General features: G+C 40.2%; 1 protein-coding gene across 1 annotated transcript; it reads left to right on the top strand.

Moving 5' to 3' along the window:
- The first annotated feature begins 25,164 nt into the window (after window positions 1-25,164).
- Window positions 25,165-120,773, top strand: LOC136863313 (zinc finger protein pita). Its single transcript, XM_067139701.2, has 3 exons — window positions 25,165-25,635; window positions 92,809-92,955; window positions 120,470-120,773. The coding sequence occupies exons 1-3, from the start codon at window positions 25,486-25,488 to the stop codon at window positions 120,563-120,565; spliced, it is 393 nt and encodes a 130-aa protein (XP_066995802.1). The 5' UTR covers window positions 25,165-25,485; the 3' UTR covers window positions 120,566-120,773.
- The last annotated feature ends 23,406 nt before the right edge of the window (window positions 120,774-144,179 follow it).

Here is a 144,179-nt window from a genome sequence, read left to right as displayed (position 1 = left end):
TCCACAGCAACAGGCAATGTCGGTAACATTCATCCTATGACCTTGGGAAGAATTTTCTATGAGAAAAATATTCCCGGCATAAAATCAGTGGCCCGGAAGGGACGCAATAGGGTACAAATAGAATTTGTATATGCCGTACAGGCAAATTCATTTTTGAAACACCCTTTATTGGTTGAGCTTAAGTTACGTGCATACATACCTAGTTCTAATGTATTGCGGGTAGGAGTTATACGGGGAGTAGAGAAGACCTTGACAGAGGATGCTATTTTAAAGCACTTAAAGTCTTCTGCTACTATCAAATCTGTAAAGCGTTTGAATCGTCGAATTGTTAATGACGACGGAACACAGTATGTACCTACTGGATCTATAAAAGTGGTTTTTCGAGCTCAGAAACTTCCCCAGTATGTATCCTTATACCAAGTGCATTTAGAGGTAGAGCCATACGTTTTTGCTCCCATCATCTGTAAGAAATGCCAAAGGTACGGTCACGTTGATAAGCATTGCAGAGCGACAGGTCCCCGGTGTGGGAAATGTGCATTACACCATACTACAGCGAACTGTACGGAAACTTTCCTGCAATGCGTGCATTGTCGCGGTACCCATTCAACTGGGGATGTTGCCTGTCCAACTCACCAACAGCAAGTTCACATTAAAAAGATAATGAGCCAGCAGAACTTATCTTTCAAGGACGCGGTACAAAAAGTCCACCCTAGTGAATATCATGTAGTAGACAATTCTCAAAATTTTCCCCCTTTAACAGGGGAGGAGCAGACTCCTACACAGTCAAATCCCCGTAAGAGAAAATTCACATAAGTAATTTTAAAATCACCGAGACCAGTACCAGCCCCAGGATATGATAAGGAAGTTTATCAAAATTTGGTTAGGGAGATTCCCCGCATGGAGATGGCAGCTTCAAGAGTTACACCCGTTTCCAATGGCGCAAGCCTGCGGATGGCGGCACCTTTGGACGAACCTGTTGCCACGAGTAGCGCCTCAATGGCGCAACCACTTTCGTCATTTCATAGGCAACGAGAATATCTACAAAGTGGTCTTTATCAATCTCTTCAGCAATTGGTACAATTACTGGGTGATCACCCCGAGTTAGCTCATAATGTATTCCAGTTAAGGGACAGGATTTGTAGTTTTATTCAATTCTATGATCAGAATCACTCAATGGAATGCTAGAAGCCTCATGAACAAGCGTCATGAGCTATTTAAATTAATACAGGAAACAGTACCTCACTTTTTAGCTATACAAGAAACTTGGTTTCATCTAGAGACTCGCATTAAGTATCCAAATTACAAAGTTTTACGTAATGATGGACCCGGTTACGGTGGGGTTGCCTTTTTGGTCCACTCGTCCGTGACATATCGCATCCATTCGAATATTCAGGCCATACCCCATACATATGTTATAGGATTATATTATATGAATTTTTTACTTGTGAATATCTACTGTCCTCCTGAATTTTCCATTACTGAGAGACAATGGAACCAATTCTTTCAACAATTTACTAACGAACCATATGTTTTTATCTTTGGGGACTTTAATCTTCATCACACACTGTGGGGAGGCCATTTGGATACACTTCAAGGTACACAATTCCTTAATGAAGTAAATAACCATGCTTTTGCTATTTTGAATGATGGCTCTCCTACGCGTTTGACTGCGCCTTCTGCCCCTCCTAGCGCAGTAGATTTAACATTGTGTAAGCGAAATATGGTGTCTATCACTACATGGCATACTTTGAGTGATACTTATTCTAGTGATCATTTCCCTATTGTTATTTCTTATGGTGTAGGCAGACCTGTCTTTCTACCGCACCCCACATTGCAACATAACATGATTCGATCTTTGAGGAGATTTAAACCACAAATATATACCGCGTACATTGAGGATGCGTTACAAAAAATACCGGACAATACCTTTTCATATCAAACTTTACTGCAGATTTTATCAGCTTATATTAACCTTCACCACCCCATCAGCGCTTCCCCTCCTTTATCTTCTAGGAAACCTGTGCATGTTAAGTGGTGGGATGACGAATGTCATTTGCTGATCCAAACTCGTAAAGTACTGTTTCGACAATATAGGCAGCACGCAACACCTGAAAATTACTTCCGGCTCAAACGACACGTGGCACAAACCCGCCGAATTTTCCATCAAAAACGTCGTGTCGCTTGGAGGGAGTTTATATCGTCCTTCACGCGTCAGGTTCCAATTGCAGACTTGTGGAATGCCATCAGGGCAATCACAAGAGTTACGCAGCACGCCCCTGCCAAGACCATCCCAGGGCAAGTATTATCAGATTTTCTTGTTAGAGAGACGCCAGATTTTGTAGTGCCACAGTATGTTCCTTCCCAAAACCCACTAGAAGCACGTTTTTCCGTATTGCTACAACCCTGCGACTATCAGGAATTAGAGGCAGTACTCCACTCATGCTCAAAATCTTCCCCAGGTCCAGATAATGTATCCTATCAAATGCTCCAATTACTACCTATTAGAGCAAAGAAGGTATTACTAAATAGGTATAATGATATTTTTCGCAATCACAGACCACCGGTTAGTTGGAATGAATTTTTCCTAATTCCCATTCTTAAAAATAAGCAGTTACCCACTGAGGTAAGTAATTATCGCGGTATAATCCTCGGTTCGTGCATTCGTAAAGTCTTTCTAAAGATCTTACTTCGAAGAATCCTCTGGGTATTAGAATACTATAACTTGACGCCTCGATATCAATATGCCTTTTTTAAGGGACGGAGTACATCTGATGCATTTAATAGTTTTGTTATCGATTTACTATTAGCTCGTCATAGAAAACATAGTACCATAGCGGTTTTTCTTGATATTCAACGGGCTTATGATTCCGTACCTTTGAACATATTATGGGAAAAACTTGCAACTCTTAAGATTCCTGAGGGATTTATTAGCATTCTCAGACAACTTCTGACTTATCGAACACTCCGATTTAAATCGACACCTTGTACACTCCAGCCCCGGCAGGTAAGTAATGGGTTGCCACAGGGCGATATTCTGAGTGGTATTCTGTTCGCTCTTTTTATGAAAGATTTTGAAACGGTCATTTTACGTCATGCTCGAATACAGGCGTATGCTGATGATTTTTTGATTTATTGTACGCATGAAGATTTACAGCTCTGTAGACAACATATTAGTTTCACGCTTCATGAAGCTAGAACATGGTTAGAGGCCCATGGATTAAATCTTTCCATAGCGAAATGTCGAGCAATGATATTTACACATCACCGAACCTATGACCGATCGCCACTTGCTTTTGATCAGTATGAAATACCAGTGGTTAGTCACCATAAATATCTTGGGTTATTTATCGACCAAAAACTTACATGGAAACATCATTTTTTATATTTGCGTTCGAAGAGTGAACGATATATTCAGGTCATACAGGCCGTAACCCGTAGGTAATGGGGGGCAGATCCCGTTGTGATGCTAACTTTGTACAAAACCACTATTAGGACGATATTGGACTACGGATCACATATTTTTGACGTAGCATTTCTACTAACTTGAATATTCTTAACACTTGTCAATATAAAGCAATACGATCCTGTATTGGAGCTTTAAAGTCCACACCTACCAATGCCCTTTTAGTTGAAGCCTGCGAAGCTCCCTTACAAGTACGTAGAAAAATACTTGCGACGAAATATTTACTTAAAAAGTTTTCTTTCACAAGTCATCCTCTACTTCCGAAGTTACAGTTACTCTCGGAGTATTATTCAGTTCGGCGCCAGGGTTTACGCAGATTGCCTGTATTGTTTTATGCGTTTAATACATTGAAGTCGAAACAGTGTACCTTAATACACAGTGTTACTTTACTACCCTATACCTTACCCTATCCTGTTTCTTATTTTAAGCCTCAAATAAATTGGCCTATGCGTAATGGCTCTACTAATGTTCCTAGTCTGCAGGAGAACGAGATATGTCCTGTTAAGAGAGTAAAATTTTCTCATATTCCACGAAGCATAAACATTTTTACAGATGGGGCAAAGAACATTAATGGAGTTGGTTCCGCTTATTATATACCGTCTCTCAATGTTAAAGAACAATATGGTTTGCCTCGTGACGTTTCGATTTTTACGGCGGAGCTATTCGCCATACAGCAAGCTTTACTTTTTGTTCAGCGACAGGGATATACGCAAGCTACAATCTATACGGATTCGCTGAGTGCATTACAATCTTTGGTTTCGTATGAGTTATCTTATAATTGGTATATTTACAATGTCAAGAGTATTCTTTATATGCTGGACAACGTCGGTATTTCCATAACTTTAGTATGGGTACCAGGTCATGTTGGTATAGATGGTAATGAAAAAGCAGATTGTTTTGCAAAACAAGCTTCTCGTCTTCCTGTGCCGAATACTAACAATATTGTTCCGGCTTCTGATTATGTAGCTGTTATCCGACAGGAGGGGCACCAAGACTGGCAGAATTTCTTTCGACAGACGGCACAAGTCAAAGGTAACTTCTATTATCATTTACAACCAACGCTTTTAGTTAAACCTTGGTTTCTACGAGGATCTTATACTAGACGACATATTATTAACATCATCCGGTTAAGGTTTACTCATGCCCTTACACCACAATATAGATCACGTTTCCAATTAACGCAGGATACAAACTGTTTGTGTGGTACCGATATTCGTAATGGCGACTCTAACCATGTCCTGAATATGCTAACCCTCGTAAAAAACTTTTAACTAATCTTCAGCGACTCAAGCAGGTTTTTCCAACCAGTGTTTCTTGTTTGCTCAGTAATCCTACAGTCGAGATCATTCGAGTGCTAAATTCGTTTCTAGATGAGGCCAATATCGTGTTATAATGCTGTCTGACATATTGGGTGAGAATTGATCATGCTTTTGAAGGTTCCATTAGAGTGATTCCTCATAGCAATAGTGTATTACTTGTGAGTGCTATTTTGGTTTCTTCGTGTGGGTTAAGCTTTAGATGCAGTGTGATTGCAAGCTTGGAAGTTTCTCGTCTGTTAACCGTCTGCTATAGCACACTAGGGTTATGTGATATAGTGAAGATCAGTGTTTTGTGTTTTCTACTTGCAAGCTCCAGCATCAATTATTGAACTGAAGTTTTCATTATACTAGTGTTTTTTACATGAGTAAGCGAGCATTGACTGGGTGAAATGTCGTAGACACAGCCCATAAGCATCAGCAAGCAAGCAAGTACCTGAAGAAGTTTAGTACGAGAGTCGATGCATGCATCGTTGATAGTTGATGTGTACACGCTTTGAAACATAGCTATTCTTTGTACTTTAAGTTCATGCGTACAGGTTATGCTAAGATAACAGCACAATCTACTTGAAGAAGTTTAGTACGAGAGTCGATGCTTGCAAAATCGATAGTTGATGTGTACCCGCTTTGAAACATGACTATTCATTGTACTTTAAGTTCATGGGTATAGGTTATGCTAAGATAGCAGCACAATCTAGCGGAAGAAGTTTAGTACCATATTTGTTGCATGCAAAATCGATAGGTGATATGTACACGCTTTGAAACATGGCTATTCTTTGTACTTTAAGGTCATGCGTATAGGTTATGCTAAGATAGCAGCATAATCTAGCGGAAGGAGTTTAGTACGAGAGTCGATGCATGCAAAATCGATAGGTAATGTGTACACGCTTTGAAACATGGCTATTCTTTGTACTTTAAGTTCATGGGTATAAGTTATGCTAAGATAGCAGCACAATCTAGCGGAAGAAGTTTAGTACGATATTTGTTGCATGCAAAGTCGATAGGTAATGTGTACACGCTTTGAAACATGGCTATTCTTTGTACTTTAAGGTCATGCGTATAGGTTATGCTAAGATAGCAGCACAATCTAGCGGAAGAAGTTTAGTACGAGAGTCAATGCATGCAAAATCGATAGGTAATGTGTACACACTTTGAAATAAGGCTATTCATTGTACTTTAATTTTATGGGTATAGGTTATGCTAAGATAGCAGCACGATCTAGCGGAAGAAGTTCAGTACGAAGGGTCGATGCGTGTAAAATCGATAGGTGATGTGTACACGCTTTGAAATATGGCAAATCATACTGCTGCTCTGTTCCCAAGACTTTTAAGCATAGCTAATCCTGATGCTGCTCTTAACGACGTCGAGCTAAGGATTGATTACGTGACCGTGACGTCACAGCCACGTGCTCTTGTTTAGTAAACAAAGCCACGTGCTTTTTGACAGCTGTCGTCTTGACGGACCCTAACACCACTTTGAAGGACAATAGAGCGTCGCTAACCTCACTGCTGCCATTTTGACGGCGGTAAACCTCAAGGCTGCCACCTTATGCATGTTATAGTGCGGAATTTAAAATCCAACAACGGAACATTGCTAACCTCACTCTTGTCACCTTTACGGCGGTAAACCTCAAGGCTGCCACCTTATGCATGTTGTAGCGCGGAACTTATAATCCAACAACAGAACATTGCTAAACTCTCTGCTATCATCTTGAAAAGTTCAGTTTTCCAATCACTAGTTCGAAAAACGTAACTCATCGCTCCTCGGGGATTTTATTAGGTAAGACGTAACCCCTAGGTTCCATTCCTTGTTCTGAACATGAAACCATTTACAAATAAAGATTAATTTTCTACACTTAACAAAGTACAAGGGTTCTTGCTAATAGGAAATCGATGAGGTTGTTGCCCCTTGAGCCCTTCAGCCCTTTTGCCTATTAGCCCTTTTGCCCATTAGCACTTTAGCCTATTAGCCCTACAAGGAATGTGCGGTAATCTAATCTTCTTAGAACAAAGGTATCCCCTGACATGTTCTAAACACATGTTGTATCGAGTACAGTGTTCTATTTTAGTCTTGATTACTTATTTAGTGTTCTAAACACTTCAATCAATGTTCCGATCACATGATAAAGTTCACGGCATAGAGTGCAGTGTTCGATTCTAGTCCTGTTACGTTTCTTTTGTGATTTGCAAGTCTAAACATGCTTAATGGCGTCATCACTGCAGCACGTGCTTACTCTAGCTATCCCGATGCAGGTTTAAACTTGTTCGATAGAGCTATGCCTTGACATAAGAGGAGGCCTTAACAGCTTATGTATAGCCGCTATTGTCTAAAGATAGCTGCTGTGAAGAAAAAGCACGTCGAATTTTTCAAATTGCCCACTACCACATTTCAAAGGTATGAGGTTTAGTGCTGTAAAAATACCTGCACGATGCAAACCTAGCTTTCTTCATCAGAGCAGCCACCATCTTGTGTGAGCACATCTAGGCCGCATCATAAGGAGCTGTGTATAGTCACCGTCCTGTCGCTGCTACCTCCCGCAAGCACCCCTAGGGCGTCTCATAAGAGCAGCAGCCATCTTGTGGAAGCGCTTTTAAGCTGTCTCATAAGAAGCTATGTGTAGCCGCCATCTTGTAGAATTAGATAGCTGCCAATGCCAAAGGGCCTAAGTAGGAATCGAACCGTCGATCTCATCATTGGACTATGTTTTTCTTGTTCCTGATACTGCGAACCTGGGTATTAGGCGGAAAAATGTTGTCCGTTTTGCTCTACGATGCACCGTTTTCGACATATTTAACATTTTGCATTTAAGCCCCAAATTTAATGAATCGAATCAGCACGGTACGTTATACTCTCCACCATAGCTAGACCTGATCATGTTACGAAGACTCGCTTCAATACAAGCTAAAACAGAGCGATTGCCAAAAGGAATAAGTAGGAACCGAACCGTTGATCCCATCATTAGACTATGTTTTTCTTATGCTATCATGTTCCTCATACTGCGCACCTCGGTATTGGGCAGAAAAATTTTGTCCGTTTTGCTCTACGGGGCACCGTTTTCGAGATATTTAACATTTTGCATTTAAGCCCCAAATTTAATGAATCGAACTAGCACGACACGTTAGCCTCTAAGCTAGCTTTCTTCATAAGAGCGGCAGCAATCTTGCGCAAGCACCCTGAAAGCGTCTCATAAGGAGTTGTGTATAGCCGCCATCTTGTGTCCGCCATCTTGCGCAAGCATCCTTAGGGAGTCTCAAGCCATCTTGTGCAAGGACCCTTAAGCCGTCTCATAAGAGCAGCCGCTATCTTGCTCAAGCATCCCTAGGGAATCTCATAAGGAGCCATGTATAACTGCCATCTTGCGCAAGCATCCCAAGGGCGTCTCATAAGAACCTGTGTATCGCAGCCATCTTGCGTAAGCACCATTAAGGAGTCATGTATAGCCACCACCTTATGCAATTAGCGTCGAGAGATGGCTGCTGTAGAATTTTCCTTTTTAAATTTTCCGCCACCATATTTCAATGGTATGTACCTAAAGAGTGTAGCACTGAGGTTTGCGATGTAAGATGGCGGATGACAGCTGACAAAAAGCGCGTGAGTTTGTTTGCTAAACAAGAGCACGTGGAATTTTTCAATTTGCCGCCACCACATTTCAAAGGTATGTAGCTAAAGATGGCAGCACGGTGCTCTCTTGATTAAAGATGGCGGATGACAGCTAACAGAACTTTTCAAATTGCCCACTACCACAGAGGGCAGCACCGTGCTCTGTGGATTAAAGATGGCGCATGACAGCTGACGATATTGCCCGCATGATAGCAGCACAGTGCTCTATTGATTAAAGATGGTGGATGACAGCTGTCAAAAAAGCACGTGGCTTTGTTTCCAAACAAGAGCACATAGAATTTTTCAAATTGCCACCACCACATTTCAAAGGTATCTAGCTAAAGATGGCAGCACGGTACTCTCTTGATTAAAGATGGCGGATGACAGCTAACAGAACTTTTCAAATTGCCCGCTACTACATGTCATAAAGAGGGCAGCACGGTGCTCTGTGGATTAAAGATGGCGGATGACAACTCTCGTAATTGCCCGCATGATAGCAGCACAGTTCTCTATTGATTAAGGATGGTGGATGACAGCTGTCAAAAAAGAACGTGGCTTTGTTTACAAACGAGAGCACATAGAATTTTTCAAATTGCCGCCACCACATTTCAAAGGTATCTAGCTAAAGAGTGCAGCACTGAGGTTTGTGATGCAAGATGGCGGATGACAGCTGTCAGAAAAAAGCACTTGAGTTTGTTTCCAAACAAGAGCACGTGGAATTTGCCACCGCCACAATGAGGGCAGCACGGTGCTCTCTTGATTAAAGATGGCTGCTGTCACGTGGAATTCAAAGGTATCTAGCTGAAGAGGGCAGCACGGTGCTCAAAGATGGCTGCTGTCAAAAAGCATTTTTTCAAATTATCCGCCACCACATTTCAAAGGTAAGTAGCTAAAGAGGGCAGCACTGTGCTCTATGTATTAAAGATGGCGGATGACAGTTGTCAAAAAAGCACATGGATTTGTTTACCGATTCAAATCTCGCGCTAGTGAGGTTAAGTTGGTAGCACTGAGGTTTAAGCCCGTTAAGATGGCAGCACTGCGGATGACAGGTGACGAACTTGATTAAAGATGGCGCTGTCACGTAGAATTCAAAGGTATCTAGCTAAAGAGGGCAGCACGGTGCTCTCTGGATTAAAGATGGCTGCTGTCAAAAATCATTTTTCAAATTATCCGCCACCACATTTCAAAGGTAAGTACCTAAGGAGGGCAGCACTGTGCTCTATGGATTAAAGATGGTGGATGACACCTGTCAAAAAAGCACGTGGATTTATTTACCGATTCAAATCTCGCGCTAGTGAGGTTAAGTTGGTAGCACTGAGGTTTCAGCCCGTTAAGATGGCAGCACTGCGGATGACAGGTGTCGAATTTGCAGCTACTGCGATAAAGAGGGCAGCACGGTGCTCTGTAGTTTAAAGATGGCGGATGACAGCTGTCAAAAAAGCACGTGGTTGTCAAAGAACACGTGGATTTGTTTTCAAATTCAAATCTCGCGCTAGTTAGGTTAAGTTGGTTCTACTGAGGTATAGGCCTGTCAAGATGGCAGTACTGAGGTTAGCGATGCGTTGTTGTCTGTCAAAAAGCACGTGGCTGTCAAAAAACACGTCGATTTGTTTACCAATTAAAATCTCGCGCTAGTTAGGTTAAGTTGGTACTACTGAGGTTTAGGCCCATCAAGATGGCAGCAGTGAGGTTAGCGATGCGTTGTTGTCGATGATAGCTGTCAAAAAGTACGTGGCTTTGTTTACAAATTCAAATTTCCCGCGGGTGGTGGAGGAGACCTCTGGGAGGCCTCTGGCTGTGGTGGTGGTGGAGGAGGCCTCTGGGACCCGGAGGAGGTGGTGGCCGCAGAACTGTCCAGTTATACTACTCTCCTCTATCTCGACATTTTACTTGTAACCAACAATCTTTACATACTGCTGACTGAATACTTCTGCCTTTTGAAGATCCTCACATACACACTCCCCTTGTTCATTAATTATTCCTGGAATGTCCTTCTTGGAACCTGTTTCTGCCTTAAAATACCTACACATACCCTTCCATTTTTCACTAAAATTCGTATGACTGCCAATTATGCTTGCCATCATGTTATCCTTAGGTGCCTTCTTTGCTAGATTCAATTTTCTAGTAAGTTCCTTCAATTTCTCCTTACTTCCACAGCCATTTCTAACTCTATTTCTTTCCAGACTGCACCTCCTTCTTAGTCTCTTCCCAATTGACATCTGGCAAATTCAGATCTCCCGCTACAATCACATATCTTTCCATGTCGTTTCCCACATAGCTGACTATCTTATCAAATAATTCCGAATCCGCGTCAGTGCTACCCTTTCCCGATCTGTACACTCCAAATATATCAAGTTGCCTATTATCTTTAGAAATGAGCCTTACACCTAGAATTTCATGTGTCTCATCTTTAACTTTTTCGTAGCTTACAAATTCTCCTTTCACCAGAATGAACACCCCCCTCCCGCCCTTCCTATCCTTTCTCTACGATACACACTCCAGTGCCGTGAGAAAATTTCTGCATCCATTATATCATTTCTCAGCCATGATTCAACTCCTATTACAATATCTGGTAAATATATATCTATTAAATTACTTAATTCTATTCCTTTCCTTACAATACTTCTACAGTTCAACAATAACAATTTTATGTCATCCCTACTTGATTTCCAATTACCTGTCCCCTTATCACCGCTCCCTAGGCAATCCCGTTTCCCTGAATGTACCTCCCTATTACCCATCCAAACAGATTTCCTAACTTATACGTACCACTGTGGTTTAAATGAAGGCCATCTGAGCGCAGATCCCTATCTCTTACCCACCCATTAGGATCTAGAAATGGCGATATTATTTCCATTCGTAATTTCACAAATTTTCACACCAGATTTCTAAATTTCATATATATATAAAATTATGCTATTAGTTTGAAAGCAAGTGAATCATGAACATCATGATCAATAGATACACAATTAGTTAAACAGAACAGGCATGCCACTAATGGCTACTTGAACAAATGATCAAATTTCACTCATTTGAAGTAAGCGTTCCTCAATCAGAGTAGCCATATTTACAAATGAATGTATATCATATTGAAAGACAAACACATAAAACAGAATATGATACAATCAAAATATATTTCCAGAACTGGCTACCGCTCTGGGTGGAGACCATAGAATACACCCACATTATCCTGTGCCTGTCGTAAGAGTCAATGAATGGGGCCGTGTTCTCTAAGCTTGTGAATGAGAGATTCAACTTCGCTACTACAGCTGAGTACAGCATCATTTCTACTTGACTGCACTAGTTTCTCACTTTGATCTTTCCTATCCATCCTCAATAGGTTGACAGTTGTTCTTTTCCAATCCAGTGACATTAAGTGTTCAATGCCATGGGGCATTTTTGTAATGCTCTCCTTGGCCCTTCTCTTTTGTTGATAAATTCATTTCTTCATAAACTTGGTCCCCAAACTTTTCTTCTGTAATTAGTGTTAAAACAGGATGGTTGCTCAATTGTACTTCCTATTAAAACAATAACCAACACCACTGCCTATTCTGACAGGAAATGTTACAGAGTATTTGCTATAGCTTGTTAACAAGTTTAAAGGAAAACCCACTAAGGGGATTTGTATTGAAAATAAATGTGGTTATTCGCTAAAAGGAATGTTAGTTTGAAACAGGCCCAGGCCCGTGCGCTTTTTCCTTCATTCCTTCCCCTGTGGGGATGTTTGTAAACCTACGCAGGGGTACAATGACCATTATCATCATCCATCACAACTTGCGTAGCTACAAGGTTCAAAACAGAATTTGTCCATAGCAGCAGGTGTGCTAAGCTAGAATTTCAGTATGTTTACTTCATAGATATTGCTAATGGCTTTCCCTTTTTGAGCAAGTGTATCTTCATGTTTCTACTTAGGTAGCAGTATTAGATGTGTAATATCTGAACGCCCCCGTGTCAATAGAAAAAGAAGCTCTGCCCTAAACAATCTTATCCAACAAGAAATGTGCATTCCTTCGATGTATTTGCAAATGTACAATTAAAATTCAGATTTGTTGCTGAATCACGTGAATTTGACTGATGCTTTACGGTCACACATTAATTTTTATAAGCTGCAAATTATAGCTTAGTTATTATACTGTATATGACCTCCATTGATATGTTTGAATAACATTCTGTGGAAATAAAATGAAACTTACTAAACTCATATGTGGTTGAGCATGATAGAAATAACATCAATGGTATCCCCTGCCTGTTGCGTGAGGCGTCCTAAAGGGGCACAGATGCTTTCAAGTTGGAAGTGTGTGTTGGCGACCTTTTGTGCCTTACCAGAAATTGCTACTTTTAAAAAATACTTGTGCCAGGTACCTCAATTTGGTCTATCCTGTCCGACCTCTTGAAGTCTAATCCTGTTTGTTTGTGACCCCAATACTCTTACACTATTTGAGTGCTACGGAGCCTTCCATTATCTTGCCCTTCGTGGCACTAGCCTTCCTTTTTCCGATTTCTTCATTTTTTGAAATGTCAGATACCTTCCATTTTTTAATCTCTGATGACTTTTATAGAGGATGGTTACTAAGATGTACTTCCTCTTAAAACTATAATCACAACCACACCGTCGGCTCCATGGCTAAGTGGTTACCGTACTGGACTTTGATCACAGGGGTCCCGGGTTCATTCCCGGTAGGGTCAGGAATTTTAACCACATTGGTTAATTTCTGGCACGGGGGCTAGGTGTATGTGTTGTCTTTATCATCGTTTCATCCTCATCAAGACGCGAAGGTCACCTATGGGCGTCATATCGAAAGACCTGCACCTGGCAAGTTGAACAGTTCCTCAGACAATCCCGGCACTAAATGCCATACACCATTTCATTTCATTTACAACCACAAGCATATTAAATTCAGGGTAAACATCACTTGAAACCTAAAAGCTTCTTAACCACATTTCTGCTGCTTAGAAGCCTGCTGAAACTCTGCTTACTGTTTGCTAGATGCTTGTTTTTCAACATTTTCTTTAGCTGCGAGCGCAGGTGCAGCAGCGTCATCTGCATACAGCGATTCCGTGAGGGAGGGAATATTAGTTAGCTATTGGAAGCGATGTCTAGGCGGATTGAACAGTCCCCAATCGAAGCGATATTTAACATTTACACCTTGGTTGTCTTTTGATGTTCCATGTAGCAAGGCAGGTACGAAAAGAACGAAGGGTTTTGGTGCAAGCGCACATATTTTTTTCAATCCATGAGTGATTGGAATTGGATGAGGGATAATATTTTGATGAACCATTTGCCCAGACGTGTTATAATGAAGATCTTGGCTAGGTCTCCAAAATACTGTGGACAGCCAAAGTGTCTCAGTACTGTCAACATAGCTGGTCTTGGGACAGAGTAGAAAGCCTTTTCCAGATCATTGAACACTAGGTATAAAGTATTCTGTTGCTCTCTGCATTTTCCCTGGATTTGCCTTGCACAGAAGATCATATCTGTTGTGCCTCTGGACATTTGAAAACCGCACTGAGAATGCTATATATAGCAATGATATACCGCGATAATTGCCACGAACACTACAAACAACTTATTTGTAAAGATTATCATTAGTGGCATTTTAAGGTCACCAGGTACTTCAAGGATTCCCTATTTTAAGAGAATAAGAGTGTGAAGTCTGGGCTTTAGAGGTAGGCCTCCTCTATCAATCAGTTCCAGATGAATGTTATCTGGCCCAGGAGCCATGGCATGTTTCAATTCCTTGAATGTCAGTCGAAAACCTGTTGGTTTTTGGGGATGGAGAGGAACATCATCGAGAAGGTCTTCAGCAACATTTGAACTCCATTGAGAAGAGTGGATTACTTGACAATCAGTAATAGTGGTGGTAGCATTATCAACAGCATTGAGGGTCCTGCATGAGGATCTAGTTGGGCCATATATCTCCTTTATTCCTGTATAGATGTTATGCAGGTCTGGGGCACCAGACATACTTTTCGTTTACTGTGCTTTCTGCTGCCACCAGTGTTGTATTAATCTCTCTTCTGTGTCTTTGACATTTGTGCTTGAATTCGAAAGAGTGCACTTTCTTTGCGTCTAAAGATGGATCTTGAAGAATGGATAGATGGGCTTTTCGTTTAGCTTTGATGACACACAAAATGACTGTTGTTGTCATCAAACAGTCTTGTCTTACATTTTTCTCAAAACCAATGGTTTTCGCAGCTGATTCAGTGATTACTTTCCGGATTGTTGTCTATTCCTGTTCTACATTCTTTGTGCTGACTGGAGCACTTGCCAGAATGTCAGAGATCATGTTGTGGAAATTGTTGGCAGCCTGGTCATCTAGAATATTAGATGTATGTAACTACTGCTTGGACAGGGTTTGAAAATGCCTAGGTGGTTTATGGCAAAGACTGGTTCCATGATGAAAGAATACCAACTTGTGATCCGTCCGGCAATCATCAATATTTCTAGCTGTCCTATCATTTTGTTGAGTGATGATGTAATCAGTGATGTACCAATGCTTAGAGCGAGGGTGCATCCGTGTGCTCGAGAAGCAATTATGTGGGCAAAACTGTGTATAAGTTATGAAATGCTCATGTTTGTTTCGTAGACTGGGAAGCAGCAATCCATTGTCATTGCTACTACCAAGTCTTGTTTTCTCATTTTATTTTCCCATAGCAGTTTATCCTTCTTAACTGTAGCATTGAAGTCACCTAGTAGGAAGAAGAGCTTATCTTTTGTTACTACATTTGAGATGGTTGTGAAAAACAAGTTATAGAACTCACTTATAGCATCTTCATCAGCATCTAATGTAGGAGGAAAAGCAGAGATGAGAGTCACATAACTATATCCTGATAGTAGAATAAGCAGGTTTGTAAGCCTTTTACTACTGCAGTTGGGACAAGTTGGTGAATAGCAACTATATTTGTGTTGATGGCAAATCCAACACTGTGTATAGGACACTTTACATCCTCCTTAACCTCCCAAAAGATGGCATATCCTGAACTGGATTTAATAAATTTATGTCCACTGGATAATCTTGTTTCAGTGAAGGCAGCTACATCAATATTCAAACTAGAAGGTTCGTGGACAACATGAGCTGTTCTCCTTTCAGGTCTGTCTCTCTTTTTCTTGTCAAGCAGTGTTTGGACATTTCATGTTGCAATTATAAATTGTCTTCCTTGATTGTTCCGTACGCATAAGGGATGAACAACTGGGTGCAGTCGCTCAGCCGGACAAAAGTGTGACTTCCGATGTTTAGTCAAACTTTTCTAGGGCCTATCCTATTTAATGGGTGGGCAGTGGTGATCCTAAATATGCCTGCCTGAACACGGGTACAGGACCGAATTCCCAAGTAGTCACAATTCTTAGGAAGACGACCATCACTCTCCTGCTGCTTACGTGTATGATGAAACCGGAGGTTTCCATTTTCATCCGAAAACCTGCCTCCACGATCCTTATCCTATCGCCATTGGACATGGGATGAAAAGTGACAAGTGAAGAAAGTGCCACTGTTGTTAATTTGTTTAAGGCAGATAACAGCTTGCCAGGAAGTGACCCACATACTGTTATTTCGGAATCCTTAACCATGACACATATCATGAGACATGAGGTGTCAAACACTGAACTGCACCGGAATGCCACTGACTGAAGAAATAATGAGTTGTCAGTCTACTTGCTATTTTCTCTTCCGCTTCACTCGCCATACTGAAGCCCATCTCCTGCACCGATTAACCCTTTCCACTCATGTGTCGACCTCAGGTCAACAGCCGCATTTATCGCTACAGCTCGCGTGTCTACCCTGAGTCGACACAATGTTTCGCCACTCGTTGCTAGGTTACCTGGGATGCCAAGGCTTTTGTACTTCATTTCGCAAGTGCTGGCCCTTCCAGAAACCGAGAGAAACCAAATAGGTATGTTTTAGTTTCTCTTTGCTTTGCAAAATTGCTCCATTTCCTTGACAATTTAAAGCAGTCACGTGAAGCATCATGGCGGCGCACAGTCTGACCGATGCAGAGATTCTTGCATCTCGTTTGGCTGATTTTGATGGTTGTGACCATGACAGTGATGAATATTTTGAATCTGGCGATGAAAGTGATATATCCATTTTGATTCAAATGAAGATATTGGTGTCAGTTTCGCAAGAAATCATGGAGGAGGTAATAGTATTTGACTCGCCCCAGTCCCAGTCATACGGTGCTGACTTCAAACACATCTTGGAGATCGTGGAGAACAGGTGATGCAGGATTAGCCTAATTTCCTTACAGATTAGTCAGTGATTCATGAGTTGTGGCAATAGACCTAAAATAGAACTAGAGTACTGGTAGCTATTTGTTACTGATCAGTTGATAACCTCTATTGTCCATGAGATAAACAAATTTTCCCAAAATGAAAATACAGCAAAATACTCCACCTCAGGAGAGATCTATCTGATTTTCTTGGAAAGCTGTCACTTTAGAAGAGCTGAAGTCATTTTTGGTGTAATTATCGACATGGGGATGAACATAAGGCAGAAAAACAGGAGTATTTTTGTGACGACTGGTTGGATAAGCAAGCGGGCTCCGTCCACACATATGCTTTGAAAGCCTCCACACACTCAAGGGATACCGTTAAGAAAGTGATAAAAGATGATTTTGTGTCATATAAATACCATACATTCATTAATTTCGTAGTTCCTTCCTGTATATATTGTTACAAACATAACTTAACTCATTAACGCCTAAATTATTTTTTTCTAAATTTTCATTTTTTTACATTATTATAGACTCTAAGTAACACAAAAAACTGAAAAAAATTTAAATGTTATTCATCACCCAGTTTTGAAAATATTAGCCATTACCATATGGCAACGCTTGGCGCTTCTACAACGTACTTATATTGGGTATCACTTTGATTAAAAATTTACACTCTGAATCATCAGCAGGCTACTATTCTACATTATTATTATTATTATTATTATTATTATTATTATTATTATTATTATTATTATTATTATTATTATTAGTAAACGTAATACTACTAAAACGCAATAACAATTAGAACTTTACATTTCATATACACTGACTGACAGAGCAAATGCAACACCAAGAAGGAGTGGTCAGAACTTTATGCCAATTGCAGGGTAGACTGACGTCACTGAGGTATGCTCATGATGTGAAATGCGCCGCTGTGCTGCGCACGTAGCCAAAGATAAATGGGACACGGCGTTGGTGAATGGCCCACTTCGTACCGTGATTTCTCAGCCGACAGTCATTGTAGAACGTGTTGTCGTGTGCCACAGGACACGTGTATAGCTAAGAATGCCAGGCCGCCGTCAACGGAGGCATTTCCAGCAGACAGACGACTTTACGAGGGGTATGGTGATCGGGCTGAGAAGGGCAGGTTGGTCGCTTCGTCAAATCGCAGCCGATACCCATAGGGATGTGTCCACGGTGCAGCGCCTGTGGCGAAGATGGTTGGCGCAGGGACATGTGGCACGTGCGAGGGGTCCAGGCGCAGCCCGAGTGACGTCAGCACGCGAGGATCGGCGCATCCGCCGCCAAGCGGTGGCAGCCCCGCACGCCACGTCAACCGCCATTCTTCAGCATGTGCAAGACACCCTGGCCTTTCCAATATCGACCAGAACAATTTCCCGTCGATTGGTTGAAGGAGGCCTGCACTCCCGGCGTCCGCTCAGAAGACTACCATTGACTCCACAGCATAGACGTGCACGCCTGGCATGGTGCCGGGCTAGAGCGACTTGGATGAGGGAATGGCGGAACGTCGTGTTCTCCGATGAGTCACGCTTCTGTTCTGTCAGTGATAGTCACCGCAGACGAGTGTGGCGTCGGCGTGGAGAAAGGTCAAATCCGGCAGTAACTGTGGAGCGCCCTACCGCTAGACAACGCGGCATCATGGTTTGGGGCGCTATTGCGTATGATTCCACGTCACCTCTAGTGCGTATTCAAGGCACGTTAAATGCCCACCGCTACGTGCAGCATGTGCTGCGGCCGGTGGCACTCCCGTACCTTCAGGGGCTGCCCAATGCTCTGTTTCAGCAGGATAATGCCCGCCCACACACTGCTCGCATCTCCCAACAGGCTCTACGAGGTGTACAGATGCTTCCGTGGCCAGCGTACTCTCCGGATCTCTCACCAATCGAACACGTGTGGGATCTCATTGGACGCCGTTTGCAAACTCTGCCCAGCCTCGTACGGACGACCAACTGTGGCAAATGGTTGACAGAGAATGGAGAACCATCCCTCAGGACACCATCCGCACTCTTATTGACTCTGTACCTCGACGTGTTTCTGCGTGCATCGCCGCTCGCGGTGGTCCTACATCCTACTGAGTCGATGCCGTGCGCATTGTGTAACCTGCATATCGGTTTGAAATAAACATCAATTATTCGTCCGTGCCGTCTCTGTTTTTTCCCCAACTTTCATCCCTTTCCAACCACTCCTTCTTGGTGTTGCATTTGCTCTGTCAGTCAGTGTATATTCACTTGTCCTCATTCCCTTTCTAAATCCTGCTTGAAATCTCTACAGGATCGAGCACTCCTCCGCCCAATTCATTAATCATTTTTCCAATATCCCTGTGTATATCTTGTTTAAATAATCTAACAACGTTATCCTTCTATTATTACTTGGGTTAGATCTTTATCCACGTTTCTTATATATAGGACAGATGATTCCTTCTTGCCATGATTTAGGGAATCTTGCTCCCTCAAAAATCTTGTGTTATATTTTGACTATACTTGCTAGGATAAAGCTGTTTTTGCCTGCTCCTTCCAGAATTAATTGTTTATACCTGAAATTGCTCCTGATTTCCCCTTCCCACTTTCTCTAATAATTCCTTTACTTCATCAGCTGAAATTTCTTTATCTAAATTAGGCAGGGTGCACTCCAATCCCCTCGAGACTTCCATCTTCTCTACATCCTGTTTCCAACGATCCTCACAGCTTAACAATTTACTAAAGTATTCTATTGATTCTCCATGACTTATATTCACTTATGTTATATTTTTTCTGTGTACAAATTTGATTTATTCTATACTATACTTTCTTAACATCGTTATTCTTAGCATCTCTATTTAAGTTATCAGTTTGTTTCTTCTGCCATAAATCTTTAGTTATTACCAATAATTCTTTGTAAGTTACTCTTTTCTTTTGCTACAGAATGTAGTTCTTGATTCATGCCCACCTATTGTTCTCCATGTGTCTAGTGCTTTCTTTAATTCGGCATTCTTTCTTCTGTATTCTTCATTGTACCACCCACTCTTTCTTTGTATTCTATATTCCTAAGCCCGCATCTTATGTCCTGCCATCAGTATTGTGTTTTCTATTAGCTTTATTGCCTCATCTATTTTGTTTTCTTCAATCGCGATCTTAATTCCTGTCTTGATAATTTCAAAAGGCCTCCCTTGAATTCTGTGCTAAGGTCTGCTCTCCATATTAATTCGGACACTAATCTCTCCGTAATATTCTTTTTAATAATACCCCCCACTATTTTCTTCCGTACTTACCACATTTATAATAATAGGTAAGTGATGCGAGTCTCCACAAACTTTAACATTTATCCTCTTAATGAGTGGTAATGTCTCCTTAGAAAATAATACTAGATCAATAGCACTACCACTCGTTTTTGTTATAAACGTTAAATTACCCTTTCATCTCCTGGCCAACACCCATTTAAAATATAGATTTCTTCTGCTCCACATAGTTCTAATAATTTTTCACCATAGTTATTATAAACTTTATCTTGACTAGTTCTTGTTCCTATTATTATTTCCTCAGCCTCTTTACAATAAACTGGTTTTAAGTCTGCAATCCTCACATTGAAGTCCCTCATTATTTCAGTACATATGTCCTCATGTATATTCTTTAATCTTTTTATTGCTAATCCTAATTTTGTGAAAAATTCCTTGTTTGCCAATGTCGAGCCCTCGGGAGGATTTTATACAAAACCGAGACATAGATTAACATCCCTCTTCTGTTTTCACCTTGCTATTACCCAAAGTATCTTCTTCTATATCTGATTCTATTATTTCAATGTTCTCCTTCATTTCTTCCCTTATCGAGATTAGTATACCATCGGGATATCTACCTTTACGAGCATTCCTGCCCCTTGACTTGCTATACGTTTTAAAACCTTCAATATGTACTTCGTATCCCGGTGCTATCCAACTCTCACCAAAGGTAATGATATGCATTTCTGCTATTAATAATTTCACCTGTTCATTTCCTAACTTGTTCAAAAAACCTTCTATATTTACCATACCAATATTCAATTCTAGCTATTTCTTACTTTTACCCTGAGACAAATTACTTGTCTTACTTCTAGTCACTCTCTTTTTCTCCAGTTTTAAAATATTGCCCTCTGGTAAACTAATAATTTCTTTGTCTATATTGTCTTTCTGTGCTTTGCCCTTCTTAGCCAAGAAGTCCCTTAAACGCAAGGATTTTCCTGTCCCTGCCAACGTCTTGCTTTTGTCATCAGATGGTCTGCTGCTGTCTGGATTCGTGTCGACTCGACAGTTAGCTGGTTGTCCATCCTGCTCTACTGTGCGTTCGTCACTCTGCTGTCTTCTGTTCTTCTGTAGAGTATGGAGGTCGCTGTTGTCATCAGATTGTACGTTGTCAGCCACCGTACAGGCAGCTGACTGGCAAATTCCTTGCTCTACAGACAGTTGCACTTCCTGAGGCAATGATCTCAACTGTATATCCATTTCCCGTAGCTGTGCAATTGACCAAATACGCGACCATTTACTGTCACCTACTATACGACGTTTGCCTCTTATGTATGTTTTTAGTCCATAATTCCTAGCTTGTACTAGATTAAATCGCAATAATCTCTGTTCCTTGACAGACTCTTTATCCATGTCTCTTCTCACCCAAATCCTTTCTCCTTTTAGGTTCTGCGCATTGAGAATGATTTTGTTCGCCTTCAGAGCCAAGGTCTACTTAATTTTAATAGGTCTTTTCCCTTTCACTCACTCCAGCCTATGAATTTCATCAATGTGTTCTTATTTACAATTTATCTTTATTTGATTATCTATAATATCCAACCCTTTACTCGTTAAATCATTCAAATCCTCCTTTTCATTCTCCGATATGCCGTATATGAAAGTATTTTTCCACTTAGCGTCCTGAATAGTCATTTTCTGTTGCCACTTGAATTTCTCCAATTCCCCTTAAATCCCCTTCATTTTGGCCTTCAATTTTTCTATTTCCCTAGAGTTTTCCACAACCTTTTATTCATAATTCTTATCTCTTCTTTTATACAGTCTTTCATTTCTACCGTATCATTTCTCAGCTCACAAATTAGCTCCCTCGTTTGTTCAATCTGACAAGCCTCTCTGACTGTTTCCCTAATCATTTCCATGTCTTCCCAACTCATTTATCCCATTGGTCCGGGGTTCACTTCTACGCCTCCTATTATCAGAAGAATTGCTACTACTACTGCTACCATTGTAGTTACCTCTAGCCCAGATTATCGTAGGTGCACCTTCCCACTTGCCGTATATACATACTTCACTCGCCCGTGCCATCGACCTATGGCCGCGCAATACTGCTCTTCAGCAATATACATTCTTCTCACTCAGCACTCACTATACAATACAACCTCTCGCTTCGATAGCTCGATTACAACTGGTATTATCATGTGAACTTCCGCCGATGGAGACGTGGTAACTTCGAGGGATACGTGGTAATGGTGTTCCTGATCTATGGTGGACGTGGTACGGATACGTGTTAATGGTGTTCCTGATTTATGGTGGACGTGGTAACTTTGAGAGACGTGGTGACTGTGTCCTATCAAGTAATTTTTATATTCAGCAGGTCACTTTAAAACCTTATAGCGACTTCAATTCTCATGATTTCGAACATATGTTCCAATTTTTCAAATAACTTGCTACTTTTTAAAGCCAGTATAATATTAAGTCGTACCGACAAACTTGCGGTATTGAGTGGAAACTTTAGAACTTAGCCACTTTGTTAACCTGTCTACAAATTGGAACTTTGCTTATCTCCGTATTACGTTAGTTAGTTGGCTAAGTGAAGAATGAACTTTAGCTCGATATTTTATAGGCATGTCAAGATTCAACTTCATTTGCTCGCATGAATTGATCATTTCAGAAAGAAATTCCAATTCATTTCGTTAGTTCCATTTTCAAGAATTTTTATTTATTTCAAGGTGAACCTAATTAATGTCGTTATTTATGAACTTCAAGAATTAACATCTTTCACTTAAAATAAATAACTATTTCAAGGTGATCTTAATTAATGTTGTCATTTTTAAACTTCAAGAATTAATTTTCTTTATCCAACTTAGTTAATTATATCAAGAAGAGATTTTCTTAATTTCATGTGTGAACTTTATTCTAAGATTAATACAATATATTATCAGTTTATTGATATTAAATGTGGATGAGAGTCCAATATGACAAATATTGAAGGAAATAATAAGCCGCTCGATTACTTTGATTGATTTTAATAAAGTTTAAGTGGCCAGTTTATACAATCTTTTACTCCCTCTCTGTACAATCTCCTAACATTAGACCGCACACACCCTGCGAAACCCTCATGCTCATTTACACGCGTTAATGAGTGCGTGTCAGTTACTGGTACAATATTTACAGACACATTATTTACTTACATTTTCTTGTCACGAGGGAAACGGAAGAAAAACCGCGAATCCTTCTGCACTTGATAGTTATTGCAGACAAACACAGCACATATCTTTCCACTCATGTTGAGAGGAGATATAAAGGAATGGCACACGCTACTAGTTACTTACGTTAACTTACTGCAGACGCATAAATAACACCAAAAACTTGACAAACCAATAAACGTGCTCTTATTTCAGAATCAGTAACTCCAGGTCATTCCGCTGGAGAGAGCTATAATCGCTCTCCTTCGAAATCTCGCAGACTGTCGTTTTTTATCTTTACTGTATTTGTTTTAACCACTGCCTGCTCGATCTGCATCCGATGGCTGTTGATACTGCCTACTCATTACAACATTTTAACACGGCACTAAATTAAACACTCCGTTTACAAATACCCACAGCAGGTGGCAGCACCAACCGGCTCCAGACTTGTCGGAATGAAATAGCGGGAAATAGGGTAGTACTGTACTTGTTTCCAGTGAAAATGGTGTACTGCTGCATGCCTTTCTGCAAATCAAAGAAAGGGAAACCAGAATGCCGTGGTATTTCATTCCAGGACACGGGCCTTTTCAGGAGATCCAGTTGAAGCCATGTTTAGTTCTATAAGAATGGGAAGAGGGTGCAATGACATGACTGACTCCCGGGCTGCTCAGAATTCCGTAAAGAGAATTCTGAAATCCGGTATTTTAATGTTCTCCGATGGTGCTAACGTTACCCACAAAAAAAAATCAAAATGTTCTGCCTTACTATCCTCTCCCGGACTTAACGGAACAGAACCAGTGGTGCCGCTGAGTATGTACTTGATTTACTGGAAGATGTTCGTGAGCTCCCTAAGTCAGTGTGTGCCACTTTTTTTTTGTTTTGCTATTTGCTTTACGTCGCACCGACACAGATATGTCTTACGGCGACGATGTGATAGGAAAGGCCTAGGAATTGGAAGGAAGCGGCCGTGGCCTTAATTAAGGTACAGTCCCGGCATTTACCTGGTGTGAAAATGGGAAACCAGGAAAACCATCTTCAGGGCTGCCGACAGTGGGGCTCGAACCCACTATCTCCCGATTACTGGATAGTGGCCGCACTTAAGCGACTGCAGCTATCGAGTCGGTGTGTGTCACTTTAGAAACTGCTTCCCAGGCATTAGTGTGTGGTTATTTAGTGCGTGTAATCGAAGGAAAAACAGAATGCAGCACGTGCTAGAATAACGGTTTTTTTTTTGCTAGTTGCTTTACGTCGCGCCGACACATATAGGTCTTATGGCGACGATGGGACAGGGAAGGGCTGGGAGTGGGAAGGAAGCGGCCGTGGCCTTAATTAAGGTACAGCCCCAGCATTTGCCTGGTGTGAAAGTGGGAAACCACGGAAAACCCTTTTCAGGGCTGCCGACAGTGGGGTTCGAACCTACTATCTCCCGAATACTGGATACTGGCCGCACTTAAGCGACTGCAGCTATCGAGCTCGGTGAATAACGTTTCCACCTCAGTTAATGCATCCTCATTGATGAACTGCGCTATCCCCAGCAACGATTTATTGGCCTAATTATGGGGCTACAGAAATTTGTTGAGGCGGCTCTACCGTACTGCAAGAAATCTGCAACTGCTTCAGACTATAAAAAAACTATGTTCTACCCTCTTTGTGCCAGTGTAAGATTTTAAAGCGTTTTAGTAACAATAAGCACCAGGAACTTGTGTCAGAAAATGTGGTGGCCAGATTCGTGAAACCTCTACTTAGTAATGTAGGGAAGTACCATACAAACAAAGTTTCCAGGTTTTCTTGTTCGTCGAAACCTCTTTCTCGAAAAGTCCTGAAGCTATCACTCTCTAGAGCACCACTTTATGCGTACAATTCTTTAATTTTTCTGTTACTTTCAGATTTAAAATGTTGCTTGTATGCTTATCTAGCTCTATTGACGCGGTAAGTGGGTACGTCTGTTGCTGCCATCTAGCGTCAGATTGTTTGTAAGTCGTGTTACACGTTTGATTATGGAATGAGCAGGCAGTATAAGCAGCCATCGGATGCAGATCGAGCAGGCAGTGGTTTTAACCTACATAGCGGGCAGTATAAGCAGCCATCGGATGCAGATCGAGCAGGCAGTGGTTTTAACCTAACAGTTTGCTACACTAGCTGCAAATTTGTGCTGTTGGTTTTGTGACGTTGGTACTCCCATCCAGCTACCTTCATAAACGAAACTATATCGGAGAACTAGCCGTACTGTGGGTATTGTGGATGGAGTGTGTTTATATTTTATAAAAAATGAGAGTTATCTTATTTAATGTTTTCGTTTTTAACAAAGGTTGTGTTTTTATACGATTAAATACGAAGAATGTAGGTTGTATCCGATATCTCAGTGCAGTTTAAGAAGCTGAATAAAACAATATCATCGGCTAATCTTAAAGACCGCTAGTATGATAGCGCGCTTCAGGTGGTCTGGTCCAGTGGTGACTGTCTAGATATTTTGAGTGTGTGAGATCTGTTCGTATAACTGAAATGAAGTCTGCGCCGAGGAATATGAATGATCTGTGTCGGTTGTGTCTGTCGGAGAGCGATGGGACTCTACCAATATTTGGTGAAGAAGAGTCGGGAGGACTGTCATCAGTTCCCCTGTCATTTAGAATTCTTGCTTGTGTTTCGGTTGAGGTTAGTAATGAATGTCACTTGCTCATGGTATTTGTATATGTTCCTCAAAGAAAGTAATATGCTTGTTGAGATTGTAATTATTTCTTGGAAGTTTTTTGTTACCGAGAATATAAGCCTATAGCAGTAAATAAATTAATTTAGGTATATGCAGTGGATTGTGCCTTGAATGTATGATGAATCTGTTGAAGGAGAATTATTTTAAACCAGAGTGGCCCCCGGGCGGGACTAATGATGTCTTTGGGGTGTCCAATCTGTCTTAATGAAAATTGGTGAATGGTAGGTGTATTTGCTGCAGACTACTGGTTAGGTACAGTTAAAAAGTATGGGTATGTAAGTTATTAACAGGTCTTGGATGATTGCAACGTTTATTATCCACAATTTCCACCTGTGATGTATGAAAATATTAATGTTGTTGGTTGTATTCAGTCTGTGGCATTCATTGGCACTCAACTGAATTGTTGAATCACAGTGAATCATTCATGAAATAAAGTTGTGTTGGCTTAAGTTAATTATATAATCTCTACAGGGACATATAATTGATGAAAAATCAGAGAATTATCTCTGTAAGTACCTTATAGTAGTGTAGATAAGTCAGTTAGGGAACATCCAGTCAATATTGAGGCCTTGTGGTGGGGGTCTTATGCCAAAAATGTTACTGGAAATGAAACTACATTAGAACATTGCTGAAAGAATATCGTACAGATTTTAAAATACTGTATATTAGAATTTTCGCATGCGATTTGATAGTTTTTAGAAGAAATAAGAAAGCATTGTATTCCGCGCTACAAATTTGCACGCTCGTAATTGCGTCTTCGCGCATGTGTGAACCCAAATATTGATAGAAACATGAAAAGTTTCATCCAGAAAAGTTATTTTGTTTCTGAACAGTATAGAAGTTCATGAGCATTGTTTTTAACCCTGGTTTTTTTAACAAAGTTGACAAAAACATCTTGGTGTGGACGCACTTTTAGAAATTCTGTCGCACCTAACCTTACCTAACTGAGCCCAACCCTGTGACTATGAATGGTTTTTGGTAGATCACATCGTTACCTGTCACTATCAGTAGTTTTTGGTGGATCACAATCTAACCTTTCACCATCAGTGTTTTTCGGTGGGTTACAGTGGTCTTGTCACTAGCCAAGACTGTCCCAGGGGATGCTAGGGGCCTGCTGGCTGCTTCATTGTCTTAACCTGGGGGCTAATACCCCTAGACTCCCTTTGCTTGCCCCCAGCCCAATGCTCTTGTCGCTAACCAGACGTAACCAATTCAGACTAGTAGTCTTGTCACTACTTGGACATAACTAATCCAGACCAATTGTGTGGTCACTAGCCAGACGTATTTCATATCCTGTCATTTTCTTATCACATATGATTGGTTTTTAAGTGGACCACCTATGCAGTACTTTATTTGCCTTACGTCCCAGGCTGAGTGCCTCAAGACGGACTTCTGACCCCAACTTGGCAGGTTTGATCCTGGCTCACACCGGTGGTATTTGAAAGTGCTCAAATACTTCAGCCTCATGTTGGTAGATTTACTGGCACCTAAAAGAACTCCTTCGGGACTAAATTCCGGCACATCGGCGTCTCCTAAAGCCGTAATAGTAGTTAGTGAGCTGTAAAGCAAATAACATTATCACCTGCGCTACGTATATTTAGGACTAATCATAGGTTATGAATTTCATTATGCTCCGTATTGACAATTGATCACTATCAAAGGGTAGAGAAGGGTCCACCTATTCAATACCACTTTGATAGTATTTAGGGCTAACACATTATTTTAGTTTAGGACATGTTTCGTCTCATACACGAGACATCTTCAGCTAAAAAATTACCAAAAATTGACATAGACAGCAAATATGTAAATAATACTTTTGAAAGTCATTTAAAACATTTTTATCATTAGTATTTATCTGTTCATAATGATTTTTGATGTCTTATTCCTCTTCTGGTTCTGGTTCTTATCATTGATGCTGCTGTAGTAAAATGGTATGTTTTATCTTATATTTGGGCTTAAAAACCTCTTAATATATAAACTGCTGTTACTTATTTTTGTTATATGGGAAGGACATCATAGTTTGGCTGGGGAAACTCCTGTCTACCATAGTTGACATTTTGGTATTTTGTTGGTTTCTTCTCTTTTGATAAGATGTTATTGGATAAGGAGTCTAAAAAGGGAAGAAAAGAAGTTTGCATTGCAAACATTTTAACTTGCATATTCCTTTGTTGATGTAGTCTTTAGTGTATCTTTTGTTGATTGCAATTTTGTATATAGCTTTAATTTCCTCTTGTAGGTCTTTTTGTGATAGAGGTATGTTATATATTCTCTGTTAATGATAGTATGAAACGTGGTTTTGTTTTGTTTTTCTGGTATTAGTATAAATCTCAATCTCCCAATACCGTCACCCATGATGTCACGCAAATGCGCGGCAAACAGTCGTGGAGCACGCACCTGCCCGTACCGGCGGATCCAGGACTTATACTGGAAAATGTTAGAAACCGAACGTGGCACATCTTGCATGACATCATAACATGCCACACAAGGCTGCAAACTTAGGGGTTGCTAGAGACAAGGCCATGGTCTGGGGACACAAGCCTCCAGGTTAGAGCCACGAAATGACGCACAGGTTTCTAGTATCCTCTGCATTAGCTAGTGACGAGACCATTGGTCTGGATTCTTTAGACCAGTGGTATCAAACCTTTTTGGTTGGCGTACCCCAAAAATCCAATTGTTTTAGCTTTGTACCCCCTGAGGTACAAGTATGTTGCTATTATGCCAGAAATATGGCTCAGTCCGGTGATGTTTGAAGGTGCTCGAATACGTCAGCCTCGTGTTGGTAGATTTACTGGCACATAAAAGAACTCCTACCGAGCTCGATAGCTGCAGCCCCTTAAGTGCGGCCAGTGTCCAGTATTCGGGAGATAGTAGGTTCGAACCCCACTATCGGCAGCCCTGAGAATGGTTTTCCGTGGTTTCCCATTTTCACACCAGGCAAATGCTGGGGCTGTACCTTAATTAAGGCCACGGCCGCTTCCTTCCCAGTCCTAGCCCTTTCCTGTCCCATCGTCGCTGTAAGACCTATCTGTGTCGGTGCGACGTAAAACAACTAGCAAAAAAAAAAAACTCCTGCGGGGCTAAATTCGGATACGTCAGCGTCTCCGAAAACCATAAAAGTAGTTAGTGGGACGTAAAGCAAATAACATTATTATACCAGAAATAACAAATGATCGTGGCTGAATACCAAATATACATACATTATCATTATAGACTATTATGCCTTTCAGCGTTCAGTCTGCAAGCCTCTGTGAATTTACTAAACGTCGCCACAATCCTCGATTTGCAACTAGTGTTGTGGCCTCATGTAGTTCTATACCTCTTATCTTTAAATCGTTAGAAACCAAGTCTAACCACCGTCGTCTTGGTCTACCTCTACTTCTCTTACTCTCCATAACAGAGTCCATTATTCTCCTAGGTAACCTATCCTCCTCCATTCGCCTCACATGACCCCACCACCGAAGCCGGTTTATGCGTACAGCTTCATCCATCGAGTTCATTCCTAAATTAGCCTTTATCTCATCATCCAAGTACCCTCCTGCCATTGTTCCCACTGGTTTGTACCAGCAATCATTCTTGCTACTTTCTTGTCTGTTACTTCTAACTTATGAATAAGATATCCTGAGTCCACCCAGCTTTCGCTCCCGTAAAGCAAAGTTGGTCGGGAAACAGACCGATGTAAAGATAGTTTCGTCTGGGAGCTGACTTCCTTCTTACAGATTACTGTTGATAGCAACTGCGAGCTCAGTGCATTAGCTTTACGACACCTTGATTCAATCTCGCTTACTATATTACCATCCTGGGAGAACACACATCCTAAATACTCGAAATTATCTACCTGTTTCGGTTTTGTAGCACCAATCTGACATTCAATTTTTGTTGAATTTCTTACCTACTGATATCAATTTTGTCTTAGAAAGGCAAATTTTCATACCATACTCATTGCACCTATTTTCAAGTTTCAAGATTTTGGACTGCAGGCTTTCGGCACAATCTGCTTGTTGTTGTTGCTTGTTGTTTTAAGGGGCCTAACATTGAAGGTCATCGGCCCGGCACAATCTGCCATTAAGACCAAGTCGTCAGCATAGGCCAGACTGCTTACTACATTTCCACCTAACTGAATCCCTCCCTGCCATTTTATATCTTTCAGCAGATGATCCATGTAAACTATGAACAGCAAAGGTGAAAGATTCCAGCCTTGTCTTAACTCCTGTAAGTACCCTGAACCAAGAGGTCATTGTACCATCAATTCTCACTGAAGCCCAATTGTCAATATAAATGCCTTTGATTGATTTTAATAATCTACCTTTAATTCCATAGTCCCCCAGTATAGCGAACATATTTTCCCTCTGTACCCTGTCATATGCTTTCTCTAGATCTACGAAACATAAACACAACTGCCTATTCCTCTCGTAGCATTTTTCAATTATCTGGCGCATACTGAAAATCTGATCCTGACAGCCAGTCTGTGGTCTGAAACCACACTGGTTTTCATCCAACTTCCTCTCAACGATTGATCGCACCCTCCCTTCCAAGATGCCAGTGAATACTTTGCCTGGTATACTAATCAATGAGATACCTTGATAGTTGTTACAATCCTTCCTGTTCCCTTGCTTATAGATAGGTGCAATTACTGCTTTTGTCCAATATGAAGGTACCTTACCAACACTCCATATTAATTTTACTACTCTATGAAGCCATTTCATCCCTGCCTTCCCACTACACTTCACCATTTCAGGTCTAATTTCATCTATTCCTGCTGCTTTATGACAATGGAGTTTATTTACCATCCTTTCCACTTCCTCAAGCGTAATTTCACCAACATTTTCCTCCTCCCCATGAGCTTGGCTGTTCGCAACACCACCAGGATGATTTCCTTTTACATTGAGAAGATGTTCAAAATATTCCCTCCACCTCTCCAGTGATTCCCTGGGATCTATTATGAGTTCATCTGAATTACTCAAAACACTGTTCATTTCCTTTTTTCCTCCCTTCCTAAGATTCTTTATTACTTCCAGAAAGGTTTTCCTGCTGCTTGACCTAGCCTTTCCATGTTATTACCAAAATCTTCCCACGACTTCTTTTTGGATTCAACAACTATTTGTTTCACTCTGTTTCTTTCATTTACGTACAAATCCCTGTCTGCCTCAGGCATTGTTTTGGAGCCGTTTCTGATAAACCTTCTTTTTATGTTTACAAGCTGCTCTCACTTCATCATTCCACCAAGATGTTCGCCTTTTACCATCTTTACACACAGTTGTACCTAAGCATTCCCTTGCTGTTTCTACTACAGCATCCCTGTATGACCGGGCGAGTTGGCCGTGCGCGTAGAGGCGCGCGGCTGTGAGCTTGCATCCGGGAGATAGTAGGTTCGAATCCCACTATCGGCAGCCTGAAGATGGTTTTCCGTGGTTTCCCATTTTCACACCAGGCAAATGCTGGGGCTGTACCTTAATTAAGGCCACGGCCGCTTACTTCCAACTCCTAGGCCTTTCCTATCCCATCGTTGCCAAAAGACCTATCTGTGTCGGTGCGACGTAAAGCCCCTAGCAAAAAAAAAAAAAAAAACATCCCTGTATGCCACCCACTCACTTTCTATATCCTGAACCTGCTTACTGTCTACTGTTCGAAATTGCTCACTAATCATATCCATGAACTTCTGTCTAATTTCCTTGTCCTGGAGATTTTCTACCCTTATTCGTTTGCAGACAGATTTCACTTTCTCTACCCTACGCCTAGAGATACTTAGTTCCCTACAGATCAGATAGTGGTCTGTATCATCAAAAACTCCCCGGATAACTCGTACATTCCTAACAGATTTCCTGAATTCGAAGTCGGTTAAGATATAGTCTATTATGGATCTGGTACCTCTAGTCTCCCATGTGTAGCGATGAATAGCCTTATGCTTGAAGAATGTATTTGTTAACTGCTAAGCACATACTAGCACAGAAGTCCAGCAAAAGCTTCCCATTCCCATTAGCTTCCATATCTTCCCCACATTTACCAATCACCCTTTCGTATCCTTCAGTTCTATTCCCAACTCTCGCATTGAAATCGCCCATTAGCACTATTCTATCCTTGCTGTTGACCCTGACCACGATGTCACTCAATGCTTCATAAAACTTGTCAACTTCATCCTCATCTGCACCCTCACATGTTGAATACACGGACACAATTCTAGTCCTAATTTCTCCAGCTGACAAATCTACCCAAATCATTCGCTCATTTACGTGCCTAAGAGAAACTATGTTGCGTGCAATGATATTCCTGATACAGAGCCCTACCCCAGACTCTGCCCTTCCCTTTCTAACATCCGTCAAGTACACTTTATAATCTATCTCTTCCTCGTTATCTCCGCTTACCTGAATATCACTTACTCCTAGCACATCCAGATGCATCCTCTTTGCTGACTTAGCCAGTTCTACCATATTTCTTTCATAAGCCCCATTAATATTGATAGCTCCCCTTCGAATTCCATTTCGTTCGCAAAGTCGTTTGCAAGGAGTCCCTCGCCTGTTAAATGGGAGTGGGACTCCGTTACTCCCATAGGTCCGAGGATTGCTTAAAATGTTCTGAGCTCAGTAAATTCATGAAGCAGAGTGCTACCCTACTTGAACCTAGTCCAAGTGAAGATCTTGTTGTATGTCCGGCGCTCCCTTCTCGCTCCGCCAGCCAGCTACACGCGCGCCAGGTGTCATTCTTCTAGCATCGACGCGCAGCCCTCAGTGCGCGTGCCTGGGCAGTCGTGTGTGTACTATAAAGAGGAACTCCCAGCCTGTCCAGATGCCCACTTGCCCCGGTGTCCAGCTCCAGAATACACCCTACGTCGAGCACGGAGGCTACTCCTCTTGAAAATGTGCTTCGGCCAGGTGGACTGAATTTCTGGCAGTACGAGGTCTCACCTCTGGGCACCGCTCCTCTGGCCTATTCCGCTGCCCATATCCAGTCATACAATTACATATCGTCATATTTCCTTAATTAATGCAAGCTCTCTTAGTTTCGCTAAGTAAGAATTCTTCCAACATTGAACTTGCTTTTATGAACTCAGCAAGGAAGGACTTTCCAAAACATTTATGTCAGTACTTCTGATAGTTTTCGACTATCGACTTTTCATATCAAGGACTATCTTTTCGAGATAGTAGTGGATGTAAATACTGCAAACTTGTATATAGTGTACAACAGCTAGACTCTTTCTCAAGATTCCTAATTCATTTTGCTTCAAGTTAAATTTCAGTTTTATTTGTGTAAATATTGTATTTTGCATTTGAAGCGAATAATAAAGTTGTGTTTTGTAAATCTCAACCTTGGTTACAACACAACTCTGTCCTCTTAATGGGTTATGGACCACCGGTGGATTGTATAGTCCTAGCCGCCTGAGCACAAGGAGGGCTATGACTCAGAATATGTCCGAGATGCCCACTCCCATTCCATAGCAACTGGTATCCCGACTCTCAGGACCACTTACTAGGCCACTCAGCCGTTGCCCATGGTTCTCGAACTAGGACGTGACTACAGTAACCCACACCATGAACCAAATATTATTATTATTATTATGATTATTATTATTATTATTATTATTATTATTATATAATATATATTATTAACTATAATCATCATCTTCTGCAGCTTATCCCGCTTGCTCATGGTCCCTGCATGCGCTGAGGCATGAAAGAGTAAAGGCCACACTCAACAACACCAGGTATCAAACTACGGTTGCCAGGATGACGGGCAAGCAGCTAAGCCGCTACACCACCCTGTTCTCCAGTAATATACAATAATGTATTGCATATTACATCATCGCCGGACAAAGGAAATCTGGTAACTCCTTCGGAGTAAAGTTTACAACAGAAGCCAAAAACTGAGGTGTCGGCAATGGCCGGAGAACTGTTCCTGGCATTTTCATTGCTTATTGATAACCAAATAATTATTTGACCATTGGAGTCTTCTGTTCCCTTCTCAGGCAACGCAGTAAGTCCTTTACAAGACAGATGGAGAAACGTGGTCTTCTCGTGAGATTACGTTTTCATTGCCTAACAGTGATATATATAGGATATAATTATTATTTATGCAACAGTTACTATTGTACTATACACTGATACTGAAGAAAAATTGAGGTGAATGAGTGGATTCTGAAACGAAAATATATTTTAAAAAGCAATGCCGCATAAGTAAGCATTTTTACATACCTGGTCAATGGGAGGTACAAAGTGACACGTATTTTAGAATGAACGGTTTGGAAAGGGGACTCTGTGTACTTGTAGACAAAACCCCTAAATCAAAACAAGATTTTATTGAAAATGAGCAGGCTCAACTCTTTTCTGAACTGCTCACCGAAAACAGTAGGATGCTACAGTATGTACCCCTAGTAATACTCTATTAGTAATATTCACTCATTGCTTCTGAGCTCCTGGAAACTTGCAAATATCATACAATTACTTAAAGGTGGAAAGAGATCGGACATCGCAAATTATCGCCAGATCTTTGTATTACCGGATACCTGCTTTATCAATTATTTGTGAAAGGTACACCCACCTGCGTTTGCTTTCCTTTACCATTCCGTACATATCCCTTTGCAGCAGCTTGGTTTCCTTCCCGGAAGCTCATGCGTAACAAACCTGCCACTTCTGCCTTCCACCCGGGTTCTCAACTTGTATGCTATATCGATATTGCGAAGGCCTTTGATGTCGTGGATCACGCGCTTCTCTCGCACAAACTTTCTGAACGTTTCAACGTGCATGGGACAGACTGGGTAAAAGATTACGGTCCGTGGTCCTTGATGGATGCAATTCTTCTGCCACTGCCACTTCTGGTGTCCCACAAGTCAGTGTCCTAGTTCCCCTTCTTTTTGCCCTGTTCATTGATGATCTTATTGACACTGTTTCTTCCTCTTCGCGGGCGATTGTAAAATCTTCAAGTAGATTGTACTTAATTCATCATATCGGTGTACTACATGGCATTTTAAACCTCATCCCTCCGAATGTTCCACCTTTTCATTCACTCTTTGTAAACCCCCTCCCCTGTATTTCATAAATATCGCATGCTGAACCAACCAATTTTAACTATTGATAATCAGTAAGACTTGGGAGTGCATTTTGACAGTAAATTATTGTTTGTTGCACACATAAACAGGGTCACCTCATATCTATGTCACTTTTTGGTTTAGTCTACAGGTTTTCTGACTTCACAGATATAAATGCCCTCAGAGCATTCTACGTTTCCTGTATCTTACCGATTGCCGAATATGCCTCTCCAGTCTGGTCCATTTCTTCTTCTTCAAACCTGAGCCACCTTGACCATGTACAATCTTTCTGCTGTGCAATCATCAGAGCCAGGATCCCTGGCTGTTGCAACTTGAGCACTGACCAAAGAGCATGGGAAATTAATCCTAAAAATTCTTTATGCTTGGAGGAAAGTACCCAACCAAAAGCTAGTATACAAAGCAGCCAATGGTTTATTTAGGTCACCTAAATTATTGTCCTCCTTCCCCCTCCACGTCCCTACTTGTAGTACTAGAATGAAGTCTCTTACACATTCCCCTTCTCCCGCTTTTCTCGTACCCAAAGGTTCATATCTATACATATTCCTGCCATGTATAATATCTATCAACAGGAACCTAGATTTCTTCGTATCCTTGCTTCTGTCATGATATTTTTCACATAACTTACCTAGCCTACATTTTTCTTCTTGTCTCTTCTCTTGTATTTAAGTGAATTTTCCTTTTTTTTTGTGTTGTTTATGTAGAATATAGAATTGTACAGTTTATATTTTGTATATTTGTGTCGTTTATTTTATCTTATATTAATAACTATTGTACATATTGCGGAGCTATTTAATTCAGCATTATGCCTTTGCTGATCCTAAATAAATAAATAATATATTCACATTATGGGTACATCTGACATGTGCCACGACACTTTACAACTTTACAGTTTTGTTATTTTCATAGGATGTAGCAGCCCTGTGGGCACACATGAGAAAATAGAAAATTGCTCCAACCAATAGAAACACAGAAAATGATTGCATTTTCCACATTGATATAATCTCCTTTAATTTTTCTATGTAATAAAAAATACTTCTAGGGGCAAGCATAAAGGAAGGACATCTCGTCTGTGCTACTTCAGGTAGGCTATTACTTCATCATTTCTTGTATGTTTTTTCTCATTTGTAATCATGCTAATCATGTATCCTCGTTAGTAAAGTGTGTTCCTCTGCCCTCAATAGCAGTCTTGTTTCATTCTTTTATCCTGACAGATCTATCAATCTTGATTCAGCCTTGTTCATATACCAGTACTGTGTTAGTGCCCAGCCCCTATATAGGTAGAGATTTGATTATGGCTACCCATGTTTAGGACGCAGTAAAAGAATATAAAACTACACTTCCAATGAAAATAAAGGAGGCGCCCAATTTGAAATTATCATGGCATGCGCGGGATATGACTGCTCAATCGTTGTGATGTTTTTACAATAAGTAATAACCTATTTTAATCAGTCACAGGTTAATAATAAAGTGATCTGTTTGTTGTGCATTGTGAAGCGGACCAACGATCTGGTCACTCGCTGGACTTAATCTAAACTCTAACCAGTCCAGTGATGTAACCAAACCAGATGAATAGTCTAACAAATACTAGGGTATGCTAGGGGGGCCTGTAGGTAGCTTGGCGGCTGTAACCTGCGCTTAACCCCTAGCCTCCCTTTGGTTGTCATGCGGAGTGTAATTTTCTTGTCGACTCTCGAACATAGAATGCACTACTGCACAATGTTTCTGCTGGGTAGGTTAATGCACCCATGTTGGCTGCCCTGTTTACTTAATTGTGATGTCGTATGAGCAGCGCCATGTTGGATTTGTAACCTGTCTGAGGTACCCCGAGTCAGTTATTAATTTTTTTTACAACTTGCTGTATGTCGCACCAACACAGATAGTGGGAAGGAATCGGCCATGGCCTTAATTAAGGTACAGCCTGGTGTAAAAATGGGAACCCATGGAAAACCATCTTCACGGTTGCCGACAGTGAGATTCGAACCCACTATCTCCCGGATGCAAGCTCACAGCTGCATGGCCAACTCGCCCGGTAGTCAAATCTTTATGCTTGTAACATAATAAAGCCTGTGCCTAACATGTGATTTAAGATGTGTCAGAATGTCAGGCATTACCTCTGAAAAAGGTTTCTTTAACAGACAGTACTTTCGTTCAATAAGATATCATGCATTTAATCACACGTAATTTCCAACCGATTGAGGAGGGATTCATTTCCATGACTTTGAACAGAAGTGAACCTGTAATCATCTGCATAACTCAGCCAGCATCTGAAAAGAGGAGACATTACTGAGGTCACAGGCATGGGCATTAAATGAGTGACTGAAGTAATATAGCATATGTCTTGTGTGTAGAGATGAAGAAAGAATATGCAGTGATCAGCACAGAAAGAAAATATAAACATGTCAGAGAATTACATTGAGCCAAGACCCAGCATCAAAAATGAACTTGACTAATGGCTTTGAGATAAAATAGGATAAATTAAGTAAATCAGCACAGGAACTGTTCTAGTATTGTAACAAAAAATCTGAGAAATGAGCGAAGTAAAATGAGCTGATGTCGTGGAGATTGTAAGGAAACACTAGATCCATACATAAAACAAATACCGGTATGGTATCTCTTAAATCTACAATACAAGATTCGTTCCAACATCTTCACCACTATTGAAACGCGATTAGTGGTGGCTGTGCATAAATAATGCCACAACTGTAATGTTTTTCAAATGTGGGCAGCCTTCCAGACTGACCTCGAGGAAGTACCAAGGAAGTTTCTCCCTCTGTGGATCAGTGGCAGAGTTTTTTGTAGGGTGGATGTCGTACGATACTGGGATGTAAAAAATTGGTGTTCACCTAACAAAATTAATTAAAACTCGACCATAGATAACCGAGACACATTTGGTTTTATTTTGCCTGTACGTAGGCCTAGAGTTATACAGAACGTTGTGAATTGACGAGTAGGCAGTGAGATGGGATAAAATTAAAACATGGTCGCTGAGGCCACATGATGATTATTATTATTACCAAATAAGTTACGTGTTTCAGAGTTAGCTGAACTTGTACAACTGTCGGTTTTCCAGTACATTTCAAAGCCTACATGCAAGGGTACCGTAATTTACTTTCAAATATTGGGAAATTGGCCATCCAGCATTCAGTATTCCAGCCTTTTTTTTTTGCCTGGTAGCCTACTGTGTTGAATCATCTGGATTTTAATTGCAACTCATTGTACTGTGGCCTTTGAAACCTTCTGCAATCTTCTGTTGCATTTACTTCGATTAGCTTTACAACATGTGCTGCTATGGTTCATTATTCCTTGAGTATCTGTATATTTGTGGTAAGTATGAGCTATGTTTGCCACAAACATTATCACTAAGTGAAAAGTCTGATAGCCTTCAGAAACTGGATCAAGTTGAGAAACAGAATGATTTACTGAACCAGTATAGTGTCGGACATGCAACAATCTACGATAGTAAATGAATTGGGCAAAAATTGAGACTTCTTAAAAACAGCTGCATTTTGATCAGGTGAGGGACATACTCCGCTTTAGAAAACCAAGAATAACAGACGAGAGGATTCGTCGTGCCGACCACATGACACCGTGCTGAGCAGCATTTGCTTGGTAGGCCATGGCCCTTCAGGGCTGTTTGCGTGGTTTGGTTCGGTTCGAGAGACAGACTTTGAAGTCAGGGGATAACACAAAAGATGATTAAGCACTTTTTTTTTCTTTTTTTTTTTTTTCAGCGATATATACAGTATATTTCCCCTACAAAACCAGAAGTTAGTCTATAAGTCCCAGTAATCTGGCACCCCTCAAGACTGGATTCCTGAGATTGTTCTGTACATCTGTTAGTGTCAGTTATATGATTAAAATGTCAAGACTGTGCAACTATTTTATCCACTTTTCTCCCTGTGAACCATATGATTTTGCTGCGCTGGGGAGGCTTGTGCGTGCATTTGGGAGAAGATGGGTTCGAATTCCAATATCAGCAGCCCTGAAGGTGGTTTTCCATTGTTTCTCATTTTCACACCAGGCAAATGCTGGCCGAAACCAGCAGGCCACAGCCCCTCTTCCCGGTCCTAGACATTTTCCATCCTTCCTGTTGCCAGAAACCTTTGATGTGTTAGTGCAGTGTTAAAAACCACCAGCAAAAAAGAAAGGCTTGTGCGTCTCTTTGGAGCAGGTGAATAAAATTGTTTATAACTTAGACTGTACTGTATTTTCTTATTCCCCGACTCTGTTATACCGAGTTATTGACTGGTGTGGCCTTGTAATAACATTTAACATGGTTTAGCTATGTTGATATTGTTACAAGGCTGAAAATGATGGAAAACCATAGCAATAACTACCTAGGACATGCAACTTGCTATGTATGATTGAAAAACGTTAATACTGGATAGGGTGGCTTGGAGCACTGCATTTTATGGACTGATGACCCAAACACACCTCAGGGACTGTTACAGGAGAATTATACAGCAATATTTCTGCTTTTCAGTAATAGGAGAAGTGTATAAATGAGAATACATTGTTAGCAGTGCTAAGGGATTGTTGTATCGAGGGAAATGTTGATAATCAGGCCATATTAAATGTTTTTGGTTAAAAGGGATTACAAGAGTTTGCTAGGAATGTTATCTTTTACTATAATTGTTCTTCAGCAATTGCATAATATTTAGTGAATATGGTACATTTAAAAAACTGTATACTTTATTGCCAGCCCCATGGTATAAAACTGCCTACCTCTAACCGGCCAGGTCACTCAACCTACGTGATTACAGTTGAGGAGCTATCTGACGGTAAGATAGCGACCCCATTGTGGAAAGCCAAGAATAACAGCTGTGAGGATTTGTCACACTGACCATGCATTACCTCATAATCTGCAGACCTTCAGGCTGAGCATCGGTCACTTGGTAAGCCAAGACCCATCTGGGGGGTTGTTCTGGGTGGGAAAAATAAAACTTGGCCCAGAAAATATTTGTAATAGGACTGACATGGGATTGACCCTTCTTAACGAACATCACAGAAGATGCTTTGAATGGCCTCATCTGAAGAAATGAAAAACTGAGGATTCAGAAGTCCTGACTCCACTTCACTCAGAAACAACCGGCAGAACTCAACACGCTAAGGTCGTCTGCACACTTTAATGCATGCATAATGGTAAATATGTAAGGATACAGATGCATGTCCTTTTTGACGATGTTTTGATGTGACTATCTCTTAATTCCCACTTGCAAGATAAACAGCATTGAGATTGCATCAGATTTTGTTCCAGGCTTTCCTTCACTCGAGCAGTGTTTTCTGGTATTCGAACTCTTTTTGAATAATTACGGGTTTTGTTCCCTACAGAGCCCGTTTCATGCCACTTTGCTACTAAGTTTTGCATTGCAGACTTTGCCGGAGGTTTTGCCAAAACACTTCCATTCTTAAACTCTTGTGCAGACAGTTCCGCACAGGTCTTCCACAAATTGTGCTTTGCATAACACTCGACAATTAACACGCGCTGTTTATTTCATCAGCACCCTTTTGTGTTGCATTCAACTGATCACTAAACACTTCTGCACCACTCACTCACACATAATGACATAGCTACATACTCGGGAGGACCGAGCTAGTGGCCGCACGGTTTGTTTCACGTAGCTATCAGCTTTAATTCGGGAGATACTGAGTTCAAACCCCACTGTCAGCAGCCTGAAGATGGTTTTCCGTGGCTTCTCATTTTCGCACCAGGCTGTACCTTAATTAAAGTCATGGTCGCTTCCTTCCCACTCCTAAACCTTTCCTATCCCATTGTCACCATAAAACTTATCTGTGTCAGTGTGATGTAAAGTAAATTTTAAAAAGAAGAGAAAAATTATGGTTTCAAGCATTTCATTAACTCGGGTCAGTCTTATAAATATTTTCCGGGCAAGTTTTAATTAGTTCTAGTTGCATTGTTCTATTAGGTGGAAACATTAGCAGTTTCGTTCTCGAACTTGTTGTGTGGAGGCGATTTCAAATGTTGTCGGAATGAAGTTCAAAGTATTTACATACCTCTAGTAAATTGTTCTTATTTTCCAACATAGTTCTCTTAGACAGTTGTACACCTTTCCCAGTAATGTTCCTAAGTTTTTATGCGGTCAACTTAGATTTGCCTTGGCTTCCAAAATACCACTCATCTGATGAAAATCACTCTCCAACGACGAACTTCTTTCAGCTACAGGAAGGTATGCAAGGTTGTTGGAGCAAAATCAAATTAATAACGAAGTTGTTGCAGCAAGTCATTCTCCATTTTGTTCATTTATGCCTTTAAGAAAACACAATTTTCTTGGCGGTGGATGATTTTTCTTCTTAAATAAACCTGACCTTTTGTCAAATATTTTTTCTGTCAGTTGATTGAATAGTGTAGCATAATCCTCTCCTGTATTAGTTGTACCAGTTAAGAGATAGCCCAGTTAAGTGGCAGGATACCTTCAGAATCCCTAAAAAATGACACTATAATTTATCTGACAAAACCCACCAGATTTGGGCTTCTTCGGGGGTGGACTGTGGTGTTCTTGTTCTTCTTGTGTAAATAGTTCACTGAAGACCCTTCATTGATCTTGAATTAGTCATTTGGATCTCTCGCAATTTTTGACCAGGTGTCTGCAGTTGCTGCGCTCATATTTCGAATAATTCTTCCATTGAAATGTGAAATACGTATACATCTGAAAGGTTTATAACTTCAGTAATGTTAGGCTCCTTTATTCAATGATCTTCAAGTACCGTATCTTGCACATTTTCAATAATTTCTAGATATGGTGAGATATTTTGGTACCGAGCTCGATAGCTGCATTCGCTTAAGTGCGGCCAGTATCCAGTATTTGGGAGATAGTAGGTTCGAACTCCACTGTCAGCAGCCCTGAAGATGGTTTTCCGTGGTTTCCCATTTTCACACCAGGCAAATGCTGGGGCTGTACCCTAATTAAGGCCACCGCCGCTTCCTTCCCATTCCTAGCTCTTTCCTGTCCCACTGTCGCCATGTTGGTGCGACATAAAGCAACTTGCAAAAAAAGATTTTTTGGTTGTCCATTACATAGGACATCTTTCAAGCCTTCTTGACTGCAAGAGGTTCACTTGGGGGGTAGTTGGAAATACTGGAGTGGAGTCTCCTAGAATTATCACATTGTTATAGATTTCTGTTTCCATAATTTCATACCTCATCAAATATTTAAATTCTACACTGGGTTCAGTGTTTGCCATTTTTCAACATGCATGTCTCTGCAGTGCAACACTGAGACTTTCACCACAATTTTTAAAAATTCATTAGAACATTTATGACATCTTCAGAATCTGAAAAGTCACTCTGAGGTTGCTGAAAACTTTATTTTTAACTACTTTGCCAGTCTTTCTGCAGCAGCTTGGGTTTCAATTCCTCTGAGTTCCGGTCCACTTGAATGTGATACAAATTCTTATAATTTTGTTAATAAATATGTAAGTTTGTACTATGTTTTTATTGTATTGAATAGGTGGTAATTAACAAAATTATAAGAATTTGTATCACAAGTAGATCTTCAATATGGACAAAGAAGATGAAGTTTATAACCTGCCACTTGAATGTTGTGAAAACCACTTACACACAGCATCATCTAGGCTTTCTCATTCGCTTCACTTCACATTATTATTGTTCTGTACAGATATGAATGTTGGAGACTGTTTGTTTTGCAATTCTATATTCCGGGGCTGGCCACAACGAGGCTCGCGAGCCGCATGCGGCTCTTGACACCAAGCTTAGAGTAAAATTAATTTATATAATTAATGGAAACTAACAACACCTTGCGGCCAGCGGCAGTCAGTAGCAGCGATGTGCAGCTTAACGTTATTTAGTGATTTGAGATCAATTAAACCTTCATTTTCATTCCTGAAAAATCCTTTTGCTGTGATGTGGGCGATGGCTGTCCTGTTTCATCACCAATAACAAAGGATACAGCAACTGTAGAGTTGGAGCTACTAGAAGTGCAAGAGGACGAAGGAGTAAAAGGACTCAAAGAAGTGGCGTTTCTACCATAGACTTTTGGAAGAATGCTCCAGAAGAAAAATACCCACTAACAAAAGAGTGTGCTAAGAGACTTATCTCAATCTTTTGGACTACATGTGTGTGTGTGAATCACTGTACTCAACGGTTAAATTCATTAAATCTAAATATTGACCTTAACTAATGAACATTTAAGTTTACTTGTGCGAACTGGGCTTACCAATTATAAGCCAGATTTTAAAAAATGAACACTCAAAATCACTTGTGAAAAGTAAAATTTCATTCCTTGACTTGTACCTGAACAATAACGTTCTGTGTAGTGTAGAAAATAAAGGTTCCTTCATTTGTTATAAAACGAAAAACGTCTCTTCATTTTATAAACCATTTTCTAAACATGCGCCCAGTTTTGTCTCCTAAATTTGCTCCTAAATATGCGGCTCCCAAAATTAAGGTTAGTGGCCACCCCTGCTATATTCTATGCAAATTTTAGCCACAGATTTCATGATTTTCCATTATTGCTAATTTTTTTGTATCAATGACTTAATAATAAATAGCATATTAAAATTCAACAGAACACAGTACTGTACAGTACAAAGAATAAGATACATTTGAAACAACAGCCTAACCCTCTACACGAAAGACCTCGTATGCTGTTTGGTATGGAAACTCATTCCACAAGGTGGGGTTTCACCATTTCCGTCCCAAGTTCATGTTCAGAGTAAAATCTCTATTGTTGCCTGAGCAGCACAAATATAGCTGTTCACCATAGCTAATGAAAATAATGTTACCATAGACCATTGCCAGGTTGTTCTATTAGATGAATTTGCATACTTCATGTCAAGAGTATCCACACCTTATTTAGTTGCATTTTAGTAGCTGTTGACTTCTTGAATTCCATTCTTGTTTTCGCTTCTGCTGTGATGCATTGATGAAATAAAGATTGCAGCCCAGTTCATTTTTGGGACGATGCAGTAGTGATCATCGGCGGGACGAACGACGTAGCTCACAACGAAGCTAAGAATGTTATTTCTGAACTTAAATGTACACTAGGTAAGCTGACTCACACTAACATCTTTGTAGTGAACGTGCCCCACAGGCATGATTTGATTAGAGACTCGTGTGTGAACATTGAAGTGGACAAAGTTAATACAGATATGGTTAAAATTTGTAAACATTTTCGTAATACACAGGTAATTGATAGCAGCAGTTTCGAGAGACACTGTTGCACAAAGCATGGCCTTCATCTAAACAATTCAGGTAAACGAAAGATAGCAAATATTGTTCAAGATTTTATTAATCATAAGATATGTACTGTAAAAAAGGCAACTCCCTTGAGTTGTAATACTGACCAGGAAACCTAGTAGAAAGAGCCAGCTGTACTTCAAGCTGGCTCAGCCAACTAGAAAATGAAACTCAGGAAAGTAAGGAATTTCAAGTTACCCAATTGCAACAGTCAAATTTTAGGGAGGAAGGGGGTCTGAGATTGCTGTTGGTAAACTGTCAGAGTGTAGTAAATAAACAATTAAAATTCGGTACATTGATGGAATCTTATGAGACTGATGTGGTGATAGGAGTGGAATCGTGGTTGAGAGAAGGGGTGGGTAATAGAGAAGTATTTCCAGAAGGGTACACAGTCTATCGTAGAGACCGAGGAGATAAAAAGGGAGTTGGGGGGGGGGTGTTTATTCTGGTGAAGGAAACTTATTGTTCACATGAATGGTTTACCGATGAAAGGGATGAAATATTAGGGATAAAATTAATTTGTGATAATATGAAGGAGGTGGGAATTATAGGAACATACAGGCCTGGAAGAGAGGAAAGAGACATGGAAATATTTGAGAAAATAATAGATTATACTCATAAAAACAATAATAATGATGTGGTAATAATTGGGGGAGTACTAAACTTGCCTGAGGTTGAATGGAATGGAGCTGCAAGTGAAGCCCATGTACAGAAACTGGCAAATAAGTTAATTTGGGAGGGAGGATTTACACAAGTAGTACAAGAACTGACTCATCTCAATAACTTACTAGATGTCTTCTTGGTTAAACCATGGGAAATTGTTGATAAAACTGAGGTAATTGAAGGAATAGGTGACCATAAGGCTGTAATAATGGATGTAGGACTGGTACCAAAAAGGCTTAATAAGAGGGTCACACAAGACAAGAAATTGTACAGAAAAACTAAAGTTGATGAATTTGGGACTTTCCTTAAATCACAGTTCAGTTGTTGGATAAGTGAAGGGAGTAATGTGGATACACTTTGGGCTGAATTCAAAGGAATCGTTTGGGAAGGAGAGAAGAGATTTGTACCTGTTAAGAAGGGTAAAATGACCTCAAACCCTGTTTATTATACAAGGGAAATAAGAAAACTAAAAAGAAAATTTCAGAATAGTAAACAGGAAAATCAAAGAAGGTATGGAGAGTAGAGAAAGTAGAAAACAGCTAATGAGGGAACTGAATAGAGTGAAAAAGGAAGCAAAAGAGAATATATGAATGGCATTCTTCAAGAGCGTAATGACCACAAAGGGAAATGGAAAAAGCTGTATTCATATATCAGGAATCAAAAAGGAAAAGGAATCCAAATTCCTACAATGGTGGGAGAAGGGGGTGAACACTATTTAACAGATACTGAGAAAGCAAACCTCTTTAGTAGGGAATTCAGTAGATGATTGTCAGGAGTTGGAAACCGAAACAGAAGATACAGAGGGAAACAAGAAGCTTCTCATTCACAAATGAAGATATTTTCAGAGAAATCCAACTGCTTCAGCAAGGAAAAGCAGCAGGAAGTGATCAAATTACTGGGGAGGTGATAAAGACAATGGGGTGGTACATAGTGCCTTATTTAAAATTTCTCTTTGACTATGTCATAAATAATAGTGTAATACCAAAGGAATGGAAGGAATCTATAATAATACCAATTTATAAAGGAAAGGGTGATAAAAGGAAACCAGAGAACTACAGACCAATCAGCCTGACCAGTATAGTGTGTAAAATACTGGAGAGTTTAATATCAAAGTACATCAGAGGGATATGTGATGATAAAAATTGGTTCATGAGGAGCCAGTATGGATTTAGAAAGAAATTTTCTTGTGAGGCACAACTGGTGGGATTTCAGCAGGACATATCAGATCAGTTGGATTCAGGAGGCCAGTTGGATTGCATAGCCATAGATCTTTCTGAAGCCTTTGATAGAGTGGAACATGGAATATTATTAAAGAAATTGGAGGGAATAGGATTGGACGTAAGGGTTACACGTTGGGTAAAAACATTTCTAAATTCAAGGGTTCAGAACGTCAAAGTAGGAATTAACGTATCGCAGGAAGAGAGAGTTTGGAAGGGAATTGCACAGGGTAGTATAATCAGTCCGTTACTTTTCTTAATATACATAAATGATTTAGGGAACAATATAACATCAAAAATAAGATTGAATACCGATGACATAATTGTTTATAGGGAAATAAATACAATTGAGGATTGTTCAGAATTACAAAGGGACCTTGAGAGTATCCAACAATGGGTTGAAGAGAATAACATGAAGGTTAATGGAGGCAAATCAACTGTTACAACATTTACAAACAGGAGTTTTAAAACTGAATTTGAGTATACTTTGGATGGGGTAGTTATCCCAAAAGATGGCAAGTGCAAATACTTAGGTGTAAGATTTGAAAGTAATTGCACTGGAAGGGTCATGTGGATGACATTGTTGGAAAAGCATACAGATCGTTACATGTCATAATGAGGCTACTTAAAGGATGCAACAAAGAATTAAATGAGAAAAGTTACTTAAGTATGGTTCGTCCATTATTGGAATATGCAAACAGTGTTTGGGATCCTCACCAAGAATACCTAATAAAAGAAATAGATAGTGTGCAGAGGAAAGCAGCATGATTTGTAACAGGGGATTTCAGGAGAAAATGTAGTGTATCAGAAATGTTAAAGGAACTAGGGTGGGAAACTTTAAGTAAGAGAAGGGAGAAAACTAGACTTATAGGATTATATAGAGCCTATACAGGAGAAGCAGCATGGGGAGATATTCGTGAGAGGCTTCAGTTGGAAAATAATTATATCGGCAGGACTGACCACAAATATAAAATTAAAAGGAATTTTAGCAGAAGCGATTGGGGTAAATTTTCATTCATTGGGAAGGGTGTGAAGGAGTGGAACAGTTTACCAGGGGTAGTGTTTGATCCTTTTCCAAAATCTGTACAGATATTCAAAAAGAGAATAAACAGCAACAGAGAAAATAGATGAAATGTTAGAGGGCATTCGACCAGTGCAGGTTAATATAAATAAAAGATGTGTGTGAATAAATTAATTCCATCCCCTGGTCTAAGGAGTTTGGACAGCCAAAGCAGGGGACTGCCTGTAGGGGTGAAGTACAGTGGGGACTTCGAGGGCCCTGGGACCGCTACGGTAGCTGTGAAGGCCCTTGAGGAACTCTGAAAAGTGGTGGTAAGAGGAGCTCTGGTTAAGACGCAGCAGGTCGTTATGCTACATAGGTTCCAGAATGGGTAAAGAAAAGAAAAAGTAAATAAATGCAATGTAAATTTTAATCTTATACCAATTGTACAGTATCATTTGAAGTAATTCCACATACTGTATATCAGTTGGACTATATTTGTAAGTAGTACAGGAGATATTATAAGTAGAATTTTGTAAACAATGTAAATTTATTAAGGATGAGCTGTGTGTTTAATAGAAAAAATTGTTAGCTTAAATTATGTAATGTTGTATTATAGGAAAATTTTATTCTCTTGTTAATTTAATATTTAGTGCTTGACAATAATGTATTTTAGTGTACCATTTGCCACCGAGGTAGACACCTCATTTGCAAATAAAGAGATTTTGATCAGTGTCTAGTCTTTGGTAAATCCATGCATGGCAGAATTAACCTTTCTTGAAGGCGACGGCTGGAATTCCTTAGGGTTCTCCATTTTGTTTTTGTTTATTTTCTTGCAGTTCCGGTATGTATTAGACCCGGAATTTTCAAAATGTTTACCAGTTCCCTAGACAAAAGCCAATTATTCCCTGTTATAGTGCGACTGCTTTTCTGCACAACCTTGGTAACTTCAAGATGGATTGTGTTGTCTTACCTAATTTACGTTGTTCACCTGTAAGACTTATCCCATCAGCATCGTTACCAGTATAAATGTAACCATTATACATGTACTGAATAGATGCTAAGTGTGAGGTACACAGACTACTGTGGTCATTTGAGCACGTTGTAAATCAACCAGCACATCTCATCTTAATGAGGTTCAAGTCGCATGGGCCGTCACTTGGATCCAGGAAGGATATACTTTTCGTCGTGTTGCTCAATGTCTCTCCGACTGTTATTCAACGCTTGTAGAATCGCTACAGTGGGACAGGCCAGTTCACAAGGAGGGTTAGACAAGGTCGTGGACGCATGACAACCCCACAGGATGACCGATATCTGACCATCTGTGCGTTGCAGCGTTTTTCAGCAACTGCCAGAGAACTGCATTAAGACCTCAGGAGGGTCACTGGAATCACGGTGTCTGACCAGACAGTAAGGAACAGGTTAAGAGAAGTGTCCATACGACCCAGACATTCCGATCGACTGCTCCATTTAACGCAGTAATGTGTATGGAGATACCGTGGTGTGCAGTACATGCCAGATGTTGTCTGGGAAGGCGACCGATTCAGACCAGGTTCTGTGATGGTGTGGGGTGGCATCAGTATTGATGGCCGTACGGATCTTGTTGTCGTCCATGGTTATCTTACCCCTGCGGGGTACATCGAGGAGATACTGCTACAGCATGTGTTGGTTGCTGCCTGCGGTGTTAGCCCTGAATTCGTACTCATGCACGACAATGCTGTCTTGTGAGAACTGGATATTCAAGAGATGGAATGGCCAGCAGTGAGTCCCGACCTTAATCCCATCGAGCATGTGTTGGATAGGCTTGACAGAAGTGTTCGTGGACGACCTGTTCCACCACAGACTCTCCAAGGTCTCGAACAGGCTCTCATTGAAGAATGGGACCTGATACCGCAACGTGACCTCAGTCAACTTATACGGAGCATGTCACGGTGCCAAGCTGTGATAAATGCTCGTGGAGGACATACACCATACTGAAGCTCTCCAACTGTGATAAAAATCCACCCTGGAGGACTGTTATCACTTTGTTTTCACCCTTGTTTGGACATTTCCATTTGTGTTCTGAAAATGAACTCGAAACCATCTATGTTCTTTGTATACTTCAACGGTAAAGAATGAAGGTTTAGTTGGGAATTTACCCGGGTGCGAGGTATTGCCTTGTGGAGCATGGCATATGTTCAAAAACATGTTCACCTAATTATTTTGAACTGTGTAGTAAGACCTCCACGAGCTCTTGTCGTTGATGTATATAGGCTCCAAAATCACCCTCCTTCTACCATATCACATGGTCCAGTAATATCTGATGTTCTATCCCCTGTATATCCACTGTATATCCTTCATGTTTTGTAATGTTCATTCACATAGGTTGAAAGTTTGTGTGCTCGTAAGAGTCATGTAGCAAAGTTTGAAAAGTAGGAGTTATGTACTGTCTCTTCAGAATATGGAGGAGCAGGGTAATTCTGCGATCTCGATGATGGCCTTTTCTTGGTAAAGGGCTAAAATTAGCATGGCGTGTCCAGTCGCCTGACCTCGGGCTTCTAGAAATTTACTGCAAGCTATTAATACGAGTGATGTAATAACTTACTCAAGACTTAATTCGTTCATTTTATTGTTATTGCCGTGATACAAAGTAATGAGATTATAATGTGAAATAGAGGACTAAAAACCCTATTTGTAGGCATAATAATTTCCACAGTTTGATATTTTTATATACATGCTATGATGTTCAAAACATCACGTCTATTACTAATCTACTTTAACTTGTTAATAGGTACATTACATTAGTACAATATTAATTCTCTATACAGTTTTTTTTTAAAGTTTTCATTTTTTGTTATTTAAATCAATTTAAGGAAACTATATCTAGGTTTATAACCAAAGATACCCAAAAGTGAATCAAAACAAAGATATATCTATTTCTCACTGTCAGAAAATCAAAACCCGCTCTGAAGGATTCGTGTTACATGGTGATGTTCATTTGAAGAGAATACAGTTACGCGAACTTATATAAGTAAATTCACATGTCGTGTTTTAAAGCTCTGTTTCATTCCTTTGTAATACCAGTAGACCCTCCTTCACAATCTCTGAACTATTCGCAGGAAAGATAAAAAATAAAGTTAGTTCATTCAAAAATTTTATTGACATGGTCATAATCTGCTTATTTTTTTATGAAAAGTATAGGTTTAGGTAATCTCTGCCATAAAACATTTGTGCAAGATGTTTCTGACCTCACTAGCAATTGGATGGCATCAAGTCAGTATGACATTTAATGATACAACTCGAGTAACGACGTATGGTTTTTGGGAGACATGTCTCTTCGCAGATCTTAAAGAAACCATTATCAACCACAGTTTTCAGATTTGCCTGTTGTAATGGGACTCCTGTTTCAGCACTGTCTGTCTCCATGCATAATTTTACACACATGGCGAAGAGGTAATTGGACCCTATTGTTATTTCTCCTCAAAAATCTACAATTATTAACACTATAATCTACATTATTTGTAAATAATGCAGAGAATATAAGAATCTCATTTGAATTGAGTACCTGAGTGGAAAATTGGTAGATCCCAACTCACCGTCTATCTTTGTTGTATGAGAAATGTTCTGTGTGCTGCTATCTAGTTTTCAATGTGGGATGTGTCATTTTTGTGTCTTTACTGTCTTTAGTGCTTCATTCTGCACAGCTGCTTGGCATGCTCTACCTCAGTTGCTGCAGCATATCCCAGCCTGTCTGAGCATGGAGTCTGTAATGAGCAGAGTGACAAACGTGTTTGATGTTGTTTCCAGAAGGTTGACCCACTGTTTATAGCCTAATTTGAATTGTATTTGTGTTCAGTTGTAGCATTAACAGGATTGATGTTAGGGCTATTTTGTGCTTAAAATCATTAATATGTTTGTATGTATATATAAGATATAGACAGATAGGTTCTTCACCAAACTGGTTCTTTTCTGATTTCTTGGTACATCAGTACCAGATCATACTGCATTAGAGGAAGCAGTATGAATTAACTTTGAATGATCTTGTTAGAAGCCAAAGGTGTTTCTCTCTCTTCTTGTGAAGATCTCAGTAAAAATGAAATTAAATATCATTAATAATTCTGCTGTCCGTGCATCTACATAATTAATTTGATTCTTGATTGATAATTCAGTTTAATAATTAATAATGTTATTGGTTTCACATACCACCAAGTATTCATACAGTTTTTGGAGAATTTGAGGGGCCAGTTTTTCCCGCAGGACCGGGCCTTCAAATACCACCAGACAACTAAGACCGAATCATCCATCTCTATCATCTAAGCCACTCAGCAAGCTGATTCAGGTCATTTCCTTCATTTAGCTTCATGATTAATAACAGAGCATTCTTACAAAAATCCTTTGAGTAGATATTTCATCAACTGATCAGCATTTATTGACAACACATGTAAAATATAAGAAAATTTCTTGGAATACATTAGGGTATGAGAATGGTTCATGTCGAAAGAAAACGTCTTCTTATTTTGAAATGTGGTAGAAATAATATAGCGCAATGTAGAATATTTAATCTGGAACATGGCATGCCGTCTGGCTTTTAAATAAGCAGTGTCAGTCAAGTTTATTTTCTGAGGTACTTAAACGAGAATATTTTGGGAGAAAGTTGGAAACATTTTCATTCTCTTCTCACATAAATTAGTGTACATGGTACAGCACAAACAGCTAAGACATAACGGGCAGGACCCATCTTTCAGGACAGGTTTATCATCAACTCCTATCTTTCATGAAAACAGTCCTTTTGACAATTCAAGGTGACTGTGAGATATTCTCACATTGATATTGTCTCCAAATTCAGCAGCTTTTCCTTGTAGTATAGAACTGTACATAGTTTTCTAAAAAGTTTGTATCAGTAGCTTTCAGGTGTGTTTTTTTTTTTTTTTTTAATGCCATCAGGTGTTTAGCCTGTAAATAGAACATGTGGAATGCTGGATCTCTGATAGTTAACCAGGATGTTACATGGAACAGAAAAGTATCTCTCTGCACATTACAAACTGTCATGTCATGCCATGGAGAAATTTTATCAAGTATTTAAACATATAAGAGGAAAATGATTGTGCATTTAATTTGATAGACAGTTTAACTATCTGCATTGAAAATAACCAAAGGAACTTTGATTTCACCGAGCACGTTTGCCTCATTGTTTGAGGCATGTAGCTGTTGGCTTGTATTTGGGAGATACTGGGTTCAAATCCCACTGTCAGGAGCTCTGAAGATGGTTTTCTGTGGATTCCCATTTTCTCTCCAGGCAAATGCCGAAGACCACAGTCACTTCCTTGGTGTAGCCCTATCCTATCTCATCACTATAAGGTCCGGCTCCATGGATAAATGGTTAGCGTGCTGGCCTTTGGTCACAGGGGTCCCAGGTTTTATTCCCAGCAGGGTCTGGAATTTTAACCATAATTGGTTGATTTCTCTGGCAAGGGGACTGGGTGTATGTGTCGTCTTCATCATAATTTCATCCGCATCAAAACACGCAGGTTGCCTACGGACGTCAAATGAAAAGACCTGCATCCGGCGAGCTGAACTTGTCCTCCAACACTCCCGGCACTAAAAGCCATTTCATTTCATCACCATAAGATCTGTCTGAGTCAGTACAAAATAAAGCAAATAGCAAAAAATAACTTTGAGTGCCTATGTCAGCTCAAAAAATATTGTCTGAAGTAGAAAAGTGTGTGCTATTTAAATTGAATGAAAATTTGTTTTTATTTTAAATTTTGAGAAATTAACTGAGTGGGGTATTGATGTTAAAATGTCATATTCCATAGACCTGTCACAGTTTCTTCAAATTCTTCGAAGAGAACTTTTAGCTTCATCTGCAGGTCTTAGTGTTTACAGTGCACTATATCTTCTGGTATGGGCTAGATCTAATTTGTTACTTTCATTGACCTGTCTGTCTCAGTCTCATTCTTGGCCTTGACGATATGAAAGTGAGTGAGGTATGAGAGATCCTAGTAACACCACTCCGTATGCAGCCGCTCCCTGTTATGAATGGTGTGAAAATGCTGCTCGTAGGGTCGGTTGGTGCGTGCATTTCAGTGGACTTGGCAGACTCATATATAATAGCAACTTCCAGCCTGGTGAGAAGAGTAATGGCCAGGCTTGAGGCGTTCAGGTGGTCGAGTGCTGGTGTTCTGGGCTCAAGTTGGGGGGTTCGATCCTGGCTCCGTCTGGTGGTATTTGAATGTGCTCGAATACCTCGGCTTTGTGTCGGTAGATTTACCGACCCATAAAATAACTGCGGGATAAAATTCCAGCACCTCGGCGTCTCTGAAAACCGTAAAAGTAGTTAGTGGGACGTAAAACAAATAACATTGCTTATTATTTTAAAAATTGACGGGAAATTACCTGATTTCTCGTTTCCCTTGTAAGATTTTTCAGCGACACCTCGGCCATCTGTGACAGCTGAAGACAGAGTTTTTGAGGATCCAATCAGCCAAACGCTGATATTGGTTTTCAAGGCTTGATACCCTCGATACTGTAGTGCTATCGGAACGCCACTTTGTTATTAAAATAGAGGCTAACAAATCAAATATAGTGACATTAATCAGTATGTCCATTATATCTGTACTAAGGAAGAGCAATGTGACAACACCCCAAGAACACACGACTTCAGTCAACCAGCAAAAGTTCAACCCGTTCTTTTGTAAAAATCTCTTCACTTCCAATGTCTAATGTGTTACTATTTTAATTTTATATTTAGTAAGTAGGCCTACAACAAAGTCTATTTCAGTTGGGATATGATATCTTAAGTAATTTGCCAAGTTTTCAAAAATGGAAAAACAGTTTTTTTTTCTTCTGTAATGTTTTCTCATTGGGAATACAGTTTTTAGTCCCAGTTTTTCTACATCCCATGATAGTTTCTCTTCCGTGAAACTGGCAACTGTGATTGTGGCATGTTGATGTGGGGTTGTACAGCTAAAATGCAAGGAAAAATCATTTAATTGTCCTGGCACTGAAATAGCTGTATGTATGAATTGAGTAAATGTGTGATTTAAAGGAGGTTAGCCTGTAAGATGAAGTGGGCTGCTTATATAAACCAGTTGATACACAGTAATATGCTGAGAAAATGAACATGGTCAGGCATGTAATTGTTAAGTTTAAAAAGACATCTGGGACAGTTGTCAAGACTACTGGAGGAGAAGAGGTCTGAGTCCCAGTGCAGCTTTTAGACCTCTCACTATCATCAATCATGTTTTACTGTCCAGAGTGAGTGGACTTAGTCTCTATTTTCTTTCTGGAAATAGCACATTATACCATGTTAAGGAATCCTCTGCACCCTGTGTCCATACAAATTCTAGAATTTAACAAAAAAATCCATCTATTCAGAGTTAATAGAGACGACACATTTGCAATATAGGCTAATATTCAAGAAATGCATAGTTTATTAACAGATCAGAAGGTAATTTTATATCTTGTTGCACATGGTAGTTACAGTAAGATATATGAAATGTGATCAGTGGCTGTTGGCTTTCAATCGCAGAGTCTTACAGTCATACTTTTTATTGAACTTTACATGAGGAATGTTCCTCTTTTCTGAGTAAATACCTTACAGGTGCTTGTTCACAGCAGAAGACTAATCTGGGAACCATATTTTTGGTGTTGGAAATGCCTGTCTTGAAATTAGATGTGTTGAGCTTTGTTAATGGTACTTTATACAGGGAACCAAGTGAGTTGGCCGTGCAGTTAGGGGTGCCTAGCTGTGAACTTGCATTCAAGAGGTAGTGGATTCGAACCCCACTGTCGGCAGCCCTGAAGATGTTTTTCCGTGGTTTTCCATGTTTACACCAGGCTGTACCTTAAGGCCATGACCGCTTCGTTCCCAGTTCTAGCCCTTTCCTGTCCCATCAACGCCATAAGACCTGTCTGTGTTGGTGCGACATAAATCCAGTTGAACATTCTGTTCACTGTGTCATTCGGTGTTCGATTATCTAACTGGAATTCGTTACTCTCTGCACTGTGTCTAATGTACTAGCTGAAAGAGGTGTTCCTTCACTGCATATGAAACAACTAGCAAGACGAATTGAACTTCATTTGCTATCCTTACATGTTTCACAACCTCATTCAACTGAACAGTGGACAAAAGGCACATGAATAATTCTGTTTTCAGTCTCTCATTTTGTATGGGAATCGAGAATGGTAACCCTGTAGATAATGACTTGCCTCCTGGGCTCTAGGTTAGGATCGATATGGGAGTACAATAGTGGGGACTACCGAGGTTTGCGTTGTTTGCTGAAGCCTATGTTACTCCAAACACTCTAATAATGCCATTCACGCCTGTATTTGTTAATTGTTTGCTATGAAAAAAAAAAAAAAAGTGTAACAAGTGTTCAGGCTTTTTTTTTTTTTTTTCAACCAAATTAAACTTTTAAGTTCTTTTGTGGAATTTTTATATTCTAGTACAAGGAATATAAGAATTATCTATGTGCATTATATGTCTTCTGTAAAGTTTTCAAAAAAGCAGGAACCATTTTCTTTTCAGTTATTATTTTAACATTTAAGTTTTCAAACCTGTCAAAACCAATGCAAGATTAGTAAATAGTTGAAAATACTTAAAAAGAAAGCATTTGATTAACAACAATATACCTGAAAAAAAAGAAAACATTTCTTTAATAAAGGGTAATTTTGAGTGAATTCTTTTGTAACTGTCTGGAAATTTTGTTACAACACTGAACAATTTAAGTGTACTTAAAGGCCAAACTTGATCTTCAAGTTAGCTTTAATCAGTGGAGAAACATAGAGACAGTTGTTGCAGTTAGGAAAATGTCAAAATTTAAATTCAAAGTATGAAAACCCACAAAGCTTACTTTCATTTAATCACAAAGTTTTGAAGTAACAGTCATTCTACAAATAAGTTGTACTTATTAGATGTAAATCATTCGTAAAATCTTTACTAATCATCGTGTTTGTGGACTTTCCCTTCTCACAATGCTCGATGTCTTTGTATTTATCTCACTCTTCTCATCGACTGAATCTCCAAAGCATTGTGATCTTGTAGTAGGTCTTTCTTACTCTGACTGGTCATGTAGCTGTGAGCTCGCATTTGGGTACTCTGGCCCCGAAGATCATTTACTGGCCCAAAACCTATGTATTAGTGCGACATTACACCACTGGAAAAAAGAATTACTTGCGCGGTCTTCCCTCACTATGTTGTGTAATTCAACTTCTTCCATGTGCCTGAATCTCATAAAACTGGTTGCTGTGTAGTATCAAGTTGGCAGGTTCGATTCTGGCTCAGTCCAATAGTATCTGAATGTGCTCAAATACGCCAACCTTAGTGTTGGCAGATTTACCAGTGCGTAAAAGAACTCCAGTGCAAATCTCAGCTCCTTGGCGTCTCTGAAAACCATAAAAGTAGTTGGTGAAACATAAAACCAGTAATGTTATTAATCCTGTCATAATCTGCCACTGAAATTGTTCTGCCATCTTCAGGAGGTTCCCAATACCATTAAAACTAACACATCAACATGACTCCTTTTACTGTGTTCTTAGGACTTGATCAGTTTGCGTGAGAGGAGCTCAGTTAAATCTATCACGGTAGATCGTCCAAATAACCTGACAGGTATACAACATTGAAGGTTCCCCTATCAGAAATGCAAATCGTTTTTGTTCTATGCTAAGCTGTTTGGCTCTGACGATAGATTACTGACTTTTTTGAGCCCAAGTTGCCTAGTTCAATTTCAGCTTAGTCTGGTGGAATTTAGCGTGCTCAGATACACCAGCCTCATGTTTATGTATTTACTTTCGCAGAAGAGAAATCCCGAGAGACAAAATTTCCCGCATAATAGCATTACTAAACACCACAAAAGTGGTTAGTGTTACATAAAAACCAATAACAGTATTTTTATTTAATCTACTCTGTTAAACATGAGTGAAAATGAAAAATAAATTAGAATTGTTTGAAGTTTAAAACAAGAGTTCCTTCTTCTGATGTTAAGTCAAAATAGTACAGGTTCATTGGCAGTTCTAATTATGATTATCAGAAATTGATAACTTTCTTTTTGTATTCTTCTCTCTTTGCCCATAGGTGGTGGTGTAGGGTTAACAGTAAAATATAATTTAGCATTGATATGTGGTTCCACTACTGGGAATAGTAAACAAAGTAGGTGATGATAAATTAATGGGTGGGTTTGTAAGAAACGGCTAACAGTTGGCATGAAATTATGTATGTGTCATAGTAGGTTAAACCAGTTAAATTTAAAGGAAGTTTGGATGCCATCAAAACTTATATTTTAATGCACTTAGTGATGTATTTTTATTTTCCTGAAATTTGGTCATTTTTGCAATTAATCTAAATGAAAAGATACATTAAAATGTATATACTATCTTTTCTTCTTTCTTTCTTTCCTCCATTGTCACTAACCTGTCATTCAGCACTGTCACTGTCCTGAAATATTTTGAGTACTGATGGCAACCATGATTTTAATACATCTACGCAACTTTCACTGAATTCACCAGTGTTTGATGGTGTTAATGCAAATCTCGCCAATTCCTATGATGAACAGCAACTTAGTATGTGTTTATACAGTGACATCTCCGTAGAACGATTATCGATTATCCCCTCTATAACGATAAAATATTGTGGTCCCGGCATAAAACACATTGATACAATGTTATTTTTTTTTTCTTGATGCAACGATACTCTCTATAACAAAAAAATATCTCTACTTCGCTCCATATTTCAGTTCCCTCCGACGAACATCCCCTCTGTACTATGATGATTTAAGCACAAAAATTATCAGGACCATATGTAACTGCGTAGTGAAGAACAAACTGTTCAATTGCGTAAGCAAAGGAAGCAAGTGATCGATTACTGTATACTTTACGGTAGATGCTTATCTGAGGGTAGGTTTATTTGTGCAACTCTAGGAATTCACCAGATATAGAATTCCAAGAAGGTCTAGAAGGAATGCATACCTTTAGAATTTAAACAATAATACAGTAGCTGTGGAATAGCTGTTAGAAACCGTAGCGCTCTCATTAGTGTACTGTACAGTACATTGTTTTGACACATTGTCGTACATTCCAGCGACTGTTGCCGCAGTTGTATTTCGCCCTGGAGAGGTAGCATAGATGTTTTGAAGTGCTGTTTTCTGTATTGTATTTACATTGCTGTATTCTTTACAGCATGGCTTCGCGATCTCGGAAACAAATAAGTCTACAACAGAAATTAACAATAATTAACGAAATAGATGGGGGAATGAAACAAACAGACGTAGCAAGAAAACGCGGCCTTTCGCAATAGACAGTGGCTACGTTTTGTAAGAAAACAAAAAGATCGAGGAAACGTTAAAATCAAATGCTGTAAATCCTGGAAGAAAGCGCATAAAAACTGCGACGTACAGCGGCGTTGATGCTGCAACATTGAATTAGTTCATTGAGAAAAGAGCCCTCAATATTCCAATTAACGGGCCACTACTTTGTGCCCAAGCTAGAAAGTTTGCTAACCTGCTGGGTGTAGACAACTTTAGAGCCATCAGTGGGTGGCTTATTAGGTTGAGAGATCATTATGGTGTCTGTCTGTTAGGTCATCAGCCCAGAGGCTGGTTGGATCCTCAAATAGCACCACCAAAGGTTATGCGGTTATAAGGAAACTGCAAAAACCAATGGCAGTACCAAAATGAGGCGTACTAGGCAAGACGAGGAGTGAGGTAGTTTGCCATTGCTTTCCTCACTGGGTCAGAAAGTGCTATTGCAGCACGACTGACCCTATGAGCAACACCTTTCATAACACTCAGATGCACTAGTTGTGCTCTGAATGTCACTACTCAGCACCACCCATACCCCAGCAGTTTCCATATTGTCACACCCATGGATGAGACTGGGACTTTGGTGAAAGCTACACTTTACTCTGGCCTGTGCCAAGGGACGGATACAAAAGTACTGTATCCATCAAGAAATGGCAGCAGGCAAATAACTTTTAAATCAATTCAGGAAGAAGAGAAGTCTTCTGCGACAGGTGACGCTGATCATTGGTGAAGTAATTCAATGAAAGAAATAGCACAGAAATACACACCAGAAGATACCTATAATGCTGACGTGACTGGAATTTTTTATCAACTTCTCCCTGAGAAAACCTTGTCTTTGAAAGGAGAGAAATGCAGTGGAGGAAGAAAATCCAAGCAACGTTTAACTGCTCTCCTGTGTGTGAACCAGACAGGAATGCACAAGCTCCGGCCATTCGTAATAGGAAGAAGTCTTAAGCCTAGATGCTTCAAAAATGTTAAAACGATTGCCATGTAAGTCATTTTAAAATATCTCTTCAAAATTACATCTGTCAAATTTTCTGATTCTCAATACGAGTTTTCTCATTTCAAATTTTAGTTGACTACAACGCAAACAAGAGGGCGTGGATGACCGCTACTGTGTTCTCAGAGTGGCTTCTGAAACTGGATGCTGAAATGAAGAAGAAGAAAAGGAACATTGCTCTCATCGTGGATAATTGCGCAGCTCACAAGCAACTACTGGTCATGCAACATGTGGAAGTCTTCTACTTTCCGGCAAATTGTACCTCGATCCTGCAACCTTTAGATATGGGAATAATAGAGTGTCTTAAAGGGTAGTACAGAACCAACTTGGTCGAGAGGATTATCACAAACTTAGAAAAAACTCTGTCAAATGCGCAACAGGTTAATATAAAACAAGCATGTAACATGATAGCTGCAAGCTGGCAACGAATGAAACCAGAGATCATGAGGAATTGTTGGAGAAAGGCAGGATTTTCATATATGACGCGAGTGTGAAAATACTGAGTAGTGTTCTTTCCAACTACGGCGAACAGCTTGGTGAGAATGAGAATGTTCCAGCAGCGGAAGAATTCGTTTCGGTTGATGACGAAATCCTTGTGTTCTCTGAACTCACGGATGAAACAATTGTGGAGGAAATTCAGGGAATCCAGTAGATGAAAAAGGAGAAGAACGATGAAACTATACCTGCCAACTTTCCCGATTTAGGCGGGAGACACTCGATTTTCGACAGTTTTTCCTACCTTCCAATTATTCTATTTCTCCCGATTTTAGCTCTCTTTTTTTGTGAACTTCAAACATTTGTTTTCAAATCCCGCCATTTCAGCTTTTTTACGCCAGTGGCCGGAAGTCTTTCGCTCATTGGCCGCTTTCAAACGAAATATCTACGTTCTTTAATGCAAGAAACATGCGCGAATGTGCGATGTTTATTGAAACCTGTATATTGCAACGCGTATATCGATCTTCCATCTTTCGTTCTCGCATGCTATGTTCGTGTTCGTTCACATCAGTCTATAGGTGGGCCGGCGTAAGGTTGCACATGACAGCTGCGCACAAGTTTGGTCACACTGCAATGGCGCACGAAGCGATGTTGCCGCCGCAACAACAGCTGATTGCATGACATGTGAGTTTTTAAAAACATGGAAGAAATGTTTTTAATATCATCGCGATGATACACAAAACAAATGAAATCTGCCGACAAAATTGAACTTTCAACTCACCGATTATTTATTACACAAAATTATACGAGATAAATATACTACGAAATTCTTATTATCGCGATGTTAGAAAATACTAAAGAAATCGGTCGACACGAATCTCACTATGAATACACCTAAATGTTAGAATAATATATACCGGTACTAACACAAAAGATTTCAAGTAAAATCTATAAAATTTACGAAAATTCAGAATCCTTATTTTGATACCTGATTCATACACGTAGAGGCTCGATACCCTCCAGATCACTGCTATCACTACCGTCGCCTTCGTTGTCATTGTCATCATCGTCTAGGCAGATCATCAACTCCTGACAGTCACTGATGATGCCATGTATTGCCATTGTCGAGTTAATGAATGTTGCGACATGGCTAACTTTCTTCATCCACAAAGCCGCATCCATTCGAGCAATACTTTCCCGAAACAGTCCTTCCACTTCAGTAATTGTGAAGGACTTGTTATTAGTGCGTACCGGTACGTAATGTTTTACTTCACTCCATACCATACCAATTTATTGAGGTTGAAGTGACAGTGGTACGGCAACAACCTAATAACCTCGTGCCCTTGTTCCTTCGTTACCTCGTCGACTAATTTAGTCATACACATATGCGCTGGGATATTTCTTTACTGCAGCCATTCCACTAACAGTTCTTTACTGATGCTCGAAGGAGGGGTCTTGTTCATTATTACGGAGTGGTAAGGTACATTGTCCATAACAATGACAGAAGGGACTTTGAGCTGTAATCATCGTACGGTACCGTCTTTTCCTATTGCATCAGCCTGGAAATAATTAATTCCTGTTACAGGAGATAGCTTAATTCGTTTCTTCCCGAAGTGCTGTGAAATAAGTCCCTACTATCAGCCCCATTTCCGCTACTGCTATGTAACCCAGTCCCTTTTTACTTCTATTTTTGGAGACGGACACCTCTCTGAATAACAGTACGCTTTGAAAGCCCTGATGTTTGACGTATGCGTTCCACAATATGATCTGCAGGAACAGGGAGACGGCTGGCTGTACAAGCGTACGAATTTCCTCTCTCTCTCATAAAACTCGCGAGTTCTCCGCACTAATTCTAATGCCTGACTATTAAGGGACACACCGCCACGGCGCAAAGAATTATCACTTCGCGTTTCATGACTATGTTGTGGTTTCCGAGACATCGCACTGCATTCATTAAAATAAAACTTTACAATTATCTCACAATGAAAACAAAACTTTCATAAACGCGCGAATCACACCTGACCACGTGCTAGCGACGACAGACATAACGGCAACACTTCAATGCGGTAGTCAAGCTAGTTACAGATTGCACCACTATACTACCCATATTGCCAACAACAATCAACTGAAAATAGTTCGTATTTATTTTGTGGCTCGCTTAAGCCTTATAACATTTATTAAATGCTCATATCTGTGCAAGCAAATAAAAGATTATAAGCACTATACGGGATTAAATACGAATTAACATGAATAAAATGCGTAACTGTATCTGACATATAAAAAGTAGTAGATTGGTGATTCTGATTGACGGGTGACGTTCTTCATTTCATTTTTGTAGTGGTGCCAACATGACTTACAACTGTCAAGTGCAACCTTGTGCCGGCCCACCTATACGAGTCTAATCGATTCTAGAGACACGTCGACCGAGCTCGATAGCTGCAGTCGCTTAAGTGCGGCCAGTATCCAGTATTCGGGAGATAGTAGGTTCGAACCCCACTGTCGGCAGCCCTGAAAATGGTTTTCCGTGGTTTCCCATTTTCACACCAGGCAAATGCTGGGGCTGTACTTTAATTAAGGCCACGGCCGCTTCCTTCCCACTCCTAGCCCCTTCCTGTCCTATCGTCGCCATAAGACCTATCTGTGTCGGTGCGACGTAAAGGAAGTAGCAAAAAAAAAAAAAAAAGAGACAAGTCGCTAGATATGGAGTCTTCTTTTAGTAATTTAGTGACAGAATTTCAGTGATAACGTCTAGCGACTTTTCTAGAGATTTTAGGAGCCATTTGGAGACAATTCTAATTTTAATTTATCTCAATATAAATAAAATAAGAGTATCTGTAGATTGCTCAACATTTAAAAATAATAATATTTCTGTACCAGTCGTGACCACAGTAACAAGGGGAAATGCTCGTTTTAATTTTCCGTAATGTCTGTCTCGCTGTATGTATGTATGTATGTATGTATGTATGTATGCGCATCACGAGAAAACGGCTAAAGAGAATTTAATGAAAATCGGTATATGAAGTCGGGGAATAAGTCGCTACAATCTACGCCGTAAATAATTGTGCTCACGCTGAGTGAAATGGTAGTTTAGGGAAAGGCCTAAAATTTAATTCACATATTTATGTTATTATTGGCCCTATCGATAAATACTACATAATTAAAGTTATGTCTTATTAAATTTCCTGTCATGTATGTCTTATACATTTTTACCGTACCGGCTATGATAACAGATATGAATTTGGATTTTTGTTGCTAAGTCCATATAAGCGCCGAGGTAAGAGAAATGGGTGAACAGAATTTAATGAAAATCGGTATGTAAAGTTGTGGATCAAGGAACTACAGTCTACGCTATAAATCATTTTATTCACCCTGTTCAAAATGGTAGTTTAGGGGAAGGTGAAAAAATTTAATTTTTAATTACCTATCTAATTGGTCATATTGAAAAGTACTGCATAACAAAAGAGAGAGCAATTTCTGATTTTGTCTTATTCAGTTTTACCATACCGACTATAATAATATTGTGAAAATGATTATAAGAATGAGAAAAAGTCATGAAGGAACGATCGCTTGAATAATAACACAAGACGACGAACCTACTACGCTGGCGTAGCAGGGGGAGAGGTGATACTCCCACGTGGCGCGTCCCAGGTGGCGGATAGGGGGGTCCTAACCAGCTTGCCGGCGGACCTGAGGAAAATAAAATACCTCTCGCGGACCAAACACACTACCCCCTGCAGGTGGGGGACGCACATGTAGAATACACCCGCAGTGTCTCCTGCCTGTCGTAAGAGGCGACTAACAGGGGCCCAAGGGGCTCTCAACTTGGGAGTGTGGATTGGCGACCACGGGACCCTTAGCTGAGTCATGGCATTGCTTCCACTTACTTGTGCCAGGCTCCTCACTTTCCACTATCCTATCCGACCTCCCTTGGTCAACTCTTGTTCTTTTCTGACCCCGACAGTATTAGAGTATTCGAGGCCTAGCCCTTCGTGGCCCTTGCCTTTCTTTGTCTGTTACTTCATTTTTCGAAGTGACGGATCCCTTCTTTCATCTTTTTTTCTCTCTCTTTACCCCTTGTGGGTGGGGACGCAGACCAAAAATACACCCACGGTATCCCCTGCCAGTCGTGAGAGGCAGCTAAAAGGGGCGACCAAGGGATGATTGAATTAGAACCATGAAACTACTTTTGATTCGTACCATCACGTGGGGAACACCCTGGGTTGCCTGTACTTGCGAGTAGTACCACTATATTGGGTACGACATAGGTTTGTGATTAGTAGCAGCAAGAGGGGGTTCTCCTGTGGGTTTCCAGTACCCGTGCATCGTACCCATGTGAGCAACACCGCGAGTCTGGGCGTTGCCTGTGAGTTGTACCACTATGTGAGCACCACCGTGGGTCTGCGTTGCCTGTGATTAGTACCCAGTATGTGAGGAACACCACGGGATGGTAAGAGTCCCTGTGGTTAGTACACCTAGGTGAGGAACCTCATCGGTTTGCGTTGGCTATGAGTGGCGCCATTGTGTGAGAAACACCATAGGTTTGCGTTACCTATACGAAGTACAATACTTGTGAGTAGTACCATCTTGTGTGGAACACTGTGATGAGTCTTCGCTACTTTTGATTAGTACCCCAATATGACCGATATCATGGTTCTACTTTACTCGCTACATGTACCATTCTGAGGGGCCTTAGACCTGGATTTTGGACCCCTTTAGACATCAAGCATCCTTGATTAAGGACTGTGCTTTATAAGTGGTCCCTTGGTCAGTAATATTATTATTTATGACCTTTTTTTGAGTTGGATCCACTGGTTTTTTTTTTTTTTGGGGGGGGGTTCATGTCCATCATTCATTGTTCATGACATTTTATTTTATTTTATTTTATTTTATTTTGGTCAGTGGATTTTTTGAACTTTTTGTTGTCATTTCATTTCGTACCATTAAGGGCCGATGACCTCGATGTTAGGCTCCTTTAAACAACAAGCATCATCATCATCAAAAACACAAGAGGGAGTCATAAGAGAAAGGAGGACTCACTTTACATTAGATGCTCTAATATCACAGAGTCGGAAGAAAACTAAATGTGAAGGCCTGCAATATAGACAGCTCACAAAATTGGATCAACAATAACATTACATTGACCATTGTTTGTTGTGATGTGCTTTGTGTATTCTGCTGCCATTTATCTCCGATGGATGGGATTAGTGCTGCGTACCTAGTACAATAGCCTGCCTGAATATTGGCGGGAAGTAGCTGGGGAGTTAGATCTCTCTCTTCTTTAGCATGCCATTCCTCTGGTTCATAAATTTCCTGATACTACTGGTATGTAACACACTGGATCATCATAGTATTCCAGCTATTCGATCCCTACTCTGAGGCAGTGATTGGAATGAGCAGTATGCACACTTAAATGGAATAACCACGAACCTACTACGCTGGTGTAGCAGCGGGAGAGGTGATACTCCCACGTGGGGGATAGGGGTCCTAACCGGCTTGCCAGTGGACTTGAGCGAATTAAAATAGCTCTCGCGGACCAAACCCCCCCCCCTCCGCCATAGGTGATGGATGCTGACGAAGAATACACCCCATGGTGTCCCCTATCCGTCGTAAGAGGCGAATAAAAGGGGCGACCTAGGAATGTTTGAATTAGAAACATGAGACTACTTATAATTAGGACCACCACGCAGGGAACACCATGGGTCGATTTTACATGGGCCTAGTACCACTATGTTAGGTACAAAATAGGTTTGTGATTAGTAGCGACAGTGTGTGAATCAGGGTGAGTTTTACAGTACCTGTGATTAGTTCCCACTATTTGAGAAACACCACGGGATAGTACGAGTCCCTGTGATTAGTACACCTATGAGGAACACCATAGGTTTGCGTTGCCTGTAAATGGCGCCGCAATGTGAGAAACACCATAGGTCTGTGTTACATGTGTGCATTGCATTACCTGTGAGTAGTACCATAATGTGTGGAATACCACGAGTCTACACTACTTTTGGTTAGTACTGCAACATGACAAATACCATGGTTCTACTTTCCTAGCAATAAGTACCATTATGAGGGGCTGATAACCTGGATTTTTGACCCCTTTAGGCTACAACCATCATCGATTCAGGATTGTGCTCTAAAGCAGTCCCTTGATCAGTAATACTATTGATTAACGCTAGTTTCTGGGAATCTGGGGCATTGTGGGTCGGATCCACTGATTGTTCAAAATTTATTTCCATCCATTCATTCTTCATCATCACGTTTTGAATTCTGGTCATTGGATGAATTCGGACTTTTAAATTGTCATTATATTTCATCTCATTTTGTAGCATTAGGGGCCGATGATCTAGATGTTAGATCGCTTTAAACAGTAAGCATGATCTTAAATGGAATAATGACACAGGAGTGTTCGTGGCTGTCTGCGGCCTGGTCATTCTAGCTTTGGAACTTTGAACTGTTAGATCAACACTGTAGTACTTTTCTTTAAAAGTGAGAAAATGTGCTGTTTTTCATTTTATCGAATATTTCATATGACAGCATTACTTTTAATCGTGACATTCGTACTGACCTTTGTTGACTTCAGTTAGGAAAACTATTAGGACAGTCTTTCTGAGAATTCTGTAGTGAAGCATGGGCACAACAGCTAGTTATTTGATCCAAATAGCATTGAGCTTCGCATAGTCGCACGGGCGCTTGATGCAATAAATTGATCTATGCATTTGCTAAGTAATGACATTTAAGTGCATGACCGATTCACACGTGTGGAGTTCGTACTATTTTTGGAAGGCTTATCAGAGACTGATCATCTCACTCACATACTTCCTGTGTGGTAATAGAGATGTGTAATTTTTAGCCTAGTAGCCTCGTTACGCCAGCAGTCGGGCCTTGAGACAACCTGTGTTATAAATATATCATAGTACTGTATTGTGGAAGACATGTAGAATAAGTAGTTTTCACCAATTGTATCTCCTGATTTTTCCTGATTTTCATATCAAAATCTCCTGATTTTTGGTTTTGTAAAGTTGGCAGGTATGTGTAACAAACCATTGCTTACTCTTCCACAAGCTATTGCATCTTGTGAAGCACTGCGGAATTTTCTATCGAGTGTTCCATGTGTTCTGGAAAATCACTTAGTGAACCTGGATGCAATCAGGTCTTTGTGTGTTCTACTTTCTGGAAAGAAAACTGTCAGACTACCATTTCAAATTTCTTTAAGTGAAGTAGTTTACAATAGTGAAGTGCTGCATAGTGTGAATAACAGGTGCTGCAAGTGTACGAAAATGTAATTACTGCACATTGTCAACATGTCTGTACTCTGCAGAACATAGGTAAGATACAGTACTGTAATTTCATATTTCTTTCTGTGTTTCTCTTCCCACAAATCTTATACACTGTATTTGTAGTAATTGAATTAAATGGTACCATGTGGTAGGTAATTAATGTAATTCAATTTCCGGGTTTTAATCTGTTCACTACAGAGCTCGATAGCTGCAGTCGCTTAAGTGCGGCCAGTATCCAGTAATCAGGAGATAGTGGGTTCGAACCCCACTGTCGGCAGCCCTGAAGATGGTTTTCCGTGGTTTCCCATTTTCACACCAGGCAAATGCTAGGGCTGTACCTTAATTAAGGCCATGGCCGCTTCCTTCCCATTCCTAGGTCTTTCCTATCCCTTCGTCGCCATAAGACATATCTGTATTGGTGCAACGTAAAACAAAATAGCCAAAAAGAAAATAATGTGTTTACCAATTGACATGAGAGGGTGTTATTCCAAATTCTCTTTATGATGATAACTCCTCTACAACAATATATATATATTTTTTTTTTGCATCCGCAGGGTATCGTATCGAGATTTCACTTTATTTAGTTTTTATGTCTGTTTGTAGTAACACATCTTAAATAATATAGGCTTGAAGTTCACAAAAGGCTTGAAGATGATTCAAATTTTGGAACCAAAACTTCATTTGTGGTATCATGTCTATCAAGAGGAGTATTATAAAAGTGTTCTAGTTGCTGAAACCTGTTAGAATGGAGGGTGTACCAGAGGTACACCTTCCCTGGTACACCTTCCCCAGCTAGTTTAACAGCGCGCCTTCCCTAAGGCCATCTATGTAAACAAACTTGAACTTGTGGACTACAAGAAACTTTGGTGTGCATCTGTGAGATGTCTCTACCATCGGTTTATTTGTTCCCTCTAGCAGGCTAGACTCTTAATTATTTCATAAAGAAATGTTTATTTTCGATGTTTTAAGCCTTTCTTCTGAGGATTATTCTTTTTTAATGTTCCGAAGTTGTCAACACTTCATCTGGCTCCTCCTTGATTGTAATGAACGTATCAGAAAACTTGTAAATATTTTCTCTAGCCTCTTAAAACCAAGGTGTGCATAGGAATCCAGACTATCAGTAAGTAGTTCTGGAATCTTCCCCTTGTGGCAATATAAAAGTTGGCACTTTAGGGTCGTACTGTCTGAATTGCTCCAGCAATTGTGTGTGCAACATGTCCGAAGGGAGGCAGGGGCGCGGCCTGCGTGAGGAAGGCCCAACGACTGAAGATAATGGCAGAATTTTCGTAGACATGTGATAGCTCCTGCAGATAGTGTGAAGGGAAGGTTTCACACCTCTTTTATTTAATGTAAATTTCAAAATCTGGTGTTTTAAATGTAGAATTTTCGGCAAGTCTGAGGACTCTATTCTATTCCCTACTGGGAAACACGTAATGTAAGGGAATGAAGAGTGATGACCCTCTGCTGTATCCCATTCAACCTTGCATGGGGTGACTAAATTTTTCAAAACCTCTAAATTTTGTAAATCTTATTTGGCATTAATGTTTCTCATTTAGTCACCCTGGTGTAGTGTAGGATTAGCCTTTGTATCTTTGGGCCATAAGCCCACTTAGGATTTTTAACAATTTCTAGAAGTAGTGCAGGTGTTTTGCCTCCTTGCATTTTGTTTATGGCCATTTACGTGCAACCATTTTCTTTTTTTCATTAAGGCCATTTAGTATGGGCTATCATGCCCCTGTTAATTTGGTAACTGTTTGTGGTGTTAGTTCCCTTTGGGAACAGTGAATTATATAACTGTAGAGTAATAGATAAGCCCACATCGGGCAACTGTGTATAAATATTTTAATGTGAGGGCAATCAGTAGGTTGTCAGGTAGTACTTGAGTGCGCCATCAGGAATTGATGCCTCTGCGAGGCTGGACTATGGTATTTTGGGAGTGCAGAATCCCATGTAGTGTAAACGATTGGAGCAAATCGTGCTCTTGTAAATTTTGTACCTGTCATGAGCAATATGGATCTTTTCTGTGACTGTTAATTATTGCAAGTTTTGTATCTGATTTTCGGAAGTCTAAGTCCCTGTTATTGTTAGAGCTGACGAGCTCATTAATATTGTTGTTGTTTTTCCAGATTTTCTACTTCTCAGTTTTTAAACTAGAAAAAAAGGAAAGAAATGAAATTTCAAAATTTGTTGTTAAGTTCTGCTCCAGTTAATTCTTTGTCCAGCCATTCATCCCACATGCTTCTTATCCCTCTGTGAGCCACGGAATCACCGTAACAGAGGGTTATGGAAAAAATTTGCATATTGAAATGTAAGTACACCGGTGGAAAAAATATCCAACGAATTGGTGTGCATTGCCCAGCTTGAAGAGAGCCACAATGTGGTTGCAGTTTTACAGTCTGGAAGATAAATGTTTTCTTGTTTACTACCAACAGATTTTAACTTTTCTTTTTTGCTAGTGGCTTTTCATCGCACTGACACAGATGTAGGTCTTATGGCGACTATGGGATCAAATTTTAACTGTGGTATTGCTATGCAGAAGATGTAGTTACATTTTTATTGCATTTGCAATAAAGTTAGTGAAATTTAGCACGGCGGTATACCTGTTCCAGTGTGTTTAGCTTGTTTAGCACTATTTCTTTTGAAATTCTACTACAAGACCAAGCAAGTGGCTGCGTGGTTTGGGTCACTTGGCTGTCAGCTTAAATTCGGGTAGATAGTGGGTTTGAACCTCACGGTCGTCAGCCTTGTAAATGATTTTGTGTGGTTTCCCATTTTCACATCAGGCTGTACCTTAATAACTCCACGGACACTTCCTTCCCACTCCTAGTCCTTTCTTATCCCATCGTTGCCATAACACCTATCTGTGTCAGTGCAATGTACAGCAAAGTGTAAAAAAAAAAAAAAAAAAAAAAAAAAAAATGTGTATTACAGGATTTCAATATTATACTATTAGTAGGCTATAATGTGGAAGTTCCAGCTAAGAAGAGAAATAGGGCTGAAATCTACACATTTGAAGAAACTTTATAATTGATTGTGTAATGAAATACAGAAAGTTTTGTAGAAAATAAAAAGTCTGAAGATGTTACATGGATGCAAAAGGTAATATTCAAGTTATGTATCTTATTAAGTAATTCTGACCACACGATATAATTTTTTTCTCCCATACTAATTAAGAGGATGTTTGTTACAGTAAAAGTAAAGTTTACCTTCATGATCAGTCCAACCAGTTTTGTTAAGATGTAAAAGAAATTTGGAAACCAGGATATCATCAGGGTCGATAACCTAGATGTTATGCCCCTTTAACAACAAGCATCATCATCATGGGAAACCTCAATATCACTAGTAGGCTGCATGCATGCAGTGGAGGGTCGTTAATTGTATTATTATTTAGTCAGTATGTTGTTGCAAATCTAATTAGTAGATATTTTATTTTTTCTAACAAGGGAAGTCACAGGTGAGACAGGTCGACATCTATCCTGAATTTGTTTACACAATCTTTGTACGTTGCGGAGAATCTGGAATCCTGGAATGCCAGCATGACGGGCGGTGCAGCTGGACATTCCTAAGCCAGCTCTGAGTTGTGGTGTGGCAGGACGTATATGCATGCAGTCTCTCGCCTGATCTGATGCTGGATTGTTTCACTTACTTGTCAGTTACAAAAGTATACCAGAAATAACTTGTATAAATTGCATAATGATAATTTTTTTGTTTTCCAAGCTCAACGAATTAGAACTTTGTTGTCGTACTGTTCTTCACACATTTCTTTCTTCGTCTCCGGAACAATATTTACCGGACGAAATAAGAAATTACGTAGGTAGCTCCCTTCCCTGCCCCTTCACTATTTTTATTTCGTCTCTGTGTTTTCCAAATTCGTGCGTTCCTCGTCACCAGATGTTTCATTCCAGGCTTATGTCTATGTCTTACACCTGTCGTATGTTACGCAAACATGTTATGTGAACCGCTTAGTCTGATTGTGATTGTTCGGTCAGCTTCCGCTTTGAACACTAGCGTTGTGCCACGTCCTAGGGGCCATCTGGTGATGAATGAACGTACCATTTCCACTTCTACTTCTATTATAACGTTCCAAATTCAAAAGTGTCAGTGTTTAAGAAACCTTTCTCGTGGACAGTCGATAATTCTTCTGAGGACGCAGAGCACAGTTTTCTGTGAAACATTACGAATTTCCTCTTATTTTCTTGATACGGCACAAACCCAAAAGCCTATACAATATCATGTCTATAAGTACGGGCCGTGAAAGCATTAATGGCAACCCTCCAATCTTATTACTGACTGGGTGGTTATGTTGCAGTATTTGTTGGCCTGGCAGGAATATCTGGGTTTCTTCGACATCTTGAACCTTGGCCCGGGTAAGGGATCTCTTCTCGGCCAATGTTTGCTTTTCCTTGATGTCCTGCTGCCATTCTGCTAGGGAAACAGCTGCATCATTTTGACCTGGAGTGGGTGGTGAACGAATCTTCCAATCCCTGGTGCCATATAGCTGTCGACCAAGGAACAGCTCCGCGCTGGGGAATAGCTGGTGACAAGGTTGATACGTCATCGCAGGGCAAAGAGTGACTGCGGTATCTGACTGTCCCACAGTCTATGTTCCTTGTCTGTTAGGTGGACCCGTAGCATCCTTTTTAGCTCCTCGTTCCGTCATTCCGTTGGATTGACCCTTGGGTTGTACGAGGCATGCTTTTTTAAGAAAGGGCCGTTTGAAAATAACTACACAACGAAAGATGTTTTTCAAACACTGCATTTATTTGCAGATTCTACATACTTTGCTCTATTTTTTAACATAGCCGCCAAGTTTGTTTAAACACTTATCGTACCTTACAATGAAGTTTTGAATACCCCCTTCATAGAAACTTGCCGCCTACTCCGATAACCAAGAGTTGATCTTGTGCTGGGACAGAGTCTGTTTGGCCTTCACCTTTACAGGCGAATGTGTGTGTCTCTATTCCATGCTCTGTTGCTGCGATTCCGGCATGATAGGCGAAACCCACGTATCGTCTCCTGTTACGATCCGACTGAACATGTTGTCACCTTCTTCGGCATAAGGAGTAAGAAACGTCATTGAACACTCACATTTTGTTTTTGTGGTACTACGTGAGGAGTTTAGGGACCCAAGGGAAGCACAGTTTCCTAAAGTTTAGGTTTTCAGAAACAGTCTTGTAAAGCACTGACCTAGACACGTCAGGAAAGGCGTTTGAGTGAGCTATCATTTTTATTTTATTGATAAATAGGGTTCCAGAGAGCAAGAGCTCTGTCAAGAGGAACAATACATAGATAATCACAACAATGGCAGATTAACACGTAAGGTCTAAAAGTGAAAGAGCAATAATAGTATGCTTTGAGTATCACTATTTACCTAATGGAGAGGATTATATTAAGAAAGTGGATTATTATCAAAGAAACAATACAGCAGCAGCAGGAACAACTTTTTTTTTTAAGGTGTCTTTGGAAATAAAAAATATAAGAGAAATAACTGTTACACATTTATATTCCCCAATAGGTACTTCTTAAGCTTATTACGAAATGGCACAGTTTTAGAGATGAATGCTATATTGTCAGAAACGCTGTTATATTCAGATATTAGTAAGTGTTGCACTCCCTTAGGGCCAAACCTTGTATAATTTTGATGAACATGTAATTTTTTTTTTGCCTTGTCTTATACGAATGGCCGGCCTCGTGGTGTAGGGGTAGCGTGCCTGCCTCTTAACCGGAGGCCCCGCGTTCGATTCCCGGCCAGGTCGGGGATTTTTACCTGGACCTGAGGGCTGGTTCGAGATCCACTCAGCCTACGTGATTAGAATTGAGGAGCTATCTGATGGTGAGATAGCGGCCCCGGTCTAGAAAGCCAAGAATAACGGCCTAGAGGATTCATCGTGCTGACCACACGACACCTCGTAATCTGCAGGCCTTCGGCAGGCTGAGCAGCGGTCGCTTGGTAGGCCAAGGCCCTTCCAGGGCTGTAGTGCCATGGGGTTTGGTTTGGTTTCTTATACGAATGGATGTCAGTGACTTTAGGAAATTCAGAGTTGGTGAACATTTTATTATGCAAGACTTTATGGATAAGAAGTGATGCATTTAATGAGATCAATTTCTTAAGAGGTAATATATTTGTTTCAGAGTACATTTTATTTCGAGAATATAGTTGATGGAATCCATACATAAATCTAATAACCTCCAAAGTATTTAAGTTATTTTGGGTTGCTTTGTCCCAAATGAAACAAAAGTAAGAAAGTCGAGATTGTATCGTGAAATAAATTAGACGAAGAGTGTCAATTGTTAATAGGTATTTAATCTTGGCAATGATACCAACCAAGACAGAGATTTTATTTTTTACGTTTAATATATGAGGTGTCCAGGAGAGAGCGCTATCAAGTATTAGTCCCGGCGAGTTTGTAATCTTGAGCATTTGAGCAGGCACAGAACAGAACCATACAGGTTAGCAACAGAGCTGCAACTGAGCATCGTTGTTCCCGAGGCATTCCGGGACACGACACGTGCGAATTATTAGTGTCTACATCAAAACGGCCCTTACTTAAAAAAAACATGCAATTAGATAGGGGTGGTTCAGTGTTCCACACCCCATTCAGTCATCATTTGCTGCCACTTCCTTGATGTGAACTGACTCCTGTTGTCTGATAGAATGCACCGTGGATAACTGTAGCGGCTGAATACCCCATCCTGTAGAAAACTGGTGATGCGTCCCGTCATGGCTCCTGGAATCGGAAAGGCTTCAGTCCATCTTGTGAAGAGGTCGGTGATTACTAGGAGTCCTCTTTTACCCCTTGGTGTTCTAGAGTAAGGACCCATCAAGTCCAGGGCTATGACCTCCCAAGGACGTTACTGCCGTCTTCCTTGCTGACTGGAATCCACCTTCCTGTTGCTCGCCTTGGTGCAGGCGGAGATGTAGCACCCTTTCTCATAGTCAAGGATGTCTTTCCGCATGTTGACCTAGAAGATTCTTCGTCGGATAGACTGATATGTCTCTTCACTTCCTGGATGTCCGGCTTCAGTGCTGTCTTGGAAGTTCTCGTGGATGTCCGTCGTGTGCAGGATTGTCGGAGAGGTGAGATCTGTACATTAAGTGTCCTCCGTCAACCCGGAAGTTCATATAGCACATCTTGAATTCCCTTGGGACGAGTCAGCTATCGGTGTTCTGTCTCCTATACCTCTGCGTCATGGTCCTAGAGGGCTTGTCTTGTTCTTGCCATTGCTGGATTACTCCCAGATTGAGTTCCTTCTGTATGACCATAAGAACAGGTTCATTGGGTTCGCTCTGATGTTTTTGTGGAAACTCCCTCTGGACAGTGGTGCTTCTAGCTTCAGGTTCCATCACCGGGTGCCTAGATAAACAGTCTGTTCCTTTGTCCATCGATCCTGGGATGTGACACACATCACTGCGAGTCCGGAGATTTCCATCGTGCCAGGTGACCCTCAGATGTCTGTCTTTTCCCAAAAAGACTTCATGAGCTGCATAGTCTAGGATCACCTTGTATTCTACCAAAAAGTCATGACCTAATATAATGTCCGGTATTAGATTCTGAATCACTGCAACGTTAACTGCAATAGACATGTCCATGCATTTGGCGGTTAGGTTATTCTGACCTTGGATAGAATAGATTACCCCGTCCGCTGCTCCCACTACCCTTCCGAGATGGTGAGCTTTCATAGGCAGCAGTAATCTGGCAACAGTCCCATTTACGAATGAGTGGCTTGCTTGGCTGTCAAGTATGGCTGAAAAATTTCTGTGTGTCCATTACCTATATCAAGAAATATTAACACCTTCTATTGGTCATTTTGATGACATGAGAAGAGCTTATTCAGCAGCTAGACTTCTAATGGAACTTTTGTGTGCTACTGACATTTTAATCAATTTTCAGCTCTATAGGCTCTGCTAGTAACCTGGTTTCAACACTTTATGAACATTTTTTAAACATATCATGTATTTTATACTGACTTCTTGTGCATTCCGAATCGTATTTCAGTGTGTATTATTTTGTGTCCTTGTCTTTTTCCAGTTATATCTTGCATACTTTTGGCTGAAGATGTCCACAAAGATGGACGAAACATGTTCCGACACTTGTTAATGTTGACTTCATTAAAACATAATATTAGTATTGTAAAGGGGGAGTTTTTGATTGAGAACTCCTGACTTATCTGTACTTCTGTTGTCTTCTGTGATTGGGCTTCCATGATGATAACATTTCTTCTCATGACCTATTTTTCAAGTTCCTTTCATTGTACAGTGCTCAGAAAAATTGTTGCAGAAGCAATTTGATTAGTATAATTATCATAGTGGAACGCAAGTGGGAAGGCGGTTTCGTAGAAAGAGATAGAAGTTTGAGATTCGGGGATGCCAAGTTGCCTGCTCATAACAGCACGGACAACAAAGGCATAAGTACGAAAATGTAGACATTTCTTCATCCAGTTTTATACAGGGTGAGCAACATAAAGCGGAACCAGTCCCACAGCCCGGCAGCCTAGCCTAGCCTGCACACGGGAGGTGCGTGCGTGACAGGATGTCCGCAGTAAATACAGTAAATACGTTGTCGCGTAAGCTATTTCTAACAAACAAACAACACAAAACAAAAAGTATAAGTACTCACATATATCACGCCAGGAGATGTTGAAACTGCCTCCCTTCTTTGTTCAAGCATTTCTGGCATCAGGTTAGGAAATTGTTTATTACCCTCTGCAGTTCCCTCTGAGAAATGGCAATTTCTTGATGAATGTTACTTTGAAGTTCATCTAAAGTGTGTAGATTTGTTTTGTGCACTTTCTCTTTCAATGCCCCCCCCCCCCCCCCCCTCAAGAGATAAAAATTGCAGGGGATTAAATTAATTGGGGTACTGAGGAGACCATATGTTTTTTAGTGATAACTCTTATATTCAAACACTGCATGGATTTCATGTAAATGGAAGTGCCGTTGCAAAGTCTTGCTGAAAAACGTGACTCTTCTTTCCCTCTTACTGAATTCTCAAAAAAAAAATGTTTTGCACATACCTGTCACTATTGATAGTTTCCGAAAAAATTGTTCCTATTATTCTCTTGCCACTAATAGCACACCACACTCCTACTTTTTCACCGTGCAGGGGTACATGGTGAAGCTGATTAGGCTTTTCAGTACTCCAATAACTATTATTTCGTGTATTAATATACCTACTTAAGTGAAAGCACGATTCATCCAAAAAGAACATTAGATTACGGGCAATTTCTCCGTCATGTTATCACATTCGAAACCCATTCACAAAATCTTATTTGTAACGCAGGGTCACCCAGTTTAATTTCTTGCACTGCAGTAATTTTATACGCTTTAACTTCAGTAACTTTATACCCGTTCAAACAGAACCATAAGAAATACCCATTTCCTGAGCAAGTTGTTGAAGTGATTTTGTAGGAGATCTTTCCAGAGTGTTACAAGTGTTACCTACAGTTTCTTGTGCGAGTACTGTACGTGATTTATTACGTTTCTTACCATAAGACTTCCCATCGTACGTAATTTATTTTTTAATCTATGAATCGAAGTCTGGCCTGGAACTTGAACGTCAGGAAACTTCTCTTGAAATAATCTCCTTATGGCCTTCGCACTTTCTGTACGGATGTATGGATCTTAAATGAGTACTCTTTGGGGAACAGAATACCGATATCCGACTTGAGCCACCTGAGCCAATTCACTGAATTCACACACACTACTAATGTCACCAACAAAACACGTGCCACGGTTGCAAACGTTCAACAAAGACCAAAACAGGACGCGGCAGCGCGACCTTGAGTATATCCCGCACTGTATTTCATCACTGTCTGACTCGCTCACTCAGGAATTCCCGTGCACAGGATGGAGCGGTTCCGCTTTATTCTGCTCACCAGTATTTAATTCCGAAGGGATGATATATATTTTTCCAAGGCTTGAAAGATTCCTGGAAGTCCAAATTAATTTTAACATCAAATCCCGAGTAAGTGCTGAAGGAAATTTTCGAGATATAACGGAGGATGAATGGAAGTTACACAAGAGAAGCTTACAAGCCCACTATCCCTAGAAGGATCAAATATTCCTAAAAAAAAACGAGCAGGCTGATTTGGAAAGGTTCACTTTTGGGGCTAAGAAGCGAAACAGCATAACTCCGCAAGCCGTATAGAAATTAATGTGCCCTTACGAAACTAATGTACCAAATACACTTGCATGAACTACACAACATTATATATACCGTATTAAAATACAGAATGAAAACAAAAACAATAAATAATAAAACAAAATTAAAACTATAACAAATTAAATTAACAAATAGGAAAGTACCTGAGCATTAATTAGAATCAGAGATATTGCCGTGATCGTCAAGTGTTGTTTTCCTCTTCACGTATTATTTCATATGGGCCCAAATGAATTCAGTTAAATTGTAATGGCTGTGGTAGCAGAAAGGCCATGGTGTTCGGCAATACTGTCTATTTCATGTGATACCGTCTTCGATTTAAATAATTTTACCAGAGCAAGTATTTCTCTTTTCTGATGGGAAGTGTAAGGAATATTGTGCATGGAGCTCGGTCTAATTGAACAGAATGAATACTATCGTTGTCCATTACTATCGGGTGGTATGTTAGGCAAAAAATAATAATAAAATAATTTGATGTCTTGTATTTCAAAGGGAATATTAATTTACACTGCGGCATGAATCCAGCAGCAGATGAACCAGCAGGGAACAGAATGACTGTCGCCCAATACCCCTTACGAAATCATCCAGAACCATCACTTGTTTTCCAACAGATACTTCTGGTATAATTCTGATTTACCCAAGTCTTGTCGTAATACAATATTAGAGACTTCCCGGATTCTCTTATTTTATGAATTGTTTTCAGGAAGGTTATTCTGCATGCAACAATGTCAACCATTTCCATATTCCCAGCATTGAATTTTTTTAAACGAACCCCTTTTGGGTGGGGGTTCATGGTGTGGGTTACTGTAGTCACGTGCTAGTTCGTGAACCATGGGCAACGGCTGAGTGGCCTAATAAGTGGTCCTGAGAGTCGGGATACCAGTTGCTATGGAATGGGAGCGGGCATCTTGGACATATTCTGAGTTATGGCCCTCCTTGTGTTCAGGGAGCTAGGACTATAAAATCCACCGTGGTCCCTAACCTGTTAGAGGAGAGATCCTCACTTGGACTACGTGTAAGTAGGGTAGCATCGTGTTTCATGAATTTACCAAGCTCAGGACATTTTAAGCAAGCCTTGGACCCATGGGAGTAATGGAGTCCCACTCCTATTTAACAGCCGAGGGTCTCCATGGAAACAACTTCGTTAATGCGGCTTATGGAAGAAAGAAAGGAGAACTGGCTGAGTGAACAAAGAGGATGCATCTGGATGTGCTAGGAGTGATATACGGGTAAGGGGAGATAACGAAGAAGAGATGGTGTAGAAAGTGTACTCGATAGGTCTTAAAAAGGGAAAGGCAGAGTATGGGGTAGGGCTGTTCATCAGGAATACTATTGCACGCACATAGTTTCTGTTAGGCACATAAATGAGCGAATGATGTGGGTAGATTTGCCATTTGGAGGAATTAGGACAAGAATTGTCTCAGTGTATTCACCATGTGAGGGTACAGATGAGGATGAAGTTGACAAGTTTTATGAAGCGTTGAGTGACATCGTACTTAGGGTCAACAGCAAGGATAGGATAGTGCAAATGGGCAATTTCAATGTGAGAGTTGGAAATAGAACTGAAGGATACGAAAAGGTGATTGGTAAATGTGGGGAAGATATGGAAGCTAATGGGAATGGGAAGCGTTTGCTGGACTTCTGTGCTAGTATGGGTTTAGCAGTTACGAATACATTCTTCAAGCGTGAGGTTATTCACTCCTACACATGGGAGGCTAGGGGTACCAGATCCATAATAGGCTATGTCTTAACCGACTTTGAATTCAGGAAGTCTGTTAGGAATGTATGGGTTTTTCAGGGATTTTTCGATGATACAGACCACTATCTGATCTGTAGTGAACTAAGTATCTCTAGGCCTCGGATAGACAGAGTGAAATCAGTCTGCAAACAAATAAGGGTAGAAAATCTCCAGGACGAGGAAATTAGTACATGGATATGGTTAGTGAGAAGTATTGAACAGTGGGCATTAAGCAGGTTCAGGATATAGAAAGAGAATAGGTGGCATACAGGGATGCTGTAGTAGGAACAGCAAGGGAATGCCTTGGAACAACTGTGTGAAAAGATGGGGAAAAAGCAAACATCTTGGTGGAATGATGAAGTGATAGCAGCTTGTAATCTTAAAAAGAAGGCTTATCAGAAATGGCTCCAAACAAGGGCCGATGCAGACGGGGAATTGTACGTAGATGAAAGAAACACAGAAAAACCGATAGTTGTTGAATCTGAAAAGAAGTCTTGGGAGTATTTTGGTAATAACCTCGAAAGGCTTGGTCAAGCAGCAGGGAAACCTTTCTGGACAGGGCAAAAGTTCAGAACACCTTACATTTTCCAACGCTACGCATCCAGGCGCGATTGCAATGTCATTTATTTCTCTCTCGCTCGCTTCTCGCGAAGAACTTGATCGTGCGGTGGACAGAGCTGCCAACTGTTCATATAAAGAACTAGTCCTAGTGCAGCGGCGCTACTTTTATTTACGAATCTTCTGGATTGGTTAGGCCATTGGTCTTGATGAAGCAAAGGGGGTCTGGGGGCGTAAGCCCCCAGGTCAGAAGCCGCGAAGCGGCCCTAGGCCTCTAATATCCCGCGTGACAAAGCCATTGGTCTGGATTGGTTAGACCATTGGTCAGTGGCAAAGCCATTGGTCTGGATTGGTTAGACCATTGGTCTGGATCAAGCAAAGGGGGTCTGGGGGCATAAGCCCCCAGGTTAGAAGCGGCCTTAGGCCTCTAGTATCCCGCGTGACAAAGCCATTGGTCTGGATTGGTTAGACCATTGGTCAGTGACAAAGCCATTGGTCTGGATTGGTTAGACCATTGGTCGTGACAAAGCCATTGGTCTGGACTGGTTAGACCATTGTTCTGGATCAAGCAAAGGGGGTCTAGGGGCGTAAGCCCCCAGGTTAGAAGCCGCGAAGCGGCCCTAGGCCTCTAGTGTCCCGCGTAACACCTCCATTGGTCTGGGCAGTTGTGTATTTCTTGTGTGCGGGTTGGTGACGGAATTCACTTACTTCATTTTTAGGAGTGACGTCATATCCTGTAGCGTCTCACCCAATGGAAATGCTGGTACGTAGTTCGGCGATGGACTATGGTGCGTGATAACTTCTATTAGGTTATAAAAGCAAAATTATTTCTGGGGGATGGCGGGTGGGTTCTTAACTGTCGCAGTGAACACATCGCTCCTCCACAAGGTATTCCACTAAAGATTTCCAACATATTACATCGTTATCATGCTATAAAAGTAATGTAAGTCTTACTGAATTTCTACCCTGGACAGTAATAAAGAATCTTAGGAAGGGAGGGAAAAAGGAAACGAACAGTGTTTTGGTATTTCAGGTGAACTCATAATAGATCCTGGGGTATCACTGGACAGTTGGAGGAAATATTTTGAACATCTTCTCAACCTGAAAGGAAATCTTCATGAGGGTGTCGTGAACTACCAAGCTCATGGGGAGGAGGAAAATGTCGGTGAAATTATGCTTGAGGAAGTGGAAAGGATGGTAAATAAACTCCATTGTCATAAAGCAGCAGGAATAGATGAAATTAGACCTGAAATGGTGGAGTATAGTGGGAAGGCAGGGATGACGAGTAGCGCAACAGGGGCGCTAGTGGTATTGTGATGGGATCGGGAGGCTTCCTGCAAGACACGTTCCTGCTGTGACATGAGGTGCTGACGTAATCCCTGGACCACAGGGTGTTCCACAGAGTACTGCTCCTCTTCGACCAGGTACCTTATCGCCTCATGGCTTCATAGAGTAGTAAGATTAGCATGGAGTGTTGGTAAGATACCTTCAGATTGGACAAAAGCTGTAATTGCACCTATCTATAAGCAGAGGAAGAGGAAGGATTGCAACAACGATCGAGGTATCTCATTGATTAATATGCCAGGCAAAGTAATCACTGGGATCTTGGAAAGGAGTGTGCAGTCAGTGGTTGAGAGGAAGTTGGATGAAAACCAGTGTGGTTTCAGACCACAGAGGGGCTATCGTGATCAGATTTTCAGTATGCGCCAGGTAATTGATAAATGCTACAAGAGGAATAGACAGTTGTGGTTATGTTTCATAGATCTAGACAAAGCAGGATACCGTGGGAAAAAATGTTCACCATACTCTTCGACTATGGGATTAAAGGTAGATTATTAATATCAATCAAAGGCATTTATGTTGACAATTGGGCTGCAGTGAGAATTGATGGTAGAATGAGTTCTTGGTTCAGGGTACTTACAGGGGTTAGACAAGGCTATAATCTTTCACCCTTTCTGTTTTTAGTTTACATTGTTCATCTGCTGAAAGATACAAAGCGGCAGGGAGGGATTCAGGTGGGTGGAAATGTAGTAAGCAGTCTGGCCTATGCAGACAACTTGGTCTTAATGGGAGATTGCACCGATAGCCTGCAGTCTAATATCTTAGAACTTGAAAATAGGTGCAATGAGTATTGTATGAAAATTGGCTTTTCGAAGACTAAACTGATGTCAGTAGGTACGAAATTCAACAGAATTGAATGTCAGATTTGTGATACAAAGTTGGAGCAGGTAGAGAATTTTAAGTATTTAGGTTGTGTGTTCTCCCGGGATGGTAATATAATAAGCAAAATTGAATCAAGGTGTAGTTGATTAATGCAGGGAGCTCACAGTTGCGATCAACAGTATTTTGTAAGAAGGAAGTCAGCTCCCGGACAAAACTATCTTTATATTGGTCTGTTTTCAGACCAAATTTGCTTTACGTGAGCGAAAGCGGGGTGGACTCAGGATATCTTATTCATAATTTAGAAGTAACAGACATGAAAGTAGCGAGAATGATTGCTGGTGCAAGCAGGTGGGAATAATGGCAGGAGGGTACTCGGAAGGAGGAGATAAAGGCTAAGTTATGAATGAACTTGATGGATGAAACTGTACTCATAAACCAGTTTCAATGGTGGGGTCATGTGTTGCAAATGGAGGGGGGGTAGGTTATAATACCAATATAGTCGTTCCCTTATTGGACATTATAAATTTTCCAGCTAACTCATTCCTGGTTGCCAGCATTTCACCTCAGTGTACTAAGTTGGGCTCATCAGTTAGTAAATAGCACACCCACCAAGACGCGTGGCTAGTGCATATGGTGGAGGCCACTGCGTAGGCTACTTGAAGCCACCAGCACTGCCAGTGCACTATGAGACACTTTGTCTCATTTTCAAAAATTGCTGCCTGCCTGCCCATCAAATGATAAAGATATTGATTCCCATAGGGAACTTGAAATATTTGTTCCGAATGAATGAATTTATAATACCAATATACAGTAGTTGGCCCATTATTGGACATTAGCTGGAAAATTGATAATGTCCAATAACGGACCAACTATATTGGTATTATAAATTTTGCTCATTCAGAACAAATATTTCAGGCTCCGTATGGGAATCAAAATCTTTATCAGGGGAATAGGTTACCTAGAAGAATAAGGGACTCTGTTATGGAGGGTAAGAGAAGTAGAGGGAGACCATTACGACTATGGTTAGACTCAGTTTCTAACGAATTAAAGATAAGAGGTGTAGAACTAAATGCGGCCACAGCACTAGTTAGAAATAGAGGATTGTGGCGATATTTAGTAAATTCACAGAGGCTTTCAGACTCAACGCTGAAAGCCGTAATGATCTACAATTATAATGTATGTATGTATCGAATCTCTACTGGCATTAAATCCCTCTGCTTCATTCATTTCTTAGACTAACTCAGTATTTGGACCACGTCTCTTTGTTATCTATTTTAATTATATATCAACACTGCTAAGACACTGTAAATACACTGACTGACAGAGCAAATGCAACACCAAGAAGGAGTGGTCAGAACTTTATGCCAATTGAGGAGTTGGATGCAATAACAGCGTAAGTAGATTTACGTTATTTTGAGAAACAGAAGCTTGAAGTTTATAAATGTTCTGAGTTAAAAGTAGTATTAGGAATCAACCTGAATTTCATTTAAAGACATTTAAAAGAGCCAGGAAATGTATTTCCCAAATAATTTTACTGATCTATTAGCATATAAGAAAGACAGAGTTATTTAAAATTTCCTTCTATACGCTGTTATTGCATGAAGAGCAGAAATATTATATTTTACCGTACACCAGTATTGATGAGGGAGTTAGGAAAGCATGATCACCCAATATAGAGGAACAAAAGTGGCAGTTTATCCCACCTCAGTTCTCCAAAATGTCTAAACTTACTAAAATTAAGAACAAATTCATAAAAAACTGTCAACTAAGAAAGGTTAAAAAAACGTTTATTCATTATTTAATATTCACCTTTTTCGTTCTTTATTGCGTAAAGGGCCGAGAGAGGTTTGTTACAGTGCTCTCCCCAACTATAGTAATTCCCCCCCCAACAAATATTTGAAATGTTATAAAATTAGAAACATTGCTCTTTCTGAACAACTTTTATTCCTATTTTCATTTACAAAGTGATTCTCTAAACGTAAAAGAAATGAAAAGAAACAAATAACAGATCACAAAGTATATAATTGGGATTTAGACATTGTATGTCTTACTTGTTTAAAATACTTAAATACCGCATCATTGACCAAAATCAGGATGATTCATCTTCACATGCTGCATTAGCAGACTCTATTGAATCATTACACACAGACATGACTTTCACATACCAATCAACATTTTCAGGTTTTAACTATTTCATTAGTGAAAGAACATCAACCCTTTTGTCTGCACCAGCCACAAAACTTTCTCTTCCGTTCGCTGACATCTGCTCCAGCCAAACAGCTCGTGGCAGCTGAACGTGCCGCTCGTGAAGCATGCCTCATGCAATAACAGCGTAGCGCATGGTACCGGTTTTAGTGAGCTCCTGACCTCTAGCGGTACCCTAGTGAACTAAGACCCGGACTGGGTTGTAGTGAAGGGACCGGGAAATTCGAAAACGGTATTCATGCAATAACAGCGTAAGTAGACTTACGCTGTTATTGCATCTAGCTCCTCAATTGCAGGGTAGACTGACGTCACTGAGGTATGCTCATGATGTGAAATGCGCCGCTGTGCTGCGCACATAGCGAACGATAAATGGGACACGGCGTTGGCGAATGGCCCACTTCGTACCGTGATTTCTCAGCCGACAGTCATTGTAGAACGTGTTGTCGTGTGCCACAGGACACGTGTATAGCTAAGAATGCCAGGCCGCCATTAACGGAGGCATTTCCAGCAGACAGACGACTTTACGAGGGGTATGGTGATCGGGCTGAGAAGGGCAGGTTGGTCGCTTCGTCAAATTGCAGCCGATACCCATAGGGATGTGTCCACGGTGCAGCGCCTGTGGTGAAGATGGTTGGCGCAGGGACATGTGGCACGTGCGAGGGGTCCAGGCGCAGCCCTAGTGACGTCAGCACGCGAGGATCGGCGCATCCGCCACCAAGCGGTGGCAGCCCCGCACGCCACGTCAACCGCCATTCTTCAGCATGTGCAAGACACCCTGGCTGTTCCAATATCGACCAGAACAATTTCCCGTCGATTGGTTGAAGGAGGCCTGCACTCCCGACGTCCGCTCAGAAGACTACCATTGACTCCACAGCATAGACGTGCACGCCTGGCATGGTGCCGGGCTAGAGCGACTTGGATGAGGGAATGGCGGAACGTCGTGTTCTCCGATGAGTCACGCTTCTGTTCTGTCAGTGATAGTCACCGCAGACGAGTGTGGCGTCGGCGTGGAGAAAGGTCAAATCCGGCAGTAACTGTGGAGCGCCCTACCGCTAGACAACGCGGCATCATGGTTTGGGGCGCTATTGCGTATGATTCCACGTCACCTCTAGTGCGTATTCAAGGCACGTTAAATGCCCACCGCTACGTGCAGCATGTGCTGCGGCCGGTGGCACTCCCGTACCTTCAGGGGCTGCCCAATGCTCTGTTTCAGCAGGATAATGCCCGCCCACACACTGCTCGCATCTCCCAACAGGCTCTACGAGGTGTACAGATGCTTCCGTGGCCAGCGTACTCTCCGGATCTCTCACCAATCGAACACGTGTGGGATCTCATTGGACGCCGTTTGCAAACTCTGCCCCAGCCTCGTACGGACGACCAACTGTGGCAAATGGTTGACAGAGAATGGAGAACCATCCCTCAGGACACCATCCGCACTCTTATTGACTCTGTACCTCGACGTGTTTCTGCGTGCATCGCCGCTCGCGGTGGTCCTACATCCTACTGAGTCGATGCCGTGTGCATTGTGTAACCTGCATATCGGTTTGAAATAAACATCAATTATTCGTCTGTGCCGTCTCTGTTTTTTCCCCAACTTTCATCCCTTTCGAACCACTCCTTCTTGGTGTTGCATTTGCTCTGTCAGTCAGTGTACTACTTGTATGCTGACTCCAAAATTTTGGACATCAATCAAGCAATGAAATGAAATGGCGTATGGCTTTTAGTGCCGGGAGTGTCCGAGGATATGTTCGGCTCGCCAGGTGCAGGTCTTTCTATTTGACCCCCGTAGGCGACCTGCGCGTCGTGATGATGAAATGATGGTGATGATGACAACACATACACCCAGCCCCCATGGCAGAGAATTTAACCAACGATGGTTAAAATTCCCGTCCCTGCCGGGAATCGAACCCGAGACCCCTGTGACCAAAGGCCAGCACGCTAACCATTTAGCCATGGAGCCGGACAATTAAGCAAGCAATAGGTTATATGAACTCTGACTTAAATAATATCTGTACATACGCTCATGAAAACTGTATTTAAATTAATCCGTCAAAATCTAAAACTATTATTGTTGGTCAGAAGAAACAAATCAGCGCAGTAAAAAAACAAAAACATTCGTCCACTTATTTTATCCGGTAAAAATACGAAAACTCTGTAAGAAATCTTGGTGGAATTATAAATACGAGTCCTAACCGAGGAGAGCACATACCAATGTCTGTAGAAAAGTATACGCCACCCTTCACCCACTAATCAAAATATGCTGCCACTAAACATGAGAATTAGGCTTATAAATACGCTTATCCTCCCTATATTTTCGTACTGTGACGTAGTACTAATTGATGCCACGAGAGAACAGCTAATACCAATATAAATGGTCTGTTATTGGACATTACAAATTTTCCAGCTAACTCGTTCCTGGTTGCCAGCGTTTCGCCGATTACAACGTGCTATGAACTCTTGCATTCGATTTATCTTCTTCTGTGCCCTGTGGCACTGCTGAATATTTTGTTGCATATTCAGATGACGTATTCCGAAGAATTACGCTTGTTTTTGTTCTGTAAAATATGAAAGAAAGAATTCTAGTGTTGTCTGTCCAAGATGAAGTGATTTCAATTTAGCAACCAATATTTCTGTATTTACTGTGTCAAGGGTGCTGCTAAACTAAGAAGTGCTAGTAACTTCGCCTGCCTTTCGTCCATAGCACGTCTGATATCGTCTGTAACCTTCACTAGGGCAGTGGCCGTACTGTGTCCCTTTTAGAAACCCGACTGTAAAGGTTAAATAGTTTCTATTTATTTATATAGTTGGTTAATTGCACGTGTGCTATGTGTTCAAGAGGCTTAGAGAGAGATGAAAGTATGCACACGAGTCGATAACCTGTTATAAGTACAGGTGAGGAAGTTTCGGGAACAGGTTTTATAATGGCATTTTTCCACACTGTTGGAAAAAGGCCACTTGTGAGGCAGGTGTTGTATACATGAGTAATGGCAGGAAGAAGAATGTCAATGATGTGTTTTATGAGTATGGGTATTTCATCTTGTCCTACGGCAGATTATGTGATTAATAGTACTTTGTGCTCAACGTCATTCTCTGTGACTTCACGAAATTCAAAGAATGGCCTATTTTGTTGTGGTTGGTTCAGAAGAGAATTTATAGTCTGAGATATTGTTTGCATTTCCAGTTATTTTGTATTTCAGAAGAATGAGCATTTAATCTCTCCAGAGGAATGTCTGGATTGCATGGTTGGGGCAAAGCTTTCCCTATTCCAGTGGAAGAAAGTTTTTTCCCAAGTGTTTGCCACATTTAAATTTCCAGGCAGGTGTTCGTAAAAAGAAAATTTCCTATTTCGGTTTATAACTTGAATTATATTCCGTCCAAGTGTACTATACTGTTCAAGTGTACTGGGAGTTAGTGTGTGTCTGTAGAGCCGGTGTAAGGTGTCGCAGTGAGAAATTTGTTTGATGTCCTTGGTCAGCCGTGGAGAAGGAGGTCGAGAGACTGGTCCTGCGCTTAGCTGCATGTTTGTCAAGGGGGCCATGTATGTGTGAACTAAAATTATCAACTTTCTTATCAATATCATTTCTGTTTTTTACTTCATCCCAAGGACTGTTCAAGGCATCAACTCTCAGATGATCTAAGTTTATATGTTTAATGTCCCTGAATGTGATGTACAGTCGAACCTCCAATACTCAAATTTTCAGTATCTCGAAGTAACTTAAATTTCCTGGCCGTTTGTCCTATTCTTCGTAATCTATAATCTTCATATCCGTATTGACGAACTACACAATTACATATAAATGGGAAAGGAATTCCACCTTATCAATACTTGTTTCAGATTATGTGATTAATAGTAGTTTGTGTTCGACGTCAATCTCTGTGACTTCACGAAATTCAAAGAATGGCCTATTTGGTGGTGGTTGGTTCAGAAGAGAATTTATAGTCTGAGATATCGTACCTTATCAATAATTGTTTATGATATGCACATATATGAAGACAAATATCTTTCATATAAATAATAGGTCAATTTTACAAGCAAATCATTTAAGCTCAAAAGCATCAACTAAATGCACAACTATGACAAAAGACTCAAATACAGAAGTCAACTGATGAACTGGGTATAGGCAAGATACAAACGTTTATGTGCATGAAGTGTTCTTATATATATTGTTTTTAGCCATATATACTTATATATTAGCTTTAAGTTAAGATAGTGTTGTACAAACCAATTGTTATTATAGACATATACTTGCAGTGTCACACATAGTGGCACACATGTCCGTTCCCGATTTGACACGCTCCACTTGGACGTATTGAAACATTTATCATCATATGGCATTCCCCAGACGAAGTAATATCAATCATTGCTTGATGTACTATATGTGAGTGTTTTGTTCAGCTGAGGATGACCTGAAATTGGGGGTCGAAACCGGTCCTGCAGTATAATAATTATAATAAACAGGTATTGATAAGGTGGAGTTCCTTTCCTATTTAAAATTGTGTCCTATTCTTCACGTGTATTTATTTCTCTATTACTCAAAATTCATTTATACGAATTTCTCGATTTCTGGAAGCAAACATTTCCTCCTTCCTTGAAGCAAAAAAATACTCTGTATCTCAAATTTTGTGCAACATTAACTGTGCGGTACGGCACTTACTGGAACACTTTGAACAGAAAAGGTATATGCATATCTTAATGCGACTGATCAAGGGACCGAAAATATCATAGTCCTTAGGTGAGAAAACTTCTTCACCGAGTTTTACTGCAACAGTATTATTCCTTTATTTCATATTGGCTAGCTATGGACCACATTATTTCAACTGTGCCTTTCTTCGGGCTTCGACATGTGCTTGGTACTCCCGCATTCGTTCTCAGTGTTGCTCCTTTCTCTCCTTTGTTCATGATTTTCCTCTTTTCAGAGTTGGCTTTTCTTGGAAACCTTGGCATGCTTTAAGTTGGTTCTTCAGTGGGATATGATCCAGGATGCTATTACTTGTGATCCCCAATTCTTCAAGATATCTTTCTGTCTCAGTGAGTCCGGCCCCATTGGTTTTCTCCTCCTGAAGGTAGGTAACAATGCAGTAGGGCCAATCCTAGTGGACTCATTCGCATCACGTGTCCAGAAAAGTTAATCCTGATTATGTCGCTTATCTTCTCCATATGGGTGTTTAGTTTGTAGTTGTATCATCTTCTCTATTCACAGTTGTCTTTGACAGGACCCAAGATTTTTCTCAAAATTTTTCTTTCTTTGGTCTCCAGTTTTTCAACCAAGTCTTTCCTGTTCAATGTGAGACATTCCGAACAGTGCAAGTCCCCTGGTTGAATGATACTGCAGTAGTGCCTCAGCTTTGAATTAATCCAGGAGTGGTGGCCAGTAACCTGGTACAAACTTATGATGTTAGATTGCACTTATTTCTAAACTTACACAACTAGACTGCCACATACTTCCCACATTTCTTACCTTTGGTCTGTGGTCAGTGGCATTGTAGTGAAGGGTGTTGATTCTTAGAAAGAGGGATTGCTGTCAAGCGATGTAATAAAGTGACTTCTTACACCCAGCGCCACCAGTCCCATTCGTCTAAAGTACAACAGGAGCAGTGTTGAGCGTACCCAGTGAGTTACTTGTGTGATCATGTTAGGAATTCATTGAATCAGTCCCTTATCGCTGAAATGAGTTATGAAGTGTATGAGGCAAGGGTGGTGTCTCTTTTACGGACTATGGAAGTGGAAGATGTTTTAGTGAGAGTGGTGATGAATTAGAAGTACTAAACTCTTAACAGTGATGCATGACAGAGCGCTAATGAAAAAGTGTAAATATTAGTGATGATGATTTACCTTGATTGTTACTCAAGCTGGCATTGAAAAATGCCGTTTGAATTTCATAATAACTAATTAGTATTTCGGTGATGGAAGAATCAGCCGCTGAGGATTCCTCAGTGTTGCCCAGGGTACGCCCGATTGTCTTTACAATCTTCGTGGAGGCATCTTCCGTGTACCGCTTTTTTTTTTAAAGTAAAGTCCGTTTATCGATAGAAACAAAAGTAATAATACTGGGCTGAATGGCTCAGGCGGTTGAGGCTTTGGCCTTCTGACCCCAGCTTGGCAGGTTCGATCCTGGCTGAGTCCGGTGGGATTTGAAGGTGCTCAAATATGTCGGACTCATGTCTGCAGATTTACTGGCATGTAAAAGAACTCCTGCGGGACAACATTCTGGCACCTTGGCATCTCTGAAAACCGTAAAAGTAGTTAATGTAATGTAAAGCAAATAACATTGTTATTTTACAAAAGTAATAATGATATTGCCAAAATCTTTTTATGTCCTCTTTACACATTAAGCTATTTTTCTACATAGTTACCGTGTTTGTTTAAACGTTTATCATAGCATTCCACCGATTTTTGTATCCCCTCATCGTAGAACTCAGCCTCCTGTGACTGAAGCCAATCTTCAACTGCTGTTTTCACTTCTTCGTCGGTGTCAAACCACTGACCGGTGAGGAACTGATTTGGGCAACAGAACAGATGATAATTGCTTGGGGCAAGGTATTATTATTATTATTATTATTATTATTATTATTATTATTTAGCGTATGGCAACACATTGGAATATACAACAATATATAAATGATATACTAAAATAACTAGGGCGTTATTACCATAAGACATGAAACAGAGTATACAATGATAATGTATGCACTTATATAGTGAGAGTTAATCTGTCTATTCAGTTAACAGCATCTGGAGTCAGCGTTAGAAAGTCCTTCAGTTCTCCCGAGTATGACGTAATACTACACTGCTGCACAATGTGTTGGATGGTCTGGGGAGTCGCTCCACAAACACAAGATGGATCAGAAATTTTGTTCCATTTGTAGAGGAAGTCATTACATACTCCATTGGTTTGTTCGAATTCTGTTGTCAGTTTTCCACGTATGTCGAGGCAGATCAAAACCAGCTGATTTAATTTGGGTATTTAAAACAGTTGTAATATCTGGTGGTGCATGTTGGATCCATGTCGCTTATGCTGTACAACACGCCGAAGTTTTATCAATGTCATGCAGTACACAGCTGAGTTTATTGTTGTCCCTCGTGGCATAAAGTCAGCAGGACACCATATCTGCCCCAAAACACAATGGGCATAATCTTGCAGTTGGACATTATCTGTTTGCTTTGAATGGAGATGACGTGTGTCGCTATTCCATTGATGCTGCTTCAATTCAGGAGTCAAATGCGAAAACCCATGTTTCGTCCCCTGTGACAATGTGATTTAAGCTTTGATCTCCTTCCTCACTGTACGGGGACAAAAATGTCAAAGCACAAGCCATTCTCCTGGTTTTGTGTTCCCCAGTAAGCAGACTAGTAGCCCATTGCGCACACAGTTTTCTGAACTGCAAGGTGTCACAAATTATTTTGTATAGCAGTGACTTGAAACTTATGGAAATTGCAGTGACAAAGTGGAAATTGTGAAGCACTGGTCTTCATGGATTTTTGCGTCTGCTGCGTGCACCAAATCATCTGAGATTACAGAAGGTCAGCCTGATCGTGGTTCATCATGGACATTTTCCTGTCCGGCCTTGAACAATCTCACCCATTTACACCCTTTGCTGTCACTTACTGCATTCGGGCCGTACACTTCGCATATCTGGCGGTGAATGTCCACAGCTGCTGTAAAAAATCGAATCACAGACGTTATTTCACACTCGGTGGGATGCTTGGTTATCTGAAACACCTCAACTGCCCACACCAAACCACACACAATGATGTTATGATTGCAACTGGTGTCGATTGATGCCCAAGGCATGCCGGGAGACAGCGCACATGCGCATTTCGACAGGATTTACAAACCTACAGCCGATTGGACCTTAATTAAAAAATAATAATAATAATCATTTCGTGTGGCTATTTCTAGCCGAGTGCTGCCCTTGTAAGGCAGACCCTCCGATGAGGGTGGGCGGCATCTGCCATGTGTAGGGAACTGCGTGTTATTGTGGGGGAGGATAGTGTTATATGTGGTGTGTGAGTTGCAGGGATGTTGGGGACAGCACAAACACCAAGCCCCCGGGCCACTGGAATTAACCAATGAAGGTTAAAATCCCCAACCCGGGACCCTCTGAACCGAAGGCCAGTACACTGACCATTCAGCCACGAGTCGGACATTAAAAAATAAGCCTTATAGAAAGAAAGTTACGGTGTTTGTGCTTTATCTTGAGTTTCCAAAACCTCCAATCCTGTCTTTATAGGTTCTGGGAATCAGAATACCTGCATGTGTCTTTCAAGTAAACTGTGGATTAGTTACCACCTGGGGTTGTATTCTCTGCTGAACTTTTCGCCATACTTGTTACGGTTGAAAAACTCTTAATTGGGGCTGGTCATGTTTCTCACCTAACATGTGCTACTATCAAGTTTGTGAGCTGTACCCACTGAGCAATGGGTGTGCCACATCCCTATGCCAGTTATTATTATTTTTATTATTAAAGTTTTTCAGAAGTTTTCATTTAGCTCCCCAAGTTTCAAAATGAACCGTCTTTCTCCTATGACAGTGACAAGTATTATGCACAGCTCTATAAAAAGAAAAATGTTTTTAAATTTCCTTTTGGAAAAATCTAATGATCATAAATATATCTTTCAATAAAATGTGTGATGTGATGTTATTTAGGAACAGTGCAGGCTGTGATGTGAAGTATTGAAGGATAGCCATGGCATACAGATCCACAGTTTATACAGCTCTCTTTATACAGATCCATGGCATGTATAGCTCTTAAGGTACTGTTGCTAGGTAACATCTCATCACACTTTTTGTGACATGACACCATTATGTTTCACAAATTTTCAGATGACCCAGCTCTGAGACATATTGATGTCAATATGATGAAATCACAAATTGAATAATAACTTAATAATGTAGTGGCAAGGTGGCAGGTAATCTGGAATCTGATTGATTTTTAAAATAGTCATTGAAAAGTAAATTACGTTAAAGTAAGTCCTATATAGAAAGATATGACCATGCAAAGGGAGCACTTGTTTGTTTCTTCCCATTACCTACAATAAAATGAGTTTTGTCATTTTATGACTGACAACTCGTTTTATATTTTCAGCAAAATATATTAATCCCTTTTAGAATAAGTTAAAGATACTGTAACTATGTACAGTGATAAGAACATGCTCTTGTTTCTTGACTTGCAGGTGTCTCCCAGTGATGGCCTGCCGAGCTTGATCTGCAAGAACTGCCTAAATGACATCAACCACTGGCACGAATTCAAGCAGAAATGTGATTTGGCTCAGGCCACCTTGAAGGAATGGAAGAATCCTTCATGTACATGTCCTGAAAAGGTTGTTCAAGTTAACTGCTTGTAGACATCCTCATATTAATGTTTTCCTGCATTTAGTGTGTTAATCATGCATGGACAGAACAGTACAGATTAAATATTTCCAAACCTCTTTTAAACAATATATGATCTATATAGTCTCTGAATTGATTTTCTTCATTTGTTATATCTCACGTCGCTAAACATTTCAGTTGATGTGCTGTAAATGTGTATTAGCATCCTCACTATTTGAATCTCCTTTTAAATGTTGATGTTCATTTCACTGTGAATACTTCAGCTTTCAGGCATCTAAATGGTTTTTGAGATAAAGTTTAACCATGACGTCTTTTACAACCATCAGCAATTAATGAGAAATGAAGAATTGTTTCTACCGTGCTTAGACATAATCCTACCCATAAATGAAACGAGGAATAGGAAATCAATGCTTTCATCTTGGCTAAGATCATGACTAGACACGCATGCTTCCTTCCCAGCATGAATTATATTCTGTAGCTGAAGCATTAATTGGTTCTGTTCTAATGTAACGTCATTAATGAAATGCAACATTGAAACTATTGTTCCATAAAATTATGTTATTAAGAGAGAGCTATATGTTTTGAAACACTGACATGTTATTGTTATTAACAAATGCATTGCAATTAGCAGATATTCTGGTGGCAATGCTTGCTTTTAGGTTAGTATGACAATGAAGTAAAATTAAAACAAATTATATGACAACAACAAAAGTACAATGAACAATTCTTTAAAAAAATATTTATAAGAAATCTCACAATAATAAAACAAAATAAATAGCAAGTACATTAAAACAAGAAGCGAAAATTGAAAATTGACAATTAAAAATGACGTACGAGTAGTCAAGTGCTGTTCATCGAGAAAAGTTCACCATCAGGATGTTGGCCAACAGGGTAGGAGGGGTGTGGTATATCATTTCTAATCACTAGATTGCGTGCCAAAGAAATAAAGCCTGAATTCAATACCAAACCTCCCTGTAGTGTTCATATAGAGTGAAGGCAGACCCCTTGGTGCTATTCAGCAGCAGGAAGCTATGTGACAGCCCTGGGTTTCACCCTCTTCCTTCCTACAATCATATATCACATCATTCCTTTCATCTTATTAACTCTTCTGATGAGGTTTATGTCAGGAAGAGCATCCAGTGGTAAAAAGTCACTACCTCATCTCACTTTATACCTGACCCAGTAGAGAAACGGGACAAGGGTTGGACATACACCATCATATACAAATTCACACATAATTTAAATATCTCTAATGCCTTAACACTACAACTTACAGTAGTTTGATTGCGCTTAACATTGAAACATAGAAATTACACAAAATTTCCAGGATACTAGAGTCTATTCTTGAAGCATCTTACAGTTTCGGGAAAATGCTCTAAGACAGCTGCAGGTGATGCATTCCAATTATCAATTCCCCGATTTACAAACTAATATTTACCATAGTATTCTGCAATGTACCTTTTACTATGCACGGATGATCGGTCCTGCTTTCCTATTGCAGGTTAGAAATTTCACTTTTTGTCTGTATTGAAGATCTACTTGTGATTCAAATTCTTATAATTTTGTTAAATACCACCTATTCAATACAATAATAACGTAATGAAAACTTACATATTTATTAAGTTGTTAATATGGTACATGTTTCGCTCCTTTTTCGTGAGCATCATCAGCCAATTTGCAACTTTTACATTTACTAACCCAGCTGTATACCAAGTCACTAATACCATCAAAAAACGAGACATTGCCTTTAAAACCCAAAACACAAACCGAAATATTTTCTTCAATCACAAAGTTAATATAAATAGTAATCAATATCAAGGATCTGGAATATATAGGCTTGCGTGTGCAGAGTGCAATTTTTCGTATGTTGGGCAAACTGGCCGGAGCTTTATGATATCTCGAACATGTAAATGCAGTGAAACACAAGAAACATTCTGCAATGGGAGCACACATGCAAGAAACGGGACATAGTTTTACAACTATTGAAAGGGATTTAAGAATTTTAAGAATAGTAGAAAAAGGAAAAGAAATGACAGAATTGGAAAACATATACATTCATTTAGATCAGCAATACAACAAAAATAAAAACCTAAATGTCGAAATTGAAATAAAGAACCCCATCTTAGTACAATTGCCAGAATTAATACAAATGCTTAAATCTGATATAAATAAATTCTATAAACATTTTAATCCGACAAAAGTTAATGGCTTATTAACGCAAACAAACTCGACTCCTCTCCTTACTTCTCCTAGGCAGTCCCCTCCACAATCTACTGCAGCTATCAATGCACTGCCTACCTTCACTTCCCCTTCCCACTCCCCACCAAAATGTAAACTCATCCACTCTCACTCATATAATACAAGGAGTGCAAACAGAACAACAAGTAGTTCTCAAGAGGCTAGGAGTAACACTAGACAATTATGCAGCAGAAAGAAAAGTAAGTGACAATTCTTTTGATAAGAAGTTTATACAGAATTATAATGAAAACCATAAACAGGTTCGAACCCCACTGTCGGCAGCCCTGAAAATGGTTTTCCATGGTTTCCCATTTTCACACCAGGCAAATGCTGGGGATGTACCTTAATTAAGGCCACGGCTGCTTCCTTCCCACTCCTAGCCCTTTCCTGCCCCATCGTCGCCGTAAGACCTATCTGTGTCAGTGCGACGTAAAACAACTTGCAAAAAAAAACATATATATTTTATCTTTCGTTACAGATATACCAACAAGCCCAATTTGGAACATACGAGAACCATTCAAATTCTACCTCACATTAGAAAATTTTTATTCACTAACAAGTTTGTTCATAAACAATACTCTTGTATTGACAACATAAGATTAATTCCAATACATTTTGTACAAATGTTACTCCAGCAACATCGAGAACAAGTTAAATGTTCATAACATAGGCAATTATCAACTGTAGAAAATTGTTAATATAGTTAACCAAATTTTCAACGACAATCATACAAGTCAAGCAACATTGAATCAATACAATTAGCCAGATCTCATAAGGTTTTTAAAATAATTTTAAAGGATGTTCACCAGATGAGTTTTGTCAATAAAATGTTAGATAGATTTTAGACAATGTTTTAACTTGACATAATTTTATTGTTATATGACTTGTAAAATATTATAAGATTTGTCAATCAGGTTTACAAGCATAATTTAATCCAATAGAATAGATTCATGATCTTATATAACCTTAAGTAAATGATAATTGGCTGATGATGCTCACGGAAAAGGAGCGAAACGTACCATATTAACAACTTAATAAATATGTAAGTTTTTATTACCTGTTTTTCTAGTTGACTGGTCTACTCTCTCCAAGCCGGATTATTTGTATAGGCATTGCGACTCACTACTGAATGGAAGTTTGGAAAGGAGCATGCAGTACTTCCATTCAGTAGTAAGCTGCGACTCTCATCGGACCCATACATACATCACTCCATCGGACCCTGAGGCATTACACTTAAGGAGTATCGGCCCCTCGACTTTTAGAAGATTAGTTACCACACACAACACTTCTGTCTGTATCTAACATTAGTACTAAGATCAACGTCTAAACAAGAAATATTGGCTTCTAATTTAGAATTTGGGAATACAATTGAACTGTACAAGCAGCACTTTACTATTCATATTTTCAACAGCACATGTCGAGACTATATTTTAAGAAATCACTTATTTTAATATCATCACTGAAAAAAAATTCTTAAAGGAGATTGTTTTTAATTTATCATGTTGCTAATCATTCATTGTTTTAATGTCTCAGTATAGACACTGAACACCAACACTGTAATTCTCCAAAGGAGATTTTTTAGCTTAGCCAAGTTGTTAATTATTTTAAGGTCTTAATATACTGTATATACTGATGATAGCCTAAAAGGGTTGAAATATGTCTGCAATGTTAATGAAATTCATATCTGTCTTATAGATTGACTTAGCCTCCGTGTCTCAGGCGCCAGCGCATCTGCCTCTCACCGCTGGGTTCCGTGGTTCAAATCCCGGTCACTCCATGTGAGATTTGTGCTGGACAAAGCGGAGGTGGGACAGGTTTTTCTCTGGGTACTCTAGTTTTCCCTGTCATCTTTCATTCCAGCAACACTCTCCATTATCATTTCGTTTCATCTGTCAGTCATTAATCATTACCCCAGAGAAGTGCGACAGGCCTCGGCAGCCGGCACAATTCCTATCCTCGCCGCAAGATCGGGGCTTCATTCATTCCATCGCTGACCCAGTCAGTGACTGGAAAACAGGTTGTAGGTTTTCATTTTCATTATCGATTGACTTACAAAGTATTGATTAGGTGGATAAATCAAGTTTTTCCCTATTTGTAACATTTTTAGACATTGAAGAAATAGTTCGGGCCAAACTCTGGGCAGTCTGAGAATGCCCATCACTCATTTTTTAGCGACAATAGATCACCAACCCCATTTTAAGAATGAAATAGTCTAGCCTGAATACATTTCAGCTGATTGGTAGATGGCTCGCTGACTTCAAAAAACTAACCACGGAAGCTAATTCATTTACCTTGGTGGTAATAGTGGATAAGGACTCGCCAATATCTTTTTCCCCAAAAACAGGAATAGAAATAGGCTATTGGAAATGGTGCCACCAGATTCGACATCCATTATCATTAATTCATATATTAGCTCCTACTTATGGAGATACCACAGAGCTAGTACTTCTCTAGAGCCAAACGTGATGAAGCTTACAGAAGATTTGGAAAAAAAATAGTTTTTAGAGTTCAATCAAACATTTCGCCGAAAACAGTCAAAAGGGTCTTTGTCCAGCCCTATTCGACCACTCTCTGCAACCACTTGTACTGTGCTTTCCGTTCAGAAGAGAGGGGATGGAAGCCTGAGGGGTGAATGAGAGGACAAAGGCAAATGTGAGGTTCAAATCTATTAAAATTTTGGAAATTTGTATTTTCTTTCTTTTCTACAGAATAAACTTGAAATATCAAAAGAGCAATTTAATAGACAATATAGAAGTTGAACTGGAAGCTCAGGCAACAACAACAAAAGAGGGCTCATCGGCTCTTAACAAAGTTAGCTCGAAAACTCTTGAGATGATTTACAAGAAAGAGCTTAACAGCTCAGATTTATTAACTGCACACAAGCACCGAAGCTCAAACACTTACAGAAGAATTAAATCTTATGTGTTGTTTCATAAGGGTTTAATATAGTAAATTTAGAAAAGGGTATGTTAAATACCTGTTAGGAAGTAAGCCATAACTTCTGATACACTTTACCAGGTGGGTATCGGACCCAGTAGTTTCATGTACAAACTTTACAAGTCAAGGGTCTCAACCCCAGCAGTCCTTTTAACAAAATATAGTAAGGGTCGCAAACCCAGGAATACAATTTACACAATGCCCTTGAATGGGCCAAGAGATTACATTAGCAGGAGGGAAAAGTAACACACGTCGCTTAATAAGCAAATGTGCACCCATTATTTACAACACTGGGGAAACACTCCAAAATCGGATCTAATGATCCATATAAAACAAGAGCAGAAGGCCCACAGTATATGGCCGCAAACGTGAAGTAAGAACAGCAAAGGTTAAATTTTTACAAAGGGCTGAAAACCAAAATGAATGTGGAGTCAAAACACCAGCGCTCCAGAGAAAATAACCGTAGTACCTAACTGGGCATAAGGCCCTACGAAGCAGAGGCTGATCCATACTGCCTGGTGACTAAGTTATGGAAAAGTTAAGAGTCGAAAGGAATAAATTAAATTAAAATGGTTTAGAAAGAGACTTAGTCACCAGATATTGTATCGAGAGGAAGTTTAATGAGAGTTCATCAGTCGCGCTTCCTTATATTTCATAAAGACCCATCAAGGTAAAATTCAAAAATCCAAAGACAGAGTACGGCAGCCTACATAGAAGTTACCAGGAACGATCCCGCATATTAAAATTTAAAGTTGAATAAAAACAGAAAATTGCATTGTAAAAGGGGATCATAGAAATCTTCCCTAAGTACACATGCAGGAAATCACATATTTGGTATTCTGCCTACCTTGTCAGTTCATTCTCCCACAAGCTGAAACCCCCACCTCCAACAACACTCCCTTCAGCGGGACCCTCCTCTCAGATGTTCAACACAAGTTACACTGCCACCAGACAAGACCCAGAACCCAGTAAAACCCTTCCTTATATAGCTGATAGATAGATCATACTAGACGGAAGAGAAAGAGAAGATGTGATTGGATGATAGATTCTTTAGGAGAGGAGCAATATGATTGGAGGACACTTTACTAGCTGGGGAGACAACATCAACAAAGCACAAATACTACATGGTCAGTCTACAAAAACAAAAATTCTTCCTGTTTAGTTATAGTCCTTGAATACCAGACTACGTGTGAGATGCATCCGTAGAGACATCTGTTCCTTTAAGTTGAAACTTCTTGCATCAGATAGTTCATGAAATTGAAGAAGGGAACACAACAGTAGAGCTGGCGGATGATTTGAAAAGCCGGAGAGGCTTAACTCATGCTGCACTCACCATTCCTGTTTAATTCAGCAATGAATACTGTAATACAAAATCTCACTGATCATGACATATGGCTACATTTTATCTAATGATCTATGGCCTTGCTATTTGCTGCTACTTTAGCTGAAAGTAGATTTGTACATATTTGTTTAAATATTAATCCCCTTAAAAGTAAATATGTAATCCTGAAGGAACTAAAATTAACTGAAGGAAATTTCATCATACTTCCATCAATAAAAACAAGCAATGAATGAATCAGGTATTTAGGAATAGATTTCAACAGTGAAATTTCTCATGGCAGACATAAATTAATAAGCACTAAGTTCTGTCTTAAATCAATCATTATCAAGGAACTTGGAAACATATCCAACATTTCCCTTGATAATTTATTCCAACCCCTTACTCCTCATCCTATAAATGAATATTTGCCCCAGTTTGTCCTCTTGAATTACAACTTTATCTTCATATTATGATCTTTCCTACTTTTAAAAGCTTCGCTCAAGCTTATTCGCTACTTACGTCATTCCACGCCAACTTTCTCTGACAGCTCCAAACATACCAGATAGTCGAGCATCTAGTCTCCTTATTCCGAAGTCTTCCCAGCCCAATGTTTGCAACATTTTTGTAACACTACTACTTTGTCAGAAATCACTCAGAAAAAATTGTGCTGCTTTCCTTTGAATTTTTTTTTTTCCCGAACTCGCATCAAGTCATCCTGGTGAGGTTCCCCTACATTGGAATCATACTCTGTGGTCTTACCAGAGACTTATACGCCCTCTCCTTTACATCCTTACTACAACCCCTAAATATCTCATATTAATGTGAAGAGATCTGTAACCTTTCTTAACAATTTTGTTCATATGATTACCCCAATGAAGATTATTCCTTATATTAACACCTAGGTACTTACATTGTTCTCTATGACGTACTATCACCCCATCAATACAATAATTAAAACTGAGAGGACTTTTCCTCTTGATGAAATTTACAATTTGACTTTTCATTTCATTACATTCATACCATTGTCCGCTGTCCGTCTCACAACATTTTTTTTTTTTTCAATTTGTTTTACGTCACTCCGACACAGATAGGTCTTATGGTGGCGATGGGATGGGAAAGGCCTAGGAGTGTGAAGTAAGCAGCTGTGGCCTTAATTATGGTAGAGCCCCAGCATTTACCTGGTGTGAAAATGGGAAACCTCGGGAAACCATCTTCAGGGCTGCCGACAGTGAGGTTCAAACCCACTATCTCCTGGATGCAAGCTCACAGCTGTGCTCACAACATTGTTTAAGTCTCCCTGCAGTCAGTCACAATCCTGCAACTCATTTACTACTCTATACAGTATAACATCATCTACCTTAAGATATTAAACAGTAGATAATTTAGTGTATATTTAACTCTTCATGTAGGTGTATGTATGGTCGGACAGAATAGCAGGCTTCATAGCCTGAGTCCCGCCATATAAAACAAGACAATAAATAAATAAATAAAATAGCCTTATCTGTGATTCCAGTTCTTTACTTGTGTATTCTGCGGGACTCCGTTCTTAATAGTTACAAGATCAGATAATGTATCACCTACTCTAATTCTCTGCGTTCTGTTTTCTAGAAATGTAGCCACCCATTCAACCACTCTTTTGTCTAGTCCAGTAGCCCTCATTCTTATTCTTAAAGGGCTTGGCATCTGATCAACTGAAATTACATGTCAAAGGAGAATGATAAATGAGCAAGTTCCCAGAAAGACATGAGCAGGAATAAGTAACATTCTGCACGCAAGAAACGGTAATCTACGTCCAGCCTGCTTGAAAAGAAAACAGCATATGCGTGTTTTAAATAGCAGTTTTTGGTTTGTTTGCAGTCTACTAAAAAAATGTGCAACAGTTGCAGTGTATTTGTATAATTTTACTGACGACAACGATCAAGGTGAAATTTAAGACGACGTCTGCTTACTGTGAATAAGAAAGAACGGGAAATATATCTAACTTTTGCATTATGAGATTATACATATATTCATATTATGAGAGATTATTACATGCTGAATCAGATTGAGATGACTGTGTACATGTTTGCCAACCAGTTTTCACTATAGAAAACTTCTGCTAGTAAAAGTAACTAGTTATTACCAAAATAACCCTAAAAACATTTACGTAGATACATTTATAGGAGGATGAGAGATACTAAACATGATGATATCTGTACTGTTTATTGCCAGGGCTTTTAAATCTGGATTTAAGTTTCCGGAAACTCATTAAAGTTAACAGCGCAGTTACAAGCTCCTTTAGGTAACTCATAGGTAACTATGGTGTACCAGAAACTGGCCGTATGACAGACAGCTTCATGATCACTTATACCATCTATCACTTCAGTTTCCCTAAAGAGCTGATCTGGTTTTATCAGCACCACGTCTATAATATTTTTCCCTCTAGTTGGTTCCATCCCTTTCTGATTCAGCTGTCCTTCCCATAATAACTTATTCACCATTTGTAGGTCATGCTTTCTGTTCTCATTCCCTTCCCAGTTAGCATTTGGCAAGTTCAGATCGAATACAATATTGTATTGAACAGGTGGATCTATAAATATTATAATAATATTTGTGATATACGTCATCTTCAATACGGAACCAAAATGAGAATAGTTACTTGTAAGTTCAGATAACCCGCTACAATAACATTCCTTTCTGTGTCGTTCCCCACATAGGTGATCATCTGGTAGGAACAAAAACTCTTAAAACCAGAGAAATAGATGTATATTATGAATGACTTTGTTTGACTGCGTTTAATCTACCCACTACAGTGTGCCCCTCGGGCACAACTATCAAACTCCTTTCTTAAAGATTTGGACATTATTTTAACAAGTCCTGTAAAAGAAATAATGAAATTAATTGGCATTTGGCTTTTAGTGCCGGGAGTGTCCGAGGTCATGTTCAGCTCGCCAAACACAGGTCTTTTGATTTGATGCCTGTGGACAATCTGTGCGTCATGATGAGGATGAAATTATGATGACGCCACATACACCCAGCCCCCGTGCCAGCGAAATTAACCAATGATGGTTAAAATTCCTGTCCCTGCCGGGAATCAAATGCGGGACCCCTGTGACCAAAGGCCAGCCCGCTAAGCATTTAGCTATGGAGCCGGACTGAAGAAATAATGATGCTGCCAGATGATACTCCAAATAACATGCTGTATAGTGCCAGGAAGGTCAGAGGGATGGGTAAAATGTGCACAGAATGGAATATTTGTAATCATCTACTCCATATTCAGGATATTCATCTACAGTAAGGTAGAACTACTGCCTACAGGTGTGATGAAAGTTTCCCGTATATTACACCAATTATAGCCGATATCTTAAGGCGAGTACATGTTTTCTCCTGACAAAGTTTTTCCTTGTGTTCATTTATTGTATATTAAGTTGGTTTCAAATGCTTAAATCAGCCGGTTTTAGTACAGTAGCAGTCAGAAGCATAACAGTAGTTGACAGTAAGCTTATTTTGGGCCATGATAGCCTTGAGGTACGACAACAGGAGGGTGTGGCATCTCTACCTGATAGTTGGGAAAGTTGCCGCACAACAAACCGGCTGGGAAGCCTCATTGCTATCAGATTCTAAAAGTGATTTGGAAACATTCAGTACTATTCAGAAGGTACTGGTATTTTATTGTCTCACAATTCTTAAAATACATAATTTATTTTTATTGTTTTCATTGGCAAGATTAGTTTCTTAAATAAAATGATATTATTTTCAGACATAAAAATTTATGACATGCCTACTCAGTATAAAAGTAAGGGCACTGTTAAAAGACTGAAAGCAAAGGAAATGCTGGTCAGAGAGGCAAAATGATATGGTACTATAGAATTCCTGCACAAACACTACAAAAAAGAATGGAGTCAGAAAATCTGGAAAAATGGCTACTGGGTCCAGCTATTTCAATAATCACCAAAGTCAAATTCATATTCAAAAAATCATAGCTGGATCCAGTGTTTGTGTTGCAACCAGTGGCTGCACGACTCTTGCTCTACAGATGTGTGGACTGTGACAGTAAAATTGCTACTAGAGAACAATGTCCCAAGAAACAATCTGTGTATATTTGTAACTTGTGAGAGGATAAACATAGTTTTTTTTATTCAAGAATCCTGTCTCAGGCATGTCTTCAAAATACTGTGTCAGGACAGAATTATACTCATGATGATTTTGATGTTTTCTTTATATAACGCACATGCACATTCATAGTAAATTGAAATTAAAACATGATTCATTTAATGTTGTAAATTATAAGTTAGATTATTTTACCATTGAATGATTATAGCCTATAGATATAGTCTAGGGCCGATGACCTGCGATGTTAGGCCCCTTAAAACAACAAGCATCATCAGATATAGTCTTGTAGTATGTTATAATTTTTAGTTATATTATAGTTGAAGAAATTAGCTTAAATTTGATTTTGTTATTAATTATTTTACTTGTGGCATCTCTCCCGAGCAAAGTCGGCATCTATACAAATAATTCTTTTGTTCTCTCCTTTCTCCCATTTACTTTCAGTTACCAATGTTTTGCTCATCTCTGATCAAATGTACATATTTTCAAATTATGCTTCATCATTTTTCAGCAATTTTAAAAGTAAGTCTACTGAGATATAACAAAAGATATGAAAAGTGCTGCAACTCTACCGGAATTACCTTATGTGGAGCAAGTTATCCAAGGAACAAGATATGGCACTCTGCAGACTTCGACGTACATATAGAAATTCTTCACCCAAAGGATGATGGCAGAAAACTATGCGAGATAACGATCAATTGATCTCTTCACTCGTGGTACCAATTATTTTTTATCACATGAAGGAAAGGGACTAGTTTCATATTCAGACTGCCTGAAAGCAAACTCCTGGATGACTCAAATCACCTCTCTCCTCTCTCTCATCTTTTGAGTACATAAATGCAGTGAAGATGACATGCAACCTCCGAGCGAGTTAGCCTTGCGGTTAAGGTCGCACAGCTGTGAGCTTGCATTTGGGAGATAGTGGGTTTGAACTCCACTGTTGCCTACCTTGAAGATGGTATTCTGTAGTTTCCCATTTTCTTAATTAAGGCCACGGCCGCTTCCTTCCCACTCCTAGCCCTTTCCTATCCCATTGTCGCCATAAGTCCTGTTTGTGTCGGTGTACGCAAACTAAATTGTAAAAAATAAAACACATGCAATGTCACCGCAGTCCTATTGGTTCCCAGTAGGTCGTTCATCAGAACCCGTTGCCGACATAAGTCTTGAGACAGCGTGGATGATCGGTGCACGAGGTGGTTCATTGCATCGCTACTGTTGACTCTAATCGGAGGCTGACATCATAGTCATCAGCTAAAAGGACAGTAAACCAATGGTTTTAGATCCCACTATTCGCTTTGAAAGAGACTCTAACCAAGCACAGGATGTGGACCTAGAAAAACAAGCTATTTATGTACCATGCTTGCCTTACCTGTCAGGTGAATACAAAATACCCATCGCTCAATGGATTGTCGAGGCCTGCTGTTCTGAGCAAGGGGCACCTTCACCAGTCAGACATCAACCTTACTACAAAAATTGAAACTTCCATTCTGCAAAATGAAAAAAATAGTAGTACAAATTCTAAGGGATACTCTATCTATACCTGAGAACATGATTAACACTCCTCACCAAAAATAGAAGAAAACAGCAGTTATAACTGTTATAAATGTCCACTTTTTGAAGTTTGTAAATGTATTGAAATTATTACCCGATTGTATTCCAGATCCGAATGGTTACCCTCATTCGAGGATGGACTATTTATTTATTTATTTATTTATTTATTTATTTATTTATTTATTTATTTATTTATTTATTTATTTATTTATTTATTTAATAAATAAATAAGTATCTCTATTACTATTTTTTTACTTTATTTTACTGAAGTATTTACTTAATCTTCAAGATGGGTTCCTAGTCTCTGTTCTATTCAAGATCCTGGAGACTGTGTTGTGGAAAAACTTGTGCCTAAGATAACAGGAAGTTCAGGATGAGAAAGTTAAATGTAGCAGGTGTGATGTGTGTTTTTGTAGTGCTGTCAAGCAATTGTTAATATTGTAATTGTAATAGTTTCAGCAAATCAGTGTCACAGAGCCATTCTTAAGGGGAAGTGTAGTAGTTATGATTCTTTTGGTAGAACTTATGGCTTCATTCAGTTGTTTACTGATTTATGGTGTGAAGAGGGAGGCCAGGCTACATCTCATAATACAAGTAAATTTAATGACTTGTTAAGCAGTTGCGATCTCATTTGCAGTGGAATACTTGCCAAAAGAAGTAAAATACAAGCAACTACAGAACAGCAATTTGTAGAACTAGCCTCACAGGGGAACCGTTTTGATTGGACTGGACAGATTGCAATGAAACTTGCATTGCATGCAGTGTGCCCATTACCAGTTGTTTACCTTTCTGCCAGGCTGAAGATCCCAATAATTTATCAGTACGTTCACATAGCAGACTTGTAGCCAATTTCTCACTTCAAAGGTAGAATATGGCAATTGCATAAAACCTGAAGGGTAATAAACCGATCATCACTTGCGGAAATCGTCCTGCTCCAACCTGATCGATGTCTCCTAGTGTATGAACTGAGCTCCCTGTACCTCTTCACTGTTCAACATGTGGTTGAAGCAGTGTTTCTTAATGCTTCCGCAGCATAACAATGTCTCCTATCCTCAACCTGCGTTACTGCTCTCACGTCAACTTCTGAACTTAAAAGCCATCATTCCTTGTTTAAATTGCTTTTGGAACCATAAGATATCTTTATTAGGTATAATATATTCTTAAATGGTTTTTTCTCACATATTTTCTAATTGTATTTATCCTGCAGTAATTTTGACAGACTGAAAATCCTTAGTTATAAATTAACTAAGTTAAAACTGAAAAGAAATTGCTTCCATTATAACAAACTACTCATTTCAAAAAAATTAGGTTAACATGTCTTGTAACGTCTGGTATGTGAACGTTAATTTGGTAGATGGGGTTCCAATGGTCATACAGCATACCTTGAGACCTTAGCTACTCAGGGTATGTCAAATCGAAGTTATACTCCATCTGTAGACATAGCCATGCATTAAACTGTCAGGTGACCCCTAAAAACAAAGTGAATAGCGGTGCGTCCGTGTATCGTCGTGAGGTACACAGACTAGTGTGGTCATTTGAGCACATTTTACATAAACCAGCACATCCCATGAGACATCTTAACGAGGTTCAAGTTGCAAGGGCCGTCACTTTGATCCAGGAACGATGGAGTGTTTTTCGTGTTGCTGTGGATCTCAGTGTCTCTCCGTCAGTTATTCAACGCTTCTGGAATCGCTAGAATGAGACAGCCCAGTTCACAAGGAGGGTTGGACAAGGTCGTGGACGCATGACAACCCCACAGGATGACCGAAATCTGACCATCTGTGCATTGCGGCGTCTTTCAGCAACTGCCAGAGAACTGCAACAAGACCTCAGGAGGAGGGTTACTGGAGTCATGGTTTCTGACCAGACAGTAAGGAACAGGTTAAGTGAAGTGTCCTTACGACCCAGACGTCCTGTTCGAGTGCCCCGTTTAACGCAGCAACGTTGCGCAGCTCGCCTTCTGTTTGCCCATACCTACGTCAACTGGCAACTTTGCCAATGGAGACCTGTCTTGTTCACAGATGAGTCCAGATTTCCCCTGACACAGCGTGATGGACGTCAACGTGTATGGAGACGCTGTGGTGAACAGTACATGCCCTGTCCAGGAAGGTGACCAATTTGGACAAGGTTCTGTAATGGTGGGGGGTGGCATCAATCTTGTTGTTGTTCGTGATAATCTGCTGGGTACATCGAGCAGTTACTGCTACAGCATGTGTTAGTTGCTGCATACGGTGTTGGCTCTGAATTCGTACTCATGCACAACAATGCCAGCGTTCATGTAGCGCCCATCACCGGAGCTTTCTTGCGAGAACTGGACATTCAAGAGATGGAATGGCCAGCAGTGAGTCCTGACCTGAATCCCATCGACCATGTGTTGGATAGGCTACAGAAGTGTTCGTGGGTGTCCTGTTCCACCACAGACTCTCCAAGACCTTGAACAGGCTCTCATTGAAGAATGGGACCTGATACCATACCGTGACCTCCTTCAACTTATACGGAGCATGCCACGTACTGTAGGTTCCAAGCTGTGATAAATGTTCGTGGATGATGTACCCATACACCCATACTGAAGCTCTCCAACTGTGATAAAAATCCACCCTGGAGGACTGTTATCACTTTGTTTTTGCCCCTATTTGGACATTTCTATTTGTGTTCTGCAAATGAACATGAATCCATCGGTGTCCTTTTGTATATTCAATGGTAAAGAATAAAGATTTAGTTGGTAATGTACCTGGGTGTGGCTATACAGAGCCCTCAATACCATATGGAGGGTGAAAGGATACCTGAAGATTGGCAACAAGGAAGCATTGTACCACTGTTCAAAAAAAGGAAATAGAAAGAAATGTGAAAATTATAGAGGTATAACTCTATTAACACATGGGCTAAAAATAATGGAGAAAGTCATAGACAAAAGAATGAGGGATATAATTAAAATTAATTTTGTGTGGCTATTCCTAGCCGAGTGCAGCCCTTGTAAGGCAGACCCTCCGATGAGGGTGGGCGGCATCTGCCATGTGTTGGTAACTGCGTGTTATTGTGGTGGAGGATAGTGATATGTGTGGTGTGTGAGTTGCAGGGATGTTGGGGACAGCACAAACACCCAGCTCCCGGGCCATTGGAATTAACCAATGAAGGTTAAAATCCCTGTCCCAGCCGGGAATCGAACCCGGGACCCTCTGAACCGAAGGCCAGTACGCTGACCATTCAGCCAACAAGTCAGACAGGGATATAATAGAAAAACAGTTAGAGGAAGAACGATATGGCTTTAGACCGAATAGATCAACAATAGACTTGATATTTACAGTGTGAACGATAATGGAAAAACATCTGGAAAGGAGCAAGGAAAACATCTTCGTATTTTTGTATTTGGAAAAAGCTTATAATACAGTTAAGAGAAAACTTATGGGAATGCCTACTGAAAAGGAATGTACCCAAATCATTAATTAACAAGATAAAAATGTTGTATCCTGAGAGTAAAAGCAGTGTAGAAGTGGGGAGTGGTGACTGAAACATTTTATACAAAAAAAGGTCTCGAGCAACGAAGTGCACTGTTGTCATTATTGTTTATTATATTGATGGATGAAATCATAAAACATGTAAAACAGAGTATCTGTAGTGATGAAGTGAATGCTTTGGTATTTGCAGATGATTTGGTGATTTGGGGGAAGGGAGAAAGGAAGTACAAAGGAGACTGGACATTTGGAATGAAAATCTGAAGGAGTTTGGAATGGTAATTAGTAAAAAGAAAACTGTAGTCATGCACTGTGGAAAAGAGAAAAAGAGAAGCCAAGTGAACATAGACAGAGAACGGTTAGAGAATATAGAACAATTTACATATCTGGGTAGCATTATTAATGGAAGTAATGAAATCAATCCTGAAATTAACAACAGACTAACCGGGCGAGTTGGCCATGCGCGTAGAGGCGCACGGCTCTGAGCTTGCATCCGGGAGATAGTAGGTTTGAATCCCACTGTCGGTAGCCCTGAAGATGGTTTTCCGTGGTTTCCCATTTTCACACCAGGCAAATGCTGGGACTGTACCTTAATTAAGGTCACGGCCGCTTCCTTCCAACTCCTAGGCGTTTGCTATCCCATCGTCGCCATAAGACCTATCTGTGTCGGTGCGACATAAAGCCCCTATTAAAAAAAAACCAACAGACTAATTAAAGGTACAATATTTTATCATCAAGTCAGAGAGCTTTTATGGGATGACAAAGTACCCAAGAGAACGAAATTAACATTATATATTATTGGTATTTTATACCAATTGTAACATACGGACTAGAAACGCTGGTAACTAATAAGAGACAATATAGTAAGATCTAAGCAGTAGAAATGAAATTTTTAAGAATATCTGTTAAAAAGACAGGAAGAGATAGAATTCAAAATATTAAAATCAAAGAATAGCTAAATATAGAACCATTAGTACAGATCATACAGAAAGCAAGGCTGAGATGGTTCGGACATGTAAAAAGAATGGGAAAGGAATGGGTAGCAAGAAGGGAATTGGAAAGAGATGTTAAGGGAAAGAGACCAGTTGGAAGACCGAGAAGGTGGATGGATCAGATTTGGAAGGACATTAGAGAAGCTGGATAGGATGTGGCGTAAGTAATGGAGCAGGGAAAGTGGAAGGACAGAAAGGAGTGGAGGAGGCTTGTTAACCACACCCGGGCGACTGGAGTGGGGCACTGATGATGATGATACCTGGGTGTGAGGTAATGTTTTGTGGATCATGGTATACGTTCAAAAACATGTTGCCCTAAATTTTTTGAACTGTGTATAAGAAAAAAAACTTTCCTCTTCAGTCAGTTGAGGAAAAAACTTCAGTATTATTAATTCTGTGTTTTGGTCAGAATTAATGATGTCGTTAAAAATGTAGCCCTACAATTCTTTTACCACCAATAGCACACCAAATTACTATTTTAAGGTCATGAAATGGAGTTTCTTGAATTATCCTTGGATTCTCACATGACCTATACTGGTTTATTTGCAAATTTACAGATCCATGCAAATAAAACACCACCTCGTCAGAAAACAGCACTAAATCAGCATTTAATTCACCACTTTTGATAAGACTGAAGAAACCACTTGCAATGATGTTTTCTTATGGCTGGATTTGCCTTTGCTGGCAGGACATAGTGTTTACAGTGCACTATGTCTTCTGGTATAGGCTAGAGCAATTTTGTTACTTTCATTGATCTGTCTCAGCTTTATCCTTAGCTTTGACAAAATGAAAGTGACTGAGGTATGAGTGATGCTAGTAATGCCATTTCTTCTGCAGCCAGTCCTTGCTATGAATGGTGTGAAGATATTGCTCATAGGGTCGGTTGGTGCATGCATTTCAGTGGGCTTGGCAGACTGATATGTAATAGCAACTTCTGGTTCAGTGAGGAAAGCAACGAGAAACTACCTCACTCCTCATTTCCCTAGTACGCCTCTTCAGTGATGCCTAGGCCATCTATGACAGCTGATGGCGGAGCTGTTGAGGATCCAACCAGCCTTCGGGCTGATGACTAAACATACATACATGGCTGGATATCATGGGCTTAAACTTTGCACTTCTGTATTTGTGAGGCTTAAATTTCAGTTTTCTTGCCGACCGCCGAGCAGGAGAATATGAAATCTCACGTTGCTGAGCAAGTTTTATTAAAGATTTTGGGGGTATCACTCGTGTCTTTCACAAATATACTGAACTTTTTCGCCAGTTGTGTTTTTGTAATATCTGAAGCCATCTCTTCTCAGTTTCGACTCAGTTAATTTTTAACTGTTAGGTTCTTCAGTCTGCTGAAACAAACTTTGAGTAATAAATTTATAAACTAAGAAAACATACGGTAACAGAGTTATACTTGGGAAAATAAAACTTTCAAGTTGTTTCTTTGTGAGGTATAATACTGTTACCATATGTTTTCTCTTTCAGGTAGTTCATAAATTTATTACTCAGTTAGTTTTAGCAGACTGAAGACCTTAACAGTTATAAATAAGTTAAGACAGTCGGTTGTTTAACTCATTTTTGTTTATCACTGAAACCATAGTTTTGAATTTATTCACAGTTTTCTTAATTCCGTAACACGTTGGCACTCACACTTCAGGAAATAGTTTGTGGAAATTTTTTCTCCCTCTCCCAGCGGATTCGTGCTTCAAAATATACAGCATGTGAAAATTTGCTATTCAGTTCTTAATTCAGAAGCAATGAAGCACGCTAAATTGATCCGTTACTGGTGTATAAGAAGCAATCACGCTGTACAGAAGCTTATCGCAGACTGGGTTAGCTGCATGGGTCAGGCGGCTATTGCATCATCCATTCTCCCAGACACAACAACTTGACCGAGGATCTCGCTGTACTTTTTACCAGAAGATAGAACATAACAATCATGTTCAGATTCACACAGATCACCATTAGTGAAAACTGAAATGTGACTATACAGATCAAGGAATCTGAAATTCACTAAAGCAGCCCTTAACAGATGTTGAAACATTTACAGACTCAATTTTACTAGGACAGTCACAATTTTTGGTGTCAGGACCTTACGTCTGGTCAACTTCATCCATGATGCACTTAGTCCAGTAGTACATTTTGGCCAATGGGACATTTCCTCAAATGGAACATTTAGTTTTACCAGCTTTGCCCATAAACATTTCGTCCTGTGATACATTAGATCCCTAGTGTATGGATGTCCAATAATGTTACTGAAATGGCTTCAGTAAAGTCATATTTGTCGCACTGCATATTTCCAAACATCTCTGTCTCTGTTTTAAAATGTATAGTCTTGTCTTCTTTTCATAACATGACAAAAATTATTTAATTCATTTCCCTAGCATCATCACTCAGTGAATCATAATGCCGCCAGGCGGTATTGGAGATAAGAACTGAAGACAGTAGTGGCTGATGGAAGCAGTAATCAACACCTAGCAGGCGGGGAAGTTGAGGTCTGTAAAGTGTGAAGAGTAGAGTCGAGGAACATCCTAATGAACAACGCACACAATTATTACACATGACTGTACATACTGTACAAAAAGAAGAGGTTTGGAAGATGCTCCCCGATAGAAATGCAATGAGGAAACAAGTCAACAGTGCACAAAATTAAAACAGGCCTCCTAATCCTGGATATCTTGTAGGATTTGAAATTCCTCGTTGGTGCAAGCAATGCTCAATTTCTAATTACATTATTCAGTCATAGATCACAAAACAGAATGTTAGTTTCACAACATTGAACATTTTGAGATATGCTGAGAAAGTGTACAGTATGTAAGGGGCACAATTGCATGAGGGCAAAGGAGAGTGCAACCACGTACCTGAAGCGTGGAACATCAACACTGCAGTTATTAGAGATGAACAGTGAACAAATAACACAGTCGATGGTTGGCGGAGTAGATTCCAGAAATTAATTGTTGTATGGAAATTACAGATATATTGAAGGATGAACGGCAAATGGATGAGCAGACTGTTTGCGGCCATACACAGATGGCCATTCACCTTGCAATAAATTCACTGTAAATGGAGCTCGCATAGCACAAATATTGCACAATTACCAAGAATATAAGGAAGTAATAATATTATTGGTTTTTACGTCGCACTAACAACTTTACGGTTTTCGGAGATGCCTAGGTACCGGAATTTAGTCCTGCAGGATTTCTTTCACGTGCCATTAAATCTACAGACACGAGGCTGATGTATTTGAGCACCTTCAAATACCACCAGACCAGGATTTAACCTGCCAAGTTGGGGTCAAAAGGCCACTACTGTAACCGCCCGAGCCACTCAGCCCGGCATTATAAGGAAAATGACTGTGTTGAAACATATCTCCGAAATATTAAAATTAATACCGCTCAAAATGAGTCTGATTCTGTATCTGGTTCTAGTAACAGAACGTATATTAATGCAAAAGTTACGTTAATTAATTTCATCAACAATAAATCTTAATAATTGAAAGTTGTTAATTATATCGGACCCAGGGCAAATCTGCTATGACCAGGTGGCAGCTTGGTTTGACTACAGAGGCCCCTGATCAGAGTGAGTGGCATTTGGGTAGAATGTTTCCAGGCATGGTTGGAAACAAACATCTTCAGTCTGCCCAGGGTGGTCCGCCACCAAGTCTATAACTTTCGATTCTCTTAGAGGGTTAACCCTGTGGGGGAAAATCACAGCATGAAAGTATGGGATCCAGCTTCCCTAAGTTCCTGGTTGCTATCAGAACCGATCGGCATGATTTTAAGGTGGTTAAATCCATCTTTTTTAGTAGACAAATTGAAGGTGTTTACGGTGAACCTCAAGGAAATATGCAACGGTAGTTTGCTTTTAAAGACGTGCCCAGCAGTTCGAGCTGATCAGTTGCTCGAGTGCTACCACTCCTGCGAAATTTCAGTCAAAATGGAAGAATACAAATCCTTGAATCTGTTTTGTGGTGTTATCTTCTACCGCGATCTCGTCTTGAACATTGATGATGACTTGATTGAGTATATGAAGCACCATGGCGTGATACACGTCTGGTGCATTATACGCAAAATTAATAATGAAGACATTGTCACAGGTGCCTTAATTGTCTCCTTCATATTATTAGTGTTACCAGAGAAAGTCAAGGTTGCAACCTATCGTTGCGATGTGAGGCCATACATCCCTCCTCCCATGCGGTACTATCAGTGCCAAAGATTCGGACACATGGTATCTAGTTGTTCGAATCAGTCTGTGTGTGGTACGTGTGGAAGAGGAGTTCATGGCGCGGAAGAGTGCACACCACATTACAGGTGCACTAACTGCCCTGGTCTTCTTTGTCCAGGTAGGAACTGTCTGGTATATCTCAGTGAGAAGAAGATCCAGGAAATCATGACCCTGAATGATTTTTCCTGGGCTGATGACCTAGATGTTGGGCCCCTTTAAACAACAAGCATGATTTTTCCTTCCAGGAAGCACACCATAAGTTCAATTTTATGAATACACCTGCCAAGGCACTAGACTTCAGCATGATAGTACATAGTCTACCAGGATAGTAGTTTACTTTCACAACACCTGAGAACTTATAAGCTATAAATTTCATTTTTGTTCCATGTTAAAGTGCAATTATAAGAAATAAATTTCAATACAATATATCAAGTAAATAATATTACATCAGTCTTGGGACTAGTTTCAGCCACTTCGTGGCCATCTTCAGCCAAATAAAAATTGACCAGATTATGTGATAACTAAAACATATGTATACCAGACAAAGGCAATGATGCAGGAATAATTATAACATTAAAATACATATAAGGACAAAAATTATGGTTATGATCTTCATGTCATAATATGATGTCTTTATGTTGACTTAGGACCTCAGGCAAAGAAGTAAATCTCTATAGTGAAATGTTCAGTATATCTAATGTCTAATGTGGGGCCGAAGGATGTGCAAAGAACATGACCTGTCTGTTTCCTCTAGCAAGTCAGTGCTTGTTCTACATCAGCCCCCGGTCACCAGCAGACTGCTCGCCGGGCGCCACAGCCAGCCTCCTTATGTAGGGCTGGCTGGGACGCATGTACTGGGCAATGCAAAGCATCGGCAGCACTGGCGGCAGCCGCGTGGCGGCTGGGTGTGAAGGCGAGAAACCCGCCCGAAGGACCTCATCCGTGGGTGTCTCGGCAATGGGTACTCCCTAATCCCGACCGAGACCCCATCGGATGTGCCATCCGGGAAGGCCCTCAAGTGCAACTTTATTCATTATCAAATATTACAGAGGGCGCACCATACTGGCGCTGGAACCGTACTACAAAATAAGTTTACAAATGTGATAGAAATTTAGACAGAAACATTACTAGAGCAGAATATGTACACACAAACAAAATAATGCACAACACTAGGCCAGCCGTAATCTACGCTGATGAGTCCGGTGATGTAGGGACGCGACAGGTGGCAGGCGATTCCCGGGCGTCTGCTTCAAGTAGTCCCTCCGCTGGCTCCACCTCGGACCCCGCGAACGCCACGACGACCCGTGCCGCGGCTGACCACGGCTGCCCGGGTGGAAGGTTGGAATTGGAACCCTGGCGGCAGGTTGATCAGGTCATCCCCTGTGACGTTGGCAACCTGAACCGCCATGTTCCATCCTTTAGTCAGGGCAAGATATAGTATAGATGCCCTGGTATAGAGATGTTGAGCAGCGTCCATGTGCGCCCAATTGGACAGGGCCCACAATATGCCCTGGGTCTCGTGCTGGTGCGTTCTTGTCGGGGTGGCTGGCACAAGTTGTTTCAGGGCCTCAGTAAGACAGAAGGCCCGGGTTGGTTCCGGGACGGAGAGGCCGGCTGGGTACGATGCTGGTGCTAGGCTCCGCCATGGAATGGTGTCATTGTCGTCGTCTTCGTCCGAATCAGTTTCCTCGGAGCGGCGGCTGTGGGCCGGGGACCGCTCGGTATTGGGGTGCCGATCTTGTAGTTGCTGCTCCAGGCTCTGCACCGGACGGGCCAGCGCCTGCCACTCGAGGTTCTCCGGGGGTTGTTATGGAGGAGCTGCATTATCCATGTCATGAAGATCCTGGGACTCGGTTAAGTCTGTGCGGGATCTTGTGAGCCGACTCGGTGCAGGGGTGCCTGCAGATCCAGTTGAGGAGGCTTTGGAGCGACCCGTGGCGTTGTCCATTTTCTTCTGATCGCGGAAGTATTGTTTCACACTTTGTTCCAGAGTTTTCTTAGACATACTATAGAGATTTACTTCTTTGCCTGAGGTCCTAATTCAACTTAAAGGCATCATATTATGACAAGAAGAACATAACCATCATTTTTGTTATTATATGTATTTTAATGTTATAATTAATCCTGCAACATTGTCTTTGTCTGGTATGCCTATGTTTCAGCTATCACATAATATGTTTAATTTTTATTTGGCTGAAGATGGCCAGTAAGTGGCTGAAACTAGTCCCAAGACTGATCTAATATTATTTACTTGAAATATTGTATAGAAATGTTGGACCCTCTTGTCAATTTTACACCTGAGAAGATCACTGTGGCCAAGGTGACTGTTGCTCCTCTGAGCAATGCCGCAAAGAATAAAAACTCAAATGTGGCGACCACCCAGCCTTCAACCACAAACAAGCCTGTAGCGGCTGGGAATCCTTCCTCCAAGAGGTTGGCGACAGCCGTGCCGAAGTCAACGGAGACGACATCATCGTCTGGGACTGGGAGTTCATCTCCCAGCCCATCTAAGCAAGGAAGGCGGTGAAAAGGGACGCCCTTGCCATGCGCCCACCCCTCCTGCAAATTGGGAAACGTGCCCTCCATCCGGCGGGTATGTATCCACGCCAGCAACTCCACCTGCTGGAAAACCTGCGCACTCCCTCGTAGGACAAAACCCCGCACCCAAAAGATGTCCACAAAGCTCAAGGCGTACATTATCTCATCATTTCACTGTAACATTGGAATTGTAATGGTTATGACAAGCATCTAATTGAGCTGCGCCAGCTAATCGGTCAGTTCGTGGCAAGTATAGTCTGTATTCAGGAAACTAATCTCAGCCAGGTCATCATACGGTTCTGAGAAATTTTGGACTATATGCGATGGAACGGGGTTATTCCAAGAAGGCTTCTGGTGACAGTGTTTTCACTTGTTCTGACATCTAGTGAAGCAGTTCCATTAAGAACCCAGCTGGAGGCAGTAGCGGTACGTGTTTCATTGCCTGTCGTAACTACAGTTTGCCATGTTTATTTCCCACCTGGCCAGCGCCTTAATATTAGTGATGATGATGATGATGATGATGATGATGATGATCTTGTAGATCAGCTCCCACTTCCTTTCCTTTTATTGGGTGATTTTAACGCCCAGCACCCATTATGGGGCTCTGAAATGCCTTACCCCAGAGGAAGGGAGTTGGGACAGTTAACAGGAGAGCAGGATTTATGCATTTTGAATACAGGGGAACCAACACATTTCAGCGTAGCACACAGTACCTTCTCCTGCATTGACAAGAGTCTATGGAGCCATGCGCTCGTTCCTCTGCTTTATTGGGATGTACATGATGACCTCTGTGTCAGTGACCATTTCTCCATTATTCTTACTTTGTTGAAACAGAAATCCGTCGAGGCTCCTCACCGATGGATTCTTAAACGTGGTGATTGGCCAAAGTTCACATCACTAGCTGTCTTTAACGATGCAAATAACTTGAGCGTAGATGACATTATAACTTACATCATACAAGTTATTCTTGCTGTTGCTCAGGAGTCCATTCCACTTTTTTCTGGGACTCCTCGGCGAAAACTCGCTCTGTGATGAAACGAAGAAATTGCAGCAACTATAAAGGAAAGACATTGCACTCATAAACACTATCATAGGCAGCCTACTGTGGCCAACTTGGTAAATTTTTGAAAAACTTTGCGTTAAGGTGCGAGTTGTTATTCGGCAGAGTAAGAAAGCTTTATGGGAAAGATGTGTGTCGTCCATAACATCACATAACACCATCATCTCAAGTGTGGACTCGTCTTAGATGCATTTCGGGTGTACAAGGGCCATCCTCAGTACTGGGAATTTCCATTGCAGGCAGTATCGTCACTGATCCGCCCACAGTTGCCGACCATCTGGCAAGTCGTTTTGCAAATGTAACTTTCCGTGAATTACCATCCTGATTTCCTGGCTCCAAAGCGGGAGGCGAACATAGTCATCGTAGTTTTGCCACTCAAGCTTCAGAAGACTATAATGTGTCCTTTACAGAGTGGGAACTCCGCAGCGCCTTGGTACTTTGTAAAGACACAGCTCCCGAATCAGATAATGTCCGTAACCAGATGTTGAAGCATCTCCATGAAGATAGCTCATTATATCCTCTTGGAGCGTTCAGCTGAATCTCGATAGAGGGGGAGATTACATCACATCCTCGAGCCCGACTAGGATCCTAAGTATGCAGAAAGTTACAGACCCATTTGTCTCACTAAATGTCTGTGCAAACTATTTGAGAGGATGGTTAATTGCCAACTTATGTGATGTTTATAGAAAAGAATACTTTTGTCCAAGTACCAATGAGGTTTACGAGCTGCTCGCTCCATAACTGACCAATTGGTACGCCCGGAGAATTCTATCCAGGGCACGTTTCTCCCAAAGCAGCATTTGATGGCTGTTTTCTTCAATTTTGAAAAGGCTTATGACACCACACGGCGATATGGCATCCTTTCAGTTGTGCATAAATGGAAATTCTGAGGCAACTTGCCGGATTTTATTCTTTGTCCCTCCATCTATTCCGTATCCAAGTGGAGGGGGGCACATTTGCAATATCATGTTCGGTTAAATGGAGTATAACACGAATCACTTCTCAGTGTCACTTTGTTCACGATTGCCATAAGCGTTATTGTTGCTGCTGCTGGTTCAGTAGTAATACTATCACTATGTGGATGATTTTGCTCTGCATTATAGCTCACAAAGTATGGCATTCGCAGAATGCCAATTACAACAAGGTATTAGGAGAGTGGAAAAGTGGGCCTTAGAACATGGCTTTCAGTTTCCAACTGTAAAAACCTCTGTTGTTCACTTCTGCCAGAAGTGCACTCTTCTCCCCATCCTGAGAGATATTTAGTGGGAGGTCGCTCTTCCTGTAGTTTACACATACTGATTTCTTGGTCTCAGTTTCAATAGTAAATTATTGTGAGAAACTGCACATGCGTCAGTTAAAAGTGGAATGTGCCAAGGTACTGAATAATTTGAAGTTTCTTAGCGGTAGAGCGTATGGTGCTCCTACGATTTCATAGGCCACATATTTTATCCAGATTAGAATACGGCAGTGCAGCATGTGGATCAGCAAGGCAAAGCGTTCTTGTGGAACTGAATAGCATCCACTGCAGTGGAGTGAGGTTGGCAGCGGGAGCAGTTCGTACAAGCCCCATTGTTAGCCTGCTCACTGAATGTGGTGTGCCACCTCTACACCTGAGCCGCCAACAAATGCTATTGTCCTGTGCTGTGAATTTGCAACAGATACCACTTTACCCAAGCTATCACTGCGCATTCCACAACAGAAACCATTAGCTGTGCACTGCTTAACCACGAGCAATGCAGCCATTTGGTGTACGCTTGAATAGTAGTCACAGATTGTTTGAGATACTTTCAGTTCCTTGGTTTGTCAGAGGACCAAGTAAGTTACCTCCGTGGTTAACACGACCTGAAATAACTAGATCTGCACACCAGCCCAAAATTGGTCACTGACCCTCTGTTTATCGAAGGCTCTTCCTATCCAATTTTGGCCAGTATCCAGATTCGGTAGTTGTTTAGACGGATGTTTTGAGGGCAGATGCGAAAGGAGTCTGTGTGTTTGTTGTCAATAATAAGAGGTTTCTTTTTCCTCTACCAGAAACTTGTAGTGTGTTTACAGCAGAACTCTATGCTATCCTTGAAGCTCTGCGGTACGTGCTGTCCAATGAATGTCGGCATTTTCTGCTTGAGCTTGTTAAAATCTATTGATGTATGTTTCCTGTGGCACCCTTTGGTGCTTCAGATCCAGGACCTGCTCTCCAGGTGCTGTAGTACTAGCACCAGAATTATGTTCTCGTCGCTCCCAAGCTATGTAGGTGTAGCGGGAAACTAGTTAGCTGATAAGGCTACCAAGGAGGCAGTCATACTGCCCCCATTGCCTTACGAGGTTCCAGCCAGTGATATTCGTTTATATCTGAGACATTTGGTTATGTCCCTTTGGAAGATGAAGTGGCAGGCCACTCCTCCTTCAAATAAGCTGAGAACGATTAAAGGAAGTACAAAGGTATGGAAGATTTCCGTTCAGGTTCCTCAGAGAGAAGCAGTCTTGTCTTCGGATCGGCCATAAAATATTGGCGGATCACCCTGAATGATCTTTGCACTTTGGTTCCTGATGTTTCCTGAAGCGCCGCTCACAACTTCCTGAACAGCATGGTGGCGAGCTGGTATGACATGAGCATACAAAAACTGTCAGTGTGTCTACAAAAATGCATCGACCAAAATGGTGATTATATAGAAAAATACCTAATGTTCGAGCTGTAAAATGATGTAAACCATTGTAGAAACAAACAGGTCTATGTATTTATAAAAAATAGGAGGCCTGATTTTTGGGATTACCTTCGTATCTGAAGGTACTCTGATATGCCAGCATTGTGGGATAAAACTCCATCACTTCTATAGAAGGATGTATTATTATCCTTGGCAGTATGAAAAGTTTTGAATTATTCACCTCAATGGCTTGAGGAATTACTTATTTTAAGGTTTACCAGCTTTAAACAAAATGGCTGGTAGCATTCAAATGTGAGGAATACTATCATTGAATTCTAGATCTTACTTGCCATTTGTAATCTGGAATTGCTACATAGTAGTGTGCCATGCCTTGTGAGAGCTGTACTGTTTGTACTGTTTTGGTGTATAAGATAGCTTATAACTAAATAAAGAATAATGGTTTTTTTTCTTGCAGGAAGTCACTATAAAACAAGAAGTCTGTGACGTTGAAGTGGGTGATGGAACTGTTGATATAACTCAAGATTCCGGCTCTGTGGACATTATGGTATAGTGAATTTGTAATAATCGACAGATTTAAATTTATTTAGCGTACTTCAAAAAAATCAAAAATTCTAAAAGTTTGCTATGTATGTGTTCAAGACATGGATATGATCTATGTGTTGTGAAGTGTTTGGTTCACTCAATGTATTCTAAATCTTCCATGATTATTTCCATAGTTCAGTGTACGTGCTACCACTATATCATATTTTATACTTGGACCTAATATATATTCATCTCCAGGGACAATTTAAATTCCATGACAGCACTTTTTTAAATCTGTTCATTTTTATTACAGTTAAGCCAGACATTCAGGCAAATAGGTATCATATTTATTCGCATAATGGATGCACTCTCATTTTTCCCTTAAAATTTTGGGGGAAAATCCCCACTTAACCCATTCACTATTAGCCTCTTAACCTTGCGAGTGGTCGATAGCTGAATTGTAACACGAATGTGAGATTTTCTCTCACATTAAAAGCAATTTAAAATAAACATGATATTGTTAAGATTGAAATGAATTACTGAAATGAAACATAAAGTCTTTCTTGTATATTTTAGTTAAAAAATGAAATGATTAGCTTTATATTACAGAAACAAATTACTACTTAATGGAAATTAGTCATTAGTTCAGTCACATGTCAATATGTAATATTCACAAGAGTGGCGGGCTTAATGGCTCAGACGATTAAGGCGCTTGCTTTCTGAGCCCAGATTGGCAGGTTCGATCCTGGCTCAATCCAGTGATATTTGAAGGTGCTCACATATGTCAGGCCCATGTTGGTAGATTTACAGGCACAAAATAGAACTGCTGCGGGACAAAATTACAGCACCTCGGTGTCTCTGTAAACCGTAAAATGTAGTTAGTGGGGCGTAAAACCAATAACATTGTTATTAATATTCACAAGAGGATTGGTTTGAAGATACAGAACTTTCTGACAGTCAAAATAGAAGTGCAAGAATAAAGTACAGTAGGTCTTCTCTCTAACATTTGGAGTTACCTGAATTTTGTAACAGCACTAATTTAACCAGCATTGTTCCTCGACTCTTCATTTTCGAAATCCCATTTATGACTTAAGTCAAATATGAACTCCTATAACGGGAGAAAGTTTACGTCATGACTTCACCATAACACCACCACCACTGGTCCCGTGATGAGAGAACCTCTCACGCAGGGCGCGTGGATTCATACGAACCTTGTTCTGACTAGAGGAGGGAATGCTTACTCTTCAAATGTGAATTGCCTTACTCACAACAGTTATCAAATAGGCTAGAAGAGATAAGTCACCTCCCTTGCGTCACTGAGAAGTAAACTCACAATAAAAAATAACGTGAGAGAAAATCTCAAAAAGCGGCCACTCGCAAGCCAAATCTGACAAAATGGTTTCTACATCTTATTTGGGAAATGTAGGTCAGAAAATAGATTCTCGTCAATACTTTGGTTTCTCCACATTACCGGTGATGACACACCAAATGATCGGAAGTTATGATTTTCATGATGATCCATATTGACAAGCCATTACAATTCTAATTGAAAAAGGATCCACCTGTTTAATACTCATTTATTACATTACGTCAGTTATGAAAACATTAAAACATCAAATGGTACTAGTTTCAACAGGTTATCTTCAGCCAAAGTGAACAAAATTGACAAGACATGAAGACAAGTATTAAAAACCAAGTCTATACAAATATAAAGGGGAACATGCAGCATAAAGTCTCCTTAGTCTGGGGTTGTGATTTTCATTCAATCAATATACACTATTATAAAAACATGCAAGATAAAATTTTGTTTCACAATCTGTGCTTTTGGTTTGCATTTGATGAATCATCCATTAGAGATGTTACGTCAAGAATTACACGCTGTGCATTGTTTATCCATTACGCATGCTTAGTTGATGTAAGTTGAAAACAACACGGTTGATCATTAGCTGGAGGACATCATAAATATTATCAATGGATCACATGTACCCAAGTGATATTTTGTTGTTGTTTGTCAATAAGTATCGAATTGAGACAAATAGATGTAAAAAAGAAGAGAGAAAAATGGGGGATTAGCTAAATTTGAACGTAAAAATTGAAAAGATGTAGGGGAGAAGGGGGCACATTTGAATAGTTTTTGAGAAAATTTTTTTCTTACTACCCAAAATATTTTATTCAACGAAATCACAACCATATTGAAAAAGTAACGCATTCTACATAGTTTCAAATCGAATGAACCACAAAATTAAGGCTTTGATGCATCCTATTAATAGAAAACGGTAAGGATGTAACATGTTCATAACTACCCCACCCCTGGGGTACCTTTGAACTACACATGGGGCACTTATGAACATACATAAGTCGGTTCAAAATAGATTAAGTGTGTAAGATTTATGTTGTTTGGAGGACACTTTTCAATTGATTACATAACTTTGTCCTTGCAAAAGTTGAAGTTGACACCGAAAGTTTTCAATGCTGCTCTGAGTGCAGTTCCACCTGAAGTGTATGGCGGTGGAAGTTTGACAACATCATCTGTTTCAACTTCACTGATATCTATTTCCGGAAATAGAAACGTCCATGTTTCCCCGTACCTGTGCATGAATTTTATCTCATATGCAAAACTGTTGGATATTTCGATTACTTGACCTACAAACAACACCTTGTTTTTCTTTGTAGCGTATCAAATTAACCGAAAGTCGCCTGTTAATATTTTATCATTGTCTGACTTCTCAGGAGACCCCACAATTTCTTCAAAGGTCTCAGAATCTGATTCATCGTGAACTGAAATATCCTCATCACTTTCACTGGAAGATGAAAAAGTCAGTTGTTTCTTAGAATTCTTCTGACTTCCTCGAGATTTGCTTTGATTTTTTAGCCTCCTGCCATATTTGTTCTTTAGAGAGCCCTTGCTACAGTTTTCTCCTCAATGCAGTCTTTAACTGGGGTAGCTGTTAAAATGTGGAATTTGGCGCTTTTTCTTTCTTTCTTTCTTTCTTTCTTTCTTTGCCTTTTTTCGCAACTAGGTCCAGCTTTCGGAATGGGTCGAACATCTTCTGGTGAAAGGTTCTCCATTTGTGGTCTTTGAGTTTCCTCGCAAAGTTTTCCAGTAGGCCTAGGTGTTCCAGACTTGGTAGCAGAAGGGAGAGAGTTGTCTGAAACAGTGACATCTTAACTGGTAACGCATGATGGCTCGAAATCCTCATCACTGAAAACAAGCCTAGAAAAAGGCCATATTCCTGTCTTAGAAAAAGCAGCAGTTATGTTCTTCACAGTGAAGGAAGCTTGAAAGGCAACATTCATTAATGCTGCTAAGTTATGAATTATTATAGTTTTACCAGGTTAGCAGTCATCCAGTCGTGCTGTGCGATTCGTAGCTTTCCTTTGAATGGTCCTATGACTCCTACATCTCGTGGCTGCAGCCGGTGTGTGCAGTGTGGGGAGAAAGTGACCAAAACGATACCCTGGTCTCGGGCATACAGAAGAGAATGTAGAGTGCAATGGGACTCATGCTTACCCATTAACAAAATGATAGGGTATTCCTTCAAACACCTAGTCATTTTCTTGACATGCTTCAGTACCATTAAAAACAAAGGTCCCATCATCCAGCTACTTCTGGCACCATTGACTACGTCCAGGCTTCCAGGTGGTGCACCAAACACCAGTGAGTCCGCAAGTCTCGCCCTTGGAAAGACAAAAATAGGTGGTAAACTATTACCAACAGCATTGATTATCATACAAACTGTTACCATTGTCCCACGCTTTCCAGAAACTACTTGCCCAACCTGCTTTACCCCCACCTGTGCAAGAACATTCGGAAACTACAACTGTAGATACCCCCGTTTCATCGAGATTGAAGACTCTGTCTGCACTGATCGGCACAAATTTAAGTGCATGCTGATAATTGTCATAAAATTCCATTACATTTGGTTTGTTGAACGCACTGGCTCTAGCGAGACTTGTATTTTCAGGCTTACGAAGAGCAAGTGTCTTATGTCGCTTCATAAATCCCTGTACCCAGTCAATTCCTGCAATGTTGTTTTCATCCCAGGTAGTTGGATATTTACAGCCTGATTTCTTAGCATAATCGTACGCGAACTGACGGATTTGCATGTAAGTCATTCCCTAACTAATTTTAGAGCACTTAACAATGTAATCTTGTAGCATTAGCTCTTGACATTCACTCAACACTTGCCGACTTGCATACCGCGAAGAAAACACACGAGATTTGTTTAGGTCATTTTTCTCCTTTTTAACTCTGTAGTACAATGCAGTGTGAGTCATTTCATATTTTGAAGCAGCCTCCCTCAACGAAAGACTTCTCTCCATGACAGCTCTTACAGCCTCCCCTACAACCTCCTCCGGGACATCCGGTTTGTTTCTCTTCTTAATGTACGTACGAACCATCATTTTCCTCAGTCCTAAAATAAATTCAAACTAATCGGTAGGAGTTTTGTTATATTTTGCTTCATAAACATGTGTACTTACAGTGGGGCACCCCAAAGGCAGTGTTCAAATCTACTCCGCATGCAGCCATTAACCATAACCTTAAATTTTGCTGAACAGCAAGACCTTGCAACAGCTTTGTTCTACTCGTACGCTTCACAACCCATTAAGAGGCGGCCGGAGCTGGAACGGCCGGCCACCAGCTCAGTAGTTGTTGTAACATGGGTCAAAAGTTTGTAAGAGTTCTTATAAGGAAACGGAACAAGGTAAAATTATTTTGTTTTTATAGCGCACGGTAGTCTGTGATACACTTTTCATTAGTGCAAAAATATTTCAAAAAGAAATGCAAATATAGTTATAAAATGGTAATTAAAATAACGAATCTCCATATGAAATTGAGCTCTGAACCGCGGTTTTCCTAAGCTTGTTTTAAGTCAAGATGGTGTTCAAATTGGAAGCAAACTATACCGTAGCGAAGTTTATATTTTTCTCTAAGGGGCTACTTTAACAAACTTCAAAATTAGGGATTCTTTATATATTTAATCGTGATTTTAATAAAGCTCTGCTTATTGACTTACGAGTGTCGGCCGAATTCTAGTGCTGGTAGTTCAGCCAGTTTCCGTCAGATGCCGCAGCGCCTTGTCCTTGAAGAGGGATGATGACAGATTAGCTCTTACCCACGCAGGAATGTGGTGAGCGAAATCTTCAGCTGCTATCAGTCGCTTCCTCACCCTTGCTTCATAACAAGCGGCAGTGGACACGCTGACAATACTTTGTTACTCGCTAGTTGTGGTATGACCTTTCAATAGCACGTTATATTTTTTCGTGTTTTATTATGCCGTGTCTTTTTACCGAGTGCAATGGAATGGGAAAATGCTTGATTTGTAATAAGACATTAAACTTTATTAAAAATGTTAACACTGGGCGAGCTGGCCGTGCGGTTAGAGGCGCGCGGCTGTGAGCTTGCATCCCGGAGATAGTGGGTTCGAATCCCACTGTCGTCAGCCCTGAAGATGGTTTTACGTGGTTTCCCATTTTCACACCAGGCAAATGCTGGGGCTGTACCTTAATTAAGGCCGCGGCCGCTTCCTTCCAACTCATAGGCCTTTCCTATCCCATCATCGCCATAAGACATATCTGTGTCGGTGCGACGTAAAACCACTAGCAAAAAAATTAACATTCATCGACATTATTCTTTAAAACACGCCGAAGAATATGACAAATATGTTGGTGAAGAACACCATGAAATTGCGAATGAACTTAGAACAGCTGCCTTATCCGAGGTAGGTGTTATCCGACTTTATTGAATTGTCTTTGTTATATTAGTGACGCAATGATGTTTACTATTCAAACTAAGACAATTAACTTATTTTTATTGGTAATTGTAGGTCGGAGGTGAATCGTCAGTTCGAATAAGCTACAACATATCTCACTAAAAGAATGGCTAAATGGCGTAATGTTACAGAAAGAGATGTAGTAATGGTTGAGAATCCGCATACTGAATAGTAGTTGCTACTAATGTTTCTGTATTATCTCTGTGTGTATACATTTATAAAACTATTTTAAGGTTTAGTAGAATAAGAATAAATTGCTATAAATATATGTTGTTCCTCTTTCAGTTGTATCCTATTACAATATGGGCAGTGGCGGTTCTAGATACTTAAAACCCGAGCTCGATAGCTGCAGTCGCTAAGGTGCGGCCAGTATCCAGTATTCGGGAGATAGCAGGTTCGAACCCCACTGTCGGCAGCCCTGAAGATGATTTTTCCGTGGTTTCCCATTTTTACAACAAGCAAATGCTGTACTTTAATTGAATCGATTATTTCAGAAACAAGTCAAGCGCCAAATCTGTCATTTTTGGGAAAATGAAAGAAACTGTCTAGCATCAGACAATATGTTACGGTAGGCAGGCGCCGATTTACAAATGGGCGCCAGTTTTTGAGGGTCGGTGGCCGGCGGATCGAGTAATTATGGCCTTCGTGAATTACGTCTTAAATTCATTACACTCAAATTACTTTTACATTCCACAAATTATTCCAATTATTTTATTAGACTATATAAAACACTTTAAACTAGAACAGGTCGATAATTTCAAGTATTTAGGTTGTGTGTTTTCCCAGGATGGTAATATAGTAAGTGAGATTGAATCAAGGTGTAGTAAAGCTAATGCAGTGAGCGACTTCAAATCCGTCTTTGTAAAGACAAAGAGACTCTCACAACGGCTCGGGAACGCAGGCCTTCTGCCCCTTGGCAGGTTCGATCCTGGCTCAGGGGGGTGGTATTGGAAGGTCGACACGTTAAAGAACTCTTGCTGGACAACATTCCGGCACCTCTGTGTCTCCGAAAACAAGTTATTTGATAGAATTCAAATTTTAACACAATATGCAATGGGATGTTTTATACATTGTTTATATATTTCAGAACTGTTTGTTTCCAAGAGGAAAAAAACTGTTATCAATTTGTAAGGCTCTTTTTTACTCAGGGTTGTTGGAAAATTCCGTTCTTGGTCACGTTACAATATTTATCGTATTTCCAAAGTATCACTGTGTGACTAAAAAATTCGTAAATGAATTAACTTCTGTTATATCAGTTTGTATTTTCATTGGATAGAATTATACGAATTATGTATCACTGATTGGCCGGTACAGGGAAAGACGTGAGGCGGGGACGGGATTGATGCTCTACTTCATTTCAACATCGGAAACAGTGTCGGTGTGCTGGCCTTTGGTCACAGGGGCCCCGGGTTCGATTCCCAGCAGGGTTGGGAAATTTAACCATAATTGGTTAATTTCTCTGGCATGGGGGCTGGGTGTATGTGTTGTCTCTATCATCATTTCAACCTAATCATGACGCGCAGGTCGCCTACGGGAGTCAAATCAAAAGACCTGCATCTGGCGAGCCGAACTTGTCTTCGGACACTCCCGGCACTAAAAGCCATACGCCATTTCATTTATATTTGTCGGAAACAGTACCTTATTTTGACTGTTTTGCTCAGCACTAACCCATGCTCAATTTCCTGGAATGTTTCGCATTCCGTACAAATGTCAACACCATCAGCTCCGTGCAAGTAGTTTACCGTATCACAACTTCCTGGTGACAGACTATGTGACGCTGGAGGGTGAGAGGGGAATCGCTCGCTCGGCCTTGGCCTGTCTTACTGACATCTATGCACCCGCGATGTAACTATCAGTGGAGTTAGCTGTCGACAGCAACGAGACTAGTGGCGATATTTTGAAATAAAATGTGAATCTAGAACTGACTCCGGCCGCCTCTTAATATGTAGTTCAGCAGAAATAAACTTACCTTTTATGGAACAACACAGTCACAGATGCCTCACAAAGTTCACTTGGAAAATTTATTATCAATGCAGCATAATACTTGTTTATTCGCCCATACCAAACACAACAAATAAATGGCAGGAAAACAAATGTCAGCTGAAGAGCAGGGGTGCCACTCTCAAATAATGAAATTATATATTAGGTACAGAATATAGATCGGACAGATCCTTTACTCCCGCATATGTTGTGTATTGAAATATTGATTGATCGAGTTGTATTTATCCAAATTTCAGCTTTAACTTTAATATATTGTATATTCAGTAAGATTAGGGATACGTTCCTGTCTTAATCTGATGATACGTATATGTACTTCGTACGTCAGCAAGACTCAGTTTATGGTCTTCGTGCTTGGAATAAGGATTCTTCTTTTGGAGGCTTTTTTTTTTACACCTCGTTAAAATTGTTAGTTACATAAATAAATTGTTAAATTTGCATGGTCTTTACCCTATTTATCTGTAATATTATTTTGGTCATTTTATGTCCTCCCTGCACTATCCTTTGAAACCATCTACTTAATTGGGCCCTTGAAATTATGTGTGTTCCAGTTGGAATTATCTAGGCTCCCCACTGCATGTCTTCTTTGCATTATATTGAGGTAGTTCTTTTGAACAAGTGTTATGAGTGTGGGGGGTGCCAACTGGCATATGAGACTTACAATTTATGGTAATTCTCTTATCCATCAGAGTACATCAAGCTTGCCTTGTATTTCCCACCAGAATATTACCCAAGTTGCTATGGAGACCAAAACTTGTTTCATGGTAGCCAACTTAATGTTTTAGTTGTTATTACACCAGTCCTCGCTCCAGTTGTCCGTATAGAGAGCAGTCGTAAGGAAGCAGAAACATGTTGCAGAAAGGGACAATGTGTAAGTGAGAGTAAGGTAAATTTATTGTACACTAGCAAATGTACCCGTGCTTCGCTGCGGTATTCAACATTGTATTCGAATATCGAAGTAAATAGCGTACATGCAGTAAATAAGATTGTTTTAAAATTGCATGTCTCTTAGCGTTATCCGAGAAAGAGCATGGGGATGTCCCCATACGTTGTTTCCAATGTAAAGTGTTTGTTACGGATTTGTGATATAAGGGCAGGCTCACTTGCCTACTGCCATTCACAATCGAGTTGGGAAGTTTACATTATAATTGCAGGCCCCATTGCCTACTGTGCGGTCACAATCAATTTGGCAGTGTTTGTTACAATGGCAGGCCCCATTTCCTACTTCCAAACAGATTACAGTCGAGGAGATTTTATTATAATGGCAGGCAACTTCCCTACCACCAGTCAAAATTGAGTTGTGCCGTTATCATCATAATGTCAGGCCCATTTTTCTACTGCCAGCCAGCTTACTGCCAGTCACACCAAGTTGGTGAGTTTCCATCAAAATAGCAGGCCACTATGCCTAATGCCAGTCACATTTTAGATGAGGACATTTGTTTATAATGGCGGGCACCCTTGCCTGCTGCCAAACACAATCGGGTAGGGGAGTTTTAAACTAAACTGCATGCTCCCTTGCCTTCTGCAAGTCAATTCGAGAAGTGAACTATTCATTACAATGGGAGGCCTCCCTTACTAATGACAGTTACACAGGAGTTGGAGAAGGACCCCGTTCCTACTGCCAGTCAAAGTCGGTGTGGGGAGTACTGATTACAATAGCAGACACACCCTTTCTCGATCGCTACAAATCGACATCAGTGAATATATATAGATCGACATACGAAAGTATATGCGTGTTTACAATATTGCAGACCGTCATTTACAGATTAACTGCTGCTAAACGTACATCATATCGACAAAGGATTATACCATAAGACGCCGGATTTAGTGGCCTAAGTGGCTGGTCCTATGATATCTCATCTATTCTTGCATCAGATTGAGTTAGAAACGTGGAACAGGGTAAAGTTTTTGTAAGATTATCTCACATTGCATTACTTTTCGGATAATTAGGTGACAGCTACAGCCGGGCTGTGTGGCTCAGATGGTTAAGTTCGATCCTGGCTCAGTCCGGTGGTATTTGAAGGTGCTCAAATACGACAGCCTCGTGTCGGTAGATTTACTGGCACGTAAAAGAACTCCTTCGGGACTAAATTCCGGCACCTCGGCGTCTCCGAAGACCGTAAAAGTAGTTAGTGGGACGTAAAGCAATTAACATTATTATTAGTGACAGCTACATACATAGCATTTGGCTCACATATGGCTACTGGGTGGGCCAATTTTCATGAAGAGTTTGATGATTCTGTATTTCATATAAGTAATTGAAAGTATGAACGATGCATGTGAAAGGTCCAAATTTACTTAACATTGATTAATAGAGAAAAATCAAACGTAAAAGGAATACAGATACGGCAAAAAGTCATAAGACCAAGGTTGTAGATCATTCCAAATTGAACTGAGATTGTGCAATCCGTTATGTGATAGGACTTTCCGAAGGTCTGCACCATCATTAAAATTGCCTGCATATTTCGATATTCTTTGGGGATAAAATGTGAAAAATTTAACGATCTTGGATGTTTTCTGTCCATACAGGCAAAACGTATAGTTTTGTCAAATTTCAATTTTCTCTTTTCTTCTGGCAAATTATGCCGCAATCTGGATTTTGGGCGAGGCGGGTAAAAATTAGGACTTTCAGGAAACTAAACCAAAAATTATGCAGATGGTCATTATTACTCCTTAAACGGAAAGGTGTACGAAAATTTCGCCAAAATAGTCGATGTAGAGGCACACAGTCGTTACGATTTGATTTATATAGATAAGGAATCTGCTCCATGGAAAACACCTTTTGGGCTATGTCCGCTGGACTTCAAAACTGACCATTCATGATATCTCCCTTATTAATCCTCCTGACGAAAAAATGCACATGAAAAAAGTTTTAGAGGTGGAATTCCATCACGTTTGGTCGATTTCCAGTCACGTTGGTCTTGTTCTGTATATATTGTGGAAGAGTAAAATCACCATTTCGGTTCCCTATAAACCGCCCATCCATTCCAGAACATGAAATGTTATTGACCTTTAAAACCTACCTTTGGACAGGTGGATGCTAAATATAAAGTTTGGTTCGAATATCTTCAGTAGTTTTCAAGTTGTAAGGAATACGCTTTACACGCACCCGCTCGTGAGTTAAGTCCGATGGGACTTGTACCAAAAATCGGTCCATTAATGATATCTCCCTTATTAATCCTCGTATCGAAATGATGCACATGAGAAAAAAGGTTTAGAAATTAATTTCCATCAAGGTAGGTAGATTTCCATTAAGTTTGATTGTGTATATTTTGTGGAATTGCAAAATCACTGTTTCAGTTTCGTATAAACCCCCAGTCAGTTCAGGGATTTCGAAACAATATTTGCCCTAAAACCTATCAAGGACAGGTGTATTCTAAATATGAATCATGGTGGAAATACATCCAGTAGTTTCTAGCACTCGCGTACATACGGCGTAATTAAGGAAGAAAATAATACAGTTAAGAAAGTTGAAAATTAATAGAAAATGGATTATAACTGAGGACAGTCGGATAACGACAAATATGTAAATGCCAAGTGAATATATTGGAAAATCAAATGCCCCTCAATAAATCATGCTGGTGTGAGTTATGGATATAATAAAGCGCTAACATAGGAGAAATTTAGGTGCAGTGATTCTTAGGTAAACAAATAATAAGAAGATGACTAATGGTGTTATTACTTAATCTATTCGAGGGCAGTTATAACCTCCAACGATATTCTGCCAATATCCCGCAGATAGGCCGATTGACGCCTCTCTTGCCTTCTACCCAAGGAACAACCATGAATTTAAAAGCATGATGAGGAAAATGGCAATACGTTACTTCCTTGCTGGCAAGCAGTCAGAGACGTTGCCATGGTAACCTGTAGGTTCGTTGTCAGTCACTCAATGCAGAGCATGATACCAGCAGAAAATTGTAAATTTCTACGTCATGTGAAGAGTAAGGTAAATTATGAACATAACGAAAGTTGTTTATAATGAAAATGAAATGAAAAGACGTTTCACGTGCGGTAAACGGAGTTTACAGAAAATCAATGGTATAAGAGAAAATGGAGGAAAACCATTCTGGTTTTCCTATAAACCCCCCGTCTATTCAAAGATTTTAAAATGCTATGCACATCGAAACCTTCCCCGGGATGATTATACTCTAAATGTGAAGTTTGGTTGAGATCTATCCAGCCGTTTCAACGTGATGGTGAAACAGACAGACAAATAGACACGAAAAGTAAAAACCACCGATTCGGTCTTGAGTTGACCTAAAACGGATAAATATCTGAAAAATTGGCAAAACAAAAGAAATTACAGACAGCGGACCCCCTACAATTTTATTTATATAGATATTGTAAATGTCAATAACCATGTAAATAGGGTGTATAATACCTGGTGTAAGTGGGGTTCGCCCTTTTTCCAATACCGTCCATAAATGATAGCACATATTTTGGTAAATAAATTAAAATATTAAATGAAATAGGTGATTTGTTAGAGCAGTCACGTCCAGAGGTTTTATATCTTTTAAAATAGCTTATCCAAGAAAGCTGTAAGAATGGAAAACTAAGAATTTGATAACTGTGCTGAAGAAACTTATAGACTTAACAATGTTTATTAATTTCTATAATTTATTTTATGAGCAGACAGATAGGTTACCTTGGAGAATAATGGACTCTGTTATGAAAGGTAAGAGAAGTAGAGGGAGACCAAGACGACGATGGTTAGACTCATTTTCTAACGATTTAAAGATAAGAGGTTTAGAACTAAATGAGGCCACAGCACTAATTGTAAATAGAGGATTGTGGTGACGTTTAGTAAATTCACAGAAACTTTAGCATCATCATAATCATCATCATCATCATCATCATCATCATCATCACTGGCACGACAGCCCTTTGTTAGCCTTGGCCTTCTGAAGAAGTTTTCCCCATTCTTTCCTGTTAAGTGCAGAGCTCCTCCAATTCTTGATTCCAGTTATCTTTACATCCTCTCTCACCCCTTCTTCCCACCTTAACTTTGGTCTGCCAACTTTCCTGATTCCTTCTGGCACTGCATTAAATATCTTCTTTATCATTCTGTCATTAGCACGCAGCACATGACCTGCCCACTCCAACCTTCTGATCTTTATACAGTTAACAGTGTTTCATTCGTTATATAAATTATACAATTCATGATTATATCTTCTTCTCCAGACACCATTTTCTTCCACTGGCCCAAAAATTTGCCTCAAAATCCTACTTTCAAATAAGACTTTAGCTTACTTCTTAAAAGCCGGGTGAGTTGGCCGTGCGGTTAGGGGCGCGCAGCTGTGAGCTTGCATGCGGGAAATACTGGGTTTGAATCCCACTCTCAGCAGCCCTGAAAATGGTTTTCTGTGGTTTCCCATTTTCACACCAGGCAAATGCTGGGGCTGTACCTTAATTAAGGCCACGACTGCTTCCTTCCCGTTCCTAGGTCTTTTCTATCTCGTCGCCATAAGACCTATCTGTGACGGTGTGACGTAAAGCAAATAGCTAGTCCTAGTAGACCTATCTGTGTCGGTGCGACATAAAGCAAAATAGCAACAACAACAAAAAAACTTCTTAAAAAGTTGTTAATCTGCATTTGCAGTCATTTTCTTGTTCAAGGCAATTGTGTGTCAAAGTCTGCATCGGTGTCATCATTTCCTTCTTCCACACAATCAGTTATACCTGCATAGAACTACTAATGGTGTCATCAGTCTCTCATTCAGAAAACTGCTTATGTCACATTACTTCCTCAATGTCAGTGGTTCATCATCTGGATCAATGAGATTTTCCACTGAATATCCCCTTCTCAGTAGTGAAGAGAGTATTTTGCCTGAGTCGTCATATTCATGTATGTGCCCTATGTTTAAGATAACATTTGGCCTACTTCCATTTTCTGTTCACTTTAACATCACCTGTTTCAAACCTTTAATTCTATCAGTCTTTTTAATGTATTGAATAGAAATGTAAAATTCCTAAGACCTATCTGCTCACATTTCGGTACAACTCTCACGATATTTCTGATGTGTACAGGAATTTGCTTTCTGTCTCCAGAAACTTCCTATCTGTGGGAAGATACTGGAAACATCATTGTAATTCCCTTCAAATTAGTGGAGCCCATCTCAGTCCACTGGCATGTAAGAGAACTCCTGCAGACCAAATTCTGACTCTTTGACTGAACGAGTGAGCTGCGTAGCTGTGAGCTTGCATTCAGGAGATAGTGGGTTTGAATCCCACTCTCGGCAGCCCTGAATATAGCTTTCTATGGTTTCCCATTTTCACACCTTAATTAAGGCCATGGTCACTTCCTTCCCACTCCTAGCCCTTTCCTATCCCATCGTCAGGATAAGACCTATCTGTGTCGGTGTGACGTAAAGCAAAATTGTACAAAAAATAAAAAAATCTGACACCTTGACATCTCCAAAAGCTATGAAAGTGGGACACAAAGACAATAACATTTTTTATTATTATTATTATTATTATTATTATTATTATTATTATTATTATTCATTCATTCATTCATTCAACTTCACTAATTGGCCAACTAGGGACCACGATAAGCCTCACTTTACATTCTGGCATTTGTTCATCTTTCGCTTGATCCACATCGTCTTCATTAGCTCACTGTGTTTAGCACAACGTTCTTCTGTCCATTTAGCACCAGCTGCCCGTTTTTTGTCCCAGAAAGTCCCAAAAGTCTTGATGGCTGCTCTGAAAAGATTTCGGTCTTGTGCATCTTCTGCTTGTAGGCCCAGTTCTTTAAGATCTTTCTTGACATTAACGTACCATGACATTGCCGTTTTTGGTTTTGCGTCAAATATACTGAAGATACGTTTCGTCCATCGAGAGTCGATCATCCGTCGTATATGACCGTAGAAGCGAACTCTGCCTTTACGCATTGTGTCCGTGATCTTCTCTATCTTAGAGTATACTTCTTGCCTGGATTTTCTAATGTAGATGCCATTTTTGTAGTTTGGACCAAGTATGGTGTGTAGGATCTTTCTTTCTTTCCTCTCTAAATCCGCAAGCAAACATTTCTCGGACAGGATAAGGCATTCAGATGCATACAGTGATACTGGTTTGATGACAGTTTTGTAGTGACGAATTTTTGTGTTCAGGGAAAAGCACTTTTTGTTGTAAATGTTGCGGGTGGTTTGGAAAGTGACTTCCATTTTCTTGATTCTTGCTGCTATGGCCTCTTTGTCAAGTCCATTTTGCTGAATCCATTCCCCAAGGTATTTAAATTTACTAACATGGTTTATCGTTCCATATTTGGTGTTTAGTTGTGCTGTATCATCTTTGATATTTGACATTACTTCTGTCTTTTGAAAGGAAATTTGTAAACCTGTTTGTTCTGCTACTTCCTTCAACACATTGATCTGTTCTGTTGCACTTCCGAAATTTTCTGCCGTAAGGGCTATATCATCAGCGAATGCTAAGCAATCTATTTCCACTCCATTTTTCTTTGTCCCAATCCTTACGGGTTTGTAAAGGTTTCTTTCTTTTAACGTCTTTTGCCACTCCTGTATTACCTTCTCAAGTACGCAGTTGAACAAAAGAGGTGACAGCCCATCTCCCTGTCGAACGCCTGTCTTGATCTCAAAGGGTTCAGAGAGACATCCTTGGAATTTTACTTTGGATTTGGTATTAGTTAGTGTTGCCCTTATTATCGCCAGCAGTTTCTCATCGACTCCCATTTCTGCAAGGATGTTAAGCAACACATCACGGTCGATGGAGACGTATGCTTTCCTGAAGTCTACAAATGTAGATACATAGGTTCGACCTCTCAGCATATGGTATCTTATTATGGTTTTTAGGTTAAGTATTTGTTCTGCACTTGATCGGCCTTTCCAAAAACCTGCTTGGTATTCCCCGAGTTTGTGCTCAATTTGCTGTTCTAGTCTTTCAAGGATGGATAGTGACAGGATCTTGTAGGCTACTGGCAGAAGAGAAATTCCATGGTAATTGTTCACATCTCTTATATTTCCTTTCTTGTGTAAAGGATGGATCAAGGCTAGCTTCCAGTCCTCTGGTAGTTGTTCTTTTTCCCATATATCTACAATGGTTTGGTGTAGGATGTCAATTGCTTCTTCCGGGGCATGTTTCCACAGTTCCGCAATCATGGAGTCCTCACCAGGAGCCTTGTTATTTTTCAGTCTCTTTATGTGGCGTTTGATTTCATCGCGATTTGGTGGAGAAGATGGCAGGTTTTGGCTCACTGGTTTGTTTGTTTTGATGGGGTTGGCTGGTTTTTCACAGTTTAGAAGGTCGTTAAAATACTTAGCTAAGATTTTGCAGTTTTCTTCATTTGAGGTTGCAAGAGTTCTATCTTTCCTTAGAAAGCAAAGGGAAGGTGCCTTGTATCCTTGTACCTTCTTTTTAAAATTTCTGAAGTATTCACGGGTCTCACCTCTGTGTGCTGTTGTGTGCTGTTTCAGTACAGTATCGACACTCGCTACTGCCTATGCGTGAATGCGACTGGCTTCACCTCACAATACTGGCTCACTGACACACACTCCTGCTCAAAGCAATATCTTCCTTGTAAAGATATTTCTGAATTGGCCTAGACTGTATTTAGCTTGCATAGTAAGTTGAAGATTTTTGGGAAAGACCTTCAGACTAAAACATTTTATCACTTCAAATGTTTGAAGAAAATTACTGAAAGCCTTCCTGATGTTCAGGTGGAAACTGAAGATTACATGAGTAAAATGTCTGGCCTTGCAGAAGAAATCAATGGCAGATTTAATGATTTGAGATCACTGAAACCTTCATTTTAATTCCTGGAAAATCCTCTTTCTGTTGATGTTGTGGGCGATGGCAGTTCTGTTTCATCACCAATAACAAAGGATACAGCAGCTGTAGAGTTGGAGCTACAAGAACTGCAAGAGGTCGAAGGACTAAAAGGACTCAAACGAAGTGGCATTTCTACCATATAATTTTGGAAGAATGGTCCAGAAGAAAAATACACACTAACGAAACAGTGTGCCAAAAGACTAATCTCAATCTTTGGGACTACTTATGTGTGTGAATCACTGTACTCAACGATTAAATTCATTAAATCTACATATCGATCTGAATGAACTGATGAACATTTAAGTGAACTTGTGCGAACTGTGCTTACCAATTATCAGCCAGATTTCAAAAAACTAACAGCAAAAATGAACACTAAAAAGAAAGCACTTCCCAAAAGTGAAATCTCATTCCTTGATGTGCACCTGAAAAATAATGTTCTGTGTAGTGTAGAAAATAAATGTTCCTTCATTGGTTATAAAATGAAAAACTTGTCTTCATTTTATAAACTCTTTTCTAAACATGCTCCCAATTTTTTGTCTCCTAAATTTGCGGCTCCCAGAAGTAAGGTTAGTGGCCACCCCTGTATAGACCGTTATGCCTTTCATCGTTCAGTCTGCAAGCCTCTGTGAATTTACTAAACGTCGCCACAATCCACTATTTACAACCAGTGCTGTGGCCTCATTTAGTTCTATACCTCTTATCTTTAAATAGTTAGAAACTGAGACTAACCATCTTCATCTTGGTCTCCCTCTACTTCTCTTACCCTCCAAAACAGAGTCCATTATTCTCCAAGGTAACCTATCTTCCTCCATTCGCCTCACATGACCCCACCATCGAAGCCGGTTTATGCATACAGCTTCATGCAGCGAGTTCATTCCTAACTTAGCCTTTATCTCGTCATCCGGTTACCCTCCTGCCATTGTACCCACCTGTTTTTACCAGCAATCATTCTCGCTACTTTCATGTGTGTTACTTCTAACTTATGAAAAAGATATCCTGAATCTACCCAGCTTTCGCTCCCGTAAAGCGAAGTTGGTCGGAAAACAGACCGATGTAAAGACAGTTTCATCCGGGAGCTTACTTCCATCTTAACCAGGCGAGTTGGCCGTGCGCGTAGAGGCGCGCGGGGCTGTGAGCTTGCATCCGGGAGATAGTAGGTTTGAATCCCACTATCGGCAGCCCTGAAAATGGTTTTCCCATTTTCACACCAGGCAAATGCTGGGGCTGTACCTTAATTAAGGCCATGGCCGCTTCCTTCCAACTCCTAGGCCTTTCCTCTCCCATCGTCGCCATAAGACCTACCTGTGTCGGTGCGACGTAAAGCCCCTAGCACTTCCATCTTACAGAATACTGTTGATCAGAACTGCGAGCTCACTGCATTAGCTTTACTGCACCTTGATTCAATATCACTTACTATAATTACCATCCCGGGAGAACACACAACCTAAATACTTGAAATTATCTACCTGTTCCAAATTTGTATCACCAATATGACATTCATTTCTGTTGAATTTTTTACCTACTGACATCAATTTAGTCTTCAAGGGGCTAATTTTCATACCATACTCATTAGACCCATTTTCAATTTGCAAGATATTAGACTGCAGGCTTTTGGCACAATCTGCCATTAAGACCAAGTTGTCAGCATAGGCCAGACTGCTAACTACATTTCCACCTAACTGAAACCCTCCCTGCCACTTTATACCTTTCAGCAGATGATCCATGTTAACTACGAACAACAAAGGTGGAAGATTACAGCCTTGTCCAAACCCTGTAAGTACCCTGAACCAAGAACTCATTCTACCATCAATTCTCACTGCAGCCCAATTGTCAACATAAATGCCTTTGATTGTTTTTAATAATCTACCCTTAATCCCACAGCCCCCCAAAGCGGTGAACATTTTTCCCTTGGTACCCTGTGATATGGTTTCTGTAGATGTACGAAACATAAACACAACTGTCTATTCCTCTCGTAGTATTTTTCTGTTACATGGTGCATACTGGAAATCAGATCCTGGCAGCCCCTCTGTGGTCTGAAACCACACTGATTTTCATCCAACTTCCTCTCAACCACTGAACGCAACCTCCCTTCCAAGATGCCAGTGAATACTTTGCCTGGTATACTAATCACTGAGATACCTCGATAGTTGTTGCATGTTCCCTTGCTTATAGATAGGTGCAGTTACTGCTTTTGTCAAATCTGAACGTACCTTACCAGCTCTCCATGCTAATCTTACTACTCTATGAAGCCACTTCAGGTCTAATTCTATCTATTCCTGCTGCTTTATGACAATGGAGTTTATTTACCATCCATTCCACTTCCTCATGCATAATTTCACCAACATAATTTTCCTCCTCCCCAAGAACTCGGTTGTTTGCAACACCACCATGAAGATTTCCTTTCACGTTGAGAAGATTTTCAAAATATTCCCTCCACCTGTCCAGTGATTCCCTGGGATCTATTATGAGTTCACCTGAATTACCCAAAACACTGCTCATTTCCTTTTTCCCTTCCTTCCTAAGATTCTTTATTACTGTCCAGAAAGGTTTCCCTGCTGCTTGACCTAGCCTTTCCGGGTTATACCAAAATTTTCCCACGACTTTTTATTGGATTCAAGAACTATTTGTTTCACTCCGTTTCTTTCATCTTTTTGGAGCAATTTCTGATGAGCCTCCTTTTTACATTTACAAGCTGCTCTCACTTCATCGTTCCACCAAGACGTTCGCTTTTTTCCCATCTTTACAAACAGTTGTTCCTAGGCATTCCTTTGCTGTTTCCTCTACAGCATCCCTGTATGCCACCCATTCTCTTTCGAGCTCGATAGCTGCAGTCGCTTAAGTGCAGCCAGTATCCAGTATTCGGGAGATAGTAGGTTCGAACCCCACTGTCAGCAGCCCTGAAAATTTTTTCCGTGGTTTCCCATTTTCACACCAGGCAAATGCTGGGGCTGTACCTTAATTAAGGCCACGGCCGCTTCCTTCCCACTCCTAGCCCTTCCCTGTCCCATCGTCGCCATAAGACCTATCTGTGTCGGTACGACGTAAAGCAACTAGCAAAAAAAAAAAAAAAAAAAATCTATATCCTGAACCTGCTTACTGTCTACTGTTCAGAACTTCTCACTAATCACATCCATGTACTTTTGTCTAATTTTCTCGTCCTGGACTATTTCTACCCTTATTCGTTTGCAGACAGATTTCACTTTCTCTATCACAGGCCTAGAGGTACTTAATTCACTACAGATCAGATAGTGGTCTGTATCATCGAGAAATCCCCTAAAAACCTGTACATTCCTAACAGATTTCCTGAAATTGAAGTCGGTTAAGATATAGTCTATCACGGATCTGGTACCCCTACCCTCCCATTTGAAGCAGGGAATAGCCTTATGCTTGAAGAATGTATTTGTAACTCCTAAACCCACACTACCGAGCTCGATAGCTGCAGTCGCTTAAGTGCGGCCAGTATCCAGTATTCGGGAGATAGTAGGTTCGAACCCCACTGTCGGCAGCCCTGAAAATGGTTTTCCGTGGTTTCCCATTTTCACACCAGGCAAATGCTGGGGCTGTACCTTAATTAAGGCCACGGCCGCTTCCTTCCCACTCCTAGCTCTTTCCTGTCCCATCGTCGCCGTAAGACCTATCTGTGTCGGTGCGACGTAAAACAACTAGCAAAAAAAAAAAAAAAAACCACACTAACACAGAAGTCCAGCAAACGCATGCCATTCCTATTAGCTTCCATATCTTCCCCACATTTACCAACCACCCTTTCATATCCTTCAGTTCTATTTCCAACTCTCTCATTGAAATCGCCCATTAGTACTATCCTATCTTTGCTGTTCACCCTGACTACGATGTCACTCAATGCTTGTCAGCTTCATTCTCGTCTGCACCCTCACATGGTGAATACACTGAGACAAATCTCGTCCTAATTCCTCCAACTGCGAAATCTACCCACATCATTCGCTTTTACGTGCCTAACAGAAAATATGTTCCGTGCAATAGTATTCCTGATGAACAATCCTACCCCATACTCTGCCCTTCCCGTTTTGAACCTCCGTCAAGTACAGTTTATAATCTCCTATCTCTTCTTCGCTATCTCCCCTTACCCGAATATCACTTACTCCAAGCAGATCCATATGCATCCTCTTTGCTGACTCAGCCAGTTCTACTTTCTTTCTCCCAGAAGCCCCATTAATATTGATAGTTCCCCATCAAGTTCCATTTTTTTTGCCAAATTCTTTCCAAGGAGTCCCTCGTCTTGTCAAATGGGAGTGGAGCTCCGTTACTCCCATAGGACCGAGGCTTGCTTGAAATGTTCCGAGCTCGGTAAATTCATGAAGCAGGATGCTATCCTACTTACACATAGTCCAAGTGAGGATCTCTCCTCTAACGGGTTAGGGACCACTGCTGGATCGTATAGTCCTAGGACCCTGAGCATAAGGAAGGCCATGACTCAGAATATGTCTGAGATGCCCACTCCTATTCCCTAGCAACTGGTATCTCAACTTTCAGGACCACTTACTAGGCCACTCAGCCGTCTCCCATGGTTCATCAACTAGGACGTGGCTACAGAAACCCACACCATGAAACATTATTATTATTATTATTATTATTATTATTATTATTATTATTATTATTATTATTATTATTATTGTTATTATTATTATTATTATTAGCGAAAAATGTTGTAGATGGTGCCATACACTATCATCCAACACAACTGTCATAGAAAAGGCTTGTGCTCATTGTGGATGGATCAAATTGGAATTCCTTTAAGCAAATCAATTAGAATTGAAGTAGTGTGTGCTGCACTGTGGCTGGCCAGATAGAAATGAGGAGAGTTTTCTTGTGAAAGGAATTTGTTGTAGATAATGAGGCTCACATACGGACAGTTTAGGAAGAGGGTGGATCTGCTACTGGTGAAAGCAAAATGAAGTGCTGTCCTTTATTATATTGTGAGAAGATTTTTGCCCTCGATTTGTGATCAGTTGGTGTTGTTGTAAGTTCTACATTCATACTGTCGTCATTAGCAGTATTCAGCTGGGGGGATATTTGTGCACTATAATTGTATATGGTTCCATCTGTTGCTGCACTAGTGAATCCAATATTGAATTAATTTGAAAATATACTGTGGAAAAATTGCTTCTTTATTTTAACTCTTATAGGTCAGTGGTAAAATATTTTACCACACTTCAACCAATTTTAAGGATTTTTGAGATCATGTACAGGCTCTGTTTTCATTCATATGAATTTAACCAAAAAAACCTTTGTATACTAGGATGTTATTTATTTATTATCCTCTTGCTTTTTATGGCATGGCTCAGGCTATGCAGCCTGTTATTATGTCCAGCCAAAGTACACTACTTAATTTATGTTAAATTCTACAACATATTAAAATTGTGTAGCTTATAGACTAACTGGAAAAGTTTATCGTTTAGTTCCTAGGGTTAATATTTACAAGAAGAAAGTAAATTATCTTAGATATGTACTGCAGATTATGTTCTTATATATAAATAATATTTGCAACACTTTCTTTTGACCAGCTGAGTACTAGGAATGTGTCTAATTTCTGCTGGTAGGGAATTCCACACTAATAGTGTGATGGGTAGGGATACTTAGCAGGGAGTTATTTAATGACCTTGTTTGGTGAGTATTTCTGGAGGATAGGTACTGCAGATCATCTCTCAAGTAGACCGGTGTTTCACTCCGTAGAACACTATGAATAACTGACACAGAGTGCAGATTTTGTTTCTCCTCTAAATATAGCCAAGGTAAACCAATTGAGGAAAGGGGAGATTTGGCAATGTCTTGATTTATTGAAGATAAAGCGGATACATTTGATGTATGCGCGCTGTAATTTGGTACTGAGTGTGCTGTTTAAACTGTTGTATATAATGTCTTCGCAGTCGAAAATGGGTAGAAGTAGAATGTATAAGTAATCCTGTTTGCATTTTTGATTGTATATTTTCTACCCTACCTCTGTTGTGCTGTAAACCATGGATGCTTAAAAATGCAACTTTACGGACGTCAGTGCTTCTGCCATCTTTTATTACACTGTATCGCACAGTGTTGTTACGTCTACTAATCTCATTGCCTGTATATCTTCTTTTTATGGGTTCTAGCCATATGCAACCAAACAAATAAGCATTTTATCTATTGAAGTCCGCAATGTTCCCGAATGACTTGTTTATATTCTGTATAAGCCCCTCCCCAATCCGTTCAAAACACTTTTTAGCACATTTACAAGAAGCACCAGTACATTTCTCGCCTGGATCACTGTACCTTTTTTTGTAGTGTACTCAAGTCCGCTATTCCTTGCAAGTTTCTTCCTTTGTTGTTTGTTCACTTTTCTTTTTCTTGATGTCTTCATTGCGATATATTTATTCTGAGGGTCAATCCTGTTGTGGTCCTCTTCATTCTGGTAACAAAATGATATTGTATAGAAAGTGGCATTTTAAATTATTAGGTCTGTTACATCAATAAAATGGTAACCTCATCAATGAAATGATGAATAAAACGGTAATCCACAAATACGAGTATACTGCATTTGTAAGCATCGTATGATTTATATATTACAGTATAGTTGTATGAAAATGCATATTAACTGTAACTCAGAATCATGATCTCGTATAATAGTTCAATATCCAAATAAAAACGCAGCTTAACTAGCCCACACAAAGATAATGGTAACCTGCATATAACAACATGTGGTGGAAAACAAAACTTACCTCACTTGTACTAGAATTAATATTAGTAGAATCTTCCATCTCCTTCTGTAAACTGAAGTCTGGATCATTAATGTCGTCATCATAACAGTCAGAATCACTGTAATCACTAGACAATTCACTTAAAATTGCATTAATATCACAACTTCCCTTACTACTGCCAGCTGCTGCCTCCATTTTGAATTTGGGTTACCATTGTCTCTCACTAGAGAGTGTGGGTTCCCATAGAAACAAACCAATATTGTGCTGCCATCTGTCATCAATAAGGCGAACTCGTAACACCAATTATTGTAGATATGGGTTACCATTGTATTACTCTACTTAGCTTGAAATATTCAAATTTGAGGATTACCATTGTCTT

This window comes from Anabrus simplex, chromosome 2, assembly GCF_040414725.1.
Source record: "Anabrus simplex isolate iqAnaSimp1 chromosome 2, ASM4041472v1, whole genome shotgun sequence".
Lineage (NCBI taxonomy): Eukaryota > Metazoa > Arthropoda > Insecta > Orthoptera > Tettigoniidae > Anabrus > Anabrus simplex.
Note: the sequence above shows the minus strand (reverse complement) of the source record. Positions and strands in the feature narration are given on the sequence as shown.

Bases quoted from the DNA above. Each gene is read 5' to 3' on its own strand.
- LOC136863313 (XM_067139701.2), top strand. From the start codon at position 25,486: ATGAAGTCTGCGCCGAGGAATATGAATGATCTGTGTCGGTTGTGTCTG. The intron at 25,636-92,808 runs GTTAGTAATGAA...CTTGACTTGCAG, and splicing joins TTGCTTGTGTTTCGGTTGAG to GTGTCTCCCAGTGATGGCCT. The intron at 92,956-120,469 runs GTTGTTCAAGTT...TTTTTCTTGCAG, and splicing joins CATGTACATGTCCTGAAAAG to GAAGTCACTATAAAACAAGA.